General features: G+C 35.0%; 2 protein-coding genes across 3 annotated transcripts; both read left to right on the plus strand.

Moving 5' to 3' along the window:
* The first annotated feature begins 30,986 nt into the window (after positions 1 to 30,986).
* Positions 30,987 to 118,560, plus strand: LOC128184069 (intermembrane lipid transfer protein VPS13D-like). The gene is made up of 75 exons (XM_052853394.1): positions 30,987 to 31,113; positions 33,956 to 34,018; positions 47,320 to 47,423; positions 47,728 to 47,805; positions 48,038 to 48,150; positions 48,390 to 48,467; positions 48,556 to 48,642; positions 49,144 to 49,260; positions 54,457 to 54,576; positions 54,972 to 55,022; positions 55,409 to 55,650; positions 55,959 to 56,127; positions 56,385 to 56,486; positions 56,743 to 56,941; positions 57,215 to 57,361; positions 57,579 to 57,757; positions 57,942 to 58,096; positions 58,375 to 58,496; positions 58,642 to 58,733; positions 61,589 to 61,763; positions 63,100 to 63,244; positions 63,715 to 63,846; positions 67,174 to 67,264; positions 67,879 to 68,036; positions 68,454 to 68,735; positions 69,027 to 69,391; positions 69,735 to 69,868; positions 71,361 to 71,499; positions 72,026 to 73,763; positions 74,300 to 74,450; positions 75,223 to 75,382; positions 75,670 to 75,928; positions 76,294 to 76,474; positions 76,798 to 77,586; positions 78,110 to 78,349; positions 79,254 to 79,482; positions 79,805 to 80,029; positions 80,430 to 80,569; positions 81,007 to 81,105; positions 81,603 to 81,842; positions 82,126 to 82,258; positions 82,637 to 82,809; positions 83,130 to 83,329; positions 83,791 to 83,855; positions 84,194 to 84,290; positions 84,937 to 85,080; positions 85,385 to 85,505; positions 87,120 to 87,260; positions 87,624 to 87,798; positions 87,949 to 88,153; positions 88,452 to 88,653; positions 89,085 to 89,273; positions 89,693 to 89,859; positions 90,156 to 90,209; positions 91,816 to 91,896; positions 92,553 to 92,697; positions 93,338 to 93,510; positions 97,479 to 97,602; positions 98,054 to 98,126; positions 98,474 to 98,630; positions 99,028 to 99,109; positions 99,653 to 99,880; positions 101,326 to 101,562; positions 101,940 to 102,041; positions 102,643 to 102,792; positions 110,930 to 111,082; positions 111,336 to 111,469; positions 111,884 to 112,065; positions 112,148 to 112,221; positions 112,610 to 112,777; positions 113,197 to 113,400; positions 113,841 to 114,094; positions 115,703 to 115,860; positions 116,431 to 116,531; positions 117,403 to 118,560. Exons 3-75 carry the CDS (start codon positions 47,327 to 47,329, stop codon positions 117,493 to 117,495), a joined length of 13,359 nt encoding a protein of 4,452 aa, XP_052709354.1. The 5' UTR covers positions 30,987 to 31,113; positions 33,956 to 34,018; positions 47,320 to 47,326; the 3' UTR covers positions 117,496 to 118,560.
* LOC128184054 (uncharacterized) lies at positions 49,499 to 53,388 on the plus strand. 2 transcript variants are annotated; one of them, XM_052853380.1, is made up of 2 exons: positions 49,499 to 50,933; positions 52,700 to 53,388. In XM_052853380.1, exon 1 carries the CDS (start codon positions 49,681 to 49,683, stop codon positions 50,914 to 50,916), a length of 1,236 nt encoding a protein of 411 aa, XP_052709340.1. In that variant the 5' UTR covers positions 49,499 to 49,680; the 3' UTR covers positions 50,917 to 50,933; positions 52,700 to 53,388. The 2 variants fall into 2 exon arrangements, with proteins under 2 accessions (XP_052709340.1, XP_052709341.1); XM_052853381.1 differs by having other exon boundaries at positions 52,704 to 53,388.
* Positions 118,561 to 121,896: the final 3,336 nt, after the last annotated feature.

Here is a 121,896-nt window from a genome sequence, read left to right on the forward strand (position 1 = left end):
GTTGAAAGTTGAAAATAAAATTCGTAGAAAACAAATATCGACAAAAGAACGTGATTTCCTACCATTCAAGACGGTGTTGGAGTTGGGAGAAGTTATTTGCATGGGGCATGATGCTAGCGCCTATCTTGTACTTTTTTGGACAAGACTATTACGTGGAATAATACATTACCACATTTACGCAATAGATGATGTTGGATGCCATACACAATTTAAACATTTCAGATCAGATTCTGTAGATGTGAAAAAAGGTCGCTACAAATTACATAAATCTTCGTTTTTGATTATTGACACTCACGTTGTTCATGTGACGAAGGGATTGGATATCGATATCTTGTTTTCTTACTCAGGCATAAAAGGAAAATCAATATTTTGCCCTGCCGACATATGCACAGATTCCGATAGTAACTACTTGGTTGTCGATTCTTTTGACGACACTGTGCATCTTCTGGATCCAAACGGAAATTTTCTACGAATCCTTATGGCAGCCGAGGATGGACTGAGTAACATTAGATGCATTGTTATGAACGGAGAGAAGTGTCTGTGTATTGGGTGTCAGGATGGCATGGTACATGCTATGAATTATCAGCATTTTAAAAGTACAACCCGAAAGGAACGATGTTTGCAAAGATTGAAAGATTTGAAAGCAGCAGGCAGTTTGGAAACGTAAACAAAACTGACACTTAAATTAAAAGACTGAAAAATATTAAACACTGATCAGCTCACTGAAAATTAGTTTTCACTTGCCCTTTGATGAGAGATGTTCTCTGAAATAAATAGTATATAAACTACAACATTGTGGAAAAACCTATCCGTCACCTACAGAAAATTGTTTATTAAAGTATTAAACTAATTAGCTTGTTAATTTTTAAGAAAAAGATTCAGAGCAGTTAGATGTTTTAGGATAATTTCGCTAGTATTGTGCAATTAACTATAATTTTGGAACAATTATATCTTATAGATATTATAACTTCATATAACTAAGTTTCGTTTAGAAAATTGTGTACGTTTATTTAAAAAAAAGTTAATCAAATTGTTTGTTCACCACATATTTTTGTTAATGAAATTCAGGCATCATGCTATAGTTTTGAGTGAAATAAACTGCACTGAACTGACGTACACGCCTTTTAAATTCACGTGCTTATAGAGGTCGTTTCAAAATATCACATTTTCCCAACTTTGTGAGAGTCGATGTTTACGTCAGCAGCTCGCTAACTCAATAGGCCGGTCGCTTTTTATACCTCATTTCTGCATGAAAGGGTATTGTTACCATTACATTAAGTCGTGAATTGAGGATCCCATCAAGCGCGTAAAGCCTTACGAGTTAAAGCGTGAAAGAACTGTGTATAATGTTTCATTAGAATTCATCTCGAACCTTTAAAAACACTGTTTTAATCTTTATTCAAACTTGTATTCTTTTATAATAAACAAACGAATAAGACAAATTTGTCGTCAAAATGAACGGAGACTGCCTATAAAGTATGTCTATAATGTTTCTCTAAAGTTCAATATTTAAAAACACAGTCCATCAACATGTTAAACAATATATAAATAGTAAAATATTCGAATTTTAAAGTTAAAAGTTACGGAATTATTCCTAAGTAAATAATGATCTATAGCCTAATGAATCACATTTAAAAAATTAAGGTAGATCTAATTAATTTTGTTCACGACTCTGCCTTTTCAAAGTAAAATTTTGAACTTATCTTTATTTTAAAATTTTGAATAAATTTTTGTAACAAAAAAATAAAGAGTGAAAAAGAAGTAGAAAATGAAAATGAAAATTTACGTAATACTTTGGAATCATTAAAATTCGTGGTGGCTAAATTTTCGTGGAACTCGTGGGTAGCCCTCTCCCGTGAATTTTAATCCTCAACGAAAACAATATAAGAAAGAGTTATCTTTGTTACTGAAACAGTAGGCTACGCATCCACGAAATTACATCCCCACGAATGAGCAAAAAAGTCATAATCTACAAAAATTGGCCCCCTCGAATTTAAATGATTCCACAGTACTATATATTATATAATATATAGTATATTGGGGTTTTTTTTTCCACTTTCCGGTGTAAATAAGAATTATGACCCCCGTTGAATAATGACCGAGGGTCATTTATCGACGACAAAATGACCCCAGCTGTAGAGTAATGGATTTTTTTTAAGAAAAAAGACCCATTTGTTATTTCTCTTCGTGTTACACATGAAGAGAAATGACCCCAGTAATAAAATGGCCCCGCTGTAAACAAAAATAGAAATGGGTTATCCCGTATCCAAGATATCTGACTGATCGAATATATTTAAAAGTGTTGATAAGGTAAAAAGGAAAAGCATTTAATAGTTCATATTAAAGATTTTATTCTTTACGTAAACAGAATTTCAATAGAAATTGTATTTTAAAATAATTATAGTGCAAGTGTGATCACCATATAGGAACGGACTGAAGTTTAATACCTTACACAGAATTCCTAAAAAGGCTAAGTGGTTAAAAAATTAACCATCATATCTGCTTTCAACTTAAGATTTACCAGTCTCCTATATCTTTATCTTGGGAGATTTAAATACTAGTAGTCTAAAAATGGCCACGACCATCAAGCCCTCCTAAAGTTTCGGATCAAGGTTCTCCGATGCACAGATATCTTATTTGATGGAAAGATAAAGTATCTTATAGTGAAACAAGAAAATATTGTAAGTTTTGACTGCGAACGAGGTATTTGTTCACACGCTTTAAAAAGCTTTTTTTTCATAACGTATAACCCTTATAGACACATATCAATTGTTAAACACCAATGCATTTATATCGCTTATCCAGGCGAGCTTTACTGCCTCCGAAGTTGTCCATGCTCGCACAAATTATTTCCATTAAGTATGTCGATTATAATGTAAAATATAATTTCTGTTCGAGTACTCTCAGTACTTTATTGATTTCCTTATTGGCCGTTAGCTTTTACGGGCTTACAAATAACAAAAATGTAGCTGCACTAATGTAGCCATTTCCGATTTTTATATCTGATGTATTCTGTAGAGGGCTCCAATTCCAAACGATCTCCGTAATGGTGCAAATTTATTTTTTTACATGCGGCTGACTTCGGTCTGAAAAGATCGTTTTTATATTTGAATTCTTTTAGATAAAATTAGCTTTTAATTTAGATTGAGCAAAGTAACTTTTTTTTTAAATCAAAACTAGATAAAATACATCAGCATGTTTACCAGTCATCTTTTTTAGCAGACATGACAGTTCTAGCAAGATTTTATGGGATTTACGCTTGATGTTTTGATGGGCTTGATAACGAAAATGTCAATGTAAATAAGCGATCCTACCTCGTTCTTTCACTAAAATGATATATAATGGAAACTTCATATTTACCGCTTTAATTATGTTAAAAATAGGGGGATTTATATATTCAGTTCAAGACCGCTCCTAAATTCTTATTGGCTGTCTCAAAATAAAACCGATCAAGGTCAGTAAACATGGTGGACAAATTCAACTTCCGTTGTTGACATACACGAAAAATAACCGATATATGGACTATAGTTGATATGTTTTGATTAATTTATGCCATACATGACTACAATGTTTGAGTTAAGGTAAGAAATGCAAATGTTATTGTCATTTATATACGATTTAAGTCGAAATCGTTGCGGGAATGAATCACTCCAGCACTTGCACCATTACGGAGATCCTATGTAGTCATAGCCTTCTCAAAAAAAAAAAAATCGGGAGAGGGCAACATTATTGCAGCCACAAGAAATGATACTGAAAAACTTAAATTTATAAGGAGGTCATTATTCTACAGGGGTCATTTTTCCTGATATAAAGTGTGCTAATTCTTATGAAAATGACTCTTATTTTTCAAGTAAAATAGTCATTTTTCTTAATATAGGGTGTGCTCTTATTTTTCAGGTACATGTAAAAGAGTCATTTTTCTAATAATGACCAGCGGGTCATTATTCTACGTCAAAAAATGACCCCTGACGTTATTCTACGGGAGTTATTATTCTGCCTAATGCCGAACGACCCGAGAACTTACGACATTTAATATGGGTATCAAAATAGTTGCATATCAATTTTTCAAGATGCCTTTACTTGATTAAGGAGGAACAATGGTTTCAATTTATAAATCAAACTAGACCAGAATGCTTTCATTACGTATGTGCATGTAATATTACCAGTTGCAGAACAATGCTACTCTTTAAATGTTCTTCCTTATCTTGGTGGGTAAATTTTTTTTAGTATACTCTAAAGCAGGCTTGGGGTAATGCTAAATGTAATGGTAATGCATTGCAATGCATTACATGTTTTCAAAGTAAGCTAGTAATGTGTAATGCCACGAATTTAGCATTACTAGTAATAGTGTAATGTTGGCGTTACATAGCATTACTCTGCATTACTATGCTTATTTATGCATGTTCACTTTTTGAAAGTGTGATGAATAAATAAAGAACCGAAATTTTTGTATTTGATTAAAATCATTCTAAAGAAAAAGAAATAGTTCTTGAGAAAAAAATGTTTTAGTTGTATTATTTTAAAAAAAATTAAAAATCATTTTTAAATTGTTAATATTATTAGATATAATAACACAATTCAAAAACATTAAATGTTAAGAGTGTTGTTATTAAGAGTTTGAAATCATTTTTAAAAATCCACTATAATTAGTTGGCACTTCAATAAAGGATGTGTCAACAACACACTATGCCCTCAGGATAACCTAAGTAAAAAAGCAATCTATTGTTTTAAGAAGTGCTAAACACCCCCAATCCCCTTCCCTTGGCTGTGTTCCAACAGAGGACAGACATGCATCTTTAAAAACAATAAGAATACACTGTCCATCTATGTTGAAATCAAAATCACTTAATTCCAGTATTATAACCCATTTGAAAATAATCTCTCTCTCTCTCTCTCTCTCTCTCTCTCTCTCTCTCTCTCTCTCTCTCTCTCTCTCTCTCTCGTATATTAAGTATGTTAGTTTGGACTGATAAGAAATATATTTTTTTTCTATTATTCCACCTAATACATGGTTATCCTAAGATAGAGATTGCCAAACAATCTTTAAGTCCTAGATTCCGCTGCTCCTGTAGAACGTTTGTATTTTATTATAGTTGGGAAGATTTTCAAATCTGACAGGATGCAATTAAAAGATTAACCCTTTGATACTTTGATTATCATAAAGTGCAACATTAATCTTTTGTCTTAAAGTGACCTCAGTTTAAAGAAATCCGATTAAAATGTATTAATATTACTGAAAAAACCCATATGTTCATAAATTAATATGATTAGATGTCAAACATTTTAAAGATTTGTGTAATCTGCGGAAATATCTCTATTTAGCTTTAATAACTGCAACGTTGTTCTACAATTTGTTTTCTGTTATGCATGTACTTCTGTGCCTCTATAATGAGCAGATAAAGAATGAATCTTGTATAAGTCATTGATGTTGAACCTGATACTGAACATGAACCTTTAGATATGTTAAAGAGTTTTTTTATATTTGAAACATTTGCAAAGTAATGTTAATGGTAATGCATTACTTTCCCCTTGTAATGGTAATATAGAGCATTACTTCAAGAAAAAAAAGAAATGGTAATGGTAATTTAATGCCTAAATTCATTAAGTAATGGTAATGTAATGCATTACTTTAAAATGTAATTCGCCTCAAGCCTGCTCTCAAGTTAGATACTGAATTGTAGTAAGTTAAGACACAGTATGTAATCATTTCTATTTCTCTCACTGTCAGCATCACACTTGGCAACGGGTCACTCAACGAATTGTTACGTTACATCCACATAAATTAGACGGTTCGCCGTAGAATTTACGTTAATTTTTTAATTAGGACATTCAATATGTTTAAAAAAAGTGTCTGTATAGGAGGGCAACAGTTGAAATTGTCACCTCTCGAAATTTTGTTGAACACAAAAGATTGATGGAACAAAACAGGCAATTGTTGGCATTTATACTAGTTTCAGGACAAACGTGTCATGATGATGTGACAATATCTAAAAAACGGTCTATTTGTGCATAGTGACATGTACATGTAGTATAGCTGCATTTAAAAACGACCGGGTACCAATACGGTTTTTTCGCCCTTTTACAGTTGCAAAAAACTTCGCCCCGTCTTTTTTTCCGACTCAGTTAAAATAGATACTGTCTAATTAACAGTTATTTAAAAATTGTTTTGATTTCGCTCAGTCTTAAATTCTTCCATGAGAACAACGACAACAGGAGCAATTAAAGGGCGAATTTATTGATAAAAACTAGTTCGAGTTTAGGTTTATGGTTTGATAATAGTTTCATATCTGTTTGAAACCAGTCGGGTGGTTTGAAGGTTTAGCACTAAATGGAAAGTTAGTTTAGAAAAATGGCTGTCATTGCAGTCGCATACCTTCTGGATTTGTTCTTGAAATTTAAAAATATTTTTAATTTTTTAACTCATCTGCATTTGCATGAAAGTCTTTATTAAACAGTGCAGACAATTTTTTCCTGGCAATACCCACATATTAGGTTATTCTGCGAACCCATTGCAAAATTAGCTTTTAACACCATATCATTGTTTTGGAAAAGTGAATGCTGCTATGAAAAACTATATTAATATTCATTTTTCTACACGTATATCAATAGAGATCATTTGATTCACTCAAGGTATTTGAAACAAGTTACATATGACACTGGTTTCAAGTGAAATATCCACTAATTACGTGGTCTTGGCTCAAAAGCCAAACAAATCTTGTTGATTTCAAAGAGTCGTAGTTAAATGGCCAGCAATGAAAAAGACAGGCGAACTTTTTGCATGCATTACAATGTGTACTATCAATAGAGATCATTTGATTCACTCAAGGCGTTTGAAACAAGTTAAATATGACACTGGTTTCAAGTGAAATATCCACTAATTACGTGGTCTTGGCTCAAAAGCCAGACTAATCTTCTTGATTTTTGATTTCAAAGAGCCGTAGTTAAATGGCCAGCAATGAAAAAGACAGGCGAACTTTTTGCATGCATTACAATTTGTACTAAAAAAATGTAATGAGATCTTTAAATGATTTTTTTTCATCAACAACTTTGAAAGTTTTTCCTTTGACTGTTGTAAATTGCAAAGGTTAATTCTCAGTGTTTGTATTAATGGAATCGCTCTCTTCCACATTATTATTTTGGTCAATACTATATGAACTATCATAGATCCTTTGAGACACATATGTTTAACGTTAGAACGATACCCATATGCTTCGCTGAGTTCATTCTTTGACACATGTGCCACACTTGAGTATCATTAACTCTCTTTCGAACACCTCTCCGCCATCTTAAAAGGATTTAAAACCCCCGAAACCGCACTCGAAGGTGGTTTTAGGTTTCCTGGAAACTTGTTTCAGTTTAAAGCCAATGAATACAAAAACTAGTTTTAGTTTAAAACTAGTTCAAAACCAGTTTTGCAAATAAATGAAAACCTAAACTAGTTTTTAATCAATAAATTCGCCCAAAGCAAATCAAAAGCAAACCATATTTCCCTATATGGGTAGCTAAACAGTTTCATATAAAATCCAGGGTTTTTTCTCTTGGATAAAGCATGATGGGTAGGGATTTTCCTGTTATTTTGATGCGTTATATATGATAGCTAATTTTTCAAATTCTCAATTGCATAATATAGAGGGTTTTTTTCGAATACATGAAAAAAGTATGTAGAAAAAATGTAAAAAATAATTTTGTGAGACTTTAAAATAAATGGAGGTAGTTCCAAAAGCATCCGGATTTTACGCGTGCAGAATTTCATGAATTTATTAGCGGGTAATACCGTATAACGGGTATTTTCTGCGGTTGTTTATTTTCTGCGGTATTTTGCGGATAAGAAAAATCCGCAAAACTTCAAATCGCAAAACATTCTTTTTAAAAAATCACTAACTTTGACACTAAAATACAAGCTATAATTTTCAAACGTGATCAGTCCGTTATTAGAGGGCTCTGCGTCGTATTTCACACCTAATTATCTCATGTTACCTGTGCGATATCAATTATAGCTGAACAGATATAAGGACTGTGTGTTTAGTCGAGTATGAAATAAAAATGATCTGAGAAAAGTTCACAAGCAGTATTTAGTAGACTTGGAAAACATTTGAGAGTTAGTTCTCATTCACTGTGAACACGGTAAGAATGTCGATTTTAAGATATGTAAAGCGCGGAAGAATTCTTCCAAATCCTAACGGACAGTTATCGGCAAGTTTATCCCCTAGATCGATCCAAGAGTGCAACACAAAGCTGTCTGAAGTTGTGGATAAATCTACAACACCAAATTCAAGAAAAAAAACGTGGTTCATATTCGACCTATTCGCCCAGGGACCGAGCCATAATCGGGAACTAGTTCTCGATTGGTTCTCTAGTTTACGTTCCCTAAGGCAAATCCGGTAAACATATGTATTTTTTTTTTTTTGCGGTCTAATGTAACCGCAGAAATTGAAAACGCAGAATATAATTTGATACTTTTTAGGGGTTAAACCGCAAAAATTTCAAGCCGCAAAAAATATCCGTTATACGGAATAGCTCTTTAACAAACTGGTGAATGTACCCCAAAAATACTATAAAACGACGCCTTAAGACTTGCTCTTGAAAATGCACATAAATTAAAATGGCTAACTTATTAGCATCTTGATGTTCGGGGGAGCCTAAAATGCATGAGTGTTTTGCATTTAGAGGCATCCTTTTGTTTATTCCCTCATGTTTTGGGTGCCAAAGAAATTCTAGCATTAAATTACATGTGCATAATTCTCAAATAATCACAATATTCACAATTTTATCTTCCTATTGATATGTAGATATATATATGTAACATGATTTAACAATTTATTTCTATAGGGATCAGTTTTGCTTGTCCCTCACATACAAACGTCCTAATAACGTTACATACAACACTGTGTTTTGCACCCATACAAGTAAGTATGCATGTTATATAATGTAGCAAAACTGATTTTAAGAACCTCATAGCCGGTGTGTAGTATTTCATTCGTGGTCTTTGGATTTTATGCATTTATTTCTTATTTTTTGTGCATATTCTGTTGATGTTTGTATTATCCTGGCTTGAAAAAATTGCGTAAAATTTGACTTTAATAATAACCGAATCTAAATTCATGGTGTGTAAGTGTGATATGTGCTCTTTACATTATGCTTTCTTGGTAGGACAATTTCCACAATAATTGATCAATATTTTTTTTTATAGTTATTTTATTATTTTGAAAAAGTCTGTTTCGTTGATAAAATTAACATTTATTGGCTGGAAAATTGCAACATCCATCAGTGCAGTTCCTATACGTTGACTTGCTTTTTGTCCTTTACTTCTGGGTTTGACTTAATCGGACAAGGCAATCACGAGACAATTAATTTAGAATAACTTTTGAACCACAATGTTATGTAAAACTTCCTAGTTTTTTTTATTTGCAAGCTAACTCGTTCTTTAAAATAAAAGTGTAATGTGTAAATGAGTCCAGTCGCTTCTTTGCTTGTCAATGCAAAATTAAAAGGCATACAATTTTTCTCAATCACTAATTAGATTTATATTTAATATCAAATGTCCCTACTTTGGGTAAATCAAGAGTGAATCAAGAATAACAAATGATTGGCAATGAAGGAGGAAAACCTAACTTCTGCTAATATTATAGATAGACAAGTTCCAAGGACAGGTCGGCTCTATTCGGGCCCCTAACCCTGGCACTTGCTATCTTCCCTGACAAACTGTCAGTAATGTGTTTTACAAACACCCCTTATATACAATACCACACAATAGAACAGCTTCGGCTCTATTCGGGCCACTGATATAATTATGTGGGTCCAGAAGTTTAATAAAGTGTTTCTGTTACCTTCTCCTTCCACTGCTCAAACAGGAATGACACCGACTCTCGGCTTCTCTCACTTATATACACATGGGAGAGTCCACTGGAAAGGTGTGTCGGGTTATTCCATTATTAACATTGATTTATACTAGGACAAAATTCTTTACAAAAGAATGCAAAAAGCAAAAAAGCGATGGCTCTTGACAGGTACACAGGTTAAGATACCATGCCACGTGCAATGAGGCATAACAAATCCTGTCTGGCCAGCACTGTCGATAATTTAAAAATGTTAGGAAGTTAGGGTGTTTATACAAGCTACTCATGAGGGTCTAGTACCCCCCCCCCCCTCCCAAAAAAAGTGTGATACCTAGACGTTACTTTTATCTTTCTATTGTTCTCAGCGGGGTATCATCAAATATTAGCGTCCGGTTAAATAAAGCAAAGATTAAAGTTAAACAGTGTTTTGTTGTAAAAACTGTCCTGAACCGGGACGCGGAATTCCGGATAAATAAGACAAAATAATGTATAAAAATATGTTTCTAAATAAAATCGTTCGTTCTGAAACTGAAGCATCCGGATATCTGAAGTTCCAATGTATTTCTTTGCCTTGCTCATTTTGACAGTCTTGAAAATAATCTTATAAATCAGTTATGCGTTGACATCTTTTATATATTATAAGCGTTCAAGTCTAAATAAAGGTTATTTTAAAAGAACTTATTAAAACATTTTCGCAGAATATATATTAATTTTTATAATACATATTGTGATATAAACTTCATTTATAATTTCTTCAAACGATCTAACTATAACATTTAAATATATATTGAATGTAGCCTTATAAAAACAGTCATTGACATGCAGACGACATTAGCTAAATACTTCATAACCTGCATTTACAATATTCTTTTAAGAAACTTGATTACAGTTTTTCATGCAACCGATTTAAAAGGTATTGCTGTACAGTCTGCCGATGACCTTTTATGCATATCGGATAGTACAGTGTAAAACAATATGATTATCAAAGTAAGCTGTAACGGTAGAATTACTTTTCAAGCAAAAATATATGTTCACTTATTGATTCAGTATTTCAATCAACTCTCAAAATAAATTGATTTACGCATAAACTTCATTCATACACATTACGTCAGCTGTGGCGTTTAAAACTTATTCAAACAATAAAAATTTGTATACTCAATCATTCTAGCTGCATATCTTTTAAGCAGCCTACTTTGAAAGAGAAATATCTCAAAGGTTTGTTTATTCTGCAAATATCAAATTGTATTCTGTGAAGATTTTCTGAAGAAGAAAAAATTTAAACTGATAAGTCAGTGCAAAGTGCATACACGAAAAAAACTAAATTTGTAGATCTATCCCTAGATCTGAATGTTTAATTTAATAGCTTTTCAATTCTTACATATATAAATTGTGTTATCACAGCTTACAGTTAGTGTATCGTGGTTATTTAGTAAGCCTAGACCGCCCTAAAAAAGCTTTTATTTGTAAAAATTGGGGAAGTTTTTTTACTTCATTCCCTTGATAAATATTATTTGGCGTGTGAATATCAATACGATTTCTATTTTTAAAATATTTCAGTTCATACGATATTTATCTTAAAATAAACACTTTTTTCCAGACGACCAATGAATGCATGAGCTCATTTTTGAAAAGCAATTATAAAGTCGGTTAAGGTATCTCACTACTCATGTTTTGATTTCATTGCGCAGATGATCATTATATATAAAATGACTATGATTTTATTTATTTAATCATCACAGATAGATTATTATTTCATAATTACACAACATTCATAAAGAAAATCCATTTGAATTCAAGAAACAAACAAGTTTTTTGGGGAACTATTTTTTCTTGCGGAAGGTTTTTTAGACGAAAATGACAGAAACAAGCAATTTTATGAATTTTCAATATACTTTTCTTTTTATTATACTTTATTCGTTATTCACATTTTTAACATTTGATAGGTTTATAACATATTTTATAGGTTCTGTGTGACATGTACAAAATCAAATCTTGAGAATGTGATAGCCGTTTAGCATAAAATCATGCATATATATAGAACATGTCTGAATTTTTTTAAGCCAAATTTTGCGAGAATTTTACCTTTGAAGCCCTATATCTAAAATTTGACATCACTGACCCCCATGTTATATTACGTCAAAATGATACTGAATACATATTTAGGCAAACTTGATTAATCTTATAAAATTCTTGATATTCAAGAAGTTTTCATTTCAAATCGAATTGTAACTATTATAGAAATTGTCTATTTTAAGTGCAAAAAGGTCACACAAAAATTTATGCAGCTTTGTACACATTTTTCTCGTAATCCCTCTATTCAGTGTGACCATTGGGCATAATTAAAAACAATATTTGAAGAAATAAGTTTGCTTAATCAAAAATACTGACAACAAACCCTAATCAGGATGAAATTGCATTTTAGGTGCAAAAAGGTCAAATTAAAGGGGCCATAACTCAGAGGGATGGATACTGATCCCCCATTATCTTTGTATTTTTTAAGTTTGTTTTGTCTACAGATTTCAATGATATACTTCGCAAGAAAATCTTGATACAACAACATGGGATACCTTAAAGTGTAAAAAGTGCGGGATTTAATAACAAACTGTTGGTTTATTAGTTGTCTAAGCAGTGTTTGACTCTAATATTTTTAACATGTCCGGTTTCTCTTCAGTTTCCAAACTGTCTGTCGTTTCCTGTGTCTTTTGTCTCTGTAAACATCGTTCTTTTCAGGTTGTACTTCTGAAATATTGGTAATTCACAAAATGTACCATGTCATCCTTACACCCTATCCGTAACCACCCATTTAATGCCACTTAGTCCATCTTCGGTGGACATGATGATCCGTAAAAATGTTTCCTTTTTATCCAGTAGGTCCACCGTGACGTCGTTAGAATCTATTACAAGGAAGTTACTATCTGGATCTGTGCATACATCGGCAGGGGAAAATGTTGACACCGGTTGATTTCCAATACTCCCAGTGTAAGAATAAATCCTTTTGTCACGTGAACTTTGTGAGTATCCATTATCACAAATGAGGATTTGTGTATTTTTATTCGACCTTTCCTAACATAAGAGGAGTTGGTTGTTTGAGCTGGTTTTTGTATAACAGCCGGTGTCATTTTTTGAACGAATAGTGTATCTGTGGTAACTATTATCATAACAATGTTTTAAAATAACCACAAGATATGCTGTAGCATCATCGCCCATACAAACATCTGAATCACAGCTGAAGCTCATTAAAAATGGAGTCCTCCTTTCGTTGAGATTGGTTTCCTATAAATCTTAAACTGACCTTTCAGCATAACAAGAATATCATCCGTTTCAGATACATACGTAAAATGTTCAATGTTATCAACCAACTTATCTACATCTGTATCCGACTGGTGAAAAATCACATCTTTGCTACGAAGTATACTTCTATCACCAGAAACCGATATTATGCAATCAAGTGACCCATCTGTAAACTTTGTCTTGTACTGAATGGGTTTAGTGTCATCTTTACCAATGTTGTTTGTTTCGTGAGGGTTTGTTGGTGTGTCGCATTTCTCAGATTTTTGTTCCAAGTTTTCATCAGATAACGATTGTTCATCAGTCATTATGGAACCGACAAGTTCAAAAATATTATCAGTCAAAAAATCATGTATCACTAAAGTAAACGGCACACCCTCTTGATCTCCAGAACTATACTTTTGGCCAAGCATTTTCCATTTATTATAGAAATAGAAGCACTTTATACAATCCTTATCATTATCTTTTCGAAATAGGTTAGAAGACATACAACTATCTAAAATGTGTTCATCTCTCACCATTGGGTTTTCGATTTCCGTTGCTAGGTTTGTTATTTGAACAATCGTCTGCTGGCAGACATTTTTAACTTCTTTCACTATCTCCTCTTCTGTGGCTGTGACTCGCTGCACCATTTCTTCAACTTGCTTCTTCACCTCTTGTCTTCTTTTCTGTAGATTTTCTACAATTTTCTTTAAATCAAAACACGCGGAGTCATTTTTTTGTACTACGCCATTCAGTTGCTCGATTTTATCGTCTATGTATTCAGACAGTTTACCCATTGCATGTCCAACATGGCTAGTGGTCAGGCAATCGAAACAAACCGGACATTTACAGTCACTACAAAGTAATGGCATCAAGTCTTTTTCATGAACATGACACTGGTATCGTATAATTTCATCGCGGTCTACTTCTATTTCACTTGCCATGTTTAGATTTTCACTTTAACAAAGCTGGTCGATATAAAATTATTATTTTAACTACGAGAGTCTACTAAGGACATAAAGTTTAGAATCATTATAGCCTACCGTATAGATATAATTAAAGACGTATATCGGTATATCTTGCATTTTTTGACCAGCAAGGTGTTTTTGATTCTGGTCATTCTCATTTTTTATTCCAGTTATTGACAAGGTCAAAGGAATGCCGCAGAAGTTATTCTACAATAATTTATATTCGCAAATGTATTTCTTTATATACATGTTTTCAATAGCAAAAACTTTTCATTTTCGTTTGGCTCTTTTTTTCGGTCTTATATATTCTAATGAAGTTCATTTTTAAATACATAACACATAATTAGAACAATAATCCTTGCACAGATGGGACAAAAAATTCTCTGTATCTAAATCTAATTAGAATGTATTACATTTATTTCTTTTCAGAACATTGTAAAATCGAAATTACATTGTTGGCCTGTCTAACATTGTTATTTTAATGCGTTAATTTCAGCTGACATCCCTTACAATTAAAAGAAAATTGGCAATCTACTTTCGGGAGAAATTAGTTTTTATGGTTTGATAAAAGGAAAATCAGACACACAATCACATAAGTGCAAACGACACTCTGTGTGAACATTAGACGATATTTCTATAAAGCAGTCAATCCTATTTATAATTCATAGCTGTTAAAAAATAGAAAAAAAGGAACGCCCTTGCTGCTTCAAATAGCCCTTGTGGGGTATGAATTTCATCTAGATTTTTAAGGTACATGTCCTTGTAATCCTGAAACATGTCACTTACTTGGCCCATATGTTGTTAGGTTTTCGACTTAAGACTATTTTTGTTGAAGGATAATCTTTTCGCATTCATTTCGTTCATGTCATACCAAATTCGAATCTGTAGAACTGTACCAAAAGTGTGGTAAAATATTTTCCAGCTTTATCTCCTATTAAACTAAGAAGAACAGAGGATTTTGAGAAAATACATTAATAAGGGTATTGGTAACAATGTTTATATTAAATTCAACTGAAAGATGATCGTATCCGTAGATTGAGATTCAAAACAAAATCTTGAAAGAAAGATGTTATTTTTTTCCATAGATTTAAAGATTAAATACTGGAAACCAAAACGTTTAATATGATCCAATTAATTATCTGTGACGCCGGTGGTCATTGAAAGCAGAGCTGTATAATCATCTTACGATAGATTCGATTAACTAAATGTCTCAGTTAAGTTCAGAAAAAACACTGCGTGTATCCGTGTGTTTTTATTAAAGAATTTAATCCAGAGAGAAAAATAAGAATGAAAGATGACCACACAATCCTCATCTCTTTCGGATTAACTTTCAAGTCATATAAGTATTTAAACTGTTTCCGCTGATAGTCGTCTACTGGCATTTTTTTTTTTGCGTCTTTCACGATCTCGTCCTCTTTTTTCTACAACTTCTTCTACAAATATATTCATTAAACGTATGCTTTAATACTAATAAAATAAGTATAAAGATTTTGTGCCATTTACTTAATGCAAACACGTGATCTGTCGGCTTTTAAAATTGTTGAGTTGACTGGATCGTCGTGGCTAGTGTATATTCATCTTTTGACGAAAATGTACTAGCCGAAACGACAAACAAACAAAAAATTTGTGTATTTGTAAAAAAGACAGTAAACCCTATTTATGCCAAAATAAGTCTATTTATAGTCTTGTGATACTTTCAAGTTGTATCCAATTAGGATCTGCATTTTAACAAATTTGAGACAAATGCCTTAGTAGTGAACGTTTTGCGCATGTATCTGAAACTAGTTTTTTGCTCGCTAAGGTTAACAATTTTTATCAGACCAATATCAACAAAAGGACTTGAGTATTTTTAATTTACATGTATTTATTTGCGTGCTAAAGCTAAACAAAATCAACTTAGAAAGATAAAACATAATGATATGATTTCAAAACAATCACATCTACGTCAATCTAATTATAAAAGAGTGAAATTATAAGTGCATTAGAATATTCCATTGAAGACTGATTGTAAACCGATTGTAAATTATATATTTTGTGGCTGACTCGTGCCCCATAGATTATAAGCTTTATGTACCTACATACGAGTTGTGATACAAAACACATACAAACATAAACAAATCAAAGCTCTCAATTGATTGTAGATAACTGTAATAAGTAGCTAAATGTTGAAATTAAACTAACGGATGTTACAGTAACTTTTGCTGTTCAGTCTACCGCAAATATATACGTAATGATAGGCAAAGCTGACAAATTAACATGTTGTACATGTATATACATGTAGCAAACCAACCAGCTGATATACGAAACCATCATTTGGATTTAACAGTGACCAAATGGTTTCATATATTGACCCAACACAGGGAAAAGTACCATATACTCAGTATAACAGTGTATTGAAAAAATGGCATCATTATTATTTATTGCTTTTCAGCTTTTTTTTCCAAATTTTAAAAATATCGTAATATTATTCGAAACATATAAAAATAATACACAGCATGATTTAATATAATTTCTTCAGTAAAAGTTTTAACAACATTTAAATATTAAAAAATGTTGTTTTTGTCGTTGTCAAAAAGTGCTTGATGATAATTGAAACTTGACTGCTCACCTGACGCAGTCATTGATGCATTTGGGTGGAAATTAGGTTTTTTTCTCTTAATATTTCTGAGAATCAGTCTAGCCCCCCCCCCCCCCCACTTTCAATTTTCTTCCGACACCTGTGTTCTGTATGAGATAAAAACGCTTATTAAGGTTTTCCGCTCTCAGCGGAAAACCTTACTATTATTCTGAAAAATTTTCAAATTTCTTATTTTTTTGTTTTTCTTCTAGACGCCAACTTTGATCCTTAATATCTCGCTCGTTTGTTCACTGATTGTTTTGAAATTTTCAGGACTGATAACATGCCGCGTGATGTTGTTGTTGCATGTTTTAGTTGAGGAAAATCCCTATCCGGTTTTGAGTTATTTCCCTTTAAGAAAAATGTAACGACTTCTTTTGTCCAGGGGGTTTAGCTTTAACGATGACTGGCAGAGTCTCAAAGATGGGCTGGTGTGGAAGCTAATACATTGAATTTGTGCGAGATATATTTTATTTATTATTTAAATGCAAAAAAAGGGGAGGTATATATGTTGAAACAAAGGTAAGAAAAAAATTTAAAAAATTCGCGTATTTTCCGTGTTAGTTTTCTACCTGATAACAATTTGTTATAACATGTATTTTAAAAGTTCTTGGTCTTACCTAGACCTTTCATTCGGTATACCGAAAAAGGGGCTGGCCCTTATAATTAGGGAGTTAGAGGCGTCCAAAGTGTCTTGTCAATAACTTAAAAAGGAATAAACATTTCTAATGCATTATTGATGCAAAGTTGTAAAAAAATTAATTTTGAATCCTTCTATAGTATTCAATTTAATGTTTTTGTAATTTATAGTCAGTATTTGCAAAAACAATTGTTGTCAGTTCGGTCCATTTTTTGTGGGGGTGCGCACGTTTATGAGGTTATGAAAGGGCTTCTTGTAATGCACTAACTGATACATGTAGCGCGCAAAAATAATTCCACATAAAATTCCCAAATGTTTTTATACATATGTACATTTTCATTTCATATAGATAAACCTCTTTGACCTTATTTTTGTTGTTTGTTTCATAACTGTGCCCCTGTCTATATTTAGATGCATTACGAGACTCAGGTAACCGATCGATAGGAGAGTCACTAGCTGTATTCAGGCCGTCGCCTAGACGACAGTGCATGTGCTTGTAGAGCTGGACGTACACGATTAATGCCCCACTCTGTTACTGTAACAGAGGCATTTTGAATTGTTTCAGTACTGGGAGATGTGTTAATAAAATGGTTCCAATGCATGGTAATTAAACTCAACTTTTCTACAATACGTATACACGGCCGTCATATAAAGCACAATGTGTATTACTAACATGACAAATGTACGCTGGCAATTTAAACGAACGCGGGATTGCTCCCGATAGAACAATTCTTTTAAAGCAAAAAAAAAAAACTGATGGATATAATATAATTATCATCGTGGAGATGATTTTAAATAGTGAACTTAATATTCGTATACGATAATATTTGAATCCAAAGCCGCTAGTTTTAAGTTACGGTTATTAGGGATATTAATTATGACTTGCCCGCGTTTCAGGTTTTTTACTTGCAAAACATCTACAAACGAAAATACCAAACAACCTTCAGCACTAACTTATAATTTATTTATTCCATACACAATTCTAAAGAGGTAATTAAATAAATTTATAAATGCTTTATACTTGTATTCGCTATCTTTCATGGAAAAAAGTGGCATGGAAAAAATGTTAACGTTCAATGTTCATCAAATACGCTGTAGCCTTAGCAATCGAAAATAATTAACAAACTGTATATTGATAGATTGACATATCAACAAACATTCAGACCCGCAATGTGTTTTTTTACAAGTTCTATAAAATGTAGACTCAATGACTGAATTCTTTACCGTTTTCCGTCTGGGTTATTTTGAATCATGTGTGTACGTTTTGTGTAGCCATATAGATGAACACTTTAAGTGTTTAATTTTTAAAAGAAATTGTGTACATGCAGAGCAATGCAATGCTAGGACAATAAAATTCCAACAATGTATATGGTAAGGCCGGTCAGACTGATACTGGTTCTGCTTGTGCTACAAATAGCGAATGTAAGACGAAGTATTTGTGTGTAATATTTTAAACAAATATAAGTATTGCTTTCTGAAAAGCTTGCATTACTCAACAAAGTATTTTATTGGAATCATTCTTAGTTACCTTAGCTGCTTATATGTACCGCTCAGTCTGTATCCCGGAAAAATTGACTACCATCCGTAATTTTTCATACAAGGTCTACAGACTTGCAGCTAACATAACCTTTAAAAATACATTTTAGAATTTGCTGCTGTTTATAAATTCATTAAAAAGACGCGCAGAATCAAGTGGTAATATGTCATTTGATATGGGATTTATGACGTCTATTTACATTGTTTTCATTAAAATTATTTCAATATTTCAAGCTTGTGGGTATAATGAAATCAGTTTCACATGTTATATGACATAAAGATGTCCTCTCCCCATTTTTTCTCGAAGCAACTATTTCTATAAAATTTACATTAAAAAAATTGAATTATCATGGAGTTGCCCCCCCCCCCCCATTTTGGAAGCATGTAAAAAATGGTATGAAAATCATGAAATTATGAGTGAAATTTTGAAAATTTTGGAAAAAATTCAAATTTTTTTTTCTTGTAACGATGTTACGTGCTTGGAAATTACTCATTTCTTTATTCCCCTCTTTAATAAACAAAACAAACTAACAAACATAACTGATCCAGATAAATATAATTACATGTATCAAAAATAAACTTAAAAACAAACTACACATTCATCCTTCACCCACAATATTGCCTTTTCGATAGTTGTCATCGTTGTAGACCCGTGTAACAATCTGTTAAGTAGGTGCTTGCACGAAAAAGAACCCCTTGCTGATCTACATTTTCATTAACGCATACAAAGAAAAAATATATTTGATTTATTTTTGAATTTCTTTTGATGTAAAAAAAAAGAGAAGAAATTGGTTCTCAGTCTCTCTTTATGCCTGTTTGTAATTTAAAAGATGCGATGTAAAATTTTTTCATGCAATATTTCGGATAAAGCAATGATGAGTTGTTTCTTGAAATTTTATTAGACCATAAAATTGTAAAATGCTAACATTGAAAATTGTGCCCGATTTCTTTCTTTTTTTTAAGGTAAAACTTTATTGATTTAAAAAATGATTCTTTGAGACAAACAAATTGACATCATCAATAAGAGTTTGACAATCTCTAACTGCAGGTCTGTAGCTTTTAGTCAGAAAAAGAATCGGATGGACGACCTAGGACACAGATCGTCCATCCGAATGTCTTGAAAATTGCCATTATTTTCGTACGCGGACGCAATACTCACCGAGACTAAATGGTTGGTATCTTAAGTTTTAACTGCTTTGAAAGGTAATATTGGTTTTCTGATAATTATGAACATGAATAATTAAATAAAAATGGTTAAAATTACAGTAAAATTACCGACATCGGTCTTCTCCGTGCGCGGGTCTAGAAGGGGAAGGGTTCCAGACCCCACCCCCACCCCCCCACCCCCTCAGCGAAATTTCTTTCAATTACGTGTACATTATAAACTTACCAAATATGCCTCGGACATCCCTTGGCAAACACAAATAACCGTCTGACTTTTTTCCAACCCCCACCCCGGAAAAATTTTCTGATCCGCACATGTTCCCCCTCCTCGAAATACAAAATTATTCTTCAAAACCCCTTGTAAAATTTCCAGGATCTCCGCATATATACTAAGAGATTCATTGGCGCTTGAATTCGATAAAAATGCGTGTAAAACGTTTGCCAATGGTCTTTTTACCTTCGTACCGGGCATAACCACAGTCCCACTCTGTGAATAAAATGCGGCGAATCAAACTAGAGACAACGTGTTAAGATCTGTATTTGCTTATAAACATGTACTATCATCGTGCAAAATGCACTGTTCAATTATAATTTTTTTTTTACTTCACTTGTAAAATTCAACATCTGTTTCGTAATTTTTTCTCACAGTTTATTTCTTACATAGTTACCTTTTTATTTAGTAAATGACACTTTTCAGACTTTATATGTTATTTCAAAGAGACAGAGTGTCATGTCTCAAAGACTGTTTATCTCTTAAAACAACATTGTGCAATTATCAGATTTTCATTTCTTGGACATCAAAGACTCATTGAGTTTATTTAATTATTTTATATCTGCGAACCTGTCACTTGTGATAGGATTATATTTAGCATGGTCACATGTCAAGAACATGTTCGTTCACAGCTTAAGAAAAACGTAACTATAAATATGATTGGTTGTGTTCGTTTAAGTATCATTCGGAAAGTGTCTGACACAGGTGTTATTCATAATGATGTGGGGAAAAGCCGGTTTGAGTTATAAATACATATAGTCGTTCTAATTGGTTAAGAGAAACACCCCCCCCCCCCCCCAGAGCGCGGTGTATATAAAGTCAGGATTTGCCTTCGTCTGGCAGTTGACGTGGAATCTTCTCTAAGGTTCGAGTCAACTCACTTCCCCGGGTAGATGGGTGGGCCTCAGTCTCCGTTTCTCGTCTCGTTCATTGCCTCGCTAAGTGTTTTGTTTATTGTCCCGTAAATTTCCATTGTGTAGCATGCTAGGCGTTTAGTCCGTGCTAAGTGGGTTGGCATTAGGCTTGGGTTACTTGGACTTTCAATTAACTTTAAGGCAGGCTTACATTTACGTTGTAACTTGGTAAGGATGGTGATAACGGGAAGTTTGTATAACTGTATATTTGTGTATATAACATTTGCTCATTAATAAATATATGGATCCATAACACTTGTTTTCGTTTACATGTTTACATTGAAATTGGAATAAAGGTACTTGTTATTTTGAAGTAAACGTATATATCTGACAGAGTGATTGAGCGTTGATATAAATTTCTAGAATCTTTACATTATTATGGAGATTTGGATTTAGACTTAGAAAACAGACGGATTTGAGATTGACTTAACTTAAGCGACTATAGACTTAAGAATATCATTGAACTCTTGGTATAAATAAAAGTTATAACCACTATACGATTACATTGGTGCCGTGACGTTTATAACAACCACTATACGATTACATTGGTGCCGTGACGTTATAAAAACCACTATACGATTACATTGGTGCCGTGACTTAACTCTGGAACCGACAGGCTAGTTCCTGCCAGAGAACGATAATTGAACCTGCGTGAAGTACTTAGTTTGATTTTGTTTAGATTTTTGTGTTTTTGCTCTTTTATTAGAAATTTTTGGACATGCATACATACATTGTATGGTCCTACGTCTTCAAGGAAAGGGTGTAACCTTTTTACTGATAATGTAAGGTGTAGAGTTTTTCAATGAAAGTTGGGGAGTGTATTCATTACACTGACAACTTTTGACTGGTGTTATTGAAAGTCCTAGCTTTTCCTTTTCTTAAAGCAGATGTAGTACAGGGCAGCGTTATTCATGCTCAATGACAGTGAAGTATGTGATCTACATGTATAGTGTATTTAGGCTCTTAAAGTTTATTTGCTCTAGATATATGGTCATGAGGTGAGACGGGAGAGGAGACTGGTGGCATTTCCCCTGTATATCCATAACTTATTGCCATCCTAGTAACATCAACCAAATAAAATCGTAATTAAAAAGAAGAAAACACAAATAAATGCATTAGTAGGCCCCCTTATTGTTAATTATTTTTATTGCATATCATCACTTTAAGGAAGGTTATGTTTACTGTCTCCGTCTAGTAACTGCCCTGCAGTTCATATGGTTCAGAAAAGGAATTCGTGTTTCTTAATTTGTAAATAGTTATGTACAATTGTCAATGCGCAGTCTGGAATACTGCGGCCAGCCCCGGCCACGTCCGACTCTCCCAGAGTCTTGAGTCCGGAGGCCACTTCTGGCCATATCCGACTTGTTTGTAACATGTCTGTTTGTTAAATTGTTATAATGTTGCCATCGTTGAGTCTCGTCCAATAATGTGCAATCCTGCATCAATTGCCTGTTTATTTCTCTGGAACTGTATACTGTTGACCCTTCGGGAATACGGCAAACCTACCCTTCGTTTTAGCTTACGGCCCACAGCGCGCCCCAACCTTTTACCTTATACACTGTATGCCAACATTCCCTCACCCGGTTCGTACTGCATACGACCGATGCAGATCCAGACGAATTCTCTATCACCGTAAAATCTACGCGGTCACAGAAATGGAATACTTTGTTTCTCAGTGTTTACACATCTAATATTGTACTATGGTCACCTATCAATTGTTTGTAACACGTCACAAGTATGACGCAGCTACGACGGAAAACCTAATCGTTGCTTGCAACGAGCTCGTCTCTAGTTCATAAATATGTTCCAGTTTACATGTTATTTATCTTTCAGTAAACACTCTTATAAGAGGCCAACTTGAGAAATGTGCCGATTTTCAATCAGCAATTATTATGTTGGTTTAAGTGTATAAAGTGCGTGTTTTACTATCAAATTGATGGTTTATCCGTCACTGTGAGTTGGTTGAGCAGTGTTTGTCTCTTGTAAACAAAACGTCTCTGGTTTTGTTTCAGTTTTCGAAATGCCTGTTGCTTTAATTTTCTTCTGTCTTTGCAGATATATTTATTTTCGGGTTGTCCTTTTGAAATGCTGATAATTCACAAAATGCATAGATATATTGCTACATCCCATCCAAATCAAACCATACATGTCTAACTCAATAGACCTTCTTCCTCTTAGTCCATCTTCAGCGGACATGACGATCCGCAAAAATTTTCCATTTTGATCCAGCAGGTGGACTGTGTTGTCATTAGAATCGATTACAAGGTAGTTTCCATCTGGATCTGCGCATGCATCGGCAGGGGAAAACGTTGATACCAGGTTATTCCCAATTTTCCCCCTGTAAGTGAACAGGCTTTCAAATGTTAATCCTTTCGTCACAGAAACGGTACAAGTGTCTATGATCACAAACGAAGATTTAAGAAGTTTAAAGCGATCAATTCTCATCATTAAAGAATTAAATGTTTGAGTGGGTTTTGTTTCACATCCGGTATCATCTAAAGTACAAATGTAAGTTGTATTCCCCAAATGTTGTAATCCCTTTAATACAACTACAATATAAGCCGTAGCGTTATGTCCTATGCAAAGAACTTCTTGGAATCTGAAGCTCATAAAAAAGAACAGCTCATTGTTTTTCGGTGAGAGGGGTCTTCTATAAATTTTACTTTGTCCTTTCAGTATAACGAGAATTTCGTCCGTTTCGGAAACGTACGTAAAATGCTCCACATTGTCTAGCAATTTTTCTACGGCAGTACTAGATTGGTGATATAACGCATCTTTGCTACGAAGTATACTTCTGTCACCTGAATTTAATGTAATGCTATCAATTGCTCCCTCTGTAAACGGCTTCTTATATTCATAGCATTCAATACCACCTTCACATGTTTTTAATTCATGAGGGTTTGTCGGTGTGTCGCTTTGTTCCAAGTTTTCATCTGATGATAGTTGGTCGTCCGTAACGTCAGATCTAGCCAGTTCAAAAATCTTTTCAGTCGACAAACCACGTGTTACCAAAGTAAACGGCACACCTTCTTGGCCACCAGAACCATACGTTTGACCGAGCATTTTCAATTTATTGTAGAAGAAGAAGCACTTGATACAATCTTCATCACTATCTTTTCGAAACAGGTTACAAGACATAAAACTATTCAAAAGTTGTTCATCTTTCACCATTGGGTTTTCGATTTCCGCTGCTAGATTCCTGTTATTTGATCAATCGTCTGCTGGAAGACATTTTTAACTTCTTTCACTATCCCCTCTTCTGTGGCTGTGACTCGCTGCACCATTTCTTCAACTTGCTTCTTTCCCTCTTGTCGTCTTTTCTGTATATTTTCTTTAATCCTCTTCACATCAAAACACGTTGAGTCATTTTTCTGTACTACGTCATTTAGCTCATCGATTTTATCGTCTATGTATTCAGACAATTTACCCATTTTGTGTCCAGCATGGTTAGTGGTCAGGCAATCAAAACAAACCGGACATTCATAGTCACTACAAAGTAATGGCATCAAGTCTTTCTCATGAACATGACACTGGTATCTTAAAATTTCAGCATGGTTTCCTTCTTTTTCATTCGCCATGTTTGAATTTTCAGTCAACATTTAAACTACAAAGGTTTCGTTAGGACATGAACGATCCTCTCCTCTTCATAGGAAGAGAGTAAAGGGGCTGATAGTTAATCCCAAAGGGTATACATAGTATTAATGGGCAATTTTTTAACCTTTTTTATATTTTAATAAAGCTAAAAACTGATGTAAATGGCAAATTCCTGTAACAAAAAGACTGATTGAATAATAAATGAAAATGAAAATGAATCAACTTGAATCCTTGCCATTTTCACTATATTTGATGAATGAAACCCCATGTCTGTCTTCAAAGTTTGAAATTATTCTTCTAAAAATTGTCATTCTATAATATAGTTTCACAAAAAATAACAAAAATAAATTAAAATGAAAAAAATCGTATCATAGAAAAAAACCGCTGGAAATTGTAAATAATTATTTTAACAGGAATAAGAAAATATTCTTTGAGTAGTGTGATACAGTACGGTCGTAATTGATAAAATCCAATAAAGATTTGATCACACCCGACCGTATTTGATCACTCATAATGCTATAAGAATAATAATTCATTGCTTATTTTATTTTTTTAAGCTATTTTTTTTTCATTTAAAAATATCCTATTAATATTATAATTATAAATACATAAAAATAATATAAATCATGATTTAATATAATTTCTTCAGTAAATTTTTTAACAACATTTGAATATTTAAAATGTTGCTTCTGTCATTGTTTGGTCAATTCAAAAAGTGCGTGATGACACTTGAAACTTGTCTGCCTACCTGACGCAGTCATTTATGCAACGACATCGAAAGCAAATATTCCTTTACTTATATTAAATTTCATTTTCGATTGAATTTTAAGTAAAATTAATTTTGTTTTTAATTCAAAAGGGTTGCAAAGAGAGAAGACGAAAGAACGTTATTCTACAACCGGTTACAACCGGTATTGCGGAAACCCCGATGGTGAAAAAATATTATTAATGCAGTTAAAAATATCATTAAAGTAAGCTGTAACTGTAGAATTAATTTTGTATAAAAAATACATACATGTAATTTAACACTCACTCATTTGTTGATTTTATTTGAAACAACTTCTTTTACAGATAAACCAAGTTCATATACAATGCCTCACGGTTTACTAAGCCATAATTGAACTAACCCGGTTGAACTCTGGGAAGGTTTTGAAATCATTTCCCTAATAAACAGTTTTCTGTATGAGATAAAAACGCTTGTTCATAAATGTTCCAGTTTACACGTTATTTATCTTTCAGTAAACACTCTTATAAGAGGCCCACTAGATAAATGTGCCGATTTTCAATAAGCAATTATCATGTTGGTTGAAGTGTATAAAGTGCGTGTTTTACTATCAAAATGTTGGTTTATCAGTCACTGTGAGTTGGTTGAGAAGTGTTTGTCTCTTGTAAGTAAAACGTGTCTGGTTTTGTTTCACTTTACGAAATGCCTGTTGCTTTAATTTTCTTCTGTCTTTGCAGATATCTTTCTTTCCGGGTTGTCCTTTTGAAATGCTGATAATTCACAAAATGCATAGCTCCATCGTTACATCCCATCCAAATCCATCCATACATGTCTAACTCAATGGACCTTATTCCTCTTAGTCCATCTTCAGCGGACATGACGATCCGCAAAAATTTTCCATTTTGATCCAGCAGGTGGACTGTGTTGTCATTAGAATCGATTACCAGGTAGTTTCCATCTGGATCTGTGCATGCATCGGCAGGGGAAAACGTTGATACCTGGTTATTCCCAATTTTCCCCCTGTAAGTGAACAGGCTTTCAAATGTTAATCCTTTCGTCACAGAAACGGTGCAATTGTCCATGATCAAAAACGAAGATTTAAGAAGTTTTAAACCATCTTTTCTCACTATTGAAGCATTAAATGTTTGAGTGGGTTTTGTTTCACAGCCGGTATCATCTAAAGTACAAATGTAAGTTGCATTCTTCAAATGTTGTAATCCCTTTAATACAACTACAATATAAGCCGTAGCGTTATGTCCTATGCAAAGAACTTCTTGGTAACTGAAGTTCATAAAAAAGAACAGCTCATTACTTTTTGTTGATAGTGGTCTTCTATAAATTTTACTTAATTGTCCTTTCAGTATAACGAGAATTTCGTCCGTTTCGGAAACGTACGTAAAATGTTCGACATTGTCTACCAGTTTTTCTGTGACAGTACTAGATTGGTAATATAACGCATCTTTGCTACGAAGTATACTTCTGTCACCTGAAATTAATGTGATACAATCGATTGCTCCCTCTGTAAACGGCTGCTTATATTCATAGCATTCAATGCCATATTCACATTTTTTTAATTTATGGGGGTTTGTCGGTGTGTCGCTTTGTTCCAAGTATTCATCCGATGATAGTTGGTCGTCTGTAACTTTATGATCAGATCTAGCCAGTTCATAGATCTTTTCAGTCGACAAACCACGTGTTACCAAAGTAAAGGGCACACCTTCTTGGCCATCAGAACCATATGTTTGGCCGAGCATTTTCAATTTATTGTAGAAGAAGAAGCACCTGATACAATCTTCATCACTATCTTTTCGAAACAGATTACAAGACATAAAACTATTCAAAAGTTGTTCATCTTTCACCATTGGGTTTTCGATTTCCGCTGCTAGATTTGTTATTTGATCAATCGTCTGCTGGCAGACATTTTTAACTTCTTTCACTATCTCCTCTTCTGTGGCTGTGACTCGCTGCAACATTTCTTCAACTTGCTTCTTCCCCTCTTGTCGTCTTTTCTGTATATTTTCTTCAATCCTCTTCACATCAAAACACGTTGAGTCATTTTTCTGTACTACGTCATTTAGCTCATCGATTTTATCGTCTATGTATTCAGACAATTTACCCATTTTGTGTCCAGCATGGTTAGTGGTCAGGCAATCAAAACAAACCGGACATTCATAGTCACTACAAAGTAATGGCATCAAGTCTTTCTCATGGACATGACACTGGTATCTTACAATTTCAGCATGGTTTCCTTCTTTTTCATTCGCCATGTTTGAATTTTCAGTCAACATTTAAACTACGAAGGTCTCGTAAGGACATAAAGATTTAGGAGTAAAATTACAGTGTGCATATTGTATATGTAGTATTATGTAACATTCCAGTCTAATATTAGAATTAGATTCATAATGCTCCTGTCTTTGATATGCCAAAGCGACATATAAATACGGGAGTTTGAAGGGTATAATTTTAATTAGATTGTTGACATTCTAAAACAATGAAACCACATCTGACATACACTGTACATTATGCTACAATTAGGTATGGTGTTCCATATTAAAATTTATGAGCCCGTCCCACAGGCACTTGTTTCTGAGAAAAAAATTTTACCCTATAGTATAATAATAATTATTATACTATAGGGTAAACATTTTTTCTCAGAAACAAGTGCCTGTGGCCCGTCCTATGATTGTTATATCACGGCAGTTAAATCATTTTGTAAAAAAAAAAATCTATCAATACGGAAATATTTCCAGAATCAAACTAATGCTATTGGGAGTTTCCTTTAATTTTTACCTCAGCGGTGTTCAGCGTGCCTCTGTTTACTAGTTTTAAAAATTTTCCGACGTCAAATATGTCAATTTCAGCGCGTGCTACTATACGTAAACAGAAATACTACTATACGTAAACAGAAATACCGCGATTATATTGTAATATTCTATATAACGCATCGTCTGATTGGTCTAGAGAGTCACGTGACCGGGCGACAAAATAAATATCTCACGTCACCTCTTCGGAAATCTCTTGAGAAAAAGGTATGAAAAATTCAATGTATGTTTTAAACGATGTTGACAAATATTATGAAATGAAAAATGTTTAATCAGTTAAATTCTCTTTATGCCACAATTAAAAATCAATTTTACTACACTTCGAATTTATGAAAAACCCTAAAAATCTCGACGTTATTGCTTTCGACAAGTCAAAAAATTATTGAAAATCGACGCATTTTTTTAATCATTTGTTGTTCGGTACAATAAACATTTTTATTGTATGATGGTGAGGGAAATATGAAGATTTATTCCCCCAGAAAAATCATATTTCCCTCGGGAAATATGATCTTTTTTTCTGGTGGAATAAAAAGTAGGGAACTTGTGCCTAATCCCATTATGTAGATATACAATAAAATAAATTCAAATCATTTTTTTTCCTGTATAGCAGACATCATCGATATGAAAGTAAATGAAAAATTATGGTAGGGTAACAAAAATAAATTACTGTTTTAGAGAAACAAATTCGAACTTTTACAATTACATATTTGAAAAGTTAATCACTGATGATATAAAATAATTTCAAAACAATTATGTCTTGTTAGTTATACAACAAAATAAAAAGGTAAAGAATACTTCCGGATGTCCACATTCGACTAAAAGGAATTCACTGTATTTGAAAAATACTCTTGTATCAATTATTGGGCTTAACTTCTAGTGGCGCATAATTGTAAACTTACGCATTGTAATGTATCGCTATTTTTATAAATGTTTTTCTGAGGGGTCGTTTATGCACCCATGGTAGAAATATGTTAAGAGATATTCTTAACTCATGTGGTCTTTCCTATGTCCGGAATATTCAAAAATTTTCTACTAGTATGAATTGGCTAAAATCTATTGATAAATTAAAGAGGCGCTCATCAATCAGATATTTACAAGATATTGTTCAGGAATGTAGACAATTCACCCAAATGTTTGAATTACAGAATTTTAAAGAAAAGCTTTGGACAGGAATCTTATCTTAAGAAACTCCCAAATGATTCATATTTACAAAATTTTGAACCTGTGTAATCATAAATTACCAACTGAAACTGGAAGATGGAATAACATAGAAAGATGTCATAGAATTTGTTCACTATATGTAATAAAAACACTTTAGTCGAGAAATACCACTATGTTATGGAATGCCAGGCATTTTCTTTATTCCACAACCAATAAATTGAAGAAAAATATTCAACAAATGTTAACACTTATAAATTTGGGAATCTTATGATTACTAATGACATTGATTCATTAAAAAAAATGTCGATATTTGTTAAGAAAAATATTAGTTCGATTTATTTATTAATAACTCTGTTTTCTCCCTAACTTGACCTTGCATTTGAACATAAATATTTTTTTGTTTTTTGTATACCTCATGTACCATTGAAATAAACATTCATATCACCAATATAAGTTCGATGTTGTTTTTGCTGATGAATATAGAAACGCGCTCCAATTGTTTAATTTTCAAAAAATGAATTATCGAAATAGATAGAAAATTAAATGCTTCTGTGCATGCAGGTCTCAATAATGATGGACGAATCCATAATGTGCAAAATTGATACATTTCAAGCAAAATTTCATAGGGTCCTATGTTAAAAATTAATCAACTTTGAGATGACCCTCTAAACAAACGATGTGGTAAATGTCTGGGGTTTTTTTTCATCTTATAATAATGATTATTTTAGTAGAAATTTAAGTCAAAAATTTCATTAACAAATCTAGGGCAGAACAAATTAAACCCGGCCTCGTTAAACAGATTTTAACGGTGAAGTTTGAAGAAAATCGGTGGGTTCAGTGGTGTAACGTATAGAAAGCCCATTTAATCACGCTCCCGATGGGTTCAAATGATACCAATCAGCCATATTTGAGCAATTGTATAAGTTAGCTAGTGTTTTTAACACTTTCCATATTTGTTATAATACAGACTTCATGGTTTAAATTTTCACTTACATCTCCCCATTAAACTTTTAAAAAATAATTTAATTTACAACTAAATTACATGCGGTCATCCCTTAGACAAAGATAAAATTCTTTGTTTCTCATATGTTTGCAAGGCTACAGCTTTTAATGGGTTTACTGCATGTCTTAAATCTACAAACCTTGAACAGCTGTTGAAAAATTTTTTAAGTTTATTTTTTCTGTAACGTTATATTATATAATCACGAGTAGAAATAAAAAGTTGAACTTTGCAGGAGACCCGGCTTCGTTTTTACCATTATGATACAAATTCTCTAGAATCGAGGAGCTTTCTCTGCCTTTGCATCCAGGATCCCCACCTGGACTTTGCACTGGACCCTTTGGGGCCTCACGAAAGGCGGCCTCAGGCCCCCTGCCTACAACATGTACAACTGGTGCCCCTCCGACTTCGAATCCTGTACTTATTCCCAATCGGTTCTAAATAGAATCGGGCTCGAATTTCTTTACGAGTCGGGATCGTTGTTCTATTCTGTGCGAAATGTGAAAATGACGAAAGGCAGAAAGGGTCAAACAACAACAGTGCTTGTGTTTAAGTATCTGTTGGAATAAAGCTTGATACTGTGCATATCGTTAAAAGTAAGTGTGAAGTGCTTGTTTGTGACATATTTATTTCACTTTCATTTCAGTAATGTGACGCATTTGACCTATTAAATTCTCGGAAGTTGAGATAAAGCTAAGACGGAGATGTAGATTTCTAGTTTATCCCCTTATTATAATTATCAGTTATTATCAAAGACTGTAGTTGATAAGATGCCGGTGTATATCAGCGATATCACTGTGGTGATTGCTACATTGTGTTTTGTTGAAAGACACTTTGTAAGTCCCTTATTCTCAGCACTCGTGCAATGCAAGACTCTTATGGTAGCAGCTGGGTAGGTCTCGTGATTTTTCTGAGTTTTTGGGAGTTGATTTTAATCAACTCTCCTATGCAGTTACTCAGACAAACCGAAAGGGAAACAGTGTTTGGACCTCAGCACAAATCACTGCTGCTGACAAGACTTAGTTCTGGAAAATAATTGATAAATTTGATGTAATGTATGCTAAAGCATTGTTTTTTAAGGAAACTTATTCATGAATACCTTGAAAATAGTCAGATTTGAAATGGTACGAACAATTTAAATATTTTTTGTAGTCGTATGTATTCCTACGCCAGAGTTCAATATAGTCTCGTTCTCGGCTGTCTCCGTAAATCCTTGTCGGAGATTTACGGTGTCAGCCGAGCATTTGGTTGAACGAGACTAGAGTTCAATATTGCTTGGATCCATACAATATTGGAGAAATATTTTTATTACTGATACATAGTTTGATTGAATGAATTTTATCTTTAAATATTGTTTAACATGACTCATATGGGGGTTTCTCAACATTCTTGTTGAAAAAGTCCAAAAATTCATATTATAAAAATGTGCGTAATTCAAATTAGAAACTACATGTACTTATAATGCAAAATAACATATTATTGATTTCAAAATAAATAAACATCGACAAAATCAACTCCCGTCAGTTCTTCAGTACTTTGATTAAAAAGGGACTCGTGGAAAAAGGGGGGAATCATAAAATTCATTAGGGAAAAAACAATCAATGTATACACTGTATGTCAATTTATTTTAAAGTTTACAATAAATTTGATAAGTTTGTTCTAATGTCATCTTTCATATAGTTCATTATGTTCATTAATCATGATTATACTGACTTTTTAGTGTGCTTCTCTTTAGCTTCCCAAAATTATGAAAAATATTGCTATTTTAACATTTTTATGGCAAATGAATATAATGTGGTAAAAGTGTCTTACCAGTGTATGGTTTCATCATTTTATCAACACATAAAAATATATACATTATATACATTATAATATACATTCAGTGTAAACATTTCCTCTTATGTTTGCATTGGAAAATCTGTGACGTTCAATTTCCTATAACACATTAAGTCTTTTCATGGAGCATGAGCACCGTTATAAACAATGTTTGTTTTAATAGATATAATTATTTATTATTGTAAGATTAAATTTCGAAACATTCAAACTTGTTCTGATCAGTATTTCCATTTAATTTAGTGATTGAGCTTCAAGAAAAATATTTTAAAATAAAAAATTATTTCAAGATTTATTATTGAAACTTCACATTAAATCAGTTATATAAATTTATCTCCAAAATGACGTACTATATTGTATTGCGCAAGGTCACAATAACCGCATAACACAACGTTGCATTGTCGTTTAATCTTTGAAACAAATACATTCGGGTCAAAAAAGGGGCTGTCTCAAAAGCTTCGTAATATAAATCAAACTGTATGAGATAAATAGAACATCTATAATTATGTGATTTTATATTTGCTTTATCCAACTCGTTGAAATGGTTATAGACTGGAGTTTTTCCCATTGTAAATCCGTGTTATAGAATATTGTTTTCGTTTTTGTCAATACCTTCAGATAATATGTCCTTGTAGAAGACAAATTTTTTTTCATTGATTTCAGTCTTTCTAAAATAAAAGGTATAGGATAAAAAAGGTTTTTTTTTCTAAATCACCTAAAAGTGATGGAAAGCAGAACCTGCATGGGTCCATATACACGGTATAGGATCTAGTTGCAAAGTTTAATTATTTTTATGATAGGGTGTATGGAGTTTGTTGTAATTGATATTTAATGTGATACATGATATAACTATGATAACTATTGAACATATGAAATACAAGTAAACATCTAATGTATTACAGGTGTATATTAAAATATTAAATTATTTATTGAGCCCAAGTAATTTTTTTATAAGAGTGTAATAATGTTTTGACTGTATAGGACTGAGTTATTGATTAAAAAATTTACTAGAAAAAAAAATAAAGAGATTTAAGGTATGAAAATGAAAACTCTGTTATAAGTATGTGCCCTTCAAATGAAGATATATCTCTGCTGGTACCTGATTTAGTGGTCTAGATTTGTTGCCGTATTTTACAGGACCATTTTTTTCTTCATTGATTCAAGCTAGGACTGAAATTGCGGGTCATTTCCAGCAAAAAATTGATGAATTACCTGTTCATGTTTTAATCACTATACTAGAATTATATTTCAAAAAATATTTTATACTAGAATATGTTTGAATAAGCTGAATTTTTATTTGTTATTGAATTTTTACTTTTGTGTAAGCTTTGAATGTCAAGAAAAAATATTTCGATTAACTGGCTGATATTGACTGATAAAAAAAAGAATGCTGCTATAGATGTTACTGATCATGTGCTTTGTCTCTCTTCCTAATATTCCTTGATGGAAGTTTCACTGGTGATATGAAACATTGATTGCAAGCAACATCTGCTTCTCCTTGTGTGTGTGTGTGTGTGTGTGTTTTTTTTTTATGTTGGAATGATGTTATAGATTGTACTATAGATCAGATACATGTAACTTAATTCTTATGGTCTTTATTTTTAGTGATCAATTTGAGAGAAGCAGTAAAGTTTCCCAAATAGCCAGTGGGACATTCTACAGATAAAGGTAGGATTCTTACCTACTGAATGTTTAATTAACCAAAAGCTGATAACAAGCAGTTTTGAGCAATAAGCAAATTTATGCCACTCTTAAGCATTTTACTGTCATCTGCAAATAAGAACTGGTGATTGGTGAAATAATCAAAAGACATAATGATGGATAGAAACTATATGCAATATACACACAATGTTCCCAATGTGAGACAGCAGTATCCAAACTCTAAGAGGGTTGGTGTTCCGAATGCCTCAGTGGTGAATCCATCCTATCATAGCTCTAGGCAGAGTGTTCCTAATCCCAACCAAGGACAGCATCCCATGACATATTCTAACCAATCGCTGCAAGCCTATCATCAACATCAAGGCAGTTTGGGATACCATCAACAAAACTCATTGAATACAGGTCCTGGACCAAACACAGTATCATCCCAACCAGCCTATGGATATGGTACTAGATTTGAAAACCCCAGACCTGGAATTCCTGCATACACTAGACCATCCCATTCTGTGCCAGAGCCAAGTCAACAAAATTTTAACACATTGAATCGAGGACCAAACCAGCAGGCACCAAGGTTTCCAAGAGTTGGTGGTGCCAGTGTAATGGCTAATCCACAAGGCCATGGTGGTGCCGTTGTGGGGATTAATCCACAGAACCATGGGCAAAGAAGTCAGATGTTCCAACAACCAGGGTGGGGCCAAGGGAGAGGAAATATTCCAACAGGGTTACTGGGACAGAAGCCAGACAACATTTATCAGAGTCATCATCTGGGACTTCTAGGAGAGCAGCCAAGATCTCAGTCTATGCAGCCTTCAACTGTTCAAAGTTCTCACCGGCCTGTGTTCAGCTCTGCAAGTCAAAGGTCACAAACTGGCCAATCAGGGACCAGTCAAGCAATGTATGTGGGCAAAAGACATGAACATGTACAAGCCTCTCAGCAGAAGAATACATTGTCAGGCAATATCCAAAACACAAGAAAACCTAATACATGTAGTGGCAACAATTCTCAACAGTCTAATGGGTCACAAAATATGAATAATTCAAAGACATTGAATACGAATTATAAAAAGTGCTCTTTGTCAGATTGCCATGAGAAAGTTGGTGGTAACAAAGAACACATGATGAAATGTCACCTTCCGAAAATTTTTAACACGAGTTTCTCTGTGGAGAATCCTGCCTTGCATGAACTGCGCATGCGAGCCTTGAAAGAATTAACAATGTCTATTCTGGGGAACACTTCAAATCTTGATGACCTGTGTAGATTTTTAAGGAACCAGAATATCCTTCCTCAGGGCTTGCCCATCTCAGACAAAATGGATGAGTCGTTCAGGGCGTTTTGTCGTCACTATGGATACAGTGAACCAGAGGTTTTTGTTCTTCATACCGTCAACAGTCCAGCATTACTGCTTCACTGGAAGGCCCTGTCTTGTCTGCTGCAGTACATCACTCCTGTTCAGCGAGGGGAATTCCGAAATCTTTTCCATGCAGAGGGGCTGGAATTTGAATGGGAATTATTAAAGAGCTCAAAGCAACAGCAACAAGGCCAACAAAATATGCAGCAACAAGGGCAACAAAATATGCAGCAACAAAGGGGGCAAAATATGCAGCAGAATATGGGATCCATTCCACCTCAGTCCTTTAGTATCCCTCAAACTGAAAAGAGCAGAGAATCAAGGTTTAAAACTTTTGACAATCAGGCTCATGGTTTCCACAGTAGCAGAGGCTCAAGCTCATATCATGACATCAATCCAGATATGGGATCTGATCAAATCAGAGTTTTTGATTACGAGCAAACTCATCCAACAGGTGGAGGAGTAGAGCAAGAGCCTTTGTTTCAAACAGGTGGTTCAAAGAAAGATCTAGAGGAGGATGTCTCATCTTGTAGTCACAGTGAAACTGAAGAAGAGGAACAGCAAGACAGTGTTGCCTCAAATTTACGCAACAGAGGTTTGTCTAGTTCTCAAGTGCGAAAAAGGAGACGAATAGCTCAGAAAAAGAGAAAAAGAAGAGAAAGGAAAGGGCAGAGAAAGATAAAGAAGAATTATGAAGCCCGTAGAATCGATCGTCAGATTAAGAGACTTAATGCTCTCACCACTTGTCCTGTGCCGAATTGTTTTCAGACAACGGATTTAAAAGACCATGCCTACAAATTTCACCTCCCAAAAATATTCGATGTGGATCTTCCAGTTTCTGATCCTAATCTCCACAGCATGCGATGGAAAAGTCTGCGAGATTTAACCACGTTTGTACTTAGCCCTGATGCTCATATTGAGGATTTGTTGGAGTTTTTCAGAAGCAAAAACGTCATGCCTCAGGAGGCTAAAATCACACCATCCATGGAGGTCAGCATGAGGGCTCTATGTCAGCACCAAGGGCTGCAGATACCTCACCAGTTTTCCATTTGGCCACCGAATAGTCCAGCTATTCTCCTCCACTGGAGAGCCCTACTGGGCCTCTTGAAATATGTGTCAGTCCGTTTTCAGAAGCTGTTCAAATCCTCATTTGCTAAAGCCACTATTAATGGTCTAAGTCTAGAAGACGTGAAAAATCCCCATCAGAAAGGATTGAATTTGGTGAAAAAGAAAGACAAAAATGTTCATCAGACCAGCGGGAGCTTAGAAGAGGATTTTAACACTGGTAATCAAGGGTATGAAGAGGAAACAAGGAATTTTATCACTGCTTTCAATGATGATAGGGATTTTCTTGAATATAGAGACCAGGAATACAGCATGTCTCATCAGGAATTGGAGGGGTATCGTAGAAAAACACCTCCTCCAGACTTCGATAGGCAGGTGTTGCCCATACCTTTTGAAGAACCACGGCTTCCACAGAGAATATCTTTAATGGACAGCCATTTCTACTTTGGACGTTTGTGTATGATGTTCAATGTCGCGGAAATCAATCCCTCTGAACTGCTTTCAAATTTAGCCAATCACGCTAGACCAAACGTATCAGTTGACATCATAGGTGGCACTGTAGTATATAGCAACCCGAAGTCCTTTGCGTTGGGAGGTTTTCCCAACTATCCTGGGTGGAGGAATTGTTTTGGAGTCGATGCTTCGGCTGCCCCTGGTCTTCTGCAGGAAGAGTTCGAGGCAGTGAGTGTGCTGACTAATAGCGCAGACGCTGCATTCGGCGACATTGGTTTGGATAGATCAGGAGACAAGGAGTTATGGATGGAACAAGAAATGAAATTTAGACAGCTTCTGACCCTCAGCACACCGGCCCAACCAATGATTTTGAAGGTCACTGGTCCCCATGGAGACCCTTACAGTTTCGATGTGGGGTCAAGAGTACGCGACCTTGTCAGACGGCATTGTAGTCCAGAGCAACACATCCATCTTTGCAATTTCAAAGGTGGGGAGGTCATGGTTAGAGAATGGCTAGAAGATTTTCCAAACTGCTATTTCGGATTTACCAGAAGAGTTTTGGACTTTGACGAGCAACAAATGAAAGGACTTCGGGCAGTTCCAGATGACCGCCTGCTGCTGGAGTCAGATGTAGTGCTGGTTGGAGAGGAACAGGGTATCCTGGAGAACAGTCCTTTGTTCCTGGGAGAAGTGGCGTCTGCCGTGGCGACCATTCGTAATGACTCTCTGGACAGCATTGCTCACATCACTGTGTCCAACACTTGTCGTCTGTATAATCTGTAAGGAAATCAGACATTTCTCTGATAAAGTCCGACTTAACACATTTGTGTAATACTTGCCATCGGAACAATGACTATCTTTAAAGACATAAACAGTTTCATACATTTAGTGCTACGAATATCAAGATGTTCAGTAACTAAATGGTAGACAGTTAATGTTAATTAATTTTGACATTAAGAAAGTGGAGTTTGTTGAAATTTCTCATTTTGCACAGTATTAGTTACATGTAGATTGAGAAAAATTCACTCATTTTTTGCATAATTGTTTTCAAATAGGTTGTATGACATAGAAACAAATTGAAAAGTAAGATTTCTTTCTTCTCCTGTTTTAATATAATGGTAGATTTGTGAGTGGATCCAATTAAAAGCTTAATATATTATTTATATTTGTGTCTCTAATAATGAAATTGAGAAACAAAGCATTTTAAGCTCACCGAGACGAAGTCAAGGAGAGCTTATGCTATACCCTCGCCGTCGGCGTCGGCGTCCGGACCTGGTTAAAGTTTTTGTTGCAGGTCCTGTATCTAAGCTATTACTTGTCCTATTTTCACCAAACTTGCATGGGTGATGCATCTGGACCTACTTATGGACTTGAAAGACTTGGATGCTGAATCTGGGTCCTAAATTTCAGATGCTGGAGGAGGTTAAGGTTGTTGGACCAGGTTAAAGTTTTTGTTGCAGGTGCCCTTTGATAGCAATATCTTAGTTACTGCTGGTCCGTACATCACCAAACTTGCATGGATGGTGTGCCTTATGATACTGATGCACCAGACAGGCTTGAGTGCTGAATCTGAGCTATAGGTTTCGGATGCTGGAGGAGGTTAAGGTTTTTGGAGCAGGTTAAAGTTTTTGTTGTGGGTGCCCACTGATAGAAATATCTAAGTTACTACTGGTCCTAACTTCACCAAACTTGTATGGATGATGCGTCTTATGATACTGATGCACCTGACAAGCTTGAATGCTGAATCTGAGCAATAGGTTTCGGATGCTGGAAGAGGTTAAGGTTTTTAGAGCTGGTTAAAGTTTTTGTTGCAGGTGCCCTCTGATGATTATATCTTAGTTACTACTGGTCCTTACTTCACCAAACTTGTATGGATGGTGCGTCTTATGATACTGATGCACCTGACAAGCTTGAATGCTGAATCTGAGCAATAGGTTTCGGATGCTGGAGGAGGTTAAGGTTTTAAGAGCTGGTTAAATAAAGTTTTTGAAACAGGTGCCCTCTGATGATGATATCTTAGTTATGACTTGTCCTTACTTCACCAGACTTCCATGGATGGTGTGTCTTATGATACTGATGCACCTGACAGGCTTGAATGCTGAGTCTGGTTTCGGATGCTGGATAAAGTTAAGTTTTTAGGAACAGGTCACATGTTTAATAGATGATAGTACTATATCAAACTTGCATAGTTGATTTAACTGTAATATGAATGAATCGCAGAGGTAGCTTCAGATGCAGAGCTTGATCTCCATTATCAAGGATGCTAAAAAATAAATCTTAGTTATTACAGGTCCTAACTTCACCAAACTTGAATGGATGGTGTGTCTTATGATACAGATGCACCTGACAGGCATGGATGCTGAATCTGAGCCATAGGTTGCGGATGCTGGAGGAAGTTAAGGTTTTAATTGCTAGTGCCCTCTGATGATGATATCTTAGTTATTACTGGTCCAAACTTCACCAAACTTGCATGGATGATGCGTGTTATGATACCAATGCACCTGATGGGCTTGAATGCTGAATCTGAGCCATAGGTTTCGGATGCTGGATGAGGTTTAGTTTTTTGGAACAGGTCACATGTTTTATAGATGATAGCTTGCATAGTTGATTTAACTTTATTTTAAATTAAATGCAGAGGTTGCTTTATATGCAGAGCCTGATCTCCATTATCAAGGATGCTAAAGAAATCTCCTACCTCACTCAAACCAGCTCGATAGATAGATGTGTTTGTTGATAAATGATATAACATGATTCCTATGATATAGTATTGTATGATATGAAACAATATTGTTTGATATGATACAATAGGATATCATATGTTATATTATAAAAAGTTATACAATACGATATGATATTGTATCAATTTTTTGGATATTTTATGATATGATATTGTATCATGATACTGTTATGTATAGTATTGTATATTATGATACAATATTGTATAATATTATATTGTATTTTTAATTTATTATTTTATCACATGATACAATTACATAAGATATTGCAAAATATTATATTGTATCCTATGATACAATATTGTATATTCTATAATATTGTATCATACAATATTGTATAATATGATATTGGTTTCAGTAATATAGAATTATATCACATGAAATTGTATTATATGATATTGTAATATTATATAATATTGTATCATACGATATTGTATGATATGATATTGGCTTATATGATATATTATCTTATCACATGAAATTGTATTATATGATATTGTAATATATATTATTGTGTCATATGATACAATATGTATAATATAATAATGTATTTTATAATATTTTGCTTTATCACATAATATTGTATCATTTGATAAGATACAATGTTGGAATCAAATTATATTGTATTATATGATATAATATCATATAATGTATCAAATATGTTTCAGTGTCATTAAATACAATATCATACTATATTATACAATATAATATGTTTCAATGTTATGATGTATTATGTAATATGATATTGTAATATAATACTATATTGTATTATATTTTATGATTTTGTATTATGTGATCAAATACAATAAGGTATAACACAATACAATGTCATATCATACATTACAATATCATATCTCATTATTGTTTATTACGGTATTTTATTGTTTTATATGATATATATTATAAATATGACATGATACAATATTTAATTTTATATCATTGTATTGATTAACATATGAACATATGAATATCATAAAAAATTTTTATCAGATGATATACGATATTTTGTCAAAACAGAATCCATGAATATCCAAGATCATAAAGTATGATTTTCATATAAAATTATGAAGGTGATGTCTCATAATGGTGATGCTCCGTCTCGGTGAGCTTAGTAATCTATGATTACCTATGTTTTCTTCAATTCTGATCATGGAAGAACATTTATGAATGAAATCTCACTGTTTAATTTAATAGAGGAAAAATAAAATTTGCCTTTTTATTTGTATATTACATATACATGCTCCCAATAATACCTGTAACATTTTTGCTTCCCTCATGTAGGGTGGAAAATGAAATGTTGATCAGTTTTGTGGAATAATTATAGATGGTTGTACATGTATAATCATTGCAGAGTTTGCACAGCATAATAGTCTTTATACCTGTAACTATATGTACTGCATGTTGCAATTTGAGTTTGTTAAAAGTTCACCTTGACTATGTAAGTGAAAGTTGGCCATGATACCAATGAGACTTAATTACCACCCATTTTAGATGAACATTAGTTATAACTTTCCCTTATTCAATTCCAAAACCAGTAAACATTTGAGGGAGGGGGGTTGTGAGTAGACAATCAATAAATGATGTAAATTTAATTGCTTAATCAGTTTCATATAGATTTCATACTGTATGTTGCAACTCTGTATCCCTGCTAGAGTGTTAAAATCTTGGAATAAATTTACTGTCACAGCAATTAATATAGTACATATTTAATTGTCATTCAATACATGTTGTATTAAAAGACAGACACATTATTACAGGTATGATTTATTTTTGGGGGGGGGGGGAGGGGGGGGGGCTGGTAAAATTGTAAAATTTATAACATTCCAACATTTGTTGTGTTGCCTCTCATTCGTAACATTTTATTCAATATTAACTATGGATGAATATATATACTGAGTCTCGATCATCTGCTGCCCAGATATCCAATTGCAAAGATAAGCTTTAATAAAGGGTCAAGATGAGCTAGCTATAGGTAATATGATATGTGTTATAGCTGGAATGGAGTGTATGTATACCAATAGTTATCAATCATTGACTGGATTTGACTCAGTCATTACACAGCTGCCAGGCTATGTTGAATCTTTTTGCCGATAGGACCATTGCTCATATGACATCCATGTACTTTCTTGATAGATGACTTCTCTGTTGATTTCATGTTTACCTGTCCATTTTTGTTTGTTTTATTTTTCTCTCCGAATATTTTATGCAATGTGTACATTCATACACAATTACTGCTGTTTATAAAAGAATTTGTCTCTTATGATTCAAAATTGTTTTCTGTCTGAATAAAACAGGAAATTTTGAGTTATTAGACTAAGTATATTTGTAATACATCCACCAGAAAATTGAAATTTACGATATGTAACATTCATTTGGCAATCTTGCTAAGATTGACCAATAGAGCTCAAAGATATCCTTGATCATGAGATGCCACTGGCTGCATGCAGATGAGTTGCATTACTAATCAGCCACTGATACAAAATCTTACAGGGCTCATTTTGATAAACATGGATTTGGAATCCTACTTCCTTAAATGTCTCACTGATTGCAGACATGGAAAATTATTTATTAGACCATTGTATTGAATATGGTTTTACATACAGTTCTTGTACCTTATTTGAACTAAACCACGAAAACGAATGGTGAACAATTGTAACCTGCACACTTTTTTTAACCAAATTTTTTTTGGCAAACTGGGTTCAACCCTTCTTAGGCCTTGAGCTTTTGATTATCATTAAGCTGTTAAAAGCATGCCAATTGACTGCAGCATTAAAAAGTGATGCAAAGCTTTCATATGATAGAGTGAATGCATGAATGATGATGATTTTCATGAATTTGAAACTGATAAAATACAATGTTGATGGAGAATTGGCGATTTTACGCACATGGTTCATGACTATGACTTTGTCAGAGGAAGAGGATGATCAAATTGCTTTGTTGCATGATTTCACTGCCCATACCAAAAAAAGTTACAAAAAAGTCATGACTTTTGAAGGCTTAAATAGTTACAAAAAAGTCATAACTAAGTCATGCAACTTTGGAACCACTACTTCTAATCGGTTCCAAAGTTGCATCATTTAGTTATGACTTTTTTGTAACTCTGTAATTAGGTACAAAAAAGTCATGACTAAAATATAACTATCAACAATTTATTTCATAAAAGAAATCAAGATCAGGCACAAAATAGTTATAAAAAAGTTACAAAATAGTTATGTTTTTAAATAAGAACAAATACAGGTATACTTAAGTTATACATTTAGGCACATATTAGTTATATTTTTAGGTACATCAGAGTTATACAATGAGTTACATTATAGTTATAGATATAGGCACATTTGAGTTACATTTTAAGGTACATTAGAGTTATACTTTGAGTTACATTATAGTTATAGATTTAGGCACATTTGAGTTACATTTTAAGGTACATTAGAGTTATACTTTGAGTTACATTATAGTTATAGATTTAGGCACATTTGAGTTACATTTTAAGGTACATTAGAGTTATACTTTGAGTTACATTATAGTTATAGATTTAGGCACATTTGAGTTACATTTTAAGGTACATTAGAGTTATACTTTGAGTTACATTATAGTTATAGATTTAGGCACATTTGAGTTACATTTTAAGGTACATTAGAGTTATACTTTGAGTTACATTATAGTTATAGATTTAGGCACATTTGAGTCACATTTTTAGGTACATCAGAGTTATACTTTGAGTTACATTATAGTTACAGATTTAGATACATTTAAGGTAAACTAAAAATACCATTATACTACATCTATAGGTAAAAAATGCATTATTTCAGGTATAAATAAGGTATCACTTTCATTTTAGCATTGAAGTTCTTCATTTACATATTATAATCTTATAATTATTGCAAATTGATTAATTTTTTATGAAAAATAAAGATTTTTAGATAAGAATTAATAGCCATCAAAATATAATTCTTATTAGATAATCATATGACACATAATTGTAACATCTTTTAGCATTGTAACACTAATAATTCAGCATCATGATGTATATGCTAACATGAAAACCTTTTTTCTGAATTGATTTTACCGATAAACTTATTTTCTTTTTCATTACATAGCAGCACAATGAAATGACAGGCACATAGCATTGTTTTTGAAGGGGGGGGGGGGGGCCAGATTCATCCAAAAATCTTAAAAAGCAAAAAGAAAAATGACAAAAAAGGACAACTTCTCAAAATAATGAAAATCCTAATCTCTGTGGGTGTGGGTTGTAGCATAGTGTTTTCATAACTTAGATTTCATGAAAATCCTACTCTGTGTTGTTTGGTGGTTGGGGGGGGGGGGGGGGGGGCGTTCCCCTCTTATGCTTTTTGTAATTTTGTAACGTGGTCACAAAAAGTGTGTGGGGGGGATACATATTTATTCACTTTTTTATATGTAAATTTAAATCCCCCCATACTTCATACCTGATTGTCTTGTACATTACAACTGATATAATTTATAATTTTAGTTATTCAATAGTGTGGTTACTAGGGAGATTATTATGAAAAACAATATACCAGGTTTAAGAATTAAAAACAACTGAAAAATAGTGGTTTATGAAAGAAATCCCTTTGAACATTTGTTTGGTTTTAGATAAAATGAAACATAATTTTATCAAATTCTTAAATTTAAATATATTTAAGTGCTGACAGTTCTATATATCATTTTACCAAGACTGAAAAAAATCTACCATCAATGAATAAAATTCCAGCTAGGTTCATTCGTTAATCATGGTAGTTAACATGGCTTTGTCTACTATACATCATGTATAAATTATAAATATTCAGTTTGTGAAAGAAAAACTACAAAATACAAAAGATCATTAAGTTCTGAATTTTTTAATTTGTGTAAAACAAAATGATTTAATTACTTTAGTTAAACTGATAGCTGCATGAGCAGTGCTTCACCTTTATTATATTGATGTATATTTATAATCTTGTCAGTATAAATAGTTTACATACAAAAATAGAAAACAGTCTTGAGACATTGAACACTAACACTTATCACACTATGCCCAGAAAGTTCCGCCATTTTGTTTGTTGTCATCTTGGTCAATTTAAATTTACTGGTGAAAATCCCTGTGTTACAGTTGATTTACTAAAATATTTATATCAGCTGATAGCAATCCAATAAAATAATCTTGTTCCTATAGTTATATATTCTGTAAATTATGAAAATCTTACCATGGTATTCCTCACAATGATTTCCTCCAGCAAATCTGGGCAGCCATCATTTAAAAATACGAACATATATCCAAGCCCATCGCTCAGGACTTTCTCTGTATATAATTATCATTGATGCAGATCATTCTTAACATGGAAATCTAACTAAACTTTACACAAAAACTCTGATAATCCAGGAATGAAGACCCTCAGTGTTGTTGTCCTTCTTCATGTTTAAAATGAGTGAAAATGAAATCAACCAATCAAATTCCGCTATTGATCAAGTTTGAAATCTGACCAATCATATCACAGCTACCAAGTAGAGTGAAAAATACTTTTAAAAACTATATTCAGTAAATACAGGATGAATTTACTAGTGTTACATTGTGTAAAAAACCTATTTAATTAAATAAAGGATATTATTTCATTGATCTTGCAGTATGTTATAAAATATTAGTACTAATAATAATACGAAACTATCACTATAGGTCGCCATTTTGAATCATGGTGGATTCAAAAACAAGCGGGAATATATATAATTTCTCTATTTATATCATATGCTTTGCACCAAAAACAAACATTATGATAACTCAAAAGACAAACTAATTACCCAAGTAAATTTAGTTTTATCTATAAAGATTGAATCAACCCAGCCCATCACATTTACTGAGAGGAAATGCATATATCAGTTTTTTTCTTCAATTGAATGTTTATCATGTTTATTAACTGTTCTTAAAATGAAGAAGCAAGCATTTAATCAAGTCCATTGTTTAATTGCATAATAGTAAAAGAGCTTGCTGGACTTTACGCATGATTAAATAGAGACAATCACACAGGTGTGAATGAAGGCTTACACAGCCTGAGGGCTTGGTGGGGTATATACACATCTGATATCACACCTGTCTTTCTATAAGGTCTGCAATTAACTTCACTGATAACTGAACAAATATGAATGGACATACACTTTTCTCAGAGTGTACTAGCTGTTAAAGAATTAGCTGAAAATTATCAGAAACACAATAGCTAGTTTTTGTTGCTGTAATGTGAATTATAAGTGAAGAGGGGATGAAAAACACAAACTTGCAGGAAACTTCAATAGTTTTTAAAATGAAGTTATTATTAAAGAAGGGTATTAATAATAGCATTGAAATTCAGGCAGTAAAATTTATAATTACCCAGGGTCAAGTGTGTGAGAGTGTGTCAGACAGACTCACTGTGTGTGCATATATGCATGTTGGGTTTTTTTTTAATCTATAATATACTTATGTACAAAAAGAGTTTAAGTCTGTTGTATTTAAAGTGAAACAAACATTTAAAAATGACAAAGTCCAAATTAGTTACAAAAGAGTTATACTGAAAAATTCTAAGTCTGAATAAGGCACAGTTTAGTTATACTAAGAAATGACAAAGTCCAAATAGGTACAAAAAAGTTATAGTGAAAATTTTCTAAGTGTGATATAGGTACATTTCAGTTATACTTTAAAATGACTAAGTTCAAATTAGGCACAGAAAAGTTATAGTGAAAATTGTCTAAGTGTGATATAGGTACATTTTAGTTATACTTCAAAACGACAAAGACAAATATAGTTACAAATCAGTCATAACTTTTTTGTACCTCAAATTTGAGGCACTAAAAAGTTACCAGTTTAGTTACAAAATAGTTATGACTCTGTATAACTTTTTTTGGTATGGGTGGAAGTAAAGTATCAAGGCAAAATGAGGTTAGAATTTTTTATAATTATGCTTTTTACATACAACATTATTTGCTTTTTGTGTGTGTTAATAGTCCTGTGCTATTTTACAGAGTATCATTTCCCATACAAGAATTCATACCTTTGTGTATGTTGTTGTTGAAATTGATAGTTGTTGACAAAATTTTGCTCAAACAGACATGGCTTTCAAAATGGCTGCTGAATTTTGACAGAATGAAATGTTCAGGTGCAGCAAAGCTTGCCTCAGAGGTTCAAGAATTGCTGTCAAATTATTATTTAGGATGTGACTCTTTTACTTAAAAACATCTCAAGTGACCTTTCCTGTTATTTATAAACAGATGTGGTTCCTTATGGTTATTGGTGGCTTTTTGTGGGTGAGCAGTGCAACACTTGTTGCTTCAGTGGCAGCTGACTGCTGCACCTTTGAACCAATTATTTCTTTTCTGTTTGAACACTAATCCATTTTTGGGTGAAACTCAAATTTGCAGAAAGAAATTTTTTTAAATCATTATTTTGGTTTAGCATCAGAATGTCAGAAGTGGTAAATTATTGCCTTTATGAGGTTATGTGATATAACATGTGTCAACTTCATGCTCATATTATTATGCAAATTTTGTAACCTTTATCATGTTCATGACAAAAACCAGTCATTTAGTTTGAGCTAAATATTTTACTATTAAATTATAGTTTGCTTCCATATATGTAATGCATGTATGACTGTATTTTGAAAAAGATAATTTGAAAAAATCTCATTTTTAATTAAAAAAAAGACTGTGCTGTCCTTTTGAAATGCCTTCTGTTTTATTTATTCAGGTGAGACATGTTGGAGGGACTAGCAGCGTACCTCCTGAACACCTATGTGGGCCAGTATGTGGAAAATCTCAACACAAAACAGCTCTCCATCGCTCTCCTACAGGGTATGTAACCTTGATGCTGATTGGATAAAAGTCAACCTTGCTGCTGATTGGATAAAAGTCAAACTTGTTTCTGATTGGATTAAAGTCAAACTTGATAATTAATGATTGGATAAAAGTTCTTTTCTTTCAGGCATTATTATAATGATTTATAATATCATCTTACACAAAGTGTAATTTTTCATTGGCTTTAAAATCAAAAGTTTCATTTTCAAAAGGCTATATATAATGTATAGTTCAAAAAGGTAGCTTTTTATTTTATATGTAAATGACTTAAAATATATCTTAATTTTTGATTGTTCCATAGGATATGTGGAGTTAGAGAACTTGCCCCTGAAGCGGGATGCCTTGAGCAGCCTGGACCTTCCGCTGCATGTCAAATCAGGTAGAATTCCCTGTCATAGACTGCAAGTCAGGATAAGAATACTGTAAATTCCTTATTTTACGCGGGAACTTATTCCGCAATTCAACTGTTTAGCATCAAATTATGAGAATACATGCATAAATTCACAAATGCAAAATTTGTATCATACAGTATATTTAGTTTACCAGTGTTTTCATCTGTCTGAAATCACATGCATTGGTGAGTCTGAGCAATAGTTTTACCTTTTTGATAGGTTTCATTGGAAAAATTAAGCTGAAGATTCCCCTGAATCGACTGAGCAGTGAACCATGGGTAATTTCCATGAAGAGGCTGTACTTGGTGGCAGGGCCAGTCAAACACTCCCAGGTAACCATGACAACTACTAGTAGTTGTTTATGTATGGTAGAATTCTTGCTTTGGTGTCAAAAATATATTAAGTTATAAGGTGGATAAATTTTCATTGAATTATTGTTACAGTAATATACCTCCATCTACCTAATAATAAAAACTAAGAAATGCCTTACATCTCCATCTAACTAATATGATAAAAAAAAATAATTATAATGCCATGAAATTTCTCACATCTCTTCTCTCTTAATCCACAGTTTAATGAGGAAAAAGAGAAAGAATATGAAGAAGCCAAGAAAAAGAAGATGCTCGATGCCCTGGAGGAGAAATGGAAGGTAAGAAATAGAAAATCTCTGGGTCACTTAAAAAGTGAGTTTGACAGTGAAAGATTGATTTTTGAAATGTTGATTTTGGTTTTTACAGATTTCCAAAGAAGAGAAAGAGACTTATGGATCTTCCTGGTTTTCCTATGGTACCTCCATTGCCACCAACATTCTGGAAAATTTACAGGTAATGCTGCATCATGCCTTATTAATAATTATGTTGTTGGAACTGTTTCTCTTAGCATTTTAAGAAAGTAATTTAGATCCACTTCACTTCTCATGTTGAAGGCAAACATAAGAAAACGGAGAAGTGAACACTTTGCATGACTGTACAGAATTTTATTCTGTTTATATGCGGTCCTTGTTCATCATACCTTTAAGTTAAGCATTGAGGAAAATCAGATACATTAATACGTTTTTATGCTGCCGTCGATTTATCATGCTTCATGATACTGTTATATTAATAAGCTAAACATTGAAAATGTTTACATTAGATATATTATGCTTTCATGCTTCCCTTAATTAATCAATCATTCATGCTTCATGAGACTATCTTTGTCGCTCATGCTCTGAGATTTTGATTCTGTTGCTAAACATTGAGGATATGCACATCATTGACAGGTAGATTATGTTATCTATGCTGCATATGCTGCCCTTGTGTTATCATGCTGTTTTATGCTCTCTGTAGTTGAACATTGAGGATGTACACATCAGATATGAGGATGATGAGCTGATTCCAGACCACCCCTTTGCTTTTGGTATTGTCATCAGAAGTCTCAGTGCTCAGAGTACAGACTCAGAGTGGGTGAGTTATTGTCTGGGTATTGCTGAAATTGTAATAAACATTGAAATTTGAAAGAAAAAAGGAAAAGTTGGCAAATATAGTTATTCTTTTCATACAGCCTTCGGCATATCGGAGTATCAATAGCATAATTCTTGACTAATTATACTCGGGCTCGCTCTTCAAAGAATTCAAACCATGTGACGTCAGTAGTATATATAGCACTGCCATGCATCTATCACTCATATTTTTTCTTGGCGCACTTCGTGCGGGCTCAGCTTAGCTTACGGTTTGTTATCATATTAAAACTGAGACGTTGTCTTTGTTAACACGTGGTTCACGTGTTTGTTCGTTTTTAATGACTTAACTGCTTGAAATTTACGCTGGTGTATATTTCTTATACACACGTGGTTCACGTGTGAATTTCTTTGTTGACATTTTTACATGTCATCTTGTATCGAATCTGGGGACGAGGTCCTCTCTATAATGGCAGACTCTGATAATGATTCGTTTGAGGGTTTCGATAGCGATGCTATTCGAGAAGCAGAAAAACGACTTGCTAAAAAATTGAACGAAGTTAAAGCAGTTACTAGAGCTAATTCTGCCACAGGTTCTGTGAGCAAAGACTTAAACAATAATGGTAATGACCAGAGTGAATGTGCACCGGCGAGGCCGGTAGCGAGTTCTAAAGGTACAAAACGAAAGAAAGCAAATGGCAATAAAAATAAGACAAAGAAAACGAAGAAAGATGATAAGTTATCTGGTAAAGATATTACCAATGCACTAGTAAACATGGGTCAAGATGAGATAGATAAGTTTAAGGAACTCATGGGCATAAATGATTTAATTGGTTGTATTTACAATTTGCAACAAGATAGTGCAAGTACAAATCAGTCGATAGAACACGAGAGCATCTCTAGTGAGAATGAAAATCAAAACGAGTTTGATTTCTTTGCTGATAATGAATCAGAGAAAGACATAGAATTAAGTGATTGGGCAATACCAGATTGGTTTAGTTCAGATAAGAAAGGGAAAGATATTGATTCTAAACTGGCAGAAATGGTCAATACTTTGTGTATTAAAGAGGGTGAGACATCAAAAATTATTGAAGATAATCCAAGGCCAGCTAATTGCAATAATTTAGTAGCACCTAGGGTCAATACAGACATATGGAACATTTTACCAAAATTTGCCCAGAGTCGTGATTCTGGTTTTCAAGCAGTGCAAAAAACCATTGTTGCGGGTATTACACCTATACTCAGAATTGCTGAGATGATGAAGACAAATGATAAGTTCAAAGAGATAAGAAATCTGTTAAAACAGTCAATTATCGTGTTGTGTAATTCCATCTACCAAATTTCTCAAAAGAGACGATTTTTGATGAGAAGGGTTTTACCCAATAGATTCCAAGACATATGTAATACATCTCAGCCCGTATCAGAACTTTTGTTTGGGGGCGATATTCAGAAAAAGATCAAAGAATTGTCAGACTTTGATAAATACAAAAGAGACAGGCCAAGGAACAACTCTTTTTATACTAACACAAGAGGAAGAAAGAATTACCCTTACAATTATAATTATGGTAGAGGTAGAGGGTCAAACAGACCTTTTTTAGGGGGAAGAAATGCATATGGCAGAGAGATGAGAAATGTGGACAGAAGAGGAAAGAACAGATTTTAGAGAAAGATGTGATTAAGGTAGGGAGACTAAAAAATTTCGTTCATGAATGGAAGAAAATAACCAATGATCAATGGGTGTTGAAGACAATTCAAGGTTATGAAATTTCCTTTAATGAATTACCATATCAGAAAAACAGACCTTCTCAAATAGCTTTTGATACATACGAAACATCTCTTGTTGATGAAGAAGTGACTGAATTGTGGAAAAAGGGGGCAATTAGAGAAATTGACCTTTGTGATAGTCATTTTTTATCTAATATATTCGTGGTTCCAAAGAAAAATGGAAAGCTTAGACCCGTTATCAATTTACGATCTTTAAATGAATTTGTTACATATGAGAAGTTTAAACAAGAAAATTTGGGTCAAATTTTAAATCTCATTCAGAAAGGAGATCATTTTTGTAGTGTGGATTTGAAAGATGCATATCTAAGTGTACCTATTGCAAATGAATATCAAAAATATTTATGTTTTCAATGGAAGGAAAGATTTTATTGTTTTGTCGTACTTCCTTTTGGATTGTCTTCAGCACCCAGAATTTTTACAAAGATATTAAAGCCTGTGTATGCTTATTTTAGATCCATGGGTATCAGATGTACATATTACCTAGATGATTCATTAATAATGAACAAGAATATAGATGATTGTAGAAAGAATACTCAGATTATTATGAACACATTGAATACTTTGGGATTTCAAGTGAATCTTGATAAATCTGTGTCAGAACCCACTCAAATTATTGAATTTTTTGGGTTGATTATAGACTCCAGAAGTTTTAAGGTATATTTACCAAAGGAAAAAATTGAGAGATTATTAGAAGTAGCAAGAAAAATAATGGAAGAAAGGTTTATTAAAATAAGAGATTTAGCTACTCTCATTGGATTAATTATTCATGCATGTAATGCCATCTCCCCAGGTCAACTTTATTATAGATCTTTGGAAAGGGATAAAATTAAGGCATTAAATAAAAATGACAAAGATTATGAAGGTCAGGCAACTTTATCTACTTTAAGTAGACTTGATTTAAACTGGTGGATAGAAAATATTGAGTTAAAGAATGGCAAACTTATTAGACTATCTCATGTAGATTACTGGATAGAGACAGATGCCTCCCTTAAAGGCATGGGGGCTGTATTTGGAGATAAGAATTTTAGCAAAAGTTGGTCATCAGTGGAGGAGAAATTTCACATTAATTACCTCGAATTATTAGCAATATATTTAGCATTAAAATTCTTCTTTAAAGAGAAACATAATGTTCATATTGGAGTGAAATGTGACAATACAACAGCCATTGCTTATGTCAATAATATGGGTGGAATGATTTCACAAGATATGGATTATTTAATTAGCAAGAAATATTTGGGAATGGTGTTTTAAAAGAAATATTTGGGTGACGTGTCAATACTTGCCTGGTAAATCAAATGAATTAGCAGATTATTTTTCAAGAGAAACATCTAGTTCAGCAGAATGGTCATTGAAACCAGAAATATATGAAAGAATTTTGAAACAATATTTTTCTCCTGATGTTGATCTTTTTGCATCATTTGCCAATCATAAAATTGAAAAGTTTGTTACATGGAAATATTGTCCACAAGCATGGAAAATCGATGCTTTTTCCTTTACATGGAAGAATCTAAATCCATATATATTTCCACCTTTTCATCTATTGGGGAAAATTTTGAATAAAATAATTGAGGATAAGGTCGATAAAGCTATTGTAGTGTTTCCAGTTTGGAAATCTCAATCTTGGTTTCCTTTACTTCTCTCAATGCTCATTTCTGTTCCAGTTAGGCTGCCAAGGCACACAGATTTAATGACAGATGGAGAGCGGAAACATCCCCTCAACAAAACAATCTTACTAGCCGCAGCACTTATATCTGGAAAACATTGGAGAACCGAGGATTTCCAAAAGACATTAGAATCGTCCTGCTCTCATCATGCAGAAAATCAACAAGGAAGCAGTATGACCTTGCCTGGAAAAATTTCATATTTTGGTGTGATAAACGGAATAGATCTGCAAATGAAATTACTGAGAAAGAACTAATGTCATATTTGTTTAGTATCTTCAAAAATGGAAAATCATATTCCACGATAAATACTCATAAAGTGGCAGTGACTCAGACTTTAGCTCTGAACGATGATAAATGGAGTAAGAATTCTATATCTTTAACTAAGTTTATGAAAGGATTGTTCAACCTGAGACCATCTTTACCGAAATACAAGTTGACATGGGATGTGTCTAAAGTATTAACCTTTTTGAAAAGTTTGTTTCCTTTGGAGTCTTTGGACATTAAATTTCTCACATTGAAACTGTGTACCTTGTTAGCATTGACTACGGCGGCTAGAGCTCAGACATTAGTGTGTATGAATATTAAGAATATGTGTTTAAATTCAGATAGTGTTGTGTTTTATTTTACGTCATTGTTGAAAACATCCAGACCAGGAAGGTCTTATTCTATTTCATTGCAAAAATATAGTGATAAAAAAAATTATGTGTTGTGTCGACACTTCATGAATATCTCAAAAGAACGAAGAAAAGGAGAAAAAGTGATCAACTTTTAGTGTCATATAAGACTTTCAATAAAGTATCTACTAGTACAGTGGCAAGATGGATCAAAGATGTTATGGGAAGTGCAGGAATAGATATCACTTATTTCAAAGCACACTCTATTCGTTCAGCTGCATCTTCTTCAGCATTAAGGAGTGGTGCCTCATTGACGGATATACTTAAAACTGGTGACTGGTCTTCTTCCAAGAATTTTAAAAAATTCTATTGTAGAGATACATGTAATGTTACAGCAAGTAATAACAACACAAAAACATTTATGAATGCTGTTTTACAAATGTAGTTGTTGTTGACACAGTCTTAAATTGTTTTTTGAATAAATGGTTGATCTAATTTATTGTCAATTCTTTGAACATGCTATTGATACTCCGATATGCCGAAGGCTGTATGAAAAGAATGGGCCCCTCATCCAAGCATACCCTGGATGTGATGGATGAGGGACATTCTTGGAGTACAGCCGGAGGCTGAGGAGTATCAACATTCCCAACCCATGTGAAACATTCATGCCCGCCACTAGTTTCTAATTGACAATAAATTTTCTTTAAATTATGAGTGATAGATGCATGGCGGTGCTATATATACTACTGACGTCACATGGTTTGAATTCTTTGAAGAGCGAGCCCGAGTATAATTAGTCAAGAATTATGCTATTGATACTCCTCAGCCTCCGGCTGTACTCCAAGAATGTCCCTCATCCATCACATCCAGGGTATGCTTGGATGAGGGGCCCATTATCATTTTCTAAAAAAAATCAAAAAGACCTAAAAAAAAGTTCAATTTCTGACAATTTTTGCAAGGAGAAAAAATCTGATTTAAAAAAGGTTTATTTGTGGCTTACTCCTTTAGAATATTTAATTGAAGGTATTTCTGGTGATTTAATTTTGGTATAATTTTTTTTGATTTTGATTATTTAAAATAAGTGGTATATTGCAATCACTTCTTCCATTGATATGAAATATTATTAATTAATGATTTCAGAGAGCCAATGTAAGCAGTGTGTCTGACATGAAGTTTAAACTGGTGGACCTTCAGAACTTTTCTCTGTACCTGGACACTGAGGCTAGCATGATAGGGGACCTTCCCAGGGAGGACCTTTATGTAAACACCTTACTTTATCATTAGTATAAAAAGAGAGGAGCTCTTTGTAAACACTTAAAATATATCTTCAGTAAATTAGCAGGAAGGGGCCTTTTATAACACATTCTAATGTATCATTAAAACTAGTTTGTTACAAAAATGACTTACAAAACATCATACCAATAACAAATTTTGGGTAAGATCCACAAAAAAATCCAGTAAAATTTATGTTCTTATGTTCAGTATTAAAAATAATATCACAGGATAACAAATTTTAAATTGTTAAATATCAATAAGACTTTGAGAGGTAAAAAATGAGGGAAAAAAATTGAATCAAGCATAAAACTCAATATATAAGATCATTTATTAAATAAAAATGATTTTCCTTCCCTGATGATGATAACTTTCTCTTTTAGGCTTCTCTTCAAAGTGAAACCTATGTCTCCTGCAAAACCAGGCAATTCAAGGTAGATTTGTTGTTTTATCTAATTCATTGTGTTCTACCTTTCATGGTCACTTTTAGTCATTCCAAATTTGGCATATATTTTATTTGTAGTAAAATTATAATGTAAGAATGATGAATCACCCCAATAACTCTACAAAAATTGGTTAATTTAAACTGCTTATCAGGAGGAAAAGTTCACATATTGAATGTGTAGATATTATTTTTATTATTGTAAATTAACACTCATTGGTAGATGTTCTATTTTAAGTAAGTTTCGTCATAAATTTGGTAATTTGAAACTCCTTTAGAGACATAGGTGTATTGACTTTTCAATATATTTTTGTAAAAGGAGCAAGTTGCAGATCATTCCATTCTAAGTACCTTTCAGTACTTTGATTTTCTTTCAAGGAACATGACTACATCCTTTCCCCAGTCAGTTCAAAGGTCAAATTGAAGAGAAACACCTCCTCCCTCCCACTCAGAGATCCGAACAATCCGCGGATCAGTATGGATGTGTGTCTGGATACGGTGGCCTTCTGTCTGAGTGAGGACCAGTATCAGTGTATCATCGAGTGGCTCAAAGAGATGGAGCGATACGAACGACGCAGAAAGTATCGCAAGTGGAGACCTGCGATCAAAGTTAGGAATGGGTAAGGCAGTGTTGTGGTGCATCTCATTTCAACAGCTTTCTTAAATATTCAAGTCATTTGATGAAATATTTTTATTCATTTATAGTGATATAATTTTTGAAATGATCATCAAATATGATAACAAATATTTTTACTAGTTCAAATAATTTTTTAGGTAATTTGCATCTTTATATAAACTTACCAGTTAAATCTTTTCAACATTTACAATGATTGAAGACCTGCCTTTGCCTATCAGCAAAATTTTATATGTAGAGCTACTTTTAAGTATCATATTTTGTCAATTTAAAGTATTTTTTTTGTCATTCCAGGTCTTCAATCTGGTGGAAATATGCCATCAATGCCACCTTACACACGATACGTGAAAGAAACAGGAAACTCACGAAAGACTTCCTGGTACAGAGAACCAAAGATGTATGTGCTTATCACCGAGTTTATGCGAGATATCTCGAGACTCACCAACTCAGTCCAGCAGATACTGTGAGTATATAGAAAATGAGGAATCTCAGTCTATAAGCTATTGTGATGTACAATGGTTTCATAAGTTGGACGCATCAACCTATACTCAAAGCAGATTTTTTCTTAAATAATATACAAATTTAACTATTAATGTTGAGAAATATTTAACCAGATCAAAAACATAATCACACAAAAGACATGTGTGTGTAAACAATGAATTTTATATTGATTTTATACATGATTCTGACTGAGGTAAATTTAAAAACGGTATATTGTAGGCCATTAAGACAAGACTGGAGTCGGAGCTGAAGTTTGATGAGTTGAAGATTCTGAGAGAGTTGGCGTACCACCATGTTAAACAACAGGGCAAGCTGTACAAGGTCTGTCAATTGGATAGTTTACTTAAAGGAAAAAAGGAATTTTGGAAGAAATATTTCATATTTCATATCATAAATAAACCTTTTACATGTATTTTGATTTTGTCCATTGATGGAAACTAAAAAATCTGTTTGATTAATTGTCAGCATCATGAAGAGAGTAATATGATTATACATGTACATGTGTTTGCATAATTATTTTGTACTGAAAAAAAACCCACTTGAAGTAAATGATTATAGATTATGTGACTTGTTGTAGGTCCCTGAACCAGAGAAGGTGACTATCCCTCCTGCAACAGAACAGGGTGGTATCCTACAGCGGTGGTTCCCAGGGTGGGGCGGGTGGTACGGGTCATCTCAGAGTGAGGCTGACACCAGTAGAAGATCCAGTCCAGAGGCGGCCTCCCTAGAAGTAGGGGAACCACCCACCAAGATACGGAAAAACAACGAGGACTTAGGTACTTGTATGGGAATACCTGTGTAAATCAGAGTACTATAAATACTGATCATCCTTTTAGCAATATTTTAGGGCATTTATTGGTATGAAGGAGTCTGGAATTTGTTAACTTTGTTTAAAAATGTGAAAAAAATACTTTCATTTTGTGGTGTTCATTGGTTCATCTTTCAGTGATAGAGATAGTTCATTGATGTGGCACAACACACTGTCAGACTTTATAGATTTTGTTTTGCTCTCATTGGCTGATGTTGATTGTAATGGTCTTGTCTTTCAGTGATCGAGCAGGAGTTGATGGATGTGGTACAAGACACCTCAGAGAACACCTCCTTCCTAAAGAAGGACACAGTGTTTGCCTTCATGATCTTCAAGCTGGAGTCTGGAGTCTTCAAACTTCTCAAAGAAAAGCCATTATCTCCTACAGGTAAAGGCAAAATATTGACTCTCAGATCTTGTGCATGTACATATTGAAGATTTACAACAGCTGGCCAGCAAAACACTCCTTCTTAATCACATATTCATATACTGGTAAACTCGATACTCAACAGATTGTAGTTTCTCACTGTTTTTATCTGCCAGTGGATGAATTAAAATGTTTATACATGTACTGTGTTTATAAAATGTTTTTAAAATGATTTCAGAATCTACCAGTCAACTGATGACAATGCTGGAGCTGGAGTGCTCAGCCATTAACATACTGTTCGAGTCTCGGCCCCGGTCCAAGGCCATGAAGTTTGGGGTTGACGTAGGGGGGCTGTACCTCAGAGACAAGTTCCTGGAGAACTCCATATTCCCCAACATCATCGCACCTCAGCCCAAGGTAACATATATAATCTCCTGCTGTCACCCTGTGTGGTTTTTAAGATGAGATGTGTTTGGTTAACAAGCAAAACTAGTTTAAAATGCACTTGATGTAAATGTATGAATCTTCAAAGTTAAAAAATAAATTGTCATCATTAAGAGCTACTTGTCTGTTACTGATCATGCATTATATTGTACTACAGGAGCGTATACTGACACTGGCCAAGTCTCCCAACAGCAGCTTTTCTTCCCAGCAGGGCAAGACTTCAGCCCCACCCCAGGGTGCGGGAGCCCCAGGGGACAAGATATTTGAACTGTTCTATGAGAAGAATCCTGTTAACAGCACAGCTAAGTATAGGTGTGTCTATTTATGATCATGGTCACTGAACTTAACAAATGCTTAACATATTGAAAGCTATTTATAAATATATACAAGACTTGTATATATTTATAAATAGCTTTCAATATGTTACATGTTATGTTGTATTACAAGTCATGTACATGACTGTGTTAAATCATTTGTTGTTAGATGATCTCTCATTCCTTCCATTTATTTTTATTTACAGTACTGTACCTTGTTTATAAGTGATATTTGTTGTGTTTATTATTACATGATTAAAATCTTTTTGATGGCAGACTCAACATTCAGACTAAGCCACTAGATGTAGTATACAACCCCATGTCTGTGAAGAGAGTGAGGGAATTCTTCTCCACCAAAAAACTCAGCAGTTCACATCTCTCTCAACTCAAACTCACAGGTAAAAAAAGGTCATCTCAATAAGTGACATATTTGATGATATTTCAGGTCATATTTTGAAACTTGAGTATTTCAATGAAAAAAAATTGAAAGTCATTGAGTTTTGATATAAAAGTAAAACTGTAAGAAAGTGGAATCTGTTTTAGCGACTGCAAGGCACCAAATCCAACAGATGAAGGAGCGGTCCAAGGCAGAGCTCAAACAGGCCCTGGAGGATTTTTTGGAGGGTGAGGACGGGGTGAGTGTTTCCGTAGGGCTTAATGTGTGTGGTTTTTAGCTCACCTGAGCTGAAAGCTCAAGTGAGCTATTCTGATCACTTTTTGTCCGTCGTCCGTCCGTCTGTCCGTCCGTCTGTCCGTCTGTCTGTCCGTCTGTAAACTTTTTACATTTTGAACTTCTTCTCTAAAACCGCTTATCCAATTTCAACCAAATTTGGCACAAAGCATCCTTATGGGAGGGCGAATATAAATTGCAGAAATAAAAGTCCGATCTGTATTCAAAGCGGAGAAAACCTTGAAACTGTAGAAAAAGGGGGGTGCATTTTAAAAAATCTTCTTCTCAAGAACTACTGATTCCAATTCAACGTAGTTTAGCATAAATTATCCTTATGGGAAGGAAAATATAAATTGCAAAAATTAAGGTCTAATTCTGTTTCAAATCTGAGTTATTACGAAAATAATAATAAAGGAAAGGCGTGTTTCAATCAGTTTAATAGCTTCGGATTCGGCATCCGGTAAAATGGGTAGACAAGACTGGGCCTGGGCAAAACAAAAGATTGGCAGTTATTAATCTGCCAATCTCATTAAAATTTCAGGATATTTGATGGACCAGTATATTTATATTTGCTGTAAATATTGCTGCAAAATAATGCGTATTTGGAATTGACGATTGCCGATCTGCCCCGGCTTTTATTTTGCCACGGCCCGGGTTTGCGTACCCATTTTACCAAGACTCGTATTCCATACATCTAAAACGAGGTTCTTTGTTTAAAGCAGCCATGACATTATACGAAAAAGGGTCGATCTGACTATGATGAATTTGCTTGTTGTGCAACAGTTCGCGAATGAAGGGAAATTTTTGAAACATGCAAAAAATATTGGTGCCGATTTTGTGAAGTAAATTGAGGCTAAATATTTCAATGCGTTGACAGTTTTCACACATGACGTTGGTGTTAGCTTGTTCTGATTTTCGTTTCGTTTTCATTATTTATGCTTTGTAACCTGGGAACTATCGTCTGTATTTCGTGATTTTTACGTATCAAATCAAACAGAGATTTCGGTAAATCAAACAGTTAACTGTTTACCTGCGCAAATTAAGCAACATCTGATGTATCAAAAAAGTACTGAAATACAATTCATTCTATCGGTAATTCGGCATTATATTTTGCGTAATGGTATATTAATGCAATAGGTTTTGTTGAGATGCTCGGCATTTTCTCGAGTTTATTCAGTTTAAATAGAGTTTGATATCGCTGTCGGAAATATGTAGGTATATACATGTACATGTATATATATGATTCATTTCGAAAAAATAAATTGTGTTCTTTATTTGTTATAGTGCATGTTTCTTGTGTTTTAATTTCTATTTACTAACCATATTTGAGTGTTAAGCTTCAAATTATAAGCAAGATACAGAGATTTGCTCACGATTCTATGTTTGTACACAGATCTTAAAAACTAAAGATTAAAAAACTAAAAAAAATTTCAATATTTATTAAGAAAATTTTCAAAGTCTCTTCTTCCAGAAACCAACTTTAACAACTTATTGTATTGTAAACGTAACCTTTTTTAGCTCACCTGAGCCAAAGTCTTCTCAAAAACTATTAGGCCAGGAAAGCTCAAATTTGAGTGGAAGCATCCTCAGATAGTGTAGATTCAAGTTTGTTCAAATCATGGTCCCCGGGGGTAGGGTGGGGCCACAATAGGGGGATCATGTTTTACATAAGAATATATAGAGAAAATCTTTAAAAATCTTCTTCTCAAAAATATTTGGCCAAGAAATCTCAAATTGGCATGTAACCATCCTTAGGAAGTGTAGATTCAAGTTGGTTCAAATCATGGTCCCTGGGGGTAGGGCTGGGTCACAATGGGGGATGAATTTTTATAGATAGAGAAAATCTTTAAAAGTCTTCTTCTCAAAATTTGAGTGGAAGCATCCCCAGATCATATAGATTCAAGTTTGTTTAAATAATAGTCCAGGGGTAGGGTGAGGCCACAATGGGGGATGAATTTTTACTTAGGAATATATAGAGAAAATCTTTAAAAATCTTCTTTTTAAAGAATTTTGGCAAGAAAGGGTTTAAACTTGTGTAGAGGCATCCTCGGGTAGTGTAAATTCAAGTTTGCGAAATCACAGTCCCTAGTGGTAGGGCGGGACCGTGATGGCGGTTTGAATTTTTACATAGGGATATAAAGAGAAAATCTTTAAAACTATTCTGGGAAAGTTTTCGGTTCAAAAGTCAGTACTCAGTGTGAAAGCAAAGGTTATGCAGATTTAAGTCTGATGAAACCATGATTCCCTAGAGAAAAATGGGGCCATGAAATGGGGGGGGGGGGGGGTATATAGGAATAGAGACAAATCTTCTTACAGGTACAACGACAAAAGGGGCTTGGTATTTACCAAAAAATAAGAGGTTGATAAAAATTGGTAGATTTTCAATTTTTTTTAGCAAGATCTACTGTACTCAGTTGTCAAGATATTTTGATACTGTAATGCTAATTTGATCAGAATTAAGGCAATTGTTGCTCAGGTGAGCGATGTGGCCCCTGGGCCTCTTGTTTCTTTTCCCACCATGATTCCTGATTTATTGATGTACATGTATAAGCCAACTGCTGAAGATTTCATAAACTAACGTATACTCTAGACTAGGAAGTAATTGTTTTGGCTTTTACTTTCAAAATTTTCTTGATTTACAACAAACTGCTGAAAACAGTTCAAAACATATAGTCACATATTTGTTTTGCAGGCCTTTAGCAAATTTTTTTTGGGGGGGGGGGTTGTGGTGGTGGGAGAGGGTATTTAAGAAAGTATGAATTCATTGTTAATTAATATAATTATGTAATGATAACTTACAGATCATTTCTAATTTTACAGAAGCACAGTCGTTGGGACGTTAACCTTGACATCTCGGCCCCTCAGATCATGGTGCCTGAGAATTTCTCGGATCAGACATCCAACATGATGGTCCTGGATCTCGGACATGTCCACTTCTACAACAAGACGATGGACGCCCCGGGGAAAAACCAGACAGACGATGACGATAATGATGGTGAGTTATAATTAGATGCTACTTGTAAAGTCTTGTTGTCCCCCGCCGCAACGCGGTGCGGGGACATAGAAATGCCGGGCGTCCGTCCGTGCGTCTGTGCGTCCGTGTGTCCGTCCGTCACACTTTTTTGTAAGCGCTCTCATGCCTACAAATTTTGACCGATTTTCATTAAATTTATACCAAATGTTTATACCACTAATACTTTGGTCAAGTTCGAAAATCAGCATTGGTCGATACTTTTTGTTGGAGTTATAGGACTTTGATCACAATAATGACTCTGTTTTATCCAAAAATTGACCTTGTAAGCGCTCTCATACCTACAAATTTTGACGGATTTTCATTAAATTTATACCAATTGTTTATACTACTATTACCTTGGTCAAGTTCGAAAATCATCATTGGTCGATACTTTTTGTTGGAGTTATGGGACTTTGACCACAATAACGACTCCGTTTTATAAAAAAAATTGACCTTGTAAGCGCTCTCATACCTACAAATTTTGACGGATTTTCATTAAATTTATACCAAATGTTTATACTACTATTACCTTGGTCAAGTTCGAAAAATCAGCATTGGTTGATACTTTTTGTTGGAGTTATGGAACTTTGTGAGGGATTTATCACACTTTTTTGTAAGCGCTCTCATGCCTACAAATTTTGACGGATTTTCATTAAATTTATACCAAATGTTTATACTACTATTATCTTGGTCAAGTTCGAAAATTAGCATTGGTCGATACTTTTTGTTGGAGTTATGGGACTTTGTGACCTTGTAAGCACTCTCATGCCTACAAATTTTGACGGATTTTTATTAAATTTATACCAAATGTTTATACCGCTAATACTTTGGTCAAGTTCTTTTAGATTGTAGTATTTTGGATATATTTGCGACAGGAAAAATAGAAATAAAAAATGGGTGGTGGGGGTAAAAATATGTTCCTCCCAACCTCCCCACACATTTAATTCTGGAACAGCCCTGAATGTTTGAAAATATTCCAATATACAGTATACTAGTATACTGCTTGACCGGCGGGGGACCCTGGAATTCTATTCTTGTTTTATTATGGATGTTGAATCAAATAGGTTTTTATTAGCATTCAATTTGATGAAAAATCTATTGAATTAAAAGTTTCAAGAAAGGAAAATGTGAAATTCAGTCAAGGTCAACAATAAGTGCTTGGATAAGTTCAAGGCCATTAGTTCCAAAGTTGATGACTATTACAACATTAATATTGCTTGGCGTCTTAATTTTTTACTGTCTTATTCTGCCTGATTGATTATTTTTAAATGTCCATGATACAGTAATTAAAATAATTGATTTTCCTCTGACTCTACAGACAATGGAGATGATTTCCAGACCCCGATGTCCACCCCACCCAGTGAGGCGGAGGACGAGGGGAAGGGGGCCACAACAACCACCGCCGCTGACCTGTCCTCTCTCTCCCTGTCGGAGGCCCAGCTCTACGACCGGCTGTATGAGAGGTAGGTAACATATAGATAAATCTTAATGAAACGAACATAACTATTACATAATAGTAACATAGTGTTGGGAATAATACATGTAGTTTTCCAGGAATATTTGGCTTGAGTATGTGACTTAATTGTCTTTGCATTTGGTCAGTGACTGTAAAGTTACTGGTTCAAATCCCATTGGGAAGTATTAATATTTTAGTGGCCATTTGAGTTTATTTAAAACAAATTTTTAATTCATGATGGCATCATTTTTTTGTGTTTACTTCCAAAAAATGTTTTGCATTAAGGTTTACTAATTTTTGCAACTGATCCCATGTGAACAAGGATTTGATTTTGGGATCTTAGACCTGGTTGATTATGAGAAATATTTGTAATGTCTAGGTTATCGCAAAGTATTTTGCAACAGCTAAAATAAAAGTTTATGTCCAGTATATATACTATCTGTCTGCACTCCCTCAATCTGAAGTGTATTTTTACAGGTACTCCCTAGACCTGTCTGACCTACAGGTGATGGTGGGGAAACCCAGGGACAACTGGAAGCACGTGAAGGGGCGGGGCATCACCCACCTCCACCTGGTCGACAAGTTCTCCATCAACCTCCACTTTGAGAGGTAAGCAGAGGGTCCACCCATGTACAGTTTTAAGGGAGACAACTGATACTAAGTGTGAATTTTACCGATTGTTGCAAAACAGTCTGAGTAGTCTTCCTTATTACTGCTAAGCAGAAGATCCTCCTCTGTACGGTTTGGTGCAGTTTGAACATATTTTGTCTTATTTGATTACATTAGTATTGGGTACAAGCTCTAGAACTTGCATGCATTTCTCTCTCCCTGACGTACAGTTATAAAGGGGACAACTTGTACAAGTGTGACATTTTCAGATTTACAGTCAGTGTTGATAAACGGAGAAAATGGTGGGTATAATCAGGGAAAAATGAATAATAATTTATAATCTGGCTTTGATTTTTCTTTCAGCATTGCTGTAATTGTTGGTATAATGCAGTTGAAAATCACATTTGATTTTTTTAGCTCACCTGAACCGAAGGTTCAAGTGAGCTTTTCTGATCACCCGTTGTCCGTCGTCCGTCCGTCCGTCTGTCTGTCTGTCCGTCCGTCTGTAAACTTTTCACATTTTCAACTTCTTCTCAAAAACCACTGGGCCAAATTTAACCAAATTTGGTACAAAGCATCCTTATGGAAAGGGGATTATAAATTGTTAAAATAAAGGGCACAGCCCTTTTCAAAAGGGAGATAATTGCGAAACAGTGAGTATAGGGTGCATGTCTTTAAAAATCTTCTTCTCAAGAACCACTGCACCAGAAATGCCAATATTTACACAAAAGCTTGTATATATAGTGAAGATTCTAAATTGTAAAAATCGTGACCCTCGGACCAAAACTGGGGCCCCAGGCGGGGTTCAAAGTTTAACATAGAAATACATAGGAAAATGTTTAAAAAATCTTCTTCTCAAGAACCACTGCACCAGAAATGCCAATATTTACACAAAAGCTTGTATATATAGTGAAGATTCTAAATTGTAAAAATCGTGACCCTCGGACCAAAACTGGGGCCCCAGGCGGGGTTCAAAGTTTAACATATATAGAAATACATAGGAAAATGTTTAAAAAATCTTCTTCTCAAGAACCACTGCACCAGAAATGCCAATATTTACACAAAAGCTTGTATATATAGTGAAGATTCTAAATTGTAAAAATCGTGACCCTCGGACCAAAACTGGGGCCCCAGGCGGGGTTCAAAGTTTAACATATATAGAAATACATAGGAAAATGTTTAAAAAATCTTCTTCTCAAGAACCACTGCACCAGAAATGCCAATATTTACACAAAAGCTTGTATACATAGTTAAGATTCTAAATTGTAAAAATCGTGACCCTCGGACCAAAACTGGGGCCCCAGGCGGGGTTCAAAGTTTAACATAGAAATACATAGGAAAATGTTTAAAAAATCTTCTTCTCAAGAACCACTGCACCAGGAATGCCAATATTTACACAAAAGCTTGTATATATAGTGAAGATTCTAAATTGTAAAAATCGTGACCCTCGGACCAAAACTGGGGCCCCAGGCGGGGTTCAAAGTTTAACATAGAAATACATAGGAAAATGTTTAAAAAATCTTTTTCTCAAGAACCACTGCACCAGAAATGCCAATATTTACACAAAAGCTTGTATATATAGTGAAGATTCTAAATTGTAAAAATCGTGACCCTCGGACCAAAACTGGGGCCCCAGGCGGGGTTCAAAGTTTAACATAGAAATACATAGGAAAATGTTTAAAAAATCTTCTTCTCAAGAACCACTGCACCAGAAATGCCAATATTTACACAAAAGCTTGTATGTATAATGAAGATTCTAAATTGTAAAAATCGTGACCCTCGGACCAAAACTGGGGCCCCAGGCGGGGATCAAAATTTAACATAGAACTACATATGAAAAATGTTTAAAAATTTTCTTCTCAAGAACCACTTCACCAAAAATGCCAATACATACACAAAAGCTTGTATATATAGTGAAGATTGTAAAAATCGTGACCCCCGAACAAAAGTGGGGCCCCAGGAGGGGTTTAGATTTTAACATATATAGGAAAATGTTTTAAAATCTTCTCAAGAACCATCGTGCAACTGTTTGGGATATTACTATGCATACATGTACATCCTTAAATAATGTAGATTCAAAAAATTGTAACTCCCGGACAATTGATGGGCACCAAGAGGGGTTCAAAATTTAAACATTTTAAAAAACAAAGAAAAAGTTTAAAAATTTTCTTCTCAAGAACTACAATGTTTTAGTTAGTGGAATATCTATGCATGCATCCTTCGCTTATGTAGATTCCTAATTCGTAAAATCGTGACCCCCGGACCAATAATGGGGCCCCAAGATGGGGTCAAAGTTTATTATAGAAATATAAAGGTAACAGGTTAAAAAATCTTCTTCTCGAGAACTACAATGCTTCAATTTGTGAGATTACTATCATGCATACAACCTTGGATAATGAAGGTTCGACAGTTTTAAAATAGTGACCCCTGGACTAATACTAGGGACCCAAGATGGGTTTAAAGTTAAATGTGGAAGTACCGGTATATATGGAAAATGTTTAAAAATCTTCTTTTCAAGAACTACAATGCATCAATTTGTCAGATAACTACGTAAGCACCCTCAAATAGTGTAGATTCGAAATTATAAAAGCCGTGACCTCAATCTAATACTGGGGCCCCAAGAGGTGTTCAAAGTTTAGCATAGAAATATAGAGGGAAAATGTTGAAAAATCTTTTTCTAGGGAACTATAATGCTTCAGCTTGTGAGATAACTATGCAAGCATCCTTAAATAATGTAGATTCCAAATAATTAAAACTTTAGCACTGGACTAATACTGTGGCCCCAAAAGGGGTTCAAAGTTTAACATAGAAAGATATATTGAAAATGTTTTTAAAAAGTTCTTCTCGAGAACTATAATGCTACAGTTTGTGAGATTACTATGCAAGGATCCTCAAATTGTGTAAACTCTAATGTAGTGGAACCAAGAGTTATCTTTCTTAATGTTCTGTACAGTCTGAGAGTTATTCCTCTTGAAGTGGAACTCTTCTACGTTCAGTTTTTCAGGTTGTGTACGTGTGGTCCCACCGCAGTGCTACACATTTTCATTCCTATGTTACTATTTATGTTGTTCAAGCCAACCATAAACCTCGGACCATTACTGGGTCCCCAGAAAGGGGTTCAATGTTTAAAATAGAAAAAGCATATGCTACGAAATGTAATGTTACAAGGAACTGCTGTTCAGGTGAGCGATGTGGCCCATGGGCCTCTTGTTTTTAGATAATCTATTGCACACTAGTATATATGCTTTACATGTTTGTCCTGTAGAACAGGAATTGAATTTTGATTTAAATTTTGATGGAGTTTTACACAGTGTTTTCTCACTGTAGGAGGATGCTACACACCACAGACCCCGAGTTCCCCAGTATGATTGTGTCCGGGAACCTACCCTCCCTCACCCTCCATGTCAATGAACAAAAGGTACGCATATAGGAAGGAAGTACTCAAAGGAGAAAATCTGAGAGGACTTGCTTAATTATCAGAGATTTTTTCTTTCCACTTTGATGTCAAACCAACTTTAGTTTTAGTAAGCCATGTGTTATAAAGAAGAATATGTTGCTGATTTGAGATAATATCTACCCTTTTAATTATTTGTTTATTGCTAGAAGATTTCATTCATTTAGTAGATAAATAAACAATTTATACCATATTACAATCATTATAATATTTTTGTGTGTGATAGGGAGCAACTACAATTTCATTCATTTACCAGTCAATATATTATCATGTTAGTTACACTTTTAACTACTGTAACTATGCACTATACAGGGTTATTTTCACCCCATGTAATTTTCGCCCTTCTACGATTGCAAACAATTTCGCTCCGTATTGAGTTCGCCAAGGCACAGTTGTGTTTAAAGAAAAATAATTGTAGGCATTGAAATACGCCAGATGACAACAATGGTGAAAGGGGCGAAAATAAAAACAGGGGGCGATTATTTCCCATGTACATGTACTAATGGTCACTGTACATTTTATACAGTAAATGACTCGTGCTTAACTGAATATCATCTGAATTTTTTCCTTGAATTCAGGTGACAGCCATGAGGCGATGTATTGACATCATGATGACATCCACGGCATATGTCAATCCATATGTCGTACCAAGCTCAGAGAGTGTCATGTCGATGACCGATTCAGTCTCGGGAGAACTCAGTGAGATCAGCACCTCCATCAGTGATGTAGACAGCAGGTTTGTATTATTTTGATAAAATTTAAGCTGTAAGCACTGTTCACTTGTTCAGATTTGTGAATATTTTAAATCATCTCACCATTATGAAATTACTTGCATTAGGATTAACATTTGGTTATGAAAAAAATTATATGCTGCTAATTTCTTTTCGTTTTGTATTCTTAAAATATATGTGGTAGCTATAAAGATACATTAACTACGGTCATATAATTAAAAAAGTCAAATTTGGTGAGTTTTACATAAATCGACTTAAGATATGAACCAAGTTTTTTTTCCTGTTAAGCATGGAAACATTTACAGCTTCTCTGACAAAATTAAAGATATTAGATTTTTCAGTAAGCCATCAGCTATGAAATTGATAACAATGATAAGATACATGTACTCCAATCAAAGTTCTACCATCATTATTGTCTGTAGAATTGACCAGAGCAAGAAGGATGAGCCTGACCGGTCAGTGGCGGGGTTGGAGGACTCGCGGCTCCTCTGGGGTCAGTTCTCCATCAGCTCCCTCAAGCTAGAGATCCACAGCTGTGGACGACCTCTGGCTGAGCTCCAGGTCACAAATGTCAAGGCCAGTGTCAACAAGCGACCTTTTGACACTGCCGTCCAGGTGTCGGTACAGAGCCTGCTCATAGTGGACGCCTTGCAGACCTACGGTCCCGACTTTGAACTTCTGGTGGCCTCACACAAACACGTCACGTGAGAGAACTTATTATGAAATACTAGATAGATACAGCCATCGCAAATGTTGATATTCTAAAAATAGTTGTTGCTTTCCTATTATATTAATGCAACAGGGAGACAGATTTTAAAAATTGTCTTTATCTCATACACTGTATTTGAACATATATTGGTTTAGTAGATAGCAAAAAAATTGTCATTAGAAATTGAATGAAAAACATATTAAGTTGTATAAACATATTTGAGGAAGTACTCCTGATCATATCTGTGGTTTTAAGTCACAGTTTAAAATTGAATTTTAATATGCAGATTGGACAGTAAGAGTGGAAGTCTGCTGGGGTCAGACCCCTCCTCACCGATGTCTGCCACCTCCCCCAACTACCCCCAGTCCCCAGTAGAGACCTACCCCCCTCCCTCCTACAGCGGGCACCTGCAGTCTGTCCAGGAGGCCATCAGCACCGCCATCCACTCCCTGTGGACCTCCACGGCAGGAAACACCCCCACAGACCAGCGGAAAAAGTCCGAGTCCGGACGGAGTCAAATGTCCCCCACTCCGGACTCAGAGGCTTTGATCCGATTGGACGTGGAGCTCATTGACGAGGACTCGCCAAGTAACGAGGCCGGATGTCCACTTAAAATTGCCAACATGCAGTTTAACAGTCTGGATGTTATAGGTGATTAGAATGTGATGTTGAAAAATTGATAATATGATTGTACCTAATTTGAAAGAATTCAATTTAAAAAGTCTTAAAATTTGCACTATTATTTTTGACATCTTTATTGTCTGAAATCAGACTATATAGCTATTATCATTAAATAGTCGTATAATTGTAGGTGCATCTTATCGTATCATATATTCTGTGGAGAATAATGTTGATGATGCACTGTGCTTGGTTTAATATTCTATATTCTGCCAAGGATCATGTTTATATTGGTATTACAGATGTATCCACAGCAAATTGACAGATCAGTATCAGATCTGTATCATGTGATATATTGTTTACCCTTTCTTTTCAGGAAACTGTGAGACCATAATGGAGCTGTTGAATTTTGTGAAGCGTCTTACCCCATCCAAGGCCTCGGGGTCAAGCATGGAGCCCCAAAGCAAATCCTTCATAGTCAGCAATATGGCCACAGGAACCAGTTCAATGGTGGGGTACCAGTTTTAACAATATGAATTGAAAGTGTATGATTTATTCCTTTACCAGCTCGGTACTAAATGTCTTAAACACTAATGTGACTTTTGAAGGGAATTTTGTTCAGTGCATATTAATAAGTACATGAAAAGTCAACTCATGTGCAATATATAATTAAGGCCCCGCAAGGATTTGCGGGTGCCCTATAGTAATCACTCTGTCCGTCCGTCCTTCTGTCCGTCCGTCTGTCACTCTTCCGTCCACAAATTTTCTGTTTTTTTCTAATAACTTTTTTTACGGTTGCCCAATCAAGTTCAAATTTGGTATGGTACTTCAGTAGGCAGAAATACATATTTTGATGCTAAGTTTGGTTCTCTATGTCTTCTGGTTTGGAGCTGGGGTGGTGGGGTAGATTCCTTAACTATGCATAAGAATGAATGGGCAAAGAGAGATAACTGCTGAGAATGTTACCATTGTATACTTGGAAGGCTGTGCAATATTTGTCCTTTGGGATTAATTAAACCTTCCACAGGAAGAAAATCCTAAGCTTTATCTTTATCTGTCACATTGAGATTAATTACTGCACTGCCTGTGTCTGCAAATGAACTTTGTTTTGAAGTTAAGGTCAATTTTAAATGATGTGTAGTATTGCATGTGTACATTCTTTGAAATATGGATTTAAAATATAATATTCATACTTTATTTTGGTTAAAATACCGTACACAATGATTTATGATAATTTTATTGAATTCTAAAATCAAGATATATATTAAGATATCCTTTTTCACTATTTTATTAACTATTTATTTTATTTTTTTCTGCCTTAATGCTATTAATTTTAACAGGTAATCAGATAATAACCCCATTCTGTCATTTCTGAAGAAAAATATCTTATTGTAAATTTAGAAGAAAAGGATGAGAGAGCAGAACAATTAATCCCCTGGGATTAATTGTCTTGCCTGCTGCAGAAAATTTAGAGGCTTATCTCTATCTGTCATATGAAGATTAATGAACACCTTTGTCTGCAACTGATGTTTGTTTTGAAGTTGAGGTCAACCCTGGGTGATACAATGTATTTGCATTCACTGAAGGCTTGTATTTTATAAAACACCTGATTAAATCTTTATTAAATACACATTTAATTTAGTTTTTTTTATAAGACATGAGGTTATCCCTGTTTTATGCAGATACAAGGTTACTATTTAGAGTTTTTGGACATTTAGGAATTGTCTTGAAATTTTAAAAATACAGTTGTTACTTATAATTTTCATATTTTTTTTTTACCACCTTATATATATTGCAGTTCTTTACATCTTATGACGGGCATTTATTTTTCATAATTGTTAATATAAAGAGGGTGGAATTCAAAGTTTTTTTCACTTCTCTATATTAATTGTCATAGCGGGGCCCTTCCTGACTGGTCAGTTTTCTAGTTGGGTTTTAAAAGACCATTAACATGATAAATAAACAATAAAAATTTCAAAATTTTGATATCTGTTAATTTCAGCCTGACAAATTTGAAATAACAGCAGACTTCAGTCGTTTAAACCTTCTGGTGATGAAGATTGAAGAAACGGATGGAATGAAACAAGCTCATAAGATTGCCACGGCAACCATGTGTTCTGCTAAAGTCCAAGCCACCATAGGTACTCTACTGTTGACTTGACTATTGATAATAAAAGGAGTTTATAGATAAATACCGGTAACAATCTTATGGAAAAAACAATAATGTTGAATCAGAATGAATTTTAGAAGTAAGCATATTTTTCTAATTAAAAGTGTATGGTCATGTTATATAATCATAAGGTGAAAAATTTACATACAATATTTTATGTATTTTGAAATTTTCATGTATCTTGCAAAAGTGTCATGCTTTAATAAGTACATACTGTGGAATCATTAAAATTCATGGTGGCTCCATTTCGTGGTATTCGTGGGTAGCCCTCTGCCACAAATATATATTCTCAATTGAAAAAATTTTTTGAAAGAGTTTGGTTATTTTACTGTAACTGAAAATGAAGCATCCACAAAATTACATCATTCCCCACAAATAAGCAAAAAACACAGAATCCACAAAATTTGGCCCCCATTGATTTAAAAGATTCCACAGTACGGTACTTTGTTTGCAAAACATTACACTACTACATGTATCATGATATTTGTGTCTGACAGACAAGGACTGGGATGTGTCGGGTTCTCTGGGCGGCTTCCACATCATGGACGTGTCTGCAGACGACATAAAACACCAGAATGTGTTCAGTGTGGGAACGGACTCGATGCTCTCTCATGAGCTTCCACTCCATGACATCATGTACAAAACTGCCCAGGAGTCCATGTTCTTCACCAACCAGGATCAGAAAGAGGCGTTCAGCTTCCGTCTTCTGAAGGGCATGCAGCAGACGACAACTCTGCAAGACATGAATGTATTTGAGTCACCGAGGTTGCGAAATATTTCAGGACAAGATGAGAAAGCGATGAATGTGACTCTGGCAATGGCGTCTATTTGTTATGTGCATTCACCTAAACTGCTCCATGACATCGCAGAGTGCTTTTCTGACTTTAAAGATTACACCACTAAAGTGGCGACATCTCTCAAGTCGGCTGCTTCAGAAGTAGCTACTAAGATAGTGAACAAGAGGGCATCGGACACTTTTATGCTCGGAAGTCTTTCAAATATACATGATAGTACTTTTTATTCCAACCAATCATTGGATGATACTAGTCAGTTTGAAAATTTCAGTGAAGAACCTGGAACAAAAGTTGTTCTCAATGCACAACTGGAGACCCCTGTGATAGTTATTCCAAGGAGCTCGTCAAGTTCTGAAGTGCTGGTGGCGCATCTAGGAAAGATCTCCATTGACAATAATGCTCGTGGTGCAAAGGTGGAAGAGGAAATAGAACAAGCAGTGATATATCATGAGAGGTTGAGAGTCGAGGCAAGGGACATGAATTTGTATGTGGTAGATATAGACAATCCGAAATCTAAACAAGATTTCTCTTTTGATCAAAGTGCAATCAACAAGAGTGTGTATAGTCAGAGTGAATGTGGCATTCCTATAATGCATGACACTACGGTGGAAATCGTGATCGATCTTGGTCACACGAATGTTTCAAGGGCGCAAGAAATGGAAACGGTATATCTTGGGGAAGAAACAGCTAGAAGCAGCCCTCAAAATTCTGTGGCCTCACAGAATGTGGTGGAGGTCATGGCGAAAATCTCAACCCCAATCAAACTGGAGCTGTCAAAAGTTGTTTATGAACAAGTATTGCAGACGGTTGATAACTTGACGTATGATGAGAAATCGGCATCCAAAAGTGCTTCCTTTGCGACAACATCGTCAACTAGTTTTGCATCAGTGCAGAAAGACAAAAGCAAGGAAACCCTTTCAGAAATCCCAGAAGACTCTGTAAAGTCTGAGGTGGAAGAAACTCCGAAATCGGACCCAAAAAAAGAGGATTCTGGGATGATAACAAAAATTGCTTTTGAAGTGCCTCTGTTTAATGTCATATTAAAGGGTGATTTTGATGAGGGTGAAAAGGGACTTGTGGATCTAAAACTTCACAACTTTTCAATGGAATTTGAGAAGAGCAATTCCTACAGCACTAATATTGAAATCCAGCTGCAGTCTTTAACAATGCAAGACTTGTTGGCCAGTGAAATATCTGAACACAAATACCTCTTGATTTCAAGGGTGCCAAAGTCAGATGATAAGGAGCATTTGAAACCCAGACTTTTCCTGTCGCATTCTTGCCCGGACAGTACAATCTTGATGCCGACAGCCACACTACCTTCCTCTTTGCCTTCCAGTTTCCATGACAACCTGAGTCATGTGACTAAACCTTTGGCCCCAGGTGGTCCTATGCATGCCTTTCAGTCAGCCACAACTTCTGGGCTCAGAAAACCTGCAGGGTAAGGGAACTTGTATCAGTAATTATGATGTGTATGTTATGTGTATTTGATAATCTTCATGTCAAGATTATTAGCAGGTGAAAAGTTGAGCCTAAGAAAAAATCTTTTCTGACTCATGGTTGAAAATGAAGAAGACATTTTAAGAAATCAAATTAATTTAAATTCTACCTTTCATTTGGTCTTAAGTACAATTACTCATGTGTAACTGTAACTATTATACATTTGAATTGTATCCAATATAGTGTGTTTTTTAATATGAAATCGATTATACTGTGCAATAAATTTTAAGTTTGGGTATAATTTTTCATGAAATCAAATCAAGCTCTATTATACAAAAATGTATCTACTACATGTATTATATTATTATTAATGATAAGAATACCACATTGGTTGGCATCAACTGAATATTTTTTTTTAGTGTTAAAAACTTGTTAAGTAAAAAAATTTGGAATACAAACAGATGGAGGCCAAAAATTATTTCAAAATCTTTGATGTTACGTAATTAAACTTGTGTAACAGTTATAATTTATTTGTAGAAAAGGTTCCTGTCCCCAGACCCCTCCGCCATCCCTGAGAACCTCACGGCGACCATCTGTTGACAGAGCTAATGAAAGGGATGACGTGGTCCACATCAAAGTACAGCTGATTGACAAAAACTCCCCACAGTACACAGAGAAATATGACAGGGTATGTGTCAAAACACAGAGAGGTATGACAGGGTATGTGTCAAAACACAGAGAAAAATGACAGGGTACAGAGAAATATGACAGGGCATGTGTCCAAACACTGAGAAATATGACAAAACACAGAGAAATATGACAGGGCATGAGTCAAAACACAGAGTAATATGACAGGGTATGAGTCAAAACACAGAGAATTATGACAGAGGGGTATGTGTCAAAACACAGAGAAGTATGACAGGGTATTGTCAAAACACATAGAAATATGATAGGGTATGTGTCAAAACACAGAGAAGTATGACAGGGTAAGTGTGAAAACACAGAGAAAAATGACAGGGCATGTGTCAAAACACAGAGAAATATGACAAGGTATGTGTCAAAACACAGAGATATATGACAGGGTATGTGTCAAAACACAGAGATATATGACAGGGCATATGTCAAAACACAGGGAATATATGACAGGGTATGTGTCAAAACACAGAGAACTATAACAGGGCATATGTCAAAACACAGAGAAGTATGACAGAGGGGTATGTGTCAAAACACAGAGAAGTATGACAGGGTATGTGTCAAAAGACAGAGAAATATGACAGGGCATGTATCAAAACACAGAGAAATATAATGACAAAACACAGAGAAATATGACAAGGTATGTGTCAAAACACAGAGAAGTATGACAGGGTATATGTGAAAACACAGAGAAATATGACAGAGGGGTGTGTGTCTCTTGATACATCAGTCCAATTGTCTTAATTTTATTTCTGATTTCCTTGCAGACTAACCGCTTCATTGATGTTGACTTTAACTGTCTGGACGCCAACGTCAATCTACAGACGTGGGTGGTGCTGCTGGATTTCCTGGGGATGGGGGCCAAGATCCCGGACGTCAGTCAGCTGGAGGCCAGCATGGAGAGTGACGTCAGCCTCCCGCTTACCAGTAAGTGTCAATGTTATAGAATTAAGTCAGCCGGTGAATGTTATAGAAATGGGGAAAAATGGTGAATGTAACAGATTGAAATAGAATAAAATTAATGATTACGTATTCTGAAATAAAAATCTTTTCCTCTATTGTTCACATAACAGTTATGGAGAAAAAACCTCATATTCAATACATGTGAAATGGGTACATATTAACATAATGTATTTATGTGTCCAACAAAGGTTTTTAAACAAAACATGTACAAACAGTTAACTGTACAGTCATAGTGTGATATTTGAATTTAGTTTCAGATGAACCTGCGGTCAATTCTGTAGTTAACCTCAAGGTGAAAAGCTTCACTCTAATTCTGAACAAACCTGATTACGAGTTATCTCGAGCCAATGTGAAGCTACTGTCAGCTCATGTGAACCTGAGAGATGAGAACATGGCATTCTCGGGACAGCTGGGTAATCTCTCACTGATCGACAAATCGCCCCACGGCAGTCTGTACAGAGAGAGGTTCATCACCGTCGGGGACCAGGCCTTGGTGTTCGACATTTTCAAGTAATCATCAAATTTCTCTTATTTCATATTAATTTTTCTCATACATAGAATCATTATCATTGATGATGACATAATCAAAGGGCTTAATGATCTGTTATAGTTAGTAGTACATGACTGTTCAACATTCAAAATTTAATAAAAATTCTTATTTTGTATTTTAAAAATTTGAAACATTTTGAAAGTGAGCTAAATAAGTATTCATTAGAAATAAGATTAAATGAAGTTGATTTTGATTTTAAATCTATAGTAGTAGCTGTTGCAGAAAACAGAATTTTTTCTTTTAAATCATGACTGTATCTTAGAAGTCCTTGATACTTTATGCATTCTATCTTTCAAGTGTCTGAATGAAATCTTTATTTTTGTAGATATGGTCCTCCAGACCCTAACCTGGTGAGGGACTGTGACATCAGCGTGAAGCTACAGATGGCCTCGGTGCGCTACATCCACACCAACCGGTTCCAGATGGAGTTTGTGGCGTTCCTCCAACACTTCCTACAGCTCCAGGATGTACTGGGCAGATACCGCGCAGCCTCCGCAGGCAAACGGGTAAAACTAGGATAATACTAGATATTTGGGATTTCAGTTGGGAAAAGGGTAAAAGTAATGCATGTAAAACACTAGATCAACAGGGAACTCAAGATAGAAGAACAAAGATCAAATCACTCAGATATTACATGAGATATATAAATGACTAATAGTATATTAACAGTGTATGCACTAAATACATTCATTTGCATTCATTCACAATTTGTTATGATAGAGTTTGGATGTTTTGTTTTGTGCTCATCAGGTATTTATGATATTTTAATTTCAGTTCAAAATCAATAGTTGTAGTACTAGCCTGAGTATACGCTTTTTCTCTGCCACAGGTGACAGACAAGGCCACAAGAGGAGCCAGGATTAAGCTGGACATCAATGCAGATTCTCCTATCATACTCCTACCCCACAGCTCCAAATCCACAGACATCTTAGTGGCAGACCTAGGGAAGCTGACCATCAACAACTGCTTCATCTACGACGGAGAACCCGGGACTTTGACATTCGAGCAAGATGACAATGGTATGAAGCGAACCAGGTCCCAAGAATCCCTGTCATCCATGGCCAAGTCAGAATCCAGTGAGTTTTCCATGGGCAGTTCCTCTGCTGCCACTGGGATGACTCAGAGCCTGTTTGACAGCTATAACCCGCCAATGGCATCCATGGGGAATCCTATGCTGCAGAGTATCTATGGTAGTCTGGAGCAAGATCAGAGGTCTCCCACTAGCGTTGTAAGGGAAAACTTCGTAATCTATGATCCGACGGAAACAGGAAGTAGACCCAAATCGCCGAGGTCACCAGAGGGAAGCAGCGTAGATCCAGAGTTTTTCCCCGATTCCAGTTCCTTGTTTTACAGTTCATCGAGCATGACGTCCCAGCATCGTTTACGCATGAACGACAGCATGAGGGAGGGGAAGGTGAGGAAGACCCCCTCCACTAGTTCTCTGAATCGGTCAAGGATGATAACTTCCAGGACAGAGGCCGACCATGTGTGTCTGCTTGACATCATGAATATTCATCTGAAGGACATGAACTTGTACTCAGCCGAGCGCGTCAACAAGCACAGCTATGATGGGAGTGGGCAGGACCTGGAGTTCAAATCTTTCATGGTGCAAAAACAGGCAAGTCAGGAGAGAATAAGTAGGAATTCACTCACGTAAATTATTTACAGACATCAAATAAATTTTGTACTGCTGTTCTTCTGATACACATTTACATGAAATTTATGTATTACTGTGATTTGTTTTTTAACTAAAATTGCAGAAAAAGCAAAGTTTTTTTTTGGTCAAAATTGAGTTTTTGGATAAGTCTGCACCACAATTTCAAGTGCTCTTTTATTTGTACATAATTTCCAGTACAATGCTCATATTCAGTAATACACGCTTATAACGAAGTCCCAGGGCAATTTTACTTTGTTATAGGCACAATTTGTTATATCCTTCAAGTTTACAACATGTTATAAAATCCCGGGGAACATGGGGAATGAAAATCACTTTGCTGTAAGCGTCAATTCATTATAAGCGTGTTTTACTGTAACTACTTGTTTAGAAGTGGACTAACTAGCTTCTTATTCTCGGTTGGGAATAAAATAAATTAAATTAATTAATATTGATATTTCTCAATTAATGGTTGACTTTATCACAGGGTGGCAGCCCCCTGAAAGAAAAGATCCAGCTAACACTTGTGGTGGAGAGAAACTTGGAGGGAGACATCAGCCACTCGGCCCCGGACTTCCGCGTCAGTGGCACCCTCTCCTCGGTCCACTGCTCCCTTGACCCCGCCCAGTACCGCCTGGTCAGGGGGATCCTGGACCACAACCTGGGTGAGAAACTCCCACAGTTCCAGCAGCAACTGATGGCCCATCTGATGGACCCAGTCATTGATGTATGTATTTACTGAGTACTATGTAACAGCAAAACCACTTTAAATTAATTCAGGCTTACTAGAATGATGTCAAAATTTAATTTAATTTTTCAAATTTAGAACTGTATATAATAATATTATAAACTTATCGGATAAAATGAACTGCAGTTATATTCAACCAAAATCGCTTGGTCATTGCTTGGTCCTGATGCTGAATTTTAGTTTACTTGTTTACTTGTAAAAATTGTGGCTCTGTCTCTGAATTTAAGATAATGTCTATGTAAATCAGTTTAAGCAATATGAGCTGCAATTTTCATGTTGAATTTTTTTCGTACGAAAAGGCGGTTTTCTTCTTAAATGACAAAAAAACATGGTTTTAAATTTCTGTAAGCTGTATTTTTGTGGGAGAAGCCTTTATTGGAGCAAAATTGAATTACTGTCGTCCTGTACAAAAATTGATTTGCTATATATTCCATATAAGAGAAATCTTTCTTCTGACAAAAATTAATGATTTTTTTCAAACTTTATTCACCATAAAAGTTTAAGTCACATGCACACTTATCATACTAGCAGGTTTCTGCAGCAAAATAAAATTCTAAACAATACAGCTCATATTGCTTTTACTAATGATTGTGATTTCTGATAGATGAAAACTAAAATGCAATAATGTCCTCTCCCCGTTTTCTTTTTTTTCGGGGGGGGGGGGGGGGTTGAAGCCCTCTCCAGAAAATGTCAGATTAAAAAAAATCGGAGAGGGCTACATTATGGCAGCTTGTGAAAACTTCTCCACTGAATTTATACTACTCTAAACTTACACATTATTTAATAAATGTAAAACACATATGTAAATGTTCAAATTAATTTTGTCTTCAAATGCTATTCATTTTAAGTCTGAAAGATCCTAAGATTATTTCCATTTTTACAGACGGTGCTAAGTGGAAAAGTATGGCAGGGCATTGCTATGGCGATTGATCTCAACAATGTGACTGTGGAGCTGTTGTTGGCTCATGCCGACGGTCAGGAGTGTCCTGAGCAGTCATTGGCTAAGCTGGATTTCATCTGCTCCACCCTTAAATTTGACAGTTATTCTGACCAATCAAAAGACATAGATCTGGTGTCAAACGAAATTGTCATCAGTGACACAAGATTCAGAGGTTAGCATCACAATATTCTAACTATTAGATAACAATTTAGCTAAAAAGAGTAGTATTATGTAATAATAATACTTGAAGGCAAATAATTCTTATTAAAATTTCATCTTTAATTTCTCATATGACATATTCAGATATCAACATGTGCTTTTAATTAATATAGATTTTTTCATATTCAGTCTGCATTTACTGGAAGCTCTTTTGAGAAAACTTTGCAATAAAACTATGCCACTTGTATAAATTAAATGCATGCTGGAGCTTTAAAACTCGAGACTTGAACAGTAAAGCTATATATAGCTACAATTGCCTTCTCTCTCACACACAGACGCCCCAGTGAACGTCCGTCCCAATGTGTTTGAGAAGATCCTACAGCCCGGCCCACGGGGTAAGAAGTCCAAGACGTTCCAGCTAGAGCTCCACTACCGAGCGACCCAGGAGTCCAACAAGTTCTCCGTCATCCTCAACAACATGAAGGTCATGTGTATCTTTGACTGGATTCTGTCCATCCGGGACTTCCTCATGGAGAGTCCCGACGATCCGTTCAAACAAGGTTTGACTTCTTTATACTTTCTTGCTATTTTCAGTAATTTGAAACAGTTTTTGGGGTAGATCCAACTATAGAAAAGGTTTTAGAGCTTTAATTTATAGGAATAAAAAGTAATTTTGGTGGATTCATTAAGAAATGATTAAGTTTGAAAAATAACTGTTACTGTAGTGGGTTTTTTTTTCGCAAGAGGAATCCAAGTTTATCAAGGTGCAAACTGATCATGAGTTGAGGGTGATGTAAAGTTCTGTGTAAAGTTGTTTTAATATGTGTAAAGATGAAATGGTGAAAGACTATTCTAAGACTTGGTTGAATTTTTTGGGGGAAAGGGAGGAAAAAGAGTGGGTGTTTTTGATTGGGCTGGAATAATTTTCATTAAAAGTAGAAATTTTGATATATCATATAGAAAAAGAAGTTGCGTCAGGTGATGTGGAGATGGCTTCCCCAGAGGTCAGCAGACAGTCGTCCCGGGATTCCACCAAGACCACCAGCCCACTGACGGTGTCCAGTGGAATCATGACCAAGCGTGGACCCATCGTGGAGGAGGTAACCGCTTTGGAACAGTGTTTAGTGTATAGACTGATGAATTTCTCAGATAAACTGGCCGGTTAAAATTTGCTAAAAAGTATCTTAAGTTTATTTTTTTTTTTACTGTACATTTTGATTTTGTTTGCACTATAAGTCAAGTGATGTTTAGATGAAATCATTCTGTCGTACAGTTTATATGCCATTGTTTTGTTCATAAAGGTCATTTCAGTCAAAACTTCATAATCATGTAAAGGAATGAGTGTAGATATATATTCAAGATATTTTGATGTTTTGTCAAATTTTAAACAAATTGAATGTAATATTAATACTAAAATCAGACAATATAGGGTAACTATGCAAAGGAATACTGAAACTAAGGGTCCACAATTTTTTAATCATTCACATTATGTAATCATTATGGTATACATGTTCCTGATTGTGTGTTATTGTACCAGGTGGAGGTGCCATTTGAGATGAAGCTGAACGTGTCAGACACCCAGTTTATTGTGGTTGAGGATAGCACCACCTGGGATACCAATGCCGTCATCCTCAAAGTATGCCCCTCACTCACCTATATAGATATGATTTATGATGACCAAGATATTATCTGGTGGTTGAAAGATTTGATAGTTATCGCTGACAGAAATTTAACCAGTTGACAACTGACACTGAGATGTTTACTTTACCTGTGAAAAAGATATAATAATTGTTGAAAATTTTAAATAATTATATAGGACTAAATGTAAGGTGTCTAAGTAGCGTAGTGGACCATGCACTCGCTTTTCACCACTGCGACACGAGTTCGATCCTCGTGATCGACAGTGGTGGTATGTGATAGGGTATGGCGGTCGCCCGCTTGGTCACGTGGGTTCTCTCCGGGTACTCCGGCTTCTTCCCACACCAATGACCCTCTCGTGCTAACATCCGTGCCAACGAGTTGTAGAACTTGACAATGTTTATTTATCGTTGTAAAATAAAGTTCAATGATGATTCAATTACTGTAAGTAAAATTTTACTAAAATTTAAAATTTCTCTGGTTATCCGTGTACAGAGCACAGCCATACTGAATTTCCGTCCCAAGGCCCAGGACAAGATCCTGTCGTGCACTCTCCAGTCTTTGGAGGTATTTTCCTGCTCTCTGACAGCCGAGGAGGAGACTGCACAGTCCATCATTGATCCACTGACCATCCACGTTGACCTAAACGCCAATCCACTCCCCAAACACAAGCTGTCCAGCTCCGGGGGGCTGCTGGAGGCCTCACAGGTCCACCAGAAGAACCTGGTGTTAGAGGTAATGTAAAAACAGTATAGTTTGTGGGCGGGGTGCCAGTTTTCGGGAATTTTATGTGTTATGCAAGGTTCTGGTATATGTCAGACTCTGGTACATTGTACATTGTACTGCATTAACAAGTCGACAAACCTTTTGGTCACTTTTCCCTTTTTCGAGAATTGATCAACACTTTTGGTTTATAACAATATTGTACTAGTGTCTACATACTTTTCATAAGTTTTACAACAACTATGAATGTTTATTTATTTAACATAATATTATTGTTCTCTCCTTTGTGCTTCAGGTTACATTCAATGTTATGAACATTCGCTTGTCATACATTGACATGAAGATGTTCCTTGCCATCTTGAATTCCATCCCGCAGCAAGCTCTGAAGGCTCAGCAGCATGAAAAACCAACTGATAAAACCTACCAAGGTAGTGCATGGCTATTAGATATAGAATTACTGTAAGAAACTCTCTGTACTTTGTCCAGAGATATCATCTCTTTGAACAGAAAGTAATTCTTAATAAACTACAAGACCCTTCACCCCTCCATAAAATCATTTTTTATTCAAAATTTCATTGATTTATGCCAGCTCATTGCATCTGCAGTTTTAATGCCAGTATATTTGCCAAACTAGATAAGTAAACCTTGTAGAGTTACATTATTCAAATTTTTGTAAATAAATGTAGTCATTCGCAATTTTTCAGACATCAGATTCTTTTACCATTGATTACATATTACATTATATTAATATGTGTTTGTAATAAGTAATGAAACCTAATGTAATACATTTTGCCTTTACTCTGCAGCTAACAAGCTGTCCAGTCTGTATGATATGGGATTCAGTACGGAGGACTGTAAGAAGGCCCTGGACCTCAACAAGATGAATCTGACAGAGGCGGCCTTGTGGCTGACAGAGAATGTCACCCCAGAGGAGAGGAGCAAACCAGAGGAGGGGGGACTTAATATCACAGGGATAGATGTAAGTGTGAGGGGTCCAAGGAGGGGGGACTCAATATTACAGACAGATAGATGTGTGAGGGGCCTAAGGAGGGGGACCCAGTATAATAGGTCTGGAATAGATGTAAGATGGTATTACAAGGATAGATACAACTAAGAGGGGCCCAGGGAGGAGAAAACGGAATTGAACGTCATATTTTACATTTTTCAAAGTTAATACAGTACTATGATCTTGGAGGTGCACTCATTTTAAAATCTATTAATATGAATTAATATCAGGTCTGGAAAAAAATCACCTGCTTTCAGTGTAATATTTCATTCCTATAATTCATTTTTCTTCAGGTAAAGTCTTCCACAGTGTGCGTGTGTCTAATTGACGACTGTGGCGACTCTGATGTACCGCTTGCGGAGATCGCGTTCAGCTCCATCCAGTTCTCTCAGCAGCTCTCGCCTCGCCAGGAGGGACTCGCTTCCTTCCTTCTGACCGGCGACTATTACAACAGGAAACTCTCCGGCTGGGAACCTTTCCTAGAGCAATGGAAGTAAGACACTGTTTGGATTCTTTTTCAGGGCTCCACATAAAAATGAAGGAGGTTTGCAAGAATTCAAAAAAATCAAATTAATGTAAATGACTCTACTGTACTATAGTAGATTTTTCATACAATTTTTGAGGCATTTTGAATCACAGAATAGTGAATAGTAAGACCTAGAAATCACTGTTTATAAAAAAGTACATGTATTATTTACAGTACCAGATATTTACCAGTAAAAATGTAAATGCAGTTAACATCCGCCATGTAAAAGCAGTTGCATTTTATTTAGATGTACAGTATATTCTTTTACAAAGATGTACAACATAGTACATTGTAGTTAGATATAGATTTCATTAGGTAGACAATATTATTTTCTAGTTAATTCGGAAATATAGAATGATATTTTATGACTTGCGTGTACTTGTATGTACGTCTAGAAATGTTGTAAAGAAATGAGTCCACAATTACAGGTGTCGCTGTGAGTGGAAACAGTACTACCAGAACACGGAGAAGAAGACAGCCGTACAGATCAGTGGTAATAATGGTTATCTATTATAATTACAATATTGAGAATACTTGTTCAAATCTTCATATCTTTGTGTAGGTTATTAATTCATATTAAGTTTTGGAAGCTCAGAGACTCTGTTCATGTCCCAGTCAAGTTTCAGTTTTTTACCTCTTAACTAGACTAAGTACCGTAACACTGTTTTTCATAGTCATGTCGTTACTTAATATGTTCAACTTAGAAGATAGAAGAAAATAGGGAATAGGGAAATAGGGATTAGACATTTTTTAAGAACATCGCTATAAATAATTAAAACACTTTCAAATTGTTGGTCAACTTCTGATTTCATTGATATTTTGTCTCCCCAGCCCAGGATGTCCTGAATCTGAACCTGACCAGTACCCTGCTGGAGCTTTACAACCAGACCAAGATGACCTGGTCCGAGGACTACTACAGGCAGGGCGTGTAAGTCAACGGTCGTAGGCCAACAAGTAATATTAAATGTATTGGATGTCAGGCACTGCCACATTAGGTCAAAAAAGTTTAACGAGCTTCAGTCGTTTTTTTTTTTTAAACGCTGTCGCATTGACTAATTCTATCGAAAGGGGAATAACTCAATTTTCAGTTTAAAGTTAAAGTTATTTTCAAATTGATATAAGAATAATTTTAATCAAATATAATACCCGCCTGCCTCATTTTATTTTGGAACTTTTTGGCCAGAGAATGAATACATTTATTTTTTGGGGCTAACAGCCTATTTCTGGAGATAATTGAAGGAATGAAATGTTGTTTCTGTGTACATGAATATATTGATTGCTTAGAGAATACATTGTACTAGGTTCAATTGAGGAAATTAATAAAGACTTGGCAACTGTGTTTCATTTTTCTGACAGTGTAAAGTTTTGTAGTTTTCCTCTGACTTTTGTAATTAACCAAAATGTCAAGTGTATTGCAGAAAAGATCATAATAAATGTTAATGAACAGATTCAAGGTCAATTTGTATTACCTTTTAGTTCATAACATGTAAATATTCCTCATCTATTTGTTTTAATGGACGAAAAGCAAGATTAGTTTGTATTGTATTCTGAAAATATTTCATTCGGTTTCTTAGCCCAGCGAATTCTCAGAACCTTGCCCACCCATTAAGTCGCACCACCGTAAGTTGTCAGAGGCGACGGGTCCCATTTGTTCCCTTTGTGCTGTCCAATGAGACTGGCTGTACTTTGTGGTTCACCACGGTAACCACCACACCAAGGTAAGTCAAAGCAACCAATCAGGTGGCGGGCTGGTTACTGTTAATTTGTATGTAATATATGTACATTTAGAGAAATTTCTTGTATAATGCTCGGATAAGACATGCTCAATATGATTTCACAGTTTTGTAGTACATATCAAACACATTTTTACTATTTAAAAGTTTAACAGTAAAAACAAAGAAGAAAAGGTTTGAATAAAATGCATTTCTGTCAAGTAATTTAAACTGCCATTAGGCCATTTATTCTTAATAATACAGCAAACAAACTTTAACCATTTCACATAGAATTTTTAATCTTTTACAGATCTGGGAGAAGGAAGTCTCAGAAGGATGATCATTACATCCAGGCAGCAGAGTGGAAGAAGGTGGAGTCGGGTGAGAAGATGCCGTTCTTCTTCCACAACAAGGAGAAAAACCGGCACGAGGTAAAAGAATTTTTAAATTGAATGTAAAATAACACAATGTAAAACTATTTCTTTTGTAAAGACTGCACAGCGTAAAATGATTTCTTTTGTTAAAAAAAGACAAGAATACGACTGTTACAAAAAGATATAAATTTTAGAAATGGCATGTTGTAAAACAATTTCAGATTTTTGCAGGAAAAAAACTTTGTCTTGTGTTACCGTATTTTCCCGACGACTCGTCGATGCGGACGACTCGTCGAATTGCCCATTTTTAGCCAAAATTTTAACAAAATCCTATGATACGTCGATCTCAGACCATACGTCGATCTTATCACTTCAAAATGGCCTATAAAACTGCAGTAACATTATCAGTGTATGATGCCACGATGTCACCGATATTGCTACCAATTATTATTAATGATTAACATTTAAACAATTACGCTTTATACTTATGCATCAAATTTTCAAATACCGGCAACTTCTACAAAGTCGCTTGCATTTTAAACAATTCCTGATATTGCGTGTTATGCAAAACTTAACTTACTTTGTCAGAAATATTTTATTCCCAAGCATTAAAATAAGTATCCACTCTGACTATCGCCAGTGTATTCGCCATTACGTAACCAGCCACCTGTTGACTCGGCGCGTGGTCAATGTTTGTTTAACAATTTCCGGTGTCATAGGCATGCACCTGTCTCGTGTCGGACTTCAAAGGGGGATCTCAAGTGCAGAAAGCTTAGCAATTACTATGATTTGATGAAACTTGTTTACTTTGTATCCAGTAATGCAGTTACACGCTATTGTTTTACATAGACACTGTTAGAAATAGATCGATCATTTGTACGACTTGATAATGACGATATACGACATACATACGTTTCCCAAAAAAATTAGCTAACAATTGGACAATAATTAATCAATGAACAATAATCACTCTTATAACGGTACTCTTTATATACACAGGGAGTGAAATTGCCGTAAAGATCTCAGCCTTATGGCAAGATAATTAACACAACCGGTGTCAGCCTATTGTATAAACAATAGTATTGATAATTGCCGATTACGTTTTTTAAGATTGAATTTGACCATTAAATATTTCTGATTTATACTTTCCACTAACAACTCTTTACAAATAAAATAATTAAATTTAAAAAAACATCCCCCGGACCTACTGCAATATTTTCTTCCATTCAAACTTGGTTTCAACTTTACTGCGCAATGTTATCTTCCTACTAGTGATACATAGAACCATGTGACGATGTGTTTATAAAAACGAAACGGTAAAACTTTTAATTGATTAAAGACAATGTAACATTTTTTAATAACTGTTGTTATTATTATGTATTTAAGTGTTGACAGATGAGTGAAAATGATAATTATTAAAGATAAACAGTGAATTCAACAACGTAATTTTCAATCACACAGCCAACTCAAGATGATTAAAACCAAGATTTTTAATGCTATTTTTAAAAATTTTCTGACTACGAGCCTACGACAAGTCGAACAAGACGATAAGTCGGGTGCTCTGCTTCAGAGGAAAAAAATACCGACTAATCGTCGGAAAAATACGGTACATATAGTTACAGTAACTGTTTATTATAGTAACTTTGTAAGTCATATTTTACATGCTTGCAGAAAACCCATGAACTGAGCACTAACCAGCTGGTGGTGAAGGTGGATGGGTGGATGAAGCTGAGCAATGTGACGGTGGATCGCGTGGGCGTGTACTTCAGGCACGCCCAACCAGACGTCACACAGGCCAAAGGTCTCATGGGGGTAAGTACTGAACCAGACATCACACTGTACCGGACTTTACACAGGCCAATAGTCTCATTAGGGTAAGTACTGAACCAGTCATCACACTGAACTGGACGTCACACAGGCCAAAGGTCTCATGGGGGTAAGTACCGAACCAAACATAGTACAGTCTAAAGGTTTAATGGGAAATGATTTGGTCAAGTTATGATGTAACTAATTAAGTAAACTGATTTTAAGTGGAACATTATTAGTATATCTAATGTCATGTGGTTTTGAAATGAAATGTCAATTTGAAACCTGTCTCATGCTCTTCTTAACCATACGTCTTAAAGGTTAACAATTTTGCTTCCAATACTGGTATCAATACCTTTGATTCTTCAGCTTACCTACAGCTCTAAACATGACCCATCCCTGCAGAAGCCAGCCCGGGTGGTGTTTGATGTGAAGCAGGAGGGGAAGGCTCGTAAGCTTATCACAGTCCGGTCTGCCCTCATTGTCCGCAATGAGCTCGACTCGGGCATCGATCTCAAGATGGCCACCGACTTGGGCTTGGAGGGTAAAAGAATTTTCAATTGATAATAAGTGCTGCAGGAATTAACAATTTTCTTCCAAATTTATATTTCAAAAGTATTCTTTCCCTATGATGAAATGCTTTTGATGCAATCATGGTAGCCATAGTGATAAACTTATTATGATTCTTTTTAAGGAAAATTCAACATTATGGAAATTCCAGCCAATGAAAGCCTGCCTCTCCCACTTCCATATGTGTCTTCCATGCTTTATATCAGGCCCTCTGATTGGCCTGTTAAGTACTGTAATGAAACAATACACTGGCAGAATGTAGGGTTGACTGGAGAAGTAAGAGAGAAGATCATGAAGTGTGATTCACCAGATGGCTCTGGAAGTTACAGGTAGGCAAGCAGAAAGCATTGAGGTTTCTTTTCCCACAGATTCTCTTGTTCATTAATTCACCAATGAAAATTGACTTTTTTTTTCTCCTATTTAATTCCATGATTCTGTGGTCTTGCATCAAATTCTGAGAAAAAAATGTGAGCACAAAAATTCTGTCAATTTTTCTTTTAGTCACAACAGTCAAAAAAAAAAAAAAATTAATGTTGCGTTTAATTTGGAAATCAATCCTAGCATAGTATTGATAAATTTTAACAAAAGCAGCTTAGTATGTTTACTTAATGCATTTTCTCTTTAAAGGTTCTGTGTGTCGGTCAAGCGGGAGAACTATCCAGAACAGCTTCTGACCGAGGACTCGAGTCTGATCCTGCCGGGTCACACGCTGTCGATACGACCCCCGGTGATCATCCGTAACCTTCTGCCCGTAGAACTGAGGTACTACATTAAGGACACTGCCATCAGTGGGACCGTGAAGGCCAAGGACAAGGCTTACCTACACGCTGTCAGTATACCCTGTCTGTTCATGCTTATTTTCCTTGTATTAAAATGTTGAGTTATTTTTTTTATGAGGATGTTAGGGGCTTAATTGTATTTGAAGCCTCTGATCAGGATTTACATGTAGCAGTGGTGACTAGTTTCAGCAAATTACATGTAGTATGGAATTTTTATTAGTCTTAAAGATGACTCATTGATGCTTTCTCCTAGTCTATAAAGTGTTAAAAAAATTCAACTTAATATTGTATTTTCTTGAAGCTTATTTATCTGTATAAGTCTGTGTAAGAGTGCTGAATTTTATTTTCTTCAATATTATCCCTTTTAATACAAACATTGAGTGTGTTTTGTGCTAGAATTTCCAGTATTCATTGGGCAATACATGTACCATGACAAAGAGATTGGGGCCCCTGTGACTTTCTTTGTTTCTGTGTGTTAAAGGCTGACCCCCAGCAGCCCCTGGAGCTGGGTCTGAACCTGGAGAACTTCCCCACCTGTAAGGAGCTGGTGGTTCCCCCAGTCACCACCGGGCCACACTACCACAAGGTCAAGATCCGGCTGTACGACACCAAGGGCAGGCTGTTGGAGCTACTCATCAAGATCATCTCCAGGAAGGGGGGATCCGTGTCGGTTAGTTTTAGTTTCAAAACTGAAAGTAGAATAATTTAGATGATATTTAAGCTTGGGTTTTTGTTTGGGACAGTCATTCTAATGCAGAACTTTTCTGAGACTTAAAGCAACTTTTATTCACATGAAAGAAAATTTTGCAACTAGGTTCATACTTGAATTGTTAAACATAGACTTTATATTTATTTCACTGTGAATAATTTTATTACTACCAATTGTTAAAGAAAGTTGTTTTGCAGTAGACCAAAACAGTTAAAGTTAATGAGGATTTCTTCTTCTTGAACATACATGCACATCATCTGCTTTGATCCTTTTTTAAGATCCGGCCGCAGCCTCTATAATAGAAAATGATTGTATTTTTAAAAAATAATTTGATTTCTTAAACATTCACCCTGCATACATTCTTTGCCCTGTATGTCCAGATCCACGTGACAGCCCCATACTGGTTGGTGAACAAGTCGGGGCTCCCCCTGGTGTTCAGACAGGACTACTGTCAGCAGGACGCCGCCGGTCAGTTCGAGGAGCACGAACTTGCACGATCTGTCACCCCGCTACTCTTCTCTTATGCTGAGAAAGACCTCCCCGACCTGTAAGTATGATATTAAAATAGTCAATATCTTAAATATCTGTCAGATGTCCCTTTGTTCAGAGAGTCAGATTGTAGATATCCTTGATATCTATCAGAAATCAGTTTTGATTCAAAGAATGTCAGATTTATCAATCTTGTCATATTATTTATTGAAAATTTATGTTAGATTTGTCTTTTACAGAGATATCAGCTTCCGCAGGTTACACTGTTATTTAAAACAATGTGACAGAAGTAATATAGTGCTGTAAAATAATGACAAATGAATGTATACATATGTGTGTCTTTGATCTCTGCAGATGCACAATGAGGGTAGGAAAGTCTGTAAAAGGACCGGACGCTGTTCCAGTTTGGTAAGATTGTGTACTGCATTATCACATGGAGATACACGGAGAGCAAAACATTAGCTAACTTGATTAACTGACGGAAATTTCTGAATTAATTATTTACATAAACTTCAATTGTGTTAGAAGTTTTTTGCATTTAAGATCAATTCTATGTAAGAATCGATGATTTATAAAAGGGTCTGGCCATGCATAGTCACCAATTTTCCTTATATTTCATACATGGACACACCTAGGTGTAAAACGCAAAAAACCACTAAAAGTTGGTTGCTGGGGGTAATTGTTGCCATGGTAATCGAGGCTAAAGATGGGAAAATAGCAAAACTTACCTACATTGAAGCCATGTTAGAAGGTTTTGCCCACTAATGTAAACTATCACAGACATAAAACAGCCTTTGTCCTATTTTCATTTATTTAATTATATAAGAAAATTGATGGAGAAGCCAATACTTTTAAAATGTTACCATGGAAACCGTTACAAATTTTTGAAATCAGTTTTCTGCGGTTTTTTAATAAGCCCAAATGGGAAACTGTTAAATTTTTACATCCATATTAATGTCTATGCAATATATATTTTATCATGAAAATTGACATCTGTTGCTATGGCAAAATTTAAAATTAGGAAAAACTGAGAAATTGAATATTATTTTGATATGCTTTCAATCCTGATTTTAGAATTTAATTGCAATTGTTTTAGCTGGAACTTGTAAAAATATATCTAAATTTTCATTATACACCACAAAAACCTTTGTTATGCAACAGAGAAGTGTTGTTGCTATGGAAAATTAAGTTGCGGAAAAAACACACAGAAATTCTTACTTTTTGAAAAGTCCATAGCAATGGCAGTTATTTTTAGAAAATTTCAGATTTTTTTCAAATGTCATTAAAGTTAAGGCCATACTTTATTTTTTCTCACCATTTGATTTTATATATATTTATTTATTATAAGTGAATAATATCCATTTAAATACGCCTAAAAATATTATAATTTTCCTTATTTTTAAGCTTGTTACCATAGCAACGGTTCTCAATTTTCATATTTAAATTTTTAATTGCACAATCATAATAGTGTTTACCAAAAAATCCAAGATTTGCACTTTTTTTTCAAATTAGATGAAGAAAACAGATTTGAAAATTTCTGTTTAGTAACCATGGAAACACTCTAAAAATATGAGTTTCTCCATGAATTTTTTTCTTTCTTTTGAAAAATGACAACTATTTTTAATAATATATTCTATCCTCGAAACCCCAAGTTCTGCACATTACTCACAATATGTTCTCAAATAAGCATTAAAATGCCATTTTTACATCTTTACCCTCAGTTACCATGGCAACGGGACCACATAGCAACAAACAAATGGTGTTTGGCTTTTTTACTCACCAAAGTCTATCAAATTGCCAAGTATGAAGAAAATCCGTGACTGCGTGGCCAGTTTTGTAAAAAAAAAAAAAAAAAAAAAAAAAAAAAATTTAAGTTAAATTGTTATAAGTATATCTAGCAAGAGCTTTTGAAGTTACAGTTGACTTAGTAATTGTTACAGTAAGATTCCATTTTTCCGTGATACAGTAACTGTTTACTTAGTAATCGTAAGATTCTATGCTTTCTGTTACACAGGTGTAAGAGGTTCTCATTGGAGAGTGGTACCGGCATGAGGCGGCTGAATGTGGTTCCTAAGACTGGGAACCGGCCCGACTGGTTAGTACAACTGCAAAGTCAGGCTAAGCTGTCATTGGCCATTTCTATTCCCCACGCGACGTAAGTTCTGGGGGTGGGTGGTTTCCTAGCGAGGGTGATTGTGGCTTTTTCCTTTGTCTGGGTGAAGGAGTGGATGCATTGTGGCTTTGTTTCCTGGGGTGGACCTGAATGGAATCCTAACAAGGGATGCTTCTTTTTAGATTTAAAAATTTGTTTTCTTTCCCTTATAGTTGTTTCATGGTTTTTTTTTTCAAATTTTTTTATTTATTTTTTTTTTTCGGGGGGGGGGGGGTATATTTTCCCCTTTAATTTTATTATTATGCTGATAATAAATTTGGCTTGCTTTTTTCTTCGCCCCTTGCATAGATTCTTTGTAATTTATCGACATGGAATTTTATTTCTGTGACTCTGTTAGATTGAAATGCATGAACATGTACAATTATTAGCTGGACATCTAAGCATCTTTAAGTTAGTTATAAAACAAATAATCTTATGATGATGCAACATTAATATAAATCGTTTTATAAAATTGCTGTTCATTCAATTAAGTATCTAAGGATTCAAGACTAAGTCTTACTCTAACTTATTGTATGGTTAATTTACTGTTAAACTTGTTGACCTTGTGATTAGTCAAATCATGTTGATTACAACCACAGGGTGTACAACATTGGTATTGGGGTCCATCAAGGGAAGGGCCTGTATGCAGACACCAACATTGTGACCTTTGCCCCCCTGTATGAGATAGACAACCAATCAAGTCACAGACTGGCCATCGCTCAGAGACATATAGCAATGTCTGAGGTAAAGGTTCAATTGTTCACCATTAACACCATGTTTTGATAAACCATGGTCCATGTTACACTTTATAAACCATGATCCATTTTATGCTTCATACACTATTATCCATTTTATGCTTCTTAAATCATGATCTATTTTATGCTTCAAATATCATGAACCATTTTATGCTTCAAATATCATGATCCATTTTATGCTTCTTAAATCATGATCCATTTAATGCTTCATAAATCATGATCCATTTTATGCTTTATAAACTATGATCCATTTTATGCTTTGTAAACCATGCATGTTCAATGTTATGCTTCATATACAATGGTCCATTTTATGCCTCATGAAATGAATCATTATCCATTTTTGCTTCAAGTTTATAAACCATGGTCCATTTTATGTTTCATAAATCATGATCCATTTTATGCTTTTGTTAAGAGATTCATTATGCTGTAAGTTGTTTTCCTTCTATGATTGCTGTTAAATTGAATCAGGGTTCTCAATCAATGACATTGAAAATTTTACTGTGACACAATGATAATGTTGGAGATCAAGACACAACTACAATACTGCTAGCTTCAATCTTGTGTAGCATTACATACATTTGATCTTGTTTGTGTTTTTTTAATGGGATGCCAATGGATATTTTTTGCAGGATATCAAGTTCGACACTCATTTGATTGCACCTCCTCAATGTAAGCTTCCATTCCATTGGCCAAGACTTGACTATGATCAGTTGTTATGTGTGAATCTATTGGACGTTAAAAAGTGTTCCTGGTCAGGAGGATTCCGAATTGACAAAACCGATTCATTCCACATCAACATCAGGTATTTGAGCTATCTAAGTATTGAATTCGTTTATTAAACAAATTGGTTGATGAACGCTTCTCCCAATGAAAAAGTTGTTTGCAGAAGAACATGCATTCAAATTGTATTAATTTATCATATCGTTTACAGAATGAGATAAAATTCAGAGGGGTTTTGGAATTTTAAATCCTAATGTCATATATGAGATTATTTCTTTGTCTTTTTAATATGTCTTGGCCTTTTATGAAAAAGGGTTACTTGTGAAAATTGGCTGCTACAAAAGAGGTTAAAAATTGGTCAGGGAAAATCATGAAATAATTGTGTTTGCATGAATGTTGATAAAAAGTTCACATTATCTCTGACATCAGATGCTGTGGAATTATTAGCTCACCTGAGCTGAAAGCTCAAGTGAGCTATTCTGATCACTTTTTGTCCGTCGTCCGTCTGTCCGTCCGTCTGTCCGTCTGTCTGTCCGTCCGTCCGTCTGTCTGTCCGTCTGTAAACTTTTTACATTTTGAACTTCTTCTCTAAAACCGCTTATCCAATTTCAACCAAATTTGGCACAAAGCATCCTTATGGGAGGGCGAATATAAATTGCAGAAATAAAAGTCCGATCTGTATTCAAAGCGGAGAAAACCTTGAAACTGTAGAAAAAGGGGGGTGCATTTTTAAAAATCTTCTTCTCAAGAACTACTGATTCCAATTCAACGTAGTTTAGCATAAATTATCCTTATGGGAAGGAAAATATAAATTGCAAAAATTAAGGTCTAATTCTGTTTCAAATCTGAGTTATTACGAAAATAATAATAAAGGAAAGGCGTGTTTCAATCAGTTTAATAGCCTCGGATTCGGCATCCGGTAAAATGGGTAGACAAGACTTGGCCTGGGCAAAACAAAAGATAAGCAGTTATTAATCTGCCAATCTCATTAAAATTTTAGGATATTTGATGGACCAGTATATTTGTATTTGCTGTAAATATTGCTGCAAAATAATGCGTATTTAGAATTGACGATTGCCGATCTGCCCCGGCTTTTATTTTGCCACGGCCCGGTTTTGCTTACCCATTTTACCAAGACTCGTATTCCATACTTCTAAAACGAGGTTCTTTGTTTAAAGCAGCCATGACATTATACGAAAAAGGGTCGATCTGACTATGATGAATTTGCTTGTTGTGCAACAGTTCGCGTATGAAGGGAAATTTTTGAAACATGGAAAATATATTGGTGCCGATTTTGTGAAGTAAATTGAGGCTAAATATTTCAAAGCGTTGACAGTTTTCACACATGACGTTGATGTTAGCTTGTTCTGATTTTCGTTTCGTTTTCATTATTTATGCTTTGTAACCTGGAAACTGTCGTCTGTATTTCGTGATTTTTACGTATCAAATCAAACAGAGACTTCGGTAAATCAAACAGTTACGTTAACTGTTTACCTGCGCAAATTAAGCAAAATCTGATGTAGGAGTACTGAAATACAATTCATTCTATCGGTAATTCGGCATTATTTTTTGCGTAATGGTAGATTAATGCAATAGGTTTTTGTTGAGATGCTCGGCATTTTCTCTACTTGATTCAGTTTAAATAGAGTTTGATATCGCTTACGGAAATATGTAGGTATATACATGTATATATATGATTCATTTCGAAAAAATAAATTGTGTTCTTTATTTGTTATACATGTAGTGCATGTTTCTTGTGTTTAATTGTTAACAATTTCTATTTACTAACCATTTTTGAGTGTTTGCTTCGAAATATAAGCAAGATACAGAGATCTGCTAACAATTTTATGTTTGTACACAGATCTTAAAGCTAAAGATTAAATCAAAGTACTGATAGTACTGAAAAGCGCTAACCCAGCTTCTGTATGTATATAACAGATATATGTATATAGCATTTCAGCTTCTGTATACGCACTATATTTCCTCATCACTGCATGACAGTCCCTGCAATGATGTATGTAAGCCCCGTACATTAATTTCACAATAACCCGTAAATTAGATTCACAATAGCCCGTGCAGTTATGTGCATAAACCCCTGAAACTGGTTCCCTAACCAGTTTAAATGATGTATACTTTTGCTTAGAGGGGGCGGTTATTCGATGCACCGGAAGTTGAAGTCTAACGACAATAAAGGGCTGAGCTATGCTTAGCGCTTTAAAAAGTAAAAAAATTGTCAATATTTATTACGAAAATTTTCAAAATCTGTTCTTCCAGAAACCAACTTATTGAATTGTAAACTTAACCTTTTTATCTCACCTGAGAATGGGGCCACAATGGGGGGTCGAAGTTTAACAAATGAATATATAGAGTAAATCTTTAGAAATCCTCTTCTCAGAAATTAATCGGCCAGGAAAGCTGAAACTTGTGTGGAAGCATCCTCAGGTAGTGTAGATTCAAAGATGTGAAAATCATGACCCCTGGGGATAGGGTGGGGCCACAATGGAGGGTCGAAGTTTAACATATGAATATAAAAAGTAAATCTTTAAAAATCTTCTTCTCAGAAACTAATTGGCCAGGAAAGCTGACACTTGTGTGGATGCATCCTTATGTAGTGAAGATTCAAATTTGTGAAAATCATGACCCCCGGGGGTAGGTTTGGGCCACAATGGGAGATCGACGTTTTACATAGGAATATACACAGTTAATCTTTAAAAATCTTCTTCTCAGAAACTAATCAGCCAGGAAAGCTGACACTTGTGTGGATACATCCTCAGGTAGTGTAAATTCAAAGTTGTAAAAATCATGACCCCCGGGGGTAGGGTTGGGCCACAATGGGGGATCGAAGTTTAACATAGGAATATATACAGTAAATCTTTAAAAATCTTCTTCTCAGTAACTAATTCGAAGGCAAAGCTGGAACTTGTGTGGCAGCATCCTCAGGTAGTGAAGATTCAAAGTTGTGAAAATCATGACCCCTGGGGGTAGGTTGGGGCCACAATGGGGGATTGAAGTTAAACATATGATTATATACAGTAAATCTTTAAAAATCTTCTTCTCAGTAACTAATTAGCCAGGAAAGCTAAAACTTGTGTGGAAGCATCCTCGGTTAGTGTAGATTCAAATTTGTGAAAAGCATGACCCCTGGGGGTAGGTTTGGGCCACAATGGGAGGTCGATGTTTTACATAGGAATAAACAGAGTCATCTTTAAAAATCTTCTTCTCAGAAACTAATCAGCCAGGAAAGCTGGAACTTGTGTGAAAGCATCCTCAGGTAGTGTAGATTCAAAGTTGTGAAAATAATGATCCCCAGGGGTAGGGTGGGGCCACAATGGGGGGGGGGGGGTCAAAGTTTAACAAAGGAATTTATAGGGTAAATCTTTAAAAATCTTCTCAGAAACTAATCAGCCAGATGATTCTTTATAATTGTTAAGACTTTGGCCCCAGGACAATTCTTTGGCCTCACGAGAAGGTTGAGAGTTTACTGTACGTTTATATCCCATATATAAACTATTGTTAGGGATCTTTTTGAGAACTGCATTACTCGACACATGATATGACTATAAAATCATCCTGTTAGAAAAGGGACTAATGATTATAAACATAAGAATATCCAGGGGAAAATGGATTTTATTTATACAGGATTTACATGAATTATTGTATATTGTCCAGATAGTTTGTATTATGACTCCATTGAGCTGATTTTATCATACCTATTGTTCCTCAGGTGAGCGATGTGGCCCATGGGCCTCTTGTTTATATTATTTTGTTAAGCCTCAATTTTAGTGAATTTTATGTGTACCATACACCTGACCAAGGAGTTATGAAACAATTTAAGGCTTTGTTCATCATGCAAAGAGAACAATCGCAGCCAGCATTTTTTTCTGATGAACCTTTAGAAAGTTTACTATCCACAATTTAGACTGATTTAATTGACTGAAATAATTATTGTAAAAGATTTTTTGGGGTCAAAAAGTAATTTCAATACCTTTACATAGTATACCTAGACGTACAGTCTCTGATATATATAGTGTTATCTGTTTCTGTGTGTAGAGACGACAAGAGTGAGAGCCATCTACTGAAGGTGGAGGTCGTGATGGAGGGACCGACCTATTTTATTGTGTTTGGGGATGCAGGCGAGGTCCCCCCTCCTTTCCGCATCGACAATCTGGCCGAGGTGTGTACAGTTGTTGTCAACTGAGATTTCATTAACATTCAAATTTATCCAGCTGAGCACCCGAATTGACACTTTGGCTATTTAAAGAACTATTATATGTTACAGGGGTCAAAAGTTGTCCATTGAAATGAATATCTAAATATTTTTTTTATTTTCTTATTAATAAGTTTTGTGAAATCTAATCAGGACTTTTTATGTCAAGGAAGAAAAATAAACTCTTTTGTCTCATAATAATTATGATTTTTTTTGGAAAATCTGTTTTCATGTACATGTATATACTGCTAATGGTTGCAAATACCCACTAAGTTTTTCTTCAGATCTACAAAATGATAAAACAATCTAACATCAGAAACACTTTTAGGGGGCCATAATTGATTCGTACTGTACCTTGTCATTTGTACAAGTCATCACATCAGGAGATATAAGTTGTATGTTTTTGTTTTTGTGCTAGGTTCCTGTCGAGTACTTCCAGAGTGAGACAAATGAACAGAAACTGAAAGCCTTCGTCCAGCCTCACACTCAGTGTAAATCTCGTTATTGAAATAATTGATTTTTAATTTATTGATAAATGATAATTCATTTGAAAATGTTGAAGATTCGTTTTATGAAAAAAAAGCCAAATTACAAATTTATTAAGTAATTTTTTGGTGCAATTAAAATGTTTGGAGATTTGTAAAAATAAATACCTCAAAATTTGATTTCAGGTTTTGATTTATATTATCAGTAAGGAAAATTTAAATCCCCCACTATTTAATTAATGCTCCCACATGATCCAGTCATTCTTGTTTTCAGTACAACCTGATACTTGTATTCAAGCAAACAATTTTTTTTTACACGTCATTGAGCATGTAATCTTTTTGACCTGACACAGTGCCCTACGCCTGGGATGAGCCGATGTTGGGTCCCTCCATAACCCTGAGAGTTAAAGGGGGAACCAGCGCCACCTACACAATGGACAAACTGGAGGAGGGGAAGCAACTCTGTTACCCTAACTTCATCTACCTTAGAGCTTCAGCAACATTTGGAAGGTTGGTTCCAATCTTTTGGGGGGAGTGGGGGTTATCAGGTGTTTGGTGTTAAAAAGCCATCTTTCTTGCGTTGTAGCCAGCTAATAATCTTTGTACTACTGCAATTCATTTTACATTAAAATGTTGTATGTATATACGAGGGATAGATTCGAATCACATTTAAAATGGTTATCTATAATGACAAAATATGGTATATGTATGACTCTTGACCTTTTTGGTCACAACAATAGGGTCAAAAGAAAGATGATATAGACTAGCACTGCAACTTGTACATGTGTGTGCTTAGAAGATATAACATACAGGGCAGGGTTACCCTTGAGGCTAGTTAGTTTACCCACTAGACTAAGTCTCATTGGGACATCTACTGATTTGTTTTATTCCATGTTTCTGTGTGTAGGAGTCCCTCCTCAGAAGGCAGTGACCACAGGGAACTAGTTATGGAGGTGGTACAGGACCAGTACATCAAGTTCTGTAAAAAGGTCAGCCACTGTTAACTTGTTAAAGTTAAATGTTAAATCCTTCACCATGCCAAGAAGGCACATAGAGCCGGTGCTTATCCCCGGTTTCTGTTAACATGATGCATATAAACATTTCTTTAGTATCTAGTATATATAAAGTAATAATATGCATTTATTTAAAACAAGCTTAGATAATGAAATATGTGGTTTCATGAAGTTTATTTATTTATAAGAAACATAATTCATATTATTTGATAGGTATTCATAAAGATAATTTTATTTTAAGTGATAATGAAACTTTGCTGTAAGCTAGAATTAATTATGTGCGCATTGTAACACTGTAATGCTGTTTACGACATCCTTTTAGTAACCAAAAACAAATGAAGAAAGCTATTCAGCCTATCAATATTTGTCAAAGTTAAACTGTTTTGAATGAAATTCAAATAAAGAAATTAAAAGTTATTTTGTTGATAATGGTAAGGATTGAAGGTGAAGAAGGAATTGATTTTACTTGTTTTTGAGATCTGGAGAATTTGAACAAATGAATGTTTTATTTGGTTGTAGGAGATCGGTAATCGTAATCAGCTGTGGAGGATGACCAGTGGGGGTATGCTGGAACACGAGGGCTCCATTTCCCCCCGGGACCCCCACGTCCGGTCCTCCAACACCACGGGGAAGAGCATGGTGCTGGACATCGATGACATTGCCCCTCGCCCTGGGAGAATTGTCCCCCTCACCCTCAGGAAAAGGGATGAGAGAAGGAAGGCTACACAGACGTGGAAGTTCTCAGAGGTTCTTATGCTGTTTGATATATTATATCTTGATTATATTTAGTTGCAATGAGAAGAAGCATAATTATTTAAAGATTTTCTTTAGAAACTTAGTTGTCTTGATATAATTTTATAGCAGCTGCTACATTTTGATCTTGTTTTAGAAGAAAAGTAAGAATTCATTCTAAGGCTTGAAATTATTTAGTTAAATGTTGAATGATTGACAGAAAAACAAATGAATATAATGATTCTATGGTTTAAAGTAAATCAACAAGGTTTGTCTTAAGAGCAGAATATGTTTTAAAAGCAGAATCATTATGATAAAAATTGAGATATTTAACATGATTTCGTGATTAATTTGCCTTGCATGTGGACTAGATACATGTACTTTGTATAGTTATAAAGTCATGGATTTTTAAATCAATCATTACGCGGGTATGATAAGGCAACTCACAGCGATCAAATTCCTCTGATCGATATGACGTCACAATAAGCAGCATGATGTCATATTTTACTCAGAAACATGTCGATTTTAACTTTATCTCTGGTTTACATTATAAAAATTACAGACATAAAATATCACTAGAAACTCTTCTAACTGAAAATATCTTCGATTTCTCTTTATTACATATAATTATCATTGATGACGTCACAAGCATGTTTAAAAGAGAAGATCATGTCGGAAGACAAATTATCGGAATGCAGTGTAAACAATGCCGAAATAAGACTTATTTAATACAGATACCTAAGATTTAGATGAGTGTCAGTTAGAATATAATCAGGATAATACAGGCATGGATATTTTGTTTAATCAGCGAGTGTTATAAGGTAAGCGGATCGACATTTATATGGCTTGACCAGCCTTTCCTCTGTCAGTGTGTACAAAAAATGGCAAAAGTGTAACACTACCCCGGATATTAGGAAAGATGACTTTGGTAAATATCAACGGTATATGACCTAAACTACCTGAAAAGTGCTGCTAGAATCGTGTGCTTTGTTGTTTTAAACGAAAAATACGTAGTATTTTCAATGAAATTTTAGAAGTTGAGAGAGTTTCCGATAAATATTTACAATATTTATTTTATGTGATGTACAATAGGATTCTAGCAGTAATACTAATAAACATGAACTAATTGCCAATCGAATTATTGTAGCAAACATACAAATGAACTTCGGGGTAGTGTTACACTTTTTGATTTTGTGTTAAGGTAAAAAAGTGATCTATTTTTAACTGTCACGTGATACCATGGCACGGCAGCTTCAAAGATTGAGTCGATTCCAAAGTAGAAAAATAATATCTTGGTGAACTCTTTCACTTGGTATTAATATCCCGCGCTGTTTTCATAAAAATAAACATTTTTTAAATTGATCATAATTTTGACGGTCATTAAACTCGCAGTTGCCTTAACCTACCCGCGTACTGATGATTTTTTGCATGCTGTTGTGCTAATTATTTCCCTTCTGTAGGATGGCAGACTTTGCTGTGCTGATGGTGCTATGTGCGTGCAGACCCTGGGTGGGGCAGAGTGCCTGAGGGACACAGCTGTAGCAGTGGTTGGTCCCGGTCCCCCTGCGGGGCGCTCTGTCCCCGCCCACATGAGGATTGACAGAGAGAGGCTGCTCCCAGGGTCAGGATGTCTGGCGGTCCGGACGGTGATGGATGGACCAATCAGAGTCCTGCAAATCACCGACGTCTCCCAAGGGGTGAGTCAGGGTCGGCCAGGTGTTTAAAAGAGACTCGGAAATCTCAAGAATCATATCTCGATATTGAATTGAATGTGAAGTTTTACAATGATGTTGCCCATGGCATACCTGTAACTGAAACATGTGACTTTAGACTCTATTTGTTTAAAGTTCTTTTAGATCTGTGTAACTATCTTTGTAATTATTGACTGTCAGGTGATGACTCTGTCTTTAGGTTGCTTAGAGCTGTTTTTCTCTGTTTGCAGTCATTAGCTGAGATGTATACTCTCTCTTTTAATTAGTATTTTATATTAGCTGTTCTTTGTCTGTTTGCAGTCAGTAGCTGAGGTGTAGACTCTTTTATTTAGTGTTTCATATTAGCTGTCCTTTGTTTACAGTCAGTGGCAGAGGCGACCAGGAACTACCAGGGCTGGGTGGTGTGTGAGGATCAGGGGTCGGAGACCGAGCCCAAACAGGTCGACAACAAGTCCTACCTAGAGGTGAACTGTTCACACACTCTGTTCTATTTATGCTAGCTATGATGATATCTTTTATTTTATTTTCATTCAAATGATACCATTTATCCTCTTTTTGTACATGTAGTTACCAATGAAAAATAATAATTTAATTAATTTTAAGAAGCAATTATTATGAAAGCGACATGAATCTCAAGATTTAATCTTGTTTACCCTCAAGTTTACATGTACTAGGTGTATAACATGTTTTAGTACAATGAAGCTTAACATAAATATATGTCATGTTTACTTACGAGAGCTGTCAAAAAAGTCCTTGGACATTTGCAATTTTGTCAATTTGGGTTTTATATACGGTATATGTATTGCATCCCAAAATATTTGTCATAAAATTCCAAATTAAACTGGAGTGGTTTTGAATGTTTTTCTTAAAAGTAAACTAAAACTTTACTGACTGTATTAAAGGCTACATGTATACAGATACATGTATATAAACAGATCGACCTAAGAAAAATCACGGACTGCACGAAATATTCATGATGATTTCACACTCAAAGTCTCACAGGAGATGATAAATACATGCTACATATACATCCATATTACATCAATATTTTTGTGTGTATTGTAGATCTGTATGAGCCTGAAGGGAGGTCTGGGCGTGTCCCTGGTGAACCACACCCCCGAGGAGCTGGTCTATATCTCCCTACAGAACATCTCCCTGGAGTACCTGTCCAACCCCAACTCCACCACCGCAGACATCTCGGTAGCCAGCGTACAGGTAAATATACTTTTTATGAATTATATTAATTTAATTTAAAATTTATGATAATCATTAATCAAAGCATGATTGTGTAAACTTTAGTACCCGGTAATACACTCATGTACTTATCTCACATTCCGTTATGAATCATCTTTCTTATGAGTTGCATATCAATTTTTGTCCCCCGCTGCAACGCGGAGCGGGGACATAGAAATGCCGGGCGTCCCTCCGTCCGTGTGTCCGTGCGTCCGTGGGTCCGTGCGTCCGTCCGTCACACTTTTTTGTAAGCGCTTTCATGCCTACAAATTTTGACGGATTTTCATTAAATTTATACCAAATGTTTATACTACTATTACCTTGGTCAAGTTCGAAAATCAGCTTTGGTCGATACTTTTTAGCTCACCTGAGCTGAAAGCTCAAGTGAGCTATTCTGATCACTTTTTGTCCGTCGTCCGTCCGTCCGTCCGTCCGTCCGTCTGTCCGTCCGTCTGTCTGTCCGTCTGTAAACTTTTTACTTTTTGAACTTCTTCTCTAAAACCGCTTATCCAATTTCAACCAAATTTGGCACAAAGCATCCTTATGGGAGGGCGAATATAAATTGCAGAAATAAAAGTCAGATCTGTATTCAAAGCGGAGAAAACCTTGAAACTGTAAAAAAAGGGGGGTGCATTTTAAAAAATCTTCTTCTCAAGAACTACTGATTCCAATTCAACGTTGTTTAGCATAAATTATCCTTATGGGAAGGAAAATATAAATTGCAAAAATTAAGGTCTAATTATGTTTCAAATCTGAGTTATTACGAAAATAATAAAAAAGGAAAGGCGTGTTTCAATCAGTTTAATAGCTTCGGATTCGGCATTCGGTAAAATGGGTAGACAAGACTTGGCCTGGGCAAAACAAAAGATTGGCAGTTATTAATCTGCCAATCTCATTAAAATTTCAGGATATTTGATGGACCAGTATATTTGTATTTGCTGTAAATATTGCTGCAAAATAATGCGTATTTGGAATTGACGATTGCCGATCTGCCCCGGCTTTTATTTTGCCACGGCCCAGGTTTGCGTACCCATTTTACCAAGACTCGTATTCCATACATCTAAAACGAGGTTCTTTGTTTAAAGCAGCCATGACATTATACGAAAAAGGGTCGATCTGACTATGATGAATTTGCTTGTTGTGCAACAGTTCGCGAATGAAGGGAGAGTTTTGAAACATGCAAAATGTATTTGTGCCGATTTTGTGAAGTAAATTGAGGCTAAATATTTCAATGCGTTGACAGTTTTCACACATGAAGTTGGTGTTAGCTTGTTCTGATTTTCGTTTCGTTTTCATTATTTATGCTTTGTAACCTGGGAACTATCGTCTGTATTTCGTGATTTTTACGTATCAAATCAAACAGAGACTTCGGTAAATCAAACAGTTAACTGTTTACCTGCGCAAATTAAGCAAAATCTGATGTATCAAAAAAGTACTGAAATACAATTCATTCTATCGGTAATTCGGCATTATATTTTGCGTAATGGTATATTAATGCAATAGGTTTTGTTGAGATGCTCGGCATTTTCTCGAGTTTATTCAGTTTAAATAGAGTTTGATATCGCTGTCGGAAATATGTAGGTAATGTATATATATGATTCATTTCGAAAAAATAAATTGTGTTCTTTATTTGTTATAGTGCATGTTTCTTGTGTTTTATATAATTGTTTACAATTTCTATTTACTAACCATATTTGAGTGTTAAGCTTCGAATTATAAGCAAGATACAGAGATTTGCTCACAATTCTATGTTTGTACACAGATCTTAAAAACTAAAGATTAAAAAACTAAAAAAAATTTCAATATTTATTAAGAAAATTTTCAAAGTCTCTTCTTCCAGAAACCAACTTTAACAACTTATTGCATTGTAAACTTAACCTTTTTTAGCTCACCTGAGCCAAAGTCTTCTCAAAAACTATTAGGCCAGGAAAGCTCAAATTTGAGTGGAAGCATCCTCAGATAGTGTAAATTCAAGTTTGTTCAAATCATGGTTCCCGGGGGTAGGGTGGGGCCACAATAGGGGGATCATGTTTTACATAAGAATATATAGAGAAAATCTTTAAAAATCTTCTCAAAAACTATTAGGCCAGAAAAGTTCAAATTGAAATGAAAGCATCCTCAGGTAGTGTAGATTCAAGTTTGTTCAAATCATGATCCCCGGGGGTAGGGTGGGGCCACAATTGGGAGATCAAGTTTTACATAGGAATATATTGAGAAAATCTTTTAAAAATCTTCTTCTCAAAAATATTTGGCCAAGAAATCTCAAATTGGCATGTAACCATCCTTAGGAAGTGTAGATTCAAGTTTGTTCAAATCATGGTCCCTGGGGGTAGGGCGGGGTCACAATGGGGGATGAATTTTTATAGATAGAGAAAATCTTTAAAAGTCTTCTTCTCAAAATTATTAGGCCAGGAAAGCCCAAATTTGAGTGGAAGCATCCCCTCGTCGTATAGATTCAAGTTTGTTTAAATAATAGTCCAGGGGTAGGGTGAGGCCACAATGGGGGATGAATTTTTACTTAGGAATATATAGAGAAAATCTTTAAAAATCTTCTTTTTAAAGAATTTTTGGCCAGAAAGGGTTTAAACTTGTGTAGAGGCATCCTCGGGTAGTGTAAATTCAAGTTTGCAAAATCACAGTCCCTAGTGGTAGGGCGGGACCGTGATGGCGGTTTGAATTTTTACATAGGAATATGAAGAGAAAATCTTTAAAACTATTCTGGGAAAGTGTTCGGTTCAAAACTCAGTACTTAGTGTGAAAGCAAAGGTTATGCAGATTTAAGTCTGATGAAACCATGATTCCCTAGAGAAAAATGGGGCCATGAAATGGGGGTAGGGGGGGTATATAGGAATAGAGACAAATCTTCTTACAGGTACAACAACAAAAGGGGCTTGGTATTTACCAAAAAATAAGAGGTTGATAAAAATTGGCAGATTTTCAATTTTTTTTTAGCAAGATCTACTGTACTCAGTTGTCAAGATATTTTGATACTGTAATGCTAATTTGATCAGAATTAAGGCAATTGTTGCTCAGGTGAGCGATGTGGCCCCTGGGCCTCTTGTTGTTGGAGTTATGGGACTTTGACTGCAATAATGACTCCGTTTTATCCAAAAATTGACCTTGTAAGCGCTCTCATGCCTACAAATTTTGACAGATTTTCATTAAATTTACACCAAATGTTTATACCACTATTACCTTGGTCAAGTTCGAAAATCAGCTTTAGTCGATACTTTTTGTTGGCGTTATGGGACTTTGACCACAATCATGACTCCGTTTTATCCAAAAATTGACCTTGTAAGCGCTCTCATGCCTACAAATTTTGACGGATTTTCATTAAATTTATACCAAATGTTTATACCACTAATACCTTGGTCAAGTTCGAAAATCAACGTTAGTCGTTACTTTTTGTTGGCGTTATGGGACTTTGACCACAATCATGACTCCGTTTTATCCAAAAATTGACCTTGTAAGCGCTCTCATGCCTACAAATTTTGACGGATTTTCATTAAATTTATACCAAATGTTTATACCACTATTACCTTGGTCAAGTTCGAAAATCAGCTTTGGTCGATACTTTTTGTTGGAGTTATTGGGACTTTGACCACAATCATGACTCCGTTTTATCCAAAAATTGATCTTGTAAGCGCTCTCATGCCTACAAATTTTGACAGATTTTCATTGAATTTATACCAAATGTTTATACCACTAATACCTTGGTCAAGTTCCTAAATCAGCCTTGGTCGATAGACTTGATACTAGTATACTGCTTGACAGGCGGGGGACCCTGGAATTCTATTCTTGTTAATATCTTCATTCATCAAGTCATTAACAAGTAATTGATCCTACTTGTACATTACTCTCTACATATATGTATTGGCTTTTTGGAGTTTTGTTGTTAGTTTATGTAGTAACTGTTGTCAATTTGAAAGTTTTTTTTGAGACTTTAAGTTTCTGCTTTAATTCTTATTGTTACCGCTAGTAGTATTAAAAGAGAAAAAGCCTCAGTCTTGTTAGTTTTAATTAACCCATTTTAATACCACATTAATTTTGTAATTTTTAAAAAAAAAATTTTAATGACTGTGAACTAATTTGGGTCTCCTTTTTAGCTCACCTGAGCTGAAAGCTCAAGTGAGCTATTCTGATCACATTTTGTCTGTAGTCCGTCTGTCCGTCCGTCTGTCCGTCTGTCCGTCTGTCCGTAAACTTTTCACATTTTCAACATCTTCTCAAGAACTACAAGGCCAATTTCAACCAAACTTGGCACAAATCATCCTTAGGCAAAGGGGATTCAAAGTTGTGAAAATTAAGGGTCACACCCGTTTTCAAGGGGAGATAATTAGAAATTAATGAAAAATTTTGAGAAATTTTCAAAAATCTTCTTCTCAAGAACCAGAAAGCCAGGAAAGCTGAAACTTGTGTGGAAGCATCCTCAGGTAGTGTAGATTCAAAGTTGTGAAAATCATGACCCCCGGGGGTAGGGTGGGGCCACAATGGGGGGTCGAAGTTTTACATAGGAATATATAGAGTAAATTTTTAAAAATCTTATTCTCAGAAACTAAACAGCCAGGAAAGCTGAAACTTGTGTGGAAGCATCCTCAGGTAGTGTAGACTCAAAGTTGTGAAAATCATGACCCCCGGGTGTAGGGTGGGGCCACAATGGGGGTCGAAGTTTTACATAGGAATATATAGAATAAATCTTTAAAAATCTTCTTCTCAGAAACTAATCAGCCAGGAAAGCTGAAACTTGTGTGGAAGCATCCTCAGGTAGTGTAGATTCAAAGTTGTGAAAATCATAACCCCTGGGGTTAGGTTGGGGCCACAATGGGGGGTCGAAGTTTTACATAGGAATATATAGAGTAAATCTTTAAAAATCTTCTTCTCAGAAACTAAACAGCCAGGAAAGCTGAAACTTGTGTGGAAGCATCATCAGGTAGTGAAGATTCAAAGTTGTGAAAATCATGACCCCCGGGGGTAGGGTGGGGCCACAATGGGGGGTCGAAGTTTTACATAAGAATATATAGAGTAAATCTTTAAAAATCTTCTTCTCAGAATCTAATCAGCCAGGAAAGCTGAAACTTGTGTGGAAGCATCCTCAGGTAGTGTAGATTCAAAATTGTGAAAATCATGATCCCTGGGGTTAGGTTGGGGCCACAATGGGGGGTCTAAGTTTTACATAGGAATATATAGAGTAAATCTTTAAAAATCTTCTTCTCAGAAACTAATCAGCCAGGAAAGCTGAAACTTGTGTGGAAGTATCCTCAGGTAGTGTAGATTCAAAGTTGTGAAAATCATAACCCCTGGGGTTAGGTTGGGGCCACAATGGGGGGTAGAAGTTTACATAGGAATATATAGAGTAAATCTTTAAAAATCTTCTTCTCAGAAACTAAACAGCCAGGAAAGCTGAAACTTGTGTGGAAGCTTCATCAGGTAGTGAAGATTCAAAGTTGTGAAAATCATGACCCCCGGGTGTAGGGTGGGGCCACAATGGGGGGTCGAAGTTTTACATAAGAATATATAGAGTAAATCTTTAAAAATCTTCTTCTCAGAATCTAATCAGCCAGGAAAGCTGAAACTTGTGTGGAAGCATCCTCAGGTAGTGTAGATTCAAAATTGTGAAAATCATGATCCCTGGGGTTAGGTTGGGGCCACAATGGGGGGTCGAAGTTTTACATAGGAATATATAGAGTGAATCTTTAAAAATCTTCTTCTCAGAAACTAATCAGCCAGGAAAGCTGAAACTTGTGGGAAGTATCCTAAGGTAGTGTAGATTCAAAGTTGTGAAAATCATGACCCCTGGGGGTAGGGTGAGGCCACATGGGGGGGGGGTGTTAAAGTTTTACATAGGAATAAAGAGTAAATCTTTAAAAATCTTCTTCTCAGAAACTAATCAGCAAGATGATTCTTTATAATTGTTAAGACTTTGGCTCCAGGACAATTCTTCGGCCTCACAAGAAGGTTCAGAGTTTGATGTAGCTAAATATCCCATATATAAACAATTGTAAAGGATCTTTTTGAGAACTGCAATACTCAACATGTGATATGACTATAAAATTGAAGCAGGCAGCTATTTTTTCATTAGAATCTTTTTGTATTACTGTTTTGGGTTATTGCCCTTGATTTATTGATTCTTGATTATTTTAATTAATGCATCCACTGTTAACCAATTAATGTGATGATTATTTTTATACAATAATTAATATTCAATGTATATAAGTTGTTCTGCATAAGTAGTTTTGGGTTATGCTGGATTAGTTTGTTTATTTTTGATTTCCAATTTTTAGATACTATGAATTATTTTAGGCTGGCACATATATAGGGACAATGTCTATTGCTTTGCAACGAGCGACTGTTTGGGGTTAATCTTGAACAGGTACGGAGAGATTGAGGGTGTTGACATCCCTGCTCTTTCTGTTGTTCGTGTGTTTCTAACCAACGATACAGAATGTGCGGTCATTTCTGCCCTGTATCGCATTAATACAAATGTGCGGTCATACCTGCTTGTATTGGTTGTGGTTGCGGCGGAGAACTAGTGCATGCGCGGATCCAGAAAATTATTCCAGGGGGGGTCCGAAGGATAATTGTGTTTGCCAGGGGGGGTCCGAGGCATATTTTCGCGATAATTTTACTATGTAAATTTAATAAATTTTCATTTTCCAGGGGGGGTCGGGACCCCCCCGACCCCCCCTCTAGATCCGCGCATGCTAGTGTATGGTCATCCCTGCTGGTGTTCTGGCCTTTCTAGCGCAAGTGTGCGGCACTCCCTGCGTTAGGTTGAGCCTTTGGCGCAAGTGTGAGGTCATCCCTGCTTGCGTTATCTCTGCTTGCATTAAAGCTGAACACCGCTCGTAAATAGGCACCGTCACACAGATACCTGGTATATAAACCCTTCGATTTCATTACACCCGATTGCACACCTGAACCTCGTGGCCGACATGTAGTATTCCTTTCGTGGTCTTTAGATTTTATGCATTTTTTTCTTATCTTATGTTCATTTTCTGTTCGTAAATAATGCATTGACCAATTTATTTGATGTTAGTATTCTCATGGCTTCAAAAAGTGCGTAAAGGACTATATATGATAAGGGCCTAAAATGGCCCCCTAAAATGAACATCATCATTTTACTATCATTTTTTTTTTCTTAGTACAGATATGTATGTGATGTGTTTACATAATATTCATTTTGATTCAAGTGCCCACAATTTAGAAATATGACATTGTAAAGACAACCTTTTCCCGCCATTTTTGCATTTTTAGCGTAAAACAGCTTGTTTTCAAGCAGTTTTTCCTTCCGAAAACATTGAGCGCATTCTTGAACAAATAAAATATTTTTATCAGAGATGTATCTAGCCAAGACTAATAAGTGACAAAAAAATTTTCCTTGTTCAAGCATGTGCTCTATATTTCCCATTCGTAAATAGATAAGAAAAATGTCAATTTTTGGCTGATTTTGATTGAATTATTGAAATGGCGTCACTTCTGACGTTATATACTGCCAAAGAGTGCAAATAAATCAAATAAATAGATGAAAAATGTATTTTATGTCAACTCTTCTTAAAAAATTAGTTAACATTTTATTGTACCCGAAACACTTAAAAAGTGGCGAATTATGGGGGCCAAATTTAACTCTTATCATATATAGTTCAAATTTGATAATTTCATCGCGACCGGGTAACACGGCGAGGCAAAATGTACGTCCACACAGGTGAGACCTCTACAGCGAAGTACTTTGAACTGTTTAGAGGTCTGTCCCTTATATAAGGGTTGTAGGGACAGCAATGATTAAAGAGAAATATGGCGGACAGTGCCTATTTACGAGCGGTGTTCAGCTTTAACGTTGGTACCTGTTGAGTTGCGTAGGTGTGCAGTCATCCCTGCATGCATAACGTTGAGTCCCTATATATGTGCAGGAGCGGTGATTAAAGTCTGCTCTTGTAAATATTTTCAGCAATCAGGGCTATCCGAGTTCCAAGGGGGAAAAATGGATTTTATTTATACAGGATCTACATGTATTAATGTACATTGTCCAGATTGTATTATGACCCCATTAAGCTGACTTTATCATACCTATTGTTCCTCAGGTGAGCGATGTGGCCCATGGGCCTCTTGTTGTGTATACTAGGTGGACAATCAGCTGTTTACAGCTACCAGACCAGTATTGTTATATGTCACTCCCACATCCTCCACCCAGAGGGACGGACCAGATAATAGGTCCGCCCTGCACGTAGTGGCTCAGAAAATCCCCAACTCCAAGTGGAACGCAGAAATCTACAAAGTTAGTACATTTTCATACTAAGACATTTTATGGTTCTCATTTATCATGTCATTGACTGTGTGAAATGCTACTTTGAAGTCTATGGTAAACAGTTATTGATAAAAATTGAAATGATTAACCAGATGATAATTAATATTGTTAAACATAATAATTTTACAACTTACAATTAACCACTGATATGAAATGGGTCTAGCAGTTAGTGAAAAGAACATTTGAATAGCATTATGAGTTTACCTTGCAAATTTTTTTTCAGCACTTGATAGTCAATATGAAGAAACTAAGCATTCAGATTGAGGAGCAGTTGCTATGGAAACTGCTACAGTTCTTTGGATTTGGGTCAAAGGACCACATGGATGAGAAGGTTACGGAGGAAGAAGATCCCAGATCGTAAGTACTGATACTGGTACACAACCTGAACAGTTCAAGCCTCAATTTACTGCAATTTGCAATAAGTACCCTGCTACATGTACTCTGTTTCATTAATTTATTAATTTCAAACTCTCTGTTTCGATAAAAGACTGATAAAAAGCCATATTGTTTCTAACAGCATCAGAACTGTTGTGTAAAAATGTTTAAATATTATTTATTTAATCTTTTGTTGCCTTGTATCATTTTTATGTATTTATTATTTTCGATTCCGTATTGTACAGTCAAATAAAAAGCAAAAAGATATCAAGTTCGCAAAGAGCAGCTAGCTTAGGTCATTTGTCTTGTGATTACATTTTTTCTGTTTCGGTAAAATGGGACACAAAAACATAGTATAATACATGTAGATTGAACACAAGATTTTATTTTGGTTAGGGCGCTAGCAGCTGCCACATCAGTGAAGACAAAGAGATATTACTTTGGACAACTAAAGATCCAGTCCAACCAAATCAACCTGAGCATGCTCACTGCCTCCAAACTGTCACCGGACCTCAAGGCACTGAAGCGTGACATGTCTTTACCACTGGTCAAGTTTGAGGATGCAAAAGTTGATCTGGGTAAAGTTTGAATTTCAGTAAATTTAAAGCGTCAACATTTCAGAATCTGAAAGTTACTGATTGAGATTTTGTTTATTTATAGACCCTTTTGTCAAGAGCAATTTGTTTGAGACCATGGCCTTCCTTCAGAAGGAAATAGGAATCCATTACACAGAGGTACATGTATATAAAGTTGTCATATAGTTACATAGTTCTATCAGCAGAGATTTCCTAGTACATGTCTTGTTCAATAATGTTGAACATCTTGACTTTCACTTAACAGCTAATAAGTGGTTGGAATTTTGGCTGATTATTTATTAATACCTAAATGCAATCAGTTTGGAGAGAGGAGGGGGCTGTGAAGCAGGCATCAATATTTTTTTGATCAAAGAGAAAATATTTCAAAAATCTTTAAAAAAAAATATGCTATTGATAAACACCATGACATAACAAAATGAAGAAAGATGTATGTTAATTATTTATAATGACTATTTAATACTCAAGCACATTGTCAGACAAATGTATAATTTAGCTCTTTATCTGATGTGTTTTATTCTACCTCCAGGAGTTGAAGAGTCAAGCGGCCAAGATCCTGGGATCTGTGGACTTTCTGGGAAATCCCCTGGGCTTGTTCAATGATGTCACAGAGGGAATCTCCGGTCTGATCAATGATGGCAATGTTGGAGGACTACTGAAGAATGTCACTCATGGCGTGTCAAATTCTGCCGCTAAGGTATGGTGACTCAGGTTTTGTCAGACTTGAAATTCTAGCTGTAAATTGTGTTTATACAATAAAATAGATTAATATGTGAGGAAACATTAAATTGTAAATAAGCATTATAGCTCACAAGCAAAGACAATTTTCATTTGTAATTTAAGTATACTTACAAACATTATTTTAAGTTTTTCCCAAACAAAATAACATTGATGTAATATGTAAATTAAACAAAAATTTGATTTGCTGTTCATTTGAAAAAGGTGATATTTCTTCATATAAAAATATTTTAAGTGCAAGCTTTTACTTTATACTTTAAATGAAATTTCATTCATTGACAGAAAGATCCTCTCCAAGATCAGTTATTTTTCATTACAAATTTTGTTCCTTTTTAAAAGAAAAAAAATATTTATTAAATCTTTATTTCTTCCTATCAGGTGGTAGGGTCACTGTCCGACGGCCTGGGGACACTGAACATGGACCGCAACTATCAGGACAGGCGGGAGCAGCTTAAGACCAGCGCCCAGTCCAGCAAGGGTCACCTCCTGGCCGGAGTCAAGGGCTTCGGCAATGGCCTGTTTGGTGCCATGACCAGTATGTTTACACAGCCTTATGATGGCTTCAAAGAAGATGGGATTGAGGTACATGTACAATTTGTATACCATAAACAATTTACATGATTGTATAAGAATACCTTCATAGTTTCAAAATCTACTGGAAAGATCACGCATAGAAAAAATGTTGACCTAGAAGAAGATCTTTAGATACAGTTAGAAGCCGAGTTAGTACTGACTGTATATATAAGGAAATGGGATTTAAGTAAATAATTTTAAAAAACACTTTAATAGAAGAAGATGCCCTTTCCCAGTTTGAAACCATAAGAATGGATTTCATTATGATATTGTCTTTTCCTTTGGTTAGCTTAAGAAGTGATTTTGTGATATTGTTAGACCTATTAACATGATTGTAATTAAAAAAAAATTATGTTATGAATTTTTAACCTATTGATAACAATAATAAGAAGTGATTCTGCTGTGATATTGTTTTTCCTGATGATATGCTTCGTCTGTTCACATTACAGGGCTTTGTGACAGGACTGGGTAAGGGTGTGATCGGTACGGTCACCAAGCCTGTTGTGGGGGTGCTGGATCTGGCCTCCGGGGCGGCCAACGCCATCAAGGACACCAGCAGCAGTAGTTCTCGGATCAGCCCCCCTCCCGTCCGCCTCCCCCGCTGCTGTCACGGGGCGGGGATGTTACTGCCCGCCTACTCCAAGAACCAGGCCAAGTCACAGAAACTGCTGCACGACCTCAACAAGAAAAACCTGGATGAATTGTAATTAGTTTTTTAACAATTTGATTTCTATACACAGCACATAAATTCTGATGTTTTGTATATGTGCCACTGGTTATGTTGCTTGTGTTGGGAGCTTTTGCAAGATTCCCAAAGATTATCACCATGCAAACAGTTTATACATGAAAACAATACTTATTTATCCATGGCAAATACATATATATATATATATATATCAATAATTTATGTTTTGGGAATTTCAGTGTCATCCCAATTATGGTATAATTTCCCTTAAAAGTTATTGATTTAAGGTGGAATGTCCCTCTGATAAGAGAGATAACTTCAGTAGAAAATAATATCACTTTGTTTCTGTTAACTCACAATTATTAATGCATGTAACAACAAGTGAGGTGGTGCATGGTCCCAATTTATGTTGGAAGGCGATACACTTATTTAAATTCAAAGATAGAAAAAGAAAATTAGAACTGAACACCATGGCTCTTTTGAAGCAGGGGGCCAAAAAAGTAAAGAAAACTTTTACAAAATATTACAAGAAATGTATCATAATGATAAAGTATTTATGAGGCAATATCTACATGACTATTCCTCCCCCTCTCCCCTCCCCCCTCCCGATGGATTTATTCTTTTTTTTAAATATAACTAAATTGTATATACTTGTTCAGTACATGTATGGTACATGTTTGATGTTTTAGGCCAGAGAATATTTGGATTGAATATTTTTATTTCTCTATCTATAGCTCGTTCACAGAGCTGAATGAATTATAATTGGGAAAAATGTGACCTAGACAATTACAAATTCTAGACTTAGTTGAAATCGTTTAAATATAACTTATAACATTTCAAATGTTTAAAATTGAATAAAGCTTTTCTATTCTGAGGAAGCAGATATGGGAAAACAAATTGAAAAAAAACCCTAATATATCAGCTCATTTGATTCAAGACAGTATATCCCTGTATTGATATCATACCAATTACTGGAAGATTATTCACTTGATCCCCTTTTTGTGTTACATAACAAAATGCTCTGGTTTACATTTTTAGGATTTCTTAAATATATATATCCATTCACTATTATCTTATCCAAATTTAATAAAGAAAACCTTTTCTGAAATTTAAGAAACTGTGGCAATTTTTCTTGCACTGTATGTAAAACATGTATGTAAAACCTTCAATAGTCTATGATAAAGAAAGATAACTCTTGTTGATTGAAGCAATTTTTGTTGCTAACCTATACAACAAAGTGCTATTCTGAACTAAAATGCAGCGCTTCAATATGTTTTGTAATATGAATTGAAAATGTATATAGCTATATATTATTTTCATATACATTTTGGATTTTTAATTTTATGCTGCAATGGTAAAATTTTGTTTTTTCTAATCACTATGTCTAGTTTTCTTCATATCATGATTAGACATTTTATCAATTTTTGAAAAAGCTAGCAGCGCTTCATCACTGAAAATTTGTTTCATATGAATCGATTGATATTGACTTTGATGAAAATCAATATGAAAATTTTTAAAAAATTTATGGCAAAATTAATAGCAGAGGGATATTACACCTTAAGAGTAATTTTAAAATTTTCATCAATGTTAATTGGTGTGATAGAGAAGCTTTCCTTTGACCTGTAGCTTTATTGCGGTGGAACAGCTGAGGAGGGAGGACAACCTGACGTCTCTCATCACCTCCACCCAGGTCTACTTCCTCCTGGGAGGGATGCCCGACTCCAGTAACATCATCCTGAGGGTCCCTCACAAAGACCTGTTCCAGTGTCTGGTGGTGGAGAATAGTAAGTCTCCCACAGTAATCTCCCTTACTCAGAATTGTCAATCAACTTTCATTTTCAATTTCAGCATATAGCTTAAAGTTTTGATGCTGGAAAGAAATTTTGAGGAATAGTTTTCATGGTCCGATGCCCTGTTCTTCTTTTCCTCTTACTCTAGCTTTGATAAAAATTAAACATTACTTTATTAAAGATGGCATTAATTTAAAAACAAATTAGCCATGTACCATTAATACCAGGATATAATGTATACAGGGAAATATTCGCCCCCGTTTTATTTTTGCCCCTTTTGTCCTCGTTGTCAGTGGGTGAATTTAAAACTGGGTGAATTCCAATGTTTTTAATTATCTCTCTTCAAACACAACTCTGTTTGGAGCACGAATTCAAGACAGTGCGAAACTGTTTGCATGTGTACTATGTAGATGGGCTAAAATAACTAGGGCGAAAATAACCCTCTTTACAGTATACATTAATGAAATTGTTAAACTTGGTAATTTGTTTTGTAGTTTGATGCTGTTTTATTTTACACTTTTAGTATGATATTTTGTACATGATTGTACTGCCTTTGATTGACAGATGGCAGATACTACCTGGAGGTGATTAGGGTACAGACCCCTGGCTCTGACCCCCAGAGGGTTCCCCAGATCAGGTGTGACAAGCTGACAGTGGCTGAGAAGGTCAGTAAAAAGTAACATATATCAGTGGGGTACTGCATTATATAGTAAGAAGAGCTCCATAGGGCATATTAAAATTTATGTTTGTTACTTCTTTTTCTATTGAATTGGAGTGGGGTCAGAGTGAAAGTTTCAAGTTTTATTTATTATTTAATATTAATTTTACCTGCTTTCAATAGAAAATTAATATACATGTACTACACTGAAACAAAAAATTTAGTGGTAGTAAAATTTTGTTAAATTTTAATGTAAAATAGTTTTGTTGCAATTCAATTTCATTGTATCCAAAATTATTTAGTATACTAGATATAAAGTACTGTAAATTCTTTATATTACGGGAATACTTAATTCTGCGATCCGCTGTTTTGAATCAAATCGTGAGAATATAAAACCACGAGCACGGAACATTTCTCCATATTTCTTTCACTTCCCAACTGTCGGGAAATAATGGCGAGGTTTAAAAATCCGCGAGGGGTGCTTCTCGCAATTTTATCAATTTTATGCGGATATAAATTCCTCTCCTTTAATTAGGAATTTACAGTATGCTATAATACGTAAAATTTAGATTTAAGAGAAAGCACTTATAGAATCGCCCTATTCTGTGTAAAACTTTAAATAAGGTAAGTCATGCTTATATAGTGAAGTGCTGGGACAATTAATGTTGATTCATTATAAAAGTACTTTTGTTATATCAGATTTCAAAATGGGGAGGAAAAGAATTTACTTCCCTATAAGTGTGAATTCGGTATTAGAATATTTGCTGTAAACATCTAATAAAATAAATGTTTAATATTAAAGACACAATACAGTTATAAAGGATTATAATTGTTGGATAATGCCCAGAAAATAAATTTCAGATTTATATTTGTTTCAGGTGAGCCAGCAGATTACCTACGCCCGTAACTTGTATGAGGAGCAACAACACACGCTGACTAAATCCGAGACCGAGGACTCGACTTCGTCATGATCTCGCTCACAGTAAAATATGAGTCTACCAATGCTCGGATTGAGTTAACTTGATGTGAAATCTCACTCAAGGTTGATCAGTGAAACAATGAGGAATTTTTTGCGCAGTAAAGGAAGTTAATGACCTTGAGTAGAATTCTGTTGTGAGAATTAGAGAAGCCATTTAAAGCAATGCAGAGTTCATTGACAATGGCTAGTCAAAACAGTTACACTGTAGTGATTATTTGAGATTAAGAGAACACAACTTCAAGTCATTTTGGAAAGGTAAACTGATAAACAAAATGTAATATAGATGAATCAGAGACATAGATTACATGTAAATACCAGAGATCTCTGTTAATTGCATGAGTAATTGTTTATACATAAACTTGTAAAGAATTCAAACATAGATGTCTGTGTTCATCATTATGATAACTGATTTTTCCTTTGGGCGCATATTTTAGCAATTGGTCACCCAGAATTGTATTTGATTTTTTTTTTCAAGATTTTAATTTCTACAATTTCACACTATAGCTTATGTATTTAGGTATATACAACAATATATATGCATGTTACAGATTAATTCACATTTAAAATATACTGTAAAATATTTGGGAGGAAGGCACCAGAAGAAAATATTGTAATTATACTGTATGTTTCAAACAAGAATATATGAGACAGTATGAGTTTGTTATAAATGAACGTTATGAATTTTAATTATTTATGTTTGATATGATGTATAGTTAGATGCATTATTGTTATAATGATCCATTTTAATATGTATCATGGCATTGTTAATTATAGGAATGATTGTATAAATATATTTTGTTTCATTGCTATTGTGTTTGATATGAACAACTTACAAATAACATGTGCTTTTTCTACCTTTCTGTGTTTTATTTGCATTTCTACACTCTTAATTTGAATTTGATGATGTACATGTACTCCGAGTCTTCTATTTTTTTCTTTGTTATTTTATCACGTGTATGCATTTCAAAATGACTTGACAAGAAATGTACAGACAAAACTCTTTGTTTAATATGGCTGTTTATTGAGCTCTTGTTGATAAATAAAAATGTTTTTTGAACATTTTGTTGATACTTTTGTTAGTGATGCCAAGGAAAGACAACTGTGTCATGATGGTTTATAAGTTGAATGGAATTTAGTTTTAAAGCATGCACATTTCTACATACGTAAGTTATCATTAGTCTATGTGTACATGTCTCCAATACTTTAGTGTGGTAAAGTAATGCATGGATTGTTTACAAATCAACAATGTAACAAAATCTGGTAATCATTGAAGAAATCAGCAATGCAAAAAAAATCGATTGTGTTTACCTACGTTTATAAACAATGCAAAAGGTCTAAGACTTATGAATGCATAAATAAATGAATGAATATGATTTGTTCACATGGGCAACATTCAAGAAATATTCATCACTTTCTTTCAAACCCGATGGTGGTTAGGACTACAACAAACTTCCTACACCGCTGACTATCTGTTGGGTTTGTGTCTCCACCGTTCTTTTCCATGATGTTCCTGACCTCTTCTCTGTCTCCTTATCTCTTGCTGGGTTTCATGGCAGTGTTGTTCTTGTAGTTGACTGGATGTCTCTTCCGAGCATCTGCGCTATTCATCTCCTCCATTGTTGCCTGTTAATGGTGGTGCCCATTTCTTCCTGATGACATCTATCAGGCACGTAGCATCTCGTTTTTGAGAGGTTTTTTTTCTTGGGGGGGGGGGGGGGGGGGGGGTAGGGTCTTGATAAGCAACAACAACAAAATAAGACAACTTCTCAAAATCATAAAAATCATAGAGGGAGGGGGGGGGGGGAGGCAGAGCATAGCGTACATATAACTTCATATAACATAGATTTTACTGTTAATTTTCTCTCTTTCATTTCCATTTTACATGCTCCAAAAAAAGTTGGGGGGGGGGGGGGGGGCAACCTAATGTTAATTTACTTTTTTGATATGTTTGCAGCGAGAAGAAGTGTGGCGCCCCCATGGTAATTGACAGTATACTCTGTTACTCAGCAGGTCTTTATTGGAGATAATAGTAAATAAATAGAAAATAATTGCATACTAAAATAAATGGTTTATGAAAATTAATGAGTGAGAAAAAACCCGGGACAATTCTCCACATCAAGAAAAGATATTAAGGTGTCATTTATGCATGATTTAAGAACATGTATGCACATCAGGCTAGTTAAGTAGTTAAAACTACATATAGTTAGAAAACTACACACTATTTTTTTTAGCTCACCTGAGCCAAAGGCTCAAGTGAGCTTTTCTGATCACAATTTGTCCGTTGTCTGTCGTTGTCGGCGTCGTCGTTGTCGTCGTCGTCGTTGTTAACTTTTCACATTTTCATCTTCTTCTCAAGAACCACTGGGCAGATTTCAACCAAATTTGGCAAAAAGCACCACTAGGTGAAGGGGATTCAAGTTTGTTCAAATGAAGGGCCACGCCCTCTTTAAAGGGGAGATAATTGAGAATTATTGAAAATTTGTTGGTATTTTTCAAAAATCTTCTTCTCAAAAACTATTCGGCCTGAAAGGCTTAAACTTATGTGGAGGCATTCTCAGGTAGTGTAGATTCAAGTTTGTTCAAATCATGGTCCCCGGGGGTAGGGAGGGGCCACAGGAGGGGGATCAAGTTATATAGAGAAAATCTTAAAAAATCTTCTTCTCAAAAACTATTGTGCCAGAAAAGCTCAAATAAACATTGGAGCACACACAGGTAGTGAAGATTCAAATTTGTTCAAATCATGGTCCCCGGGGGGAGGGCGGGGCCACAATTGGGGGATCAAGTTTTACATAGGAATATATAGAGAAAATCTTTAAAAATCTTCTTCTCAAAAACTATTAGACCAGAAAAGCTCAATTTAAATTGGAAGCATCCTCAGGTAGTTTAGATTCAAGTTTGTTCAAATCATGGTCCCCGGGGGTAGGGTGGGGCCACAATTGGGGGATCAAGTTTTACATAGGAATATATAGAGAAAATCTTTATAAATCTTCTTCTCAAAAACTATTAGGCCAGAAAAGCTCAATTTAAATCGGAAGCATCCTCAGGTAATGTAGATTCAAGTTTGTTCAAATCATGGTCCCCGGGGGTAGGGAGGGGCCACAATTTGGGGATCATGTTTTACATAGGAATATATAGAGAAAATCTTTAAAAATCTTCTTTTCAAAAACTATTAGGCCAGAAAAGATCAAATTAAAATGGAAGCATCCTCAGGTAATGTAGATTCAAGTTTGTTTAAATCATGGTCCCCGGGGGTAGGATGGGGCCACAATTGGGGGATCAAGTTTTACATAGGAATATATAGAGAAAATCTTCTTCTCAAAAAGTATTTGACCAAGAATGCTCAAATTGGCGGGTAACCATCCTCAGATGATGTAGATTCAAGTTTGTTCAAATCATGGTCCCTGGGGGTAGGGCGGGGCCACAATGGGGGATACATTTTTATATATAGAGAAAATCTCTAAAAAATCTTCTTCTCAAAACTATTAGGCCAGGAAAGCCCAAATCTGAGTGGAAGCATTTCCAAATCGTATCGATTCAAGTTTGTTAAAATAATAGTACAGTGGTATGGTTAGGCCACAGTGGGGGATGAATTTTTACATAGAAATATATAGAGAAAATCTTTAAAAATCTTCTTTTTAAAGACCATTTGACCAGAAAAGCTTAAACTTGTGTAGAGGCATCCTCGGGTAGTGTAAATTCAAGTTTTCAAAATCACAGTCCCTAGTGGTAGGGCGGGGCCGTAATGGCGGTTTGAATTTTTACATAGGAATATATAGAGAAAATTTTAAAAATATTCTGGGAAAGTTTTCGGTCCAAAACTCAGTACTTAGTGTGAAAGCGCAGGTTATGCAGATATACGAGGGTTGTTCGGAAACTATTGAGACATTTTCTCTTATTCTTTAAGTAAAAAAGATAAACTCTTGAAATTTCACCAAAACGTAAATCAGGATAGAGTTTATCAACGTGAAAAGTTTCTTGTTCATGGCATGAATAGATCATTCCTAGTAAGCTGACCAACGTGCCTTCGTCCTGTAACCCGGCACAACCGCAAACTTTTCGCAACGTCATTTTAACGCTTCTTATTGCTCCCGTGTTTAAACACCTTACAAACGAACTGAAATAAGAACTATAATTCTTTATTTCTCATCTTTTGTTTTAATTTCAAGATGTCATCATTTACATTTTCTCTCATTCTTGTTTTGTTAGAGAAAAAATCGAGTTATTTTTACACGAAAGTCTAATTACTGTGAATGTCTCCTGCAGTCATTTTTTACAAATTTTAGATAGAATTAATTCAATCAAACTATGTATCAGTGATAGAAATATTTCTGGAAAATTTATGGATCCAAGCAATATTGAACTCTAGTCTCGTTCAACCAAACGCCCGGCTGTC

The sequence above is a fragment of the Crassostrea angulata genome, chromosome 5 (assembly GCF_025612915.1).
Source record: "Crassostrea angulata isolate pt1a10 chromosome 5, ASM2561291v2, whole genome shotgun sequence".
NCBI classification, from domain to species: Eukaryota; Metazoa; Mollusca; class Bivalvia; order Ostreida; family Ostreidae; genus Magallana; species Magallana angulata.

Excerpts from the sequence above, each read along its gene's own strand:
- LOC128184069 (XM_052853394.1), top strand. The coding sequence starts at position 47,327 with ATGTTGGAGGGACTAGCAGCGTACCTCCTGAACACCTATGTGGGCCAG. Across the intron at positions 58,734-61,588 it reads TTTTGGAGGGTGAGGACGGG|AAGCACAGTCGTTGGGACGT; the intron begins GTGAGTGTTTCC and ends CTAATTTTACAG. Across the intron at positions 82,810-83,129 it reads TTAATATCACAGGGATAGAT|GTAAAGTCTTCCACAGTGTG; the intron begins GTAAGTGTGAGG and ends ATTTTTCTTCAG.
- LOC128184054 (XM_052853380.1), top strand. The coding sequence starts at position 49,681 with ATGTCATCTTGTATCGAATCTGGGGACGAGGTCCTCTCTATAATGGCA.